We start from the raw sequence: 144,179 nt of genomic DNA, 5'->3' as shown, positions 1-144,179 counted from the left end.
AATTTGCAACCCCTGTCCCTGGTTAGGCTTGTAAAATTAAAACAGAAATTACAGAGTATTGAATTAAAAATGTATAACCATTAAAATACATGTAATAAATACATCCCATACATGAAAATAAGATATGGGCTTAAATAGATGTAGAAATCAATATAAAACTAGTCTAGACACATTTAACAATACAAAAACACAAAAGTGTGCATATGTCTGTGCATGCTAACAACTCTGTTTGCATGCATTGTTGTATCCTGTACAGTCAGTGTTCACACAGGTGTTTTAAATGTGTATTAAAAACCTTAAGTTCTGTCAATGTTTTAATTTCTGATGGCAAAGTGTTTAGTTCATGCTTACAGCTGTTAGCTAATAATGACGTTAGTTGTTTGCGGTCAAAACACAGTTTGATGTCGGGATCTGCTGAACAGAAAGGAAGATATTTAGAAGAACGTCAGTAACCAGACAGTTTTAGATACCATTGACATGGAAGTCTTCCTTTCTGTTCAGCAGAAGAAATTAATTCATCCAGGTTTGAAAAGAACATGAGGGTGAGTATATGATGACAGGCTACTACCTTACATTTATATATTGTTTAATTATCTCTATAGGTCTGTGACACAATCCTGGGACACACTAGGGAGCGTTTCTCCTTCACAGACCACCTTGTCTGTGCCACCTTGTTGCAGGGGGACAGGTTTGACGAGTACAAGGATACCTTTCCTGAAGATGCATTGAGCAGCACCATCAGAGCGTACCCGATGCTCAACGGAAGCAAGCTCAAGACAGAGCTCAGTCTTATCTACAGCAAGCAAGAGTTCAGTGCCTGCCGTGGTGCTGTGGACCTATTCCAGCTGTTTATGGAGAATAATCTCCAAGAAGTCTTTTCCGAAACTGTGACTCTCCTAAAAGTTATCATAACCACACCCATGACCACGGCTGAAGCTGAGAGGTGCTTTTCAACCTTGAAAAGAATTAAAACCTTTCTCAGAAACACCATGACCCAGGAGAGGCTGAATGCACTGGCATTGCTGTCCATGGAAAAGAGACTTGTCACAGAGATGACTGACTTTAATCAGAGAGTAATTGAGAAATTTGCTGGCCAGAAAGAGAGAAGAGCTAAATTTATGTTCAAGTAGGAAAGATGCTTTTTGGTACTGATTTGTTGATCTGAAATGTATATAAAGAAGAGCATTGTTTTATGTTCAAGTAGGAAACATGCTTTTTGTTGCTGCTTTGTTGGTCTGAAACGTACAGACCCTTTCGTCTGAGATAACGTGAATTCACCTAAGAGACCTACAGACCCTTTCCAAAAAATCAGAATATCATGGAAAAGTGAATTATTTCAGGAATTCAACTTAAAATGTGAAACTAATATATTATATAGGCTCATTGCTTGCAAAGTGAGATATTTCAAGCCTTTATTTGTTATAATTTTGATGATTATGGCTTACAGCTTATGAAACCCACAAAATCTAAATGTCAGAAAATTAGAATATTACATGAAATCACACAGTAGTTACACAGTAATCCCATGGTCACTGAACCAGGTTTTGGTTATTTTGGCAGTGTGGGCAGGTGAAAATCCTGCTGAAAATCATCTTCATCTTCATAAAGCATCTTCATAAAGCTTTTCTGCTGAAGGAAGCATGAAGTGCTCTAATGTCCTGGAAGTCCAGAGTCAATGCAGCCGTCTACCAGGACATTTAGAGCACTTCATGCCCACACTGCCAAAATAACCAAAACCTGGTTCAATGACCATGGGATTACTGTGTAACTACAGTGTGATTTCATGTAATATTCTAAATCTCAAAATTTTTGATTTCGTGGGTTTCATAAGCTGTAAGCCATAATCATCAAAATTATAACAAATCAAGGCTTAAAATATCTCACTTTGCAAGCAATGAGCCTTTTTTATAAAATTAGTTTCACATTTTAAGTTGAATTCCTAAAATAATTTAACTTTTCCATGATATTCTAATTTTTGGAAAGGGTCTGTATATAAAGGAGAGCAACATTATGTTCAAGTAGGAAACATGCTTTTTGGTACTACTTTGTTGGTCTGAAATGTAAATAAAAAGAGATCAAAATAGCTTTTTTGTTTTGTTAATAATTAGACTAATTATTAATATTGACAGTTGCTATTAAATGGTTTACCTCATCCTTTAGAAAAAGTGCAGGTGGCAGGCCATCTCTCTCTGAACTCCTCAACTACTGTAAATACATAATGAGCAAACATCTCATTTGATATGACAAAACATACGGTTGATTATAAAAATGATAAATATCAGACATGTTCACAAGTCCCTAAAGGCCAAGTCCAAGTCAAGTCTTTGTACCTTTTTATAACAATATTTCTTTCAGCTAACCTAGTTATTGTAATTAACAGCGTTTTGAACTTTCAAAACGGATTTCTACTTCAAAAATATAGCACATCAATTATTACTTTAATCATTAATGAATGAATTTAAAATAAAATAAAAATTATTCACAATAAAAAAATATATATTTTTAAAACACATAACATTATGCCATTTGGAATGCAGGGAGAGTCACCACGAGAAAAAAACTAAAAAACTAAACGTGTTGTGTATTTTGAGCTATTTGAGTTGCCGTAGTTTGCTGTAGTTCTAGGCAGTGATGGATAATGTAGTCTTCCAGAGAGCGCCGGCGGGAACAAACCCCTTGTATAAACAAGCGATACAGTGAACAACACAAAGAACAATATTCCCGTCAGTGTGTCGTTAATACATACCAGTGACTCTTTAGAAACGCTGGATTGAAAAGGCAGGACACCGCTAGTTAACAACAGCATTGGCAAAGCCACCCAAAAGTGTGCGAAATCGGCAGCACTGGTGAATTAGATCAGGCCATCAGTTTGGGAAGAGCACAATATACATCATATATGACAAATAACATACAGTCGATTATAAAAATGATTAATACATATACCAGTGATGATTCTACAGAAACGCTGAATTGAAGGCAGACCTTCTGACCAGCAGCAGACAGACACGTGACCGCCGAGGAGCTGAAGTCTCAAACTGCGCATGCGTTCAGGGTTCTTCTTCTTCTTCTTCTTTCTTTTAATGGCGGTTGGCAAACAACTTTTCAGTGTGCATTACCGCCACCTTCTGATATGGAGTGTGGATCACAATAGCCTTCTCTCACTATCCTTTAAATAAATAAATAAATAAATAAATACATACTTATATAAAACCAATAAATAGCTTCATAAATATCTAATAACATTATTAATATTCATACATTATCATTATTATTACATACAACTTTCTAAAACAACTAAACTCATATCCTTCTACTAAGCCCTGTTTTATTCAAAAACACAAATATCGCTCTATACCCTACATGCCCTGAATTCTGCGTTCAGGGTTCAAACTGCGCACGCGCTAACAAAAAAACGCGAACTTCAATGAAAACTAAAACGATTTAGTTTGAACAACAAAATATGGTACGTTTTCATCATTTAAGTAATGAATTTGTTGAATCAACTTAGTATGATGCATGAACACTTCCAATAAAAATAAAAAAGAACACACACTTAAAAATAGCTGTTTTCTGTTTTAATATTATTTAAAATGTCATTTATTCCTGTTATCAAAGCTGAATTTTCAGCATCATTACTCCAGTCTTCAGTGTCACATGATCCTTCAGAAATCATACAACATGCTGATTTTGTGCTCTATTATCAATCATTATTGGTGCTCAATTATGGTTCTTATTTTTATATCAATGTTGAAAACCATTTTTTGCATGCATGCTTCATTTTTTTTTATGAAACCCTGATACAGTTTTGTCAGGATTCTTTGATGAATAGAAATATCAGAAGAACAGCATTTATTTGAAATAGAATCTTTTAATCAATGTAATGCGTCCTTGCTAAATAAAAGTTATTTTTCTTTAATATCTTTGATATGAATGTTATCCTCAACGTTCATCATAAACAATGCCTGATGTTAAAAATGTTATTAATGTTTTATGATGCAGTGGAATTCTTTAAAGCATTATATGTGAAACATTTGTATCTCTTGAAATGTTGCATGTATATTTTTAATAAACGTTGTAAATGGGCTTTTTCGTTTGGTCTTGTTTTGGGATCCTTTATTAATTTGGATTTATTTTTGTATTATTAATATAGATTAATTATTATACAACAATAACAAATACAAAAACAAGACAAAACAGTAACAAACAATAATAGACAATAATGATGGTTACAAGACTAAACCACAAAGAATATTAAATCAGCTTAAATGTTTTACACCATGACAGTCTTACAGTTTTAAGATGTCCTCAAACTCTTTCTTAAACATAAAAAAGAAGGATTTTCTCTGAAAATGTACATTTATGAATATAAAATTTGGCAAAAAGGTAGTAAATTAATTACAAATTTAAAATGAGAAGGGTCTAACATCAGAGAGTCACCAAAAACCTGTGTGTGTGTGTGTGTGTGTGTGTGTGTGGCTTATACAGGAGTTTGAAGACCTTTTAACTAAGTTTGAAAAGTCAACCCAAAACACTTTGCAATTCACACAGTCCCAAACACATGATTGTCTCTTCAAACATTGTCTCTTTCATTTATTCATTTAGCAGACGCTTTTATCCAGAGCGACTTACAAATGAGAACAATAGAAGCAGTTAAACTAACAATAGGACAACAATATGCAAGTGCTATGACCCTTGCCGGTTTAATCTAACACAGTACATGTACTTTTTTATTTTATTTTTTATAAATAGATATAGAATAGAAGAGAAAGTGATAGTATTAATGGATCAATTTTAATAGAGAATTCAACAATAATTTGGATTTCATCACCACTACTACTAACTGGTTTGATGACGCATTAGTGATACTGAAAGCTGATTGGCCTTGATGGTTATGCGGAAACGGGCAAATTTAATTGATGATGTCCGATTTATTCTCCCTTGTGCCTTTTATGCGCATTTTCCACGGATTTTAATAATAAAACTGGTCTGAAACAAAGAATCTCATATTAAAGAAAACGTAAACATTAAATATGTGTAACTATTTAATAAATCAGATTCGATGTGCGCGTGCATGCGTATACATGTGATTTGAATTTTAGTTTCTATAGCAACGCGCGTTATGAATTTCTGCAATCTGCATGTATATATTTACACTTGAACCGATCGCAGTCTGTTGAATGAGAGACGAGGCGAATTGACAGACTTTTTGCAGAGAATTTTCTGAGCAAATCTTGAGACTTTGAAGCTGTTTTCTGGATTTCTGAAAGAAGACTTTTATTCAAGAAGGACATCAGACGATATATCCTTTTTACAGAGTTATATTTTTTAAAGTTATATTGTTATAGAGTTATATTTTTGAAAGCATATCATTTCCGAGAATACTTTTGATTGTTCTTTTCTTATTTTAGAAGGAGTTAATTTCATTTTTTGCTTTATTATTTATTTTTAGGGCAGTATTTCTGAGGAGATTTGTATTTTATTGTATTGTATTGTGTTGTATTTTGTATTGTTTTTATTGAAGTTTGCAGGAGGATGTCGATGGCTCAAATGATGGGTGAAAGAGGAGGTGAGTGCTTTAATTTTTCATTTATGGTTTATGGTATGATGTTGTACAATGACTGACTACATTAATGTGAAGAACCCATTTGATCACATTTATTTGATTCCTTGCATGTGAAATAAACTTTTGAATTTGAGTAACTGAAGTAAAAAGTTGTAATTGACCACAGACATTGATTATTGATTATTATTAATTATGTGATGTGTGAAATATTCCATCATCAGACCGCTCGAGATCCAGGAGCGCTGCTTTCTCTGAGACGGCTGGTCAGGAGGTTTGGACGAGGGCGAAGCAGAACCCTGATGATGGACGTCCGTCCACTTCATCTGAACACTCTCGCAGAGGTCAGAATAGGCTTTTAATAAAGAAGTAATGGCTTAGTTTCTATTTCTATTTTCAATGGCTGATTTGTCATTGAAAATAGAAAGTTGAACCAACTAAAGTAACGGTAACACTTTGATGGTCCCTTTTGAACATTCAGTCGACTAGCCTATAAGTAACTTTACAACTACATGTCAACTAACTCTCATTAGAGCATTAGTAACGTTAGACTCTCTGCTTAATATCTGCAAACTCTTTATTGTGATGCTCCTGCAACAGACACTCTACTGACTACAAGTAACTAATACTCTAATGAGAGTTAGTAGACATGTAAGTGCAATGTTACTTATAGACAACCGAATATCTTAAAGGGACTAAAATAAAGTGAAACCAAAGTAACAATTTGATGTGACCACTGACATTGATTATTAATATTATAAAAAATATATAAAACAAAAACGGTTTCTGATGTCTGAAATGTTCCATCCTCAGGATCCTGGAGAACTGCTTCCACAGCTTCTTCTCCGGGCATCACGTCCTCCTCAGGTTCGTTCCTCTCTGAGGTCCATGTGGAGAGGAGGTGTAGAGAGCCGTTGAGTCTGAGCAGCCGAGGCTCGTACAGCGTCGAGTGGAGGTGGAGTGGCGATGGATCGGAGAGCCCAAACCAACAGAGTTTCTGCAGGTCCGACAGCCTCGAAGGGTTTCCGCTGCCGGGTCAAGTTCCTGTCGAGCCAACAGAGACTTCAGATGGCCGAACTGCTCAGGGTGCCGTGGAGGCTTCCCCAGTGAACAAGAGCTCAACAGGTGAGCCTGAAATAAGGCTGGGCAGTGTAAAGTCTACAGAGAGAGATTTTGCTATTTCATGCATAACTGAGCCAAGTTTTTAACATGTTAATGTCCGGTCACATTTACTGTTGCTCAGCAAAATTTCACTGAAATTTTCTTTCTGATTTTTATTGTATTTAATTTTTTTGGTAACACTTTATTTTGATGGTCCCTTTTGAACATTCTGTCGACTATAAGTAACTTTACAACTACATGTCAACTAACTCTCATTAGAGCATTAGTAGACTCTCTGCTTAATATCTGCAAACTCTTTATTGTGATGCTCCTCCAACAGACACTCTACTGACTACAAGTAACTTTACAACTACATGTCAACTTATTCTAACTCTAGAATACTAATACTAAATACTAAATTAGAATACTAAATACTAATACTCTACTAATACTCTAATGAGAGTTAGTAGACATAGGTGCAATGTTACTTATAGTCAACAGAATGTGTTAAAGGGACCATCAAAATAAAGTGAAACCTTTTTTATATATATATATATTTTAATTGGACAATCATCTAACATTTTCAGAACATTCCGAGAACATTCAAAAGTAACGTTCCCATAATGCAAAATTATAAAATAGAATGTTCCTTTAGCCGAGATAGAACATTTTTGAAACATTGAAAAAACTGGACGTTTTGAACGTTCAGGGAACATTTAGAAATAATGTTTCCTTAATTTAATGGGAATGTTAGCAAAACGCTCTCAATAAGGCATGAACTCGATGGCACTTGCTGGCCAAATGAAGCCTGGAAATGTATGTTACATAAAATGACTATTAATATTGTGCAATATGATATTGGGACATTTATGCAGGCATTAAGCAGAAGTCAGGGGGATAGCGTGAAAAATTCCCATTACTTTAGATTTGTAACATTACAGATAAGAATTTAACAGTAAAATGTAAGTTATGTCATTATATCATTGCTTAATCTGACGTCAGAGATGTGTCTAATAGTTGTTTTCAATTGTTTTTTCTTCATTTCAGAAAAAGCTCCAGAACGTAGGAAGAGGAAAGTGCCTGGTTGTCTCGTCCGGCTCTGGAAGGCGTTGAAGTGTGTCTTCTGCTGCTGTTCCTGCAGTGCTGTGGATGTTGTGGAGGCTTTTGTTCCTCCAGCAGATCCTGAACCATCATCACCCGCTCCAGATCACTCCGGCGTCAAGACAAATAATGGTCAATCATTATTTCTCCAACATTATTTTGAACAGTATTCTCTTGTTTTCCACTCAAAATGAGGCTTGGTTTTAGAGAATATTAATATTATTTCCCCCATTATAATATTATTTTCTCGACCAGCACTGGATCTAGCAAGCTAATAATTGTCTCATATTTTTCTGTTTGTTTTTCAGAGTCCTTTGAGTCTCTCTACAACGTGGGAAAGATGATTGGATCCGGAGGATTTGGCAAGGTGTACCTGGGAACACGCAGATTTGATGGCAAAAAGGTCAATCTTACTTAATTGTACAAACATTTTGCTCTTGCAAAACACATTTAAAACAATGTACAGATGGTTTAATCCTTAGTGCAAGGTCAGGCGCTTGAATACTGTTACTGTTATTGAAACTGGGGTGTTTTTTTTTTTGCAGGTTGCCATCAAGCGGATGCGCAAGATTCACAACGATCGTTATCTTAATATTGTAAGTTGGCCAAAAGCTGAATGTGTATTGAGTTGTTTAAGTGTAGATTACTGTAGTTAATACACCCGTAGGAAGCATTAGGTGTAAATGTGATCAACAAATAAGCCTAGAGGCACCAAATAACTTTGAGCTGAAAAGGCTCTTTTGAACGGATCTAAAAAGATCAAAGAAAAGTACATTTCAAAATGATGTTTTCTTCAGATTTTTACCCAGCTAACCTTCGGTCTGCTACTTCTCTCTAGCCTGGGAATCCCGAACCTCTCGTTACAGAAGTGGCTCTGCTGCTGCTGATGAGGCGAGAACCCATAAGCCCCTTCGTCATACGACTGTACGAGTGGTTTGAAGATCCTAGAGATTTCACTCTGGTTATGGAGTATCCCGAACCCTGCGAGAGCTTGCTGGACTTCATCAATCGTAATCATCAAGTGATTGAACCAACAGCACGGGTCATCATGAGACAGGCTGTGCTGGCAGTGCAACACTGCATCCATCGTGGTGTTTTCCATCATGACATTCATGCGCAGAACTTCCTGTTGAAGAAATCCCCGGTACAGCTCAAGCTGATAGACTTTGGCTGCGGTCAGCTGTTTAGTAGCGATGGCTACGAGAGCAAAATATACATTGGTGAGCATTCTTGGAGTGTGGAAACCTGAATGTAGTGACTTACTAATTATTTGATGCTTTAAAAACAAAAGCTCAACAATGTGCAAATGTCTTTCTTACAGGAGTTGCGGATTACTGCCCACCTGAAGTCTTGACAGAGCCTCGATTCCACGCCGTCCCAGCAAACGTCTGGTCTCTAGGAGTGTTGCTGTACAAGATGGTGAACGGATGTTCTCCTTTTTGCAAGAGAACGGAAATCAAACGAGCCAAAGTTATATTTGTGAAACCCAACTTATCCAAAAGTGAGTAATATTGATAACACTGATAAACACACACATAAAGCAAAGGCTTTGCACAGAAACAGTTAAAGGTGAAGTATGTAAGATGTTTTATATATAGCGAGAGTTTGGGGCGAGAGCCATGGGAAAAGAAATGCAGCTTTAGTTACAGAAGTGAAAGCCAAAATTCACTGCATTTATGCCTTCAAAGATTAAACAGGTCATGAACACGTCAAAGTGAACAGAGCATTGTGATGCGGAAAGGCACATTTTCATAAAGACAAACGCAACACAGCTAAAAATATTACTAATATGTTGGACCTGAAACATGCCTTCACATGAACCAGTAAGAGCTGCGCTTGTGATGTTTGAGTCGGGGAAGACGCGATGAAGGGAAGAAGGGGCCTTTGCAAGGTTTTTTGAAAATATGCTTTATTGGGTCATTTATTCCACTCGCTGCCACTAGTGTCGCAGAAACGACATACTTCACTTTTAAACTAATGATAAGGAACATTTTACAGTACATTAATCATGTTTTAGATGCTGTTTTCAAAAATGCCAGGTCACATGGTCATGACTAACCAGCTCTCTCCTTATTAAAATGTGCACAGAATGCAGGGATCTGATTAGCCAGTGTCTAGCCCGGGATCCAGCTAAACGCCCGACGTTAGAGCAGATGTTACAACATCAGTGGATTAGTGATGGTCTACAGTAGATTGGAGAAGTTCAGGAGATTCTCTCGATCAGTTTCAGGTGTGAGGAAGTGTAACAGCAGAGTAGGATATTATCTGTTGTCTTAAATTCTGGATTATTTGTAGGGAGATTTTCAAATTTGTGTTCATTGTAATGTTCTTGTTATATAGTCAAGTCACCTTCATTTATATAGCGCTTGATACTATACAGATTGTTTTAAAGCGGCTTCACTGTAGTAAACAGGAGAATAACAGAATCAGTGAACCAAGCAGAATTCAATTCTGTTCTAGCTCTAAAAAATCATTCATGAGTTGACTTGTTCATATCATCTTTGTATTGGATAGGAAATAACATTCTTGCTGAGAGCTCTGAGCTCGAGACTTGACCCGAAGCCTGAAGTCCAACACCATCCTGACAGAAACTCAGAGCCTGTCCACGTCTGAGCAAGAACATGAGAGACTGAAGACTGGAAATGTGATGGGAGTGAATTGATGGGAGTTGAGTGTTTTGAACAGGTGCTGGCGTCTGAGAAGAAACGCTGAACAGTGATAACCAAACGTTTTACGGCTGTGCGGGAACGAGTGAGTCGTTTGGAGACGGCAACAGTGGGCGGTGAGCACGACGGCGACGCAGAGCAATCATAGGCGCGGCTGTTGGAGACGAGTGGGTCAGCGTGTACAGAGTCGAGTGTATCAGCGGTTGCTGTTTGGAGGAGCGAATCAACGAGTGCTGGTCGGAGACGAGTGAGACCGCGGTTGGTGAGACGGCGACGGAGGATTTCACAACGCTGGAAATTAACTAGACTGGGTAGTGGGAACTGCTACCCAGTCATATTGTGAGTACAACCCCAGTTGAAGATCGTCTGATGAATATTGTGTTGATCATTTTGCATCTAATTCAGAATAGAGATAATCCATAATAAGAGACTAAGAACTAATTTCCAGTATAACTTACTATCCATAGCTCTTGTTTTCCTTTTGCTGTGGTGTGATTTATTTGGGTTGCAGTGTGTATTACATGGTGTGGGGATTTGCGTGCACCAGTGGGAGTGTAGTTAGCTTTTTCTTGCATTGGACTGGAGATACTGGTAGTTGTTTCTTATTTCTTTCTAGTACACTATAATATCTGGATCTGTGGAGAACTACATGCTGAGACCAACCCAGGACATTTGTTCATTCACCAGAAGGACATCATACCAGACTGTGCTGAGGACTGCATTCCTTTTGATAACTGTTTTTAATATTGAGATCATTTTATAGTCTAATAAAGTATTTTTGTAATTCAATCTATCTGTTGAGAGTCAATACTGTCCAGCCCTCAGTGAATGATTAACTTGGGTCCTGGGTTCCATTAAAACAACCTAGGTGGCGTAGTCGGCTACTTGTATTTGATCGGGGTTAATATAGTATTGCTGATTTTATTGTAAAAAGCCCCTTTAAATTATTCTCATTTTGCTGCGCTACAGCGCGCCACAGAAAGAAGTCATCAAGTCATCACAGACACATTTGCTTCGTTTTAAAAGTCAAGACAAAGTCATCTTTAAATATAGTGCCTTATTTATGACCAATCTGTATATATGAACAATCTGTACATACTGTATAAATAACAATTTTAGCATCTTATTTATATCACAGATAAATTAGGAATGCTTAGCACTGACAAATATGTTAAACTTAATATTTTTTGTTTTGTTTGTGTTTTATATGCTCCATGTTTTATTGTACAGCACTTGTAGTGAAAATCTGTTGCTTTTAAATGTGTTTTAGAAATACATTTTGACTTGACTTTGACTTTAATTTGTGTTATTGATTCATTTTAGATGCCCACGAACAGAGAGAGTTGAAAGGCACTGTAAAAAGTAAATGCAGACCCAGTACTCTTAAAGCCCGTAATGAGTGAGTAGGAACGAGTGAGAGTTAACAGATGAAATAAGTACAGAACTGTCATTTATTAATACAATTGGACTAGACTCCACAGTGATGAATCCTAAAACAAGCTATAAGCTGCACTGGCATAGCAATACCAGTGTTTCTCACGGGATTTTTGGTCAATCTGTGTTGTGTGGCCTTGGGCTTTCTAGGGGGGTTCGGGGGCATGCCGCCATTAGTTTTGTACTAATTTCTATACTTGAAAGAGATAAACACATGGGGTCTCATTCATGAAACATTCGTAAATATAGGAGTTAATATGTGAGTGATTTGCGTGTAAAGAGACCTTCCCGAAAACTCTTCTCCTGATTCACAAATACTTCGTAAACGTCAGATGTGATAGTGAAATGTGTGTGTGTGTGTTAATCTTCTTCTTCTTCCTTGGGTTTTTAAGGCAGTTGGTATCCAATATGTTACATTACTGCCATCTACTGACTGTTATCATGTCACTTCTTATTTATATTCTTCTCTCCAGTCCAGTCCTCTTTAAAAAATCAAACAAATATTGCTTTCCTTGCTCACTCTTTCCACATCCTAATATACTTTTTACATTGTACTGTCCTATACCGATTTCTTGTAATCTATATTTCAACTCTTGTCTTTCTTTTATAAATTTCCTGCATGACATAAAAATGTGACTAACTGTTTCCTCCTCTTGACATTCATCACATTGACCTGTGGGATGTTTTCCTAACATACGAAGAGTTCCATTTAACTTACAATGCCCAATCCTAAGTCTTGTTATTACCACTTGTTCTGTCCTTCTATTTGACATCTCTGTCCAACCAACAACGGAGTGCGGAGAAGGCGGGGAGTTGCTTGATGCTCCTGTCCAACCAACTATAATATAATATTATATTATATTATATAATATCAAAAAAATTAATCATATAGGCCAAATGTAGAATCATATTAAATACAACAACTGTGTTATATACTTCTACTGTGTATAATTTCTCCTGTTTTTGTCTACTTTATCTCTCTTTCAACACAAGAAGCACAAAGCGGTTTCAGTGGATCCTGAAGACTCCCTGCAATGACGCTGTACCCTCACCCTGAGTCTCAGCTTCCTGGATTTTGCAAGGCTTTCCTTTCTCCTTTTTATAAATAAACCTTAAATAAACATTAAACTTCTTAGTGTTGGTCTTTGTGAAAAAGTGCAGATACACTTAAGTATGATTAGTGCACAATGTAGCTAACAATCTTTAGTTCTATTTAGATTGACTTGAGCAGCCATTATTTTCCATTATTTTCGCACTGCAAACCATAGTGGAGATAAGGGACAACATGGAAGAAACGACAGACAAAATGCTTTACATGCAGTTTACTTGCACTAAATCAGTGCAATAGTCAAAATACATATTATATAGTTTGGAAACATTAAGTTTTTAAATGTTTTAGAAAAAAGTCTCTTATGCTCACCAAAGCTGTAATTTAAAAATACAGTAAAAAAATTAAAAAAGAAAAGAAAAGAAAAAAATACAGTAAAAGCATGTCTTCAGTCCTGCTCCTAGAGACCCACTGTCCTGCCAAGTTTATTTGGAAGAAACTTTTAAAATAGAAGCTTACCAAACAAGTCATCATCATCATCATCATCATCATCATCATCATCATCATCATCATCATCATCATCATCATCATCATTCATATCTCTCATTGCCTGTCATTAATAAGCTTGTCATTAATTCACACTGAATATTGATTACTTGGTCAACATACCCTTTTGAATTGCAATGGGATTTGTGGTGCTGTTTTCAGTTGGCCACGATCCCTCTGATGTCCGGCTCCATCTCCGTCATTGTGATACGAAGGACAGCATGTAGATGGCCATCTGTCAGCCTGGATCTCAGCTTGGATTTGTTGATGGCCATGGTGGAGAAGGTCTTCTCACAGATGTATGTGCTTCCGAATAAAGATACCATTCTGACAGCATGCTGGCGAAGTGCAGGGTATGTGGATGGGGAAAGTCCTTTGTAGAACTCGATGAGATTCTTGTCACGATATGCCGCTCTGGCCTCTGAGCTCTCCTGCAGGTCGATGGGCTCAAACTGCATTTCTGCAGGCTCTTCCTCAGGCACACATGAGAAAGGAGTTTGGAAAAGGTTGAATGCCTTCTCGTGGTCCCTGAAATCGGAGAAGCGGTGGTCGGAGTTTTTTTATGAGGTTATGGTTCTTTTCTGAACGCAGGTGACGTAAAACTTGGCTCCCATCTGTGTCTGTGTCATCTACGAGCGACTTACGGGCAGGAAAATGAGTGAGATCTCCCTTTCTGAGCTGTCCCTGCAGCAGTTCAAGCCTTCGCTGGAAAGCTTTGACATTGTCAAATAGTGTGGAAATGAGCTTCCCATGGCCTTGCAGCTTCAGATTAATCGCTGAGACAATTATTCATGTCAGCAAGGAACGCTAGGTCACAGAGCCATTTAGTGTCACTTAACTCTGTCACATATTGTCCTTTTGACTCCATGAACTCTTTTATTTCTTTTCTCAAGTTAAAAAAAACGTTTCAGTGTGGCACCTCTGCTCAGCCACCTGACGGCAGTGAAGTATATGACGTCCCCAAAATCTGCCTCTGACTGCGCCAAAAAAGCCTTAAATTGGCGGTGATTCAGACCTCTGGACTTCAGGAAATTAACTGTCTTCACAACTACGTCCATGACATGTTTCATTTCAAGCGTCTGAGCAGCGAGGGCTTCTTGGTGTATTATACAGTGGTATCTGACTAGTTTCTCACCTCCATTGTTGACCACTTTCTCAGAGAGCAGCGACACGGCACCTGCCCTACTCCCGACCATTGCCGGTGCTCCATCTGTTGTGACACCGACCATAGATGCCAGGTTCACTTTGTATGCATCGAGACTGCGACACACAGCATCACAAATGTCGACTCCCTTTGTTGTGTCTTTCATACTCTCCATTAGGGCTGTAGTCAAGACCACCTTTGTCGAGTCCAAGACCAGCACTAGTCGAGTCCAAGTCAAGACCAAGTCCAAAGAGGTTCAAGTCCAAGACAAGACCGAGTCCAGGACAGCAAAAAAAAAAGTCTGCTAAAAAATATAGCCTATAGAAATTAAATCATTATGTAATAATGAATGATTTTAAATTTATTTAAAATAATTGACTAATTCAAAGAACAAAAAAAAATGATACAGGCCTAAAGGAGCACACACGTTCCTGTCAATCATACACGCAATGTCACACACACATTAGAGAAGCAGATAAACCGCAGATCGGGCGGGTGGCGGTTGAACCAATCAAATGAAAAAAGTTTGCCACTAAGCAAACCTGCAAGCTATGAGCCCAGCTGTCAGTAGCCTACTATTGGAGGAGGCCTAAACGTCTCGTAGATGAGACTGCCTGGGTTATTTTGTTTCGATATTAGCTATATTTAAAACAGCCAGTCATTGGAGCCTACCACTCGTGGAATAGGCATTTAAAAGAGAGGCAGATTATGGAGTGATATGACTCAGAAATTACATCAGGCAATGTTCAGATGTCTTTCAGCGAGATGTTCAGAAGAACGCAAGAGCTAAACTTCTACAAGCTCAATAACATCCACATAAATAAAAAAAAAAGAAGGTAAGAAAAAAAGTCGGAAAACTTTGCCCATTAATTAGATATGCAAGGCAAGCAGGCAAGTTTTGGGGTTGTTATGGACAATTAAAAATGTGAATATTCACGTTGCACTAGCGGTGGACTTTCAGCGAGTTTATTTAAACATTTATTTTTTAAAGAGCCGTTTGTGAGTCAAAAGAGCCGGAATGCCCATCGCTAGTTATTAGGTGGCCAGTGTTTCACTTTCCCTCCAATAATATTTTGTTTTAATATCGCGGCGACGCATGTGTGCTTACTGGGAACATAATAAAGACACCTGGACTCGGTCGAGACCAAAAGCCATATTTGGCAAGACCCGTGGCCGAGACCGAGACAAGTCCGAGTCCGAATGCCAGCGAGTCCAAGACCGGACTCGAGTACTACAGCCCTACTCTCCATGCTTAGCAGCTCCTCGCCAATGTCAAAGTTCTCCGTGACTGTTCGGATGAAAATCAGCAATTGCGCTGTATCGGAAATATCCGTGCTTTCATCCAGTGCAATGGAAAAAGCTCCCTTTCCTAGCCCCTCCACACGTTTTCCCAGTTGCTCTTTCAGATCATTGGCCAGATCTTCGATTCGTCGTGTGACTGTATCATTTGACAAACTAATGTCACAGAACTTTGTGTTTTGCTCTGGGCATACAATGTCGGCCACTTTCAACATGCAGTCTCGCACAAATTCTCCGTCACTAAAGGCTTGCTCCGCTTAGCTATTTCTTGAGCTACCACGTAGCTGTGCAGTGTAGCCTCTTTTAAGTTGTTCAAGCTTACTGGTGCGCTCCTTGCCACTGAATTTATCGTAGGTTTTATGTTTGGTATCATAATGGCGTTTTATATTGAAGTCCTTGCGCACTGCAATTACCTGCCGGCAGATCAGGCAAACGACTTTATCCGACCCGTGAGGTTCGACAAAGTAATCGTTTGTCCATTTATCTTGAAACTCCTCGCTTTCTCCTCGCTGACATGACGTTTTTTTCTCGAGGGGCCCGGCTCCCGCTCTGACTCTCGCTCCACCATCTCCATCTTCACACAACCACTGTTCCGTTGATGGCCTTCTGGGAGTGAGGCAGTGGCGGCTTGTCCATAGGGGGCGCTGGGGCGCCGCCCCCATCAACATTTCAGAAATTAACATGTGTAAAAACATTATATTAAAATGAAATAAAAAATAAATAAAAAATAGTTTACTCATGTGCCGGCTGGTAGTAAGAGCCTCAGAATTTAATAAAAACTGTCTTTAATCGATTAACAATTTACTATGTTTTTCAATACGTTTCATGGGCGAGGGACGCCGGACACATGGGTGTCTATGTGAGTACACAAATTCTCGGGCAGCATGTGACCTGAAGCTGGTCTCTGATTGGTTTCTTAAAGATCCTCCTCGGGGCGCAAGTCGTTGCGTCCCTGGCCAATCATAATTGAATACATGTTATTTTATCCAATCTGATTGGTTCTCGTCAGTCGTCACCTGTCATTCAACTGTACGCGGCGGGAAATAACCTTGCTTGCTACTAGGCTGATCACTTTTTATTACGCAATGGCAGCAGTTAATCCAAATTCTGTTATTTATTTACAAAAAAACCCTTTCTCAAGACTTTCGCTTGAAGAAAAAAAAAAAGATTAAGGATCTCGGACCGGAACAACCAGATTTACACATCCAGCAGCAGGCAAGTGACAGAGGACGAAGCTACAAACGGAGCTTTACCCGCGCTTGTTACGAGACACGGAGCTGGCTGACTGGATGTGATGTTAGCAATGCCCTGTTTTGTTTTCCCTGTCTTCTTTTTCAAAGTGTCGGCACTGAAGTTTTGTGGACAACTACGGGGGTAAGCGACCTCAAACATCTATCTGACAAATGCAAACGTCATGAAAGTAGCCGCAGCCATCCTGAGAATAGCGTGAAACTAAAGTTTTTGGGCAAAGTAAGCATTGCGGAACAACTAGACGAAGGCTACAGGATTGGCATTAGGAGGCACAACGAAGAGGTGACAAAAAAATCGACACATCCTGTCCAGGATAATAGACAAGTTTTGTGGAGCATTTGAGTTGGCTTTACGTGGTCATGATGAGAGTGAGAGCTCAGATAACCCTGGTATATTTCGCGGATTGGTGGATTTTGTGGCCTCTCTTGATGGAGCATTGAAAGAGCATCTTGACAGTGCTACTGTATTTAAGGGAACGTCGAAAACTATACAGAACGAGCTTCTGGACTGCATGTTATCTGTTACAAGAGAAGAAATAATCAAAGAAGTCCAGACAAGTAGTTTTTTATCAATCCAGGCAGATGAAACCACAGATATTGCCACACTGGCCCAGCTTGTGCTTGTTTTGCGCTACATCGACGACAAAAATAACGTGCAGGAAAGATTTCTATTTTCTAAGATTTCAGGAAAGCTACAGCTGAGTCCATTGCTACTGCACTAATAGAGCGTCTTGCTTCTATCCTCCCTGAGGATCAGAAAAGTAAGCTCATCTGCCAGGCATATGATGGGGCCAGCGTGATGAGGGGTGCCACTGCAGGTGTACAGAGAAAAGTACAAGATGTGTATCCAAATGCCCACTATATCCACTGCTACGCTCATCAGCTCAACCTGATTATGCAGCAGGCCACGTCTCACATATCCAAGACGAGAAATTTTTTTTTCTAACATTGGTGGATTTGCCAGCTTTTTTTCTAAGTCACCCAAGCGGACATGTTTCCTGGATAAAGTGGTTGCCCATAGACTGCCAAGATCCAGCAATGTCAGATGGAACTTTCATAGCCGTGCCATTAATACAGTTTTTGAGCACAGAGAGGATCTCATTCACTGTTTTGAGAGCACACAAGACCCAGGTGACTTTGACCCCAATACTGTCAGAGAAGCAGGTGCCCTGGCCATGCTACTGGAGGATCAGGATTTTAAGTTCTTTCTGGAACTTTATCACCACATCATGCCACATGTAGACTTCCTCTATGCCAAGCTCCAGAAGAAGAACATTGATTCGGTCCATATCAAAGTGAGCATCCAACAGTTCCAACAGGAAATACAAAAGATCAGGTAACTGTATTCCTGTAATATGATCATTATTTGGTTTCTCTTTCATTATTAACTCTCTCTCTTTTGCCAATATTATAATAAATTAGCTTTGTCCTTTGCAGAAACTCTCTCCACTCCATTGGTGAACAAAGCAGTGGTTCTCAGCCAACAAAGAGACGCCGGGTGCTCAGTCCGGAAGAACGTGAAAGGATTGGAGCAGAGGTGAGTTTGTTATAGAAATCAGTCAAAATACTATTTTACAATATTGTTGTGCTGCAGAAATGTCCTGCCTGCATATAATATTCGACAGACTCAAGAAAACAATTTTAGTTTGGTATAAATCCTTACAAAAATCATCATTTTAATATTATACAACAGCATCCCAAAAATAATAAATTGGCAACATAAATATAAATGATCAAATCAGGGATGCAAGTTATCGATTAATGCATTAATCTTTAGTTGATTGACCTTATCGATCGATTAACGATTAACTGATAAGTGGCTATTTTCCTGAGAATGTAAATTTCTTACGGTATCAATAGTGTCTTTAACATAAAAAGCAAAATATTGCTTATATACTGAATAAAAATGCATGTTATATTGATGTTTTATTGTAACAGTTGGGATACGGTACAGAATACAGATAATGGCATTTATGTAGTTTAACAAAATAAATTTTGCACAGAAAACTAAAATGCATAAAAAGTAATTGTGGACTGGCACCTGTTGCGTGTGAAACATTAAACAACATAACATACATTTTAAATAAAAATCTATATGGGTAGGCTTAGCCTACACAATATTAAAGGGGAAATGAAGCAGTCAATCAAGTTTATATGATTTACTAGATGGATTTTCACTTTAATCAACAATTATATAAGAAACATGACAATGTAAACATATAAAAGAAAAACTTTATATATTTCGCGACCAAGGAGCCGACATTGTGCAGTATTCTAACCTATGACGTCACGGGGTTGGTTGGCTCAGGAATATAATAGGAATATGTAGGAATATCCCGTCATCAAACTGTCTACACCATGACACTTTGACCACAAACAACTAACGTTAGGTACAGTCATTATTAGCTAACAGCTGTAAGCATGAACTAACTCATGCTAACTTAGTGTTTAGCTAACTTAGAGAAAGTTTATTAGTACCAGACAAAAACACAGCATGGTAAGTGTGTGCGCCACGGTGATGCAGGATTGACTGACAGCAGATGAACTCTGACACGGTGGGCATCGCAGTACAACAGCCACGTTACGACAAACACATGCTAACTTACGAGACGTTGAAGAGAGACAGGAATATGATGGCAGACATCGCAAACATATGTTTCAATGTGCAGTTTGTTTACATATAACGTCTTTTTGTCTGGTACTAATAATCTTCACTAAGTTAGCTAAACACTAAGTTAGCATGAGTTTTATTTATTTAATATTTATTTGACAGGGACAAATGCATAGAACATTGCTTTATAAAGAATACAAAGTAGATGCCATGCATACAGGTTTATAGCCATGACTAATTTGCAACCCCTGTCCCTGGTTAGGCTTGTAAAATTAAAACAGAAATTACAGAGTATTGAATTAAAAATGTATAACCATTAAAATACATGTAATAAATACATCCCATACATGAAAATAAGATATGGGCTTAAATAGATGTAGAAATCAATATAAAACTAGTCTAGACACATTTAACAATACAAAAACACAAAAGTGTGCATATGTCTGTGCATGCTAACAACTTTGTTTGCATGCATTGTTGTATCCTGTACAGTCAGTGTTCACACAGGTGTTTTAAATGTGTATTAAAAACCTTGAGTTCTGTCAATGTTTTAATTTCTGATGGCAAAGTGTTTAGTTCATGCTTACAGCTGTTAGCTAATAATGACGTTAGTTGTTTGCGGTCAAAACACAGTTTGATGTCGGGATCTGCTGAACAGAAAGGAAGATATTTAGAAGAACGTCAGTAACCAGACAGTTTTAGATACCATTGACATGGAAGTCTTCCTTTCTGTTCAGCAGAAGAAATTAATTCATCCAGGTTTGAAAAGAACATGAGGGTGAGTATATGATGACAGGCTACTACCTTACATTTATATATTGTTTAATTATCTCTATAGGTCTGTGACACAATCCTGGGACACACTAGGGAGCGTTTCTCCTTCACAGACCACCTTGTCTGTGCCACCTTGTTGCAGGGGGACAGGTTTGACGAGTACAAGGATACCTTTCCTGACGATGCATTGAGCAGCACCATCAGAGCGTACCCGATGCTCAACGGAAGCAAGCTCAAGACAGAGCTCAGTCTTATCTACAGCAAGCAAGAGTTCAGTGCCTGCCGTGGTGCTGTGGACCTATTCCAGCTGTTTATGGAGAATAATCTCCAAGAAGTCTTTTCCGAAACTGTGACTCTCCTAAAAGTTATCATAACCACACCCATGACCACGGCTGAAGCTGAGAGGTGCTTTTCAACCTTGAAAAGAATTAAAACCTTTCTCAGAAACACCATGACCCAGGAGAGGCTGAATGCACTGGCATTGCTGTCCATGGAAAAGAGACTTGTCACAGAGATGACTGACTTTAATCAGAGAGTAATTGAGAAATTTGCTGGCCAGAAAGAGAGAAGAGCTAAATTTATGTTCAAGTAGGAAAGATGCTTTTTGGTACTGATTTGTTGATCTGAAATGTATATAAAGAAGAGCATTGTTTTATGTTCAAGTAGGAAACATGCTTTTTGTTGCTGCTTTGTTGGTCTGAAACGTACAGACCCTTTCGTCTGAGATAACGTGAATTCACCTAAGAGACCTACAGACCCTTTCCAAAAAATTAGAATATCATGGAAAAGTTAATTATTTCAGGAATTCAACTTAAAATGTGAAACTAATATATTATATAGGCTCATTGCTTGCAAAGTGAGATATTTCAAGCCTTTATTTGTTATAATTTTGATGATTATGGCTTACAGCTTATGAAACCCACAAAATCTAAATGTCAGAAAATTAGAATATTACATGAAATCACACTGTAGTTACACAGTAATCCCATGGTCATTGAACCAGGTTTTGGTTATTTTGGCAGTGTGGGCAGGTGAAAATCCTGCTGAAAATCATCTTCATCTTCATAAAGCATCTTCATAAAGCTTTTCTGCTGAAGGAAGCATGAAGTGCTCTAATGTCCTGGAAGTCCAGAGTCAATGCAGCCGTCTACCAGGACATTTAGAGCACTTCATGCCCACACTGCCAAAATAACCAAAACCTGGTTCAATGACCATGGGATTACTGTGTAACTACTGTGTGATTTCATGTAATATTCTAAATTTCTGACATTTTGATTTCGTGGGTTTCATAAGCTGTAAGCCATAATCATCAAAATTATAACAAATCAAGGCTTAAAATATCTCACTTTGCAAGCAATGAGCCTTTTTTATAAAATTAGTTTCACATTTTAAGTTGAATTCCTAAAATAATTTAACTTTTCCATTATATTCTATTTTTTGGAAAGGGTCTGTATATAAAGGAGAGCAACATTATGTTGAAGTAGGAAACATGCTTTTTGGTACTACTTTGTTGGTCTGAAATGTAAATAAAAAGAGATCAAAATAGCTTTTTTGTTTCTGCTTTGTATTGTGTACTTTTCAAGGGATATGTTGAACTTCCACAGGAGGTCGCCGCTACAGATACACCAAAACTCCATGGAGATCTGTAAAAAAAAAAGTCAATTGGAATCACCACAAAGTTTTACTACTATTAGTATTACTAAAATGTTCTAAATATTTAGAAATAATAATTAGAATAATTATTAATATTGACAGTTGCTATTAAATGGTTTACCTCATCCTTTAGAAAAAGTGCAGGTGGCAGGCCATCTCTCTCTGAACTCCTCAACTACTGTAAATACATAATGAGCAAACATCTCATTTGATATGACAAAACATACGGTTGATTATAAAAATGATAAATACCAGACATGTTCACAAGTCCCTAAAGGCCAAGTCCAAGTCAAGTCTTTGAACCTTTTTTTAACAATATTTCTTTCAGCTAACCTAGTTATTGTAATTAACAGCGTTTTGAACTTTCAAAACGGATTTCTACTTCAAAAATGTAGCACATCAATTATAATTTATAGCACATCAATTATATTACAAAAAATATAGCACATCAATTATTACTTTAATCATTAATGAATGAATTTAAAATAAAATAAAAATTATTCACAATAAAAAAAATATATATTTTTAAAACACATAACATTATGCCATTTGGAATGCAGGGAGAGTCACCACGAGAAAAAACTAAAAAACTAAACGTGTTGTGTATTTTGAGCTATTTTGGTGCGTTCAAGTCCTCCTGGGAAGTTCGTACGTACGAGGTGGGAAGTCGTGCTTATAACGGCATGTGCGTTCAAGTCACTTTCGTCGGAGCAAAATGGCGGAGTACTTTCTCTTAATTAATTACACAAAAATACAGTAAGGTTCTTAAACTCTTGTTCTAGAAAATGAAGAACAAAGAAATGTGCATCAGGTGTACTTTGTATTTTTATGTTTTTAATTAATTTATGAAGCCACTGCCAACACATCGTTACATGTTGCATTGTTATATTATAATACTATCATATTCTGTGTTGGCGATTAGCTGTTAATAGAAAAGCCTGACAATATCACAGCTAAATACCTTTACGTATTGTGTATTCCGCCATGTTAATCACTGACACGCCCCCAACTCGTAAAGATCGGAGCTTAGAGAAAATCCCGAGCTCCCCACTGGTATTTACGACATTGTGGTGGGGTTCAAGTGCGTTCAACTCGTAAATACGATCTATACGAGATGACTTGAACGCACCATTTGAGTTGCCGTAGTTTTCTGTAGTTCTAGGCAGTGATGGATAATGTAGTCTTCCAGAGAGCGCCGGCGGGAACAAACCCCTTGTATAAACAAGCGATACAGTGAACAACACAAAGAACAGTATTCCCGTCAGTGTGTCGTTAATACATACCAGTGACTCTTTAGAAACGCTGGATTGAAAAGGCAGGACACCGCTAGTTAACAACAGCATTGGCAAAAGCACCCAAAAGTGTGCGAAATCGGCAGCACTGGTGAATTAGATCAGGCCATCAGTTTGGGAAGAGCACAATATACATCATATATGACAAATAACATACAGTCGATTATAAAAATGATTAATACATACCAGTGATTCTACAGAAACGCTGAATTGAAGGCAGACCTTCTGACCAGCAGCAGCAGACAGACACGTGACCGCCGAGGAGCTGAAGTCTCAAACTGCGCATGCGTTCAGGGTTCAAACTGCGCACGCGCTAACAAAAAACGCGAACTTCAATGAAAACTAAAACGATTTAGTTTGAACAACAAAATATGGTACGTTTTCATCATTTAAGTAATGAATTTGTTGAATCAACTTAGTATGATGCATGAACACTTCCAATAAAAATATCTCAGTTCATTTTACTGTTTTATGTTTATTTGGAGAACTGTCAGTAAGTTGGCTTTTTTACTGTGAAATATTCTTACACTTAAAAATAGCTGTTTTCTGTTTTAATATTATTTAAAATGTCATTTATTCCTGTTATCAAAGCTGAATTTTCAGCATCATTACTCCAGTCTTCAGTGTCACATGATCCTTCAGAAATCATACAACATGCTGATTTTGTGCTCTATTATCAATCATTATTGGTGCTCAATTATGGTTCTTATTTTTATATCAATGTTGAAAACCATTTTTTGCATGCATGCTTCTTTTTTTTTTATGAAACCCTGATACATTTTTGTCAGGATTCTTTGATGAATAGAAATATCAGAAGAACAGCATTTATTTGAAATAGAATCTTTTGATCAATGTAATGCGTCCTTGCTAAATAAAAGTTATTTTTCTTTAATATCTTTGATATGAATGTTATCCTCAATGTTCATCATAAACAATGCCTGATGTTAAAAATGTTATTAATGTTTTATGATGCAGGGGAATTCTTTAAAGCATTATATGTGAAACATTTGTATCTCTTGAAATGTTGCATGTATATTTTTAATAAACGTCGTAAATGGGCTTTTTCGTTTGGTCTTGTTTTGGGATCCTTTATTAATTTGGATTTATTTTTGTATTATTAATATAGATTAATTATTATGCAACAATAACAAATACAAAAACAAGACAAAACAGTAACAAACAATAATAGACAATAATGATGGTTACAAGACAAAACCACAAAGAATATTAAATCAGCTTAAATGTTTTACACCATGACAGTCTTACAGTTTTAAGATGTCCTCAAACTCTTTCTTAAACATAAAAAAGAAGGATTTTCTCTGAAAATGTACATTTATGAATATAAAATTTGGCAAAAAAGTAGTAAATTAATTACAAACATCAGAGAGTCACCAAAAACCTGTGTGTGTGTGTGTGTGTATGGCTTATACAGGAGTTTGAAGACCTTTTAACTAAGTTTGAAAAGTCAACCCAAAACACTTTGCAATTCACACAGTCCCAAACACATGATTGTCTCTTCAAACATTGTCTCTTTCATTTATTCATTTAGCAGACGCTTTTATCCAGAGCGACTTACAAATGAGAACAATAGAAGCAGTTAAACTAACAATAGGACAACAATATGCAAGTGCTATGACCTTTGCCGGTTTAATCTAACGCAGTACATGTATTTTTTTTATTTTATTTTTTATAAATAGATATAGAATAGAAGAGAAAGTGATAGTATTAATGGATCAATTTTAATAGAGAATTCAACAATAATTTGGATTTCATCACCACCACTACTAACTGGTTTGATGACGCATTAGTGATACTGAAAGCTGATTGGCCTTGATGGTTATGCGGAAACGGGCAAATTTAATTGATGATGTCCGATTTATTCTCCCTTGTGCCTTTTATGCGCATTTTCCACGGATTTTAATAATAAAACTGGTCTGAAACAAAGAATCTCATATTAAAGAAAACGTAAACATTAAATATGTGTAACTATTTAATAAATCAGATTCGATGTGCGCGTGCATGCGTATACATGTGATTTGAATTTTAGTTTCTATAACAACGCGCGTTATGAATCTCTGCAATCTGCATGTATATTTACACTTGAACCGATCGCAGTCTGTTGAATGAGAGACGAGGCGAATTGACAGACTTTTTGCAGAGAATTTTCTGAGCAAATCTTGAGACTTTGAAGCTGTTTTCTGGATTTCTGAAAGAAGACTTTTATTCTAGAAGGACATCGGACGATATATCCTTTTTACAGAGTTATATTTTTTAAAGTTATATTGTTATAGAGTTATATTTTTGAAAGCATATCATTTCCGAGAATACTTTTGATTGTTCTTTTCTTATTTTAGAAGGAGTTAATTTCATTTTTTGCTTTATTATTTATTTTTAGGGCAGTATTTTTGAGGAGATTTGTATTGTATTGTATTGTTTTGTGTTGTATTTTGTATTGTTTTTATTGAAGTTTGCAGGAGGATGTCGATGGCTCAAATGATGGGTGAAAGACGAGGTGAGTGCTTTAATTTTTCATTTAACGTTATGGTTTATGGTATGATGTTGTACAATGACTGACTACATTAATGTGAAGAACCCATTTGATCACATTTATTTGATTCCTTGCATGTGAAATAAACTTTTGAATTTGAGTAACTGAAGTAAAAAGTTGTAATTGACCACAGACATTGATTATTGATTATTATTAATTATGTGATGTGTGAAATATTCCATCATCAGACCGCTCCAGATCCAGGAGAGCTGCTTTCTCTGAGACGGCTGGTCAGGAGGTTTGGACGAGGGCGAAGCAGAACCCTGATGATGGACGTCCGTCCACTTCATCTGAACACTCTCGCAGAGGTCAGAATAGGCTTTTAATAAAGAAGTAATGGCTTAGTTTCTATTTCTATTTTCAATGGCTGATTTGTCATTGAAAATAGAAAGTTGAACCAACTAAAGTAACGGTAACACTTTGATGGTCCCTTTTGAACATTCAGTCGACTAGCCTATAAGTAACTTTACAACTACATGTCAACTAACTCTCATTAGAGCATTAGTAACGTTAGACTCTCTGCTTAATATCTGCAAACTCTTTATTGTGATGCTCCTGCAACAGACACTCTACTGACTACAAGTAACTAATACTCTAATGAGAGTTAGTAGACATGTAAGTGCAATGTTACTTATAGACAACCGAATATCTTAAAGGGACTAAAATAAAGTGAAACCAAAGTAACAATTTGATGTGACCACTGACATTGATTATTAATATTATAAAAAATATATAAAACAAAAACGGTTTCTGATGTCTGAAATGTTCCATCCTCAGGATCCTGGAGAACTGCTTCCACAGCTTCTTCTCCGGGCATCACGTCCTCCTCAGGTTCGTTCCTCTCTGAGGTCCATGTGGAGAGGAGGTGTAGAGAGCCGTTGAGTCTGAGCAGCCGAGGCTCGTACAGCGTCGAGTGGAGGTGGAGTGGCGATGGATCGGAGAGCCCAAACCAACAGAGTTTCTCCACGTCCGACAGCCTCGAAGGGTTTCCGCTGCCGGGTCAAGTTCCTGTCGAGCCAACAGAGACTTCAGATGGCCGAACTGCTCAGGGTGCCGTGGAGGCTTCTCCAGTGAACAAGAGCTCAACAGGTGAGCCTGAAATAAGGCTGGGCAGTGTAAAGTCTACAGAGAGAGATTTTGCTATTTCATGCATAACTGAGTCAAGTTTTTAACATGTTAATGTCCGGTCACATTTACTGTTGCTCAGCAAAATTTCGCTGAAATTTTCTTTCTGATTTTTATTGTATTTAATTTTTTTGGTAACACTTTATTTTGATGGTCCCTTTTGAACATTCTGTCGACTATAAGTAACTTTACAACTACATGTCAACTAACTCTCATTAGAGCATTAGTAGACTCTCTGCTTAATATCTGCAAACTCTTTATTGTGATGCTCCTCCAACAGACACTCTACTGACTACAAGTAACTTTACAACTACATGTCAACTTATTCTAACTCTACCAGTCTACTAATACTTTACTAATACTCTAATGACACACACAGAAAGCCGCTTCTCAGACAGCATACGATCCAGAAAATTATTATATTTCCCCACTTATTGCTCTTGAATTGTCAAATACACACAAAATTGTCCAAATGGCTGTCGTGCTGAGCATTACAGAGTCGGTTATGTCATAAATAAGACATTGCTATGCATTTAATAAAAGTCAATGTTTAATATAATATAAATATATTTTAAGATATGGCCCATATGATCTGTGCCATTACCAGAACTGAGCCACATGTGCCAGAGCTGGCCAAATGAAGCCTGGAAATGTATGTTACATAAAATGACTATTAATATTGTGCAATATGATATTGGGACATTTATGCAGACATTAAGCAGAAGTCAGGGGGATAGCGTGAAAAATTCCCATTACTTTAGATTTGTAACATTACAGATAAGAATTTAACAGTAAAATGTAAGTTATGTCATTATATCATTGCTTAATCTGACGTCAGAGATGTGTCTAATAGTTGTTTTCAATTGTTTTTTCTTCATTTCAGAAAAAGCTCCAGAACGTAGGAAGAGGAAAGTGCCTGGTTGTCTCGTCCGGCTCTGGAAGGCGTTGAAGTGTGTCTTCTGCTGCTGTTCCTGCAGTGCTGTGGATGTTGTGGAGGCTTTTGTTCCTCCAGCAGATCCTGAACCATCATCACCCGCTCCAGATCACTCCGGCGTCAAGACAAATAATGGTCAATCATTATTTCTCCAACATTATTTTGAACAGTATTCTCTTGTTTTCCACTCAAAATGAGGCTTGGTTTTAGAGAATATTAATATTATTTCCCCCATTATAATATTATTTTCTCGACCAGCACTGGATCTAGCAAGCTAATAATTGTCTCATATTTTTCTGTTTGTTTTTCAGAGTCCTTTGAGTCTCTCTACAACGTGGGAAAGATGATTGGATCCGGAGGATTTGGCAAGGTGTACCTGGGAACACGCAGATTTGATGGCAAAAAGGTCAATCTTACTTAATTGTACAAACATTTTGCTCTTGCAAAACACATTTAAAACAATGTACAGATGGTTTAATCCTTAGTGCAAGGTCAGGCGCTTGAATACTGTTACTGTTATTGAAACTGGGGTGTTTTTTTTTTTTTTGCAGGTTGCCATCAAGCGGATGCGCAAGATTCACAACGATCGTTATCTTAATATTGTAAGTTGGCCAAAAGCTGAATGTGTATTGAGTTGTTTAAGTGTAGATGACTGTAGTTAATACACCCGTAGGAAGCATTAGGTGTAAATGTGATCAACAAATAAGCCTAGAGGCACCAAATAACTTTGAGCTGAAAAGGCTCTTTTGAACGGATCTAAAAAGATCAAAGAAAAGTACATTTCAAAATGATGTTTTCTTCAGATTTTTACCCAGCTAACCTTCGGTCTGCTACTTCTCTCTAGCCTGGGAATCCCGAACCTCTCGTTACAGAAGTAGCGCTGCTGCTGATGATGAGGCGAGAACCCATAAGCCCCTTCGTCATACGACTGTACGAGTGGTTTGAAGATCCTAGAGATTTCACTCTGGTTATGGAGTATCCCGAACCCTGCGAGAGCTTGCTGGACTTCATCAATCGTAATCATCAAGTGTTTGAACCAACAGCACGGGTCATCATGAGACAGGCTGTGCTGGCAGTGCAACACTGCATCCATCGTGGTGTTTTCCATCATGACATTCATGCGCAGAACTTCCTGTTGAAGAAATCCCCGGTACAGCTCAAGCTGATAGACTTTGGCTGCGGTCAGCTGTTTAGTAGCGATGGCTACGAGAGCAAAATATACATTGGTGAGCATTCTTGGAGTGTGGAAACCTGAATGTAGTGACTTACTAATTATTTGATGCTTTAAAAAAAAAAGCTCAACAATGTGCAAATGTCTTTCTTACAGGAGTAGCGGATTACTGCCCACCTGAAGTCTTGACAGAACCTCGATTCCACGCCGTCCCAGCAAACGTCTGGTCTCTAGGAGTGTTGCTGTACAAGATGGTGAATGGATGTTCTCCTTTTTGCCGGAGAACGGAAATCAAACGAGCCAAAGTTATATTTGTGAAACCCAACTTATCCAAAAGTGAGTAATATTGATAACACTGATAAACACACACATAAAGCAAAGGCTTTGCACAGAAACAGTTAAAGGTGAAGTATGTAAGATGTTTTATATATAGCGAGAGTTTGGGGCGAGAGCCATGGGAAAAGAAATGCAGCTTTAGTTACAGAAGTGAAAGCCAAAATTCACTGCATTTATGCCTTCAAAGATTAAACAGGTCATGAACACGTCAAAGTGAACAGAGCATTGTGATGCGGAAGGGCACATTTTCATAAAGACAAACGCAACACAGCTGAAAATATTACTAATATGTTGGACCTGAAACATGCCTTCACATGAACCAGTAAGAGCTGCGCTTGTGATGTTTGAGTCGGGGAAGACGCGATGAAGGGAAGAAGGGGCCTTTGCAAGGTTTTTTGAAAATATGCTTTATTTGGTCATTTATTCCACTCGCTGCCACTAGTGTCGCAGAAACGACATACTTCACTTTTAAACTAATGATAAGGAACATTTTACAGTACATTAATCATGTTTTAGATGCTGTTTTCAAAAATGCCAGGTCACATGGTCATGACTAACCAGCTCTCTCCTTATTAAAATGTGCACAGAATGCAGGGATCTGATTAGCCAGTGTCTAGCCCGGGATCCAGCTAAACGCCCGACGTTAGAGCAGATGTTACAACATCAGTGGATTAGTGATGGTCTACAGTAGATTGGAGAAGTTCAGGAGATTCTCTCGATCAGTTTCAGGTGTGAGGAAGTGTAACAGCAGAGTAGGATATTATCTGTTGTCTTAAATTCTGGATTATTTGTAGGGAGATTTTCAAATTTGTGTTCATTGTAATGTTCTTGTTATATAGTCAAGTCACCTTCATTTATATAGCGCTTGATACTATACAGATTGTTTTAAAGCGGCTTCACTGTAGTAAACAGGAGAATAACAGAATCAGTGAACCAAGCAGAATTCAATTCTGTTCTAGCTCTAAAAAATCATTCATGAGTTGACTTGTTCATATCATCTTTGTATTGGATAGGAAATAACATTCTTGCTGAGAGCTCTGAGCTCGAGACTTGACCCGAAGCCTGAAGTCCAACACCATCCTGACAGAAACTCAGAGCCTGTCCACGTCTGAGCAAGAACATGAGAGACTGAAGACTGGAAATGTGATGGGAGTGAATTGATGGGAGTTGAGTGTTTTGAACAGGTGCTGGCGTCTGAGAAGAAACGCTGAACAGTGATAACCAAACGTTTTACGGCTGTGCGGGAACGAGTGAGTCAGCGATCGTTTGGAGACGGCAACAGTGGGCGGTGAGCACGACGGCGACGCAGAGCAATCATAGGCGCGGCTGTTGGAGACGAGTGGGTCAGCGTGTACAGAGTCGAGTGTATCAGCGGTTGCTGTTTGGAGGAGCGAATCAACGAGTGCTGGTCGGAGACGAGTGAGACCGCGGTTGGTGAGACGGCGACGGAGGATTTCACAACGCTGGAAATTAACTAGACTGGGTAGTGGGAACTGCTACCCAGTCATATTGTGAGTACAACCCCAGTTAAAGATCGTCTGATGAATATTGTGTTGATCATTTTGCATCTAATTCAGAATAGAGATAATCCATAATAAGAGACTAAGAACTAATTTCCAGTATAACTTACTATCCATAGCTCTTGTTTTCCTTTTGCTGTGGTGTGATTTATTTGGGTTGCAGTGTGTATTACATGGTGTGGGGATTTGCGTGCACCAGTGGGAGTGTAGTTAGCTTTTTCTTGCATTGGACTGGAGATACTGGTAGTTGTTTCTTATTTCTTTCTAGTGCACTATAATCTCTGGATCTGTGGAGAACTACATGCTGAGACCAACCCAGGACATTTGTTCATTCACCAGAAGGACATCATACCAGACTGTGCTGAGGACTGCATTCCTTTTGATAACTGTTTTTAATATTGAGATCATTTTATAGTCTAATAAAGTATTTTTGTAATTCAATCTATCTGTTGAGAGTCAATACTGTCCAGCCCTCAGTGAATGATTAACTTGGGTCCTGGGTTCCATTAAAACAACCTAGGTGGCGTAGTCGGCTACTTGTATTTGATCGGGGTTAATATAGTATTGCTTTCAACAACTTTCCCAGAAATACTACTTAGATAAACAAGATTTTTTCAGATATCTTCAAGTTAGAGATTACTTCAACAAGAATATAAAGAATGTGGAAGAAGATGGTCCCACAATAGTGCAAATATTTATAGATGCATATAAAAAAAAGTTAAATAAGAAAGTAGTATCAAGAATTTATTCCTGTTTAATGTCAGCAAAAAATTACTCTACAACTTATGTGAAACAAAAGTGGGAAAAGGAAGCCAATATAAGTATTACAGGAGAAGAATGGCTAACTATGTGTAAAACGCAAATGAATACAACAAGTTCAGATTCATGGAGGGAATTTGTCTGGAAAAAATACCATAAGATTTTTTATAACCCCCAAACTAAAGTATCAACAATCTGGGAATCCAAAAACTGGTGAATGCTGGAGAAAATGTGGAAATGTACTGGCAGACCATTTTCACATCTTTTGGGATTGTAACAAAATTCATACTTATTGGCAGGATTTAAATAGAGAAATGAATGCAATAATGGGGATGAATCTGGAATGTGACTTTAAAACTATGTACTTGGGCATCATCCCTTTAGATATGACAAAAGAGGATACTTATCTTTCTAATATACTACTAGCAGCCAGTAAGAAAGCCATTACAAGGAAATGGCTCAAAGAAGATCCCCCATCAATGTTTGAATGGCAAGAGATTGTAACGGATGTGTACAATATGGAATCTCTGACTTTTTTGTTAAGAAAACAAACTGAAAGTATGGTATCACATTGGCAGAAATGGTTGAAAAGAGATGAAAATCATTTTTGACTTCTAACGAATGGATAGAGTTGGCAGTTTAACCCTTAACAAAACAGTATTGCAGAATTTGAGTGAATCATGTGATCTGGAATATAATATAAGTTCTCTTCTTGGTGACCAGTGTATGTCCATGTATGTGTATATGTACTCAGTAGAGATGTGCACTTGTATTATAAATGTTTGTTGATGTTGTTCTATCTGTTTGAAAAAAAAAAGTAGAAAAAAAAAGTAAAAAAAAAATATATATATAGTATTGCTGATTTTATTGTAAAAAGCCCCTTTAAATTATTCTCATTTTGCTGCGCTACAGCGCGCCACAGAAAGAAGTCATCAAGTCATCACAGACACATTTGCTTCGTTTTAAAAGTCAAGACAAAGTCATCTTTAAATATAGTGCCTTATTTATGACCAATCTGTATATATGAACAATCTGTACATACTGTATAAATAACAATTTTAGCATCTTATTTATATCACAGATAAATTAGGAATGCTTAGCACTGACCAATATGTTAAACTTAATATGTTTTGTTTTGTTTGTGTTTTATATGCTCCATGTTTTATTGTACAGCACTTGTAGTGAAAATCTGTTGCTTTTAAATGTGTTTTAGAAATACATTTTGACTTGACTTTGACTTTAATTTGTGTTATTGATTCATTTTAGATGCCCACGAACAGAGAGAGTTGAAAGGCACTGTAAAAAGTAAATGCAGACCCAGTACTCTTAAAGCCCGTAATGAGTGAGTAGGAACGAGTGAGAGTTAACAGATGAAATAAGTACAGAACTGTCATTTATTAATACAATTGGACTAGACTCCACAGTGATGAATCCTAAAACAAGCTATAAGCTGCACTGGCATAGCAATACCAGTGTTTCTCACGGGATTTTTGGTCAATCTGTGTTGTGTGGCCTTGGGCCTTCTAGGGGGGTTCGGGGGCATGCCGCATGCCGCCATTAGTTTTGTACTAATTTCTATACTTGAAAGAGATAAACACATGGGGTCTCATTCATGAAACATTCGTAAATATAAGAGTAAATATGTGAGTGATTTGCGTGTAAAGAAACCTTCCCGAAAACTCTTCTCCTGATTCACAAATACTTCGTAAACGTCAGATGTGATAGTGAAATGTGTGTGTGTGTGTTAATCTTCTTCTTCTTCCTTGGGTTTTTAAGGCAGTTGGTATCCAATATGTTACATTACTGCCATCTACTGACTGTTATCATGTCACTTCTTATTTATATTCTTCTCTCCAGTCCAGTCCTCTTTAAAAAATCAAACAAATATTGCTTTCCTTGCTCACTCTTTCCACATCCTAATATACTTTTTACATTGTACTGTCCTATACCGATTTCTTGTAATCTATATTTCAACTCTTGTCTTTCTTTTATAAATTTCCTGCATGACATAAAAATGTGACTAACTGTTTCCTCCTCTTGACATTCATCACATTGACCTGTGGGATGTTTTCCTAACATACGAAGAGTTCCATTTAACTTACAATGCCCAATCCTAAGTCTTGTTATTACCACTTGTTCTGTCCTTCTATTTGACATCTCTCTTAGACTACCTATGTGTGTTAATGAATTCCAATCAGTCGTAAATGGGACGCGCGTGCACGCTCATTCTCAATTACCATAAATCCCGCCCATTAAATCCGACTGACAACTATATATGGGCATCATATTATGACACCAAACGAAGGATTTCAACATGTCTTCTCAAAAGCGAATGAAAAAGAGAAATTTCCCAGATGCAGAAATTCAAGTTTTATTATCAGAAGTTCATTCAAAACGCCACATTTTATTTTCAAGCGTACATAGTAGTCTCGGCAAGTAAGTCTGCGCGGTCTCTGAAAATACGCCTTTTGCGCAGCGCTCTATCTGCCAAATCTAGCAAAAGCGCTATATCAGCCATCGTAAATGTTTCTTGTTATGCCTGATTTTGGATATTTTATAGGAAACCATTTCCGTAACAATTAAGGGGCTATTAGTTTGCCCAGCCCTATTGAAAGCAATTCATTATTTGATTAAAGTGTTCCGTTTGCAGATGCTATTACTGGCTCTCATAATAAAAGTAAAAAGAAAAACCGTATGTAATTACTATATATAATATTTTTTCAAAGTGCTGTGTAAATATGTACCCGATTAAAGTGAATTAAAATGCAGCCTTATTAATGAGCAAAACGGATGTTAAACGCACCATTTCCGCGTGGCTGGGAGCAGGTGTAGATTTCTTTCGTACCAACTAACATTTGGAAAATAAGAACATTTTAATGAATCCGAAAATTTACACCAGAACCACTTTACACACGATTTACACAGAAATTCGTTCTGCTGGTGTTTCATGAATGAGACCCATGATCTTTTATTTTGACGGAAACTGCATCAAGCTTTTATTTGGCGGAAAACATGGTTTACAAACGCGTCTCATTACAATTCTAGTAAATTGCGGTTATCGTCAACTGCATAGTGCAGATGTGGAAATAATGCGTAACTGGGTAATGGGTTCCTACACTCATGACAGAGCCTAAGTGTTTTGAAAGTAGTTCTGCTTACCGCAGGCTCTACACTTTCTCATCTCTTTCAGGCGTTTTCCAAAAGTTTCTCATCCACACTGAAACGTCCGAAAACGCCTGAAAACGCTAGTGTGGACGGAGAGCGTTTTTAAACCAAAACGCTGTTTTCACATGTATCCGGATTAATGTAGATGTAGCCAAAGACACATTGAACAAGACAGGACTGTCAGAGGAAACACCAGGCCTAACAGTGCGACAGGTGAGTCTCCCTCCCCCATACAGGGAGACTTGGACCTTATTGAAATGTGTAGGAAAGCGGCTGCTAAACTCTCTATCGACTGGCCATCACAACAGAAGGGCCAGGGAGTCTGCCGTCACACACTTCCCCAACCATGCAGCTGATTCCAGCCATCCCAGCATGCATTGCAGAGAACCACAGTTTTTGGGACAAGCCTTTCTCTCATAGAGTGCCTGTTAAAGGTTCTCTAGCCTGGATGTGCTTAATATGGAGGAACTGGGGATGTCCAACCAACAACGGAGTGCGGAGAAGGCGGGGAGTTGCTTGATGCTCCTGTCCAACCAACTATAATATAATATAATATAATATTATATAATATCAAAAACATTAATCATATAGGCCAAATGGGGAATCATATTAAATACAACAACTGTGTTATATAACATTTCTCCTGTTTTTGTCTACTTTATCTCTCTTTCAACACAAGAAGCACAAAGTGGTTTCAGTGGATCCTGAAGACTCCCTGCAATGACGCTGTACCCTCACCCTGAGTCTCAGCTCCCTGGATTTTGCAAGGCTTTCCTTTCTCCTTTTTATAAATAAACCTTAAATAAACATTAAACTTCTTCGTGTTGGTCTTTGTGAAAAAGTGCAGATACACCTAAGTATGATTAGTGCACAATGTAGCTAACAATCTTTAGTTCTATTTAGATTGACTTGAGCAGCCATTATTTTCCATTATTTTCGCACTGCAAACCATAGTGGAGATAAGGGACAACATGGAAGAAACGACAGACAAAATGCTTTACATGCAGTTTACTGGCACTAAATCAGTGCAATAGTCAAAATACATATTATATAGTTTGGAAACATTAAGTTTTTAAATGTTTTAAAAAAAAGTCTCTTATGCTCACCAAAGCTGTAATTTAAAAATACAGTAAAAAAATTAAATTAAATAAAAAACACAGTAAAAGCATGTCTTCAGTCCTGCTCCTAGAGACCCACTGTCCTGCCAAGTTTATTTTCAACCTTTTTCAACACAACAGCCTGTGATATTCCAGAGATCCCGAAGACAGATCTCTACTTTATATTGAAGATGACATACTGAGTAATATCTTTCCATGAGCTAATAAACACATACAGTAGACAGTATCCCACACACAAACCCTTAACCCATCAGAGTAGAAGACATACCACTGATATCATGCACTAAACATTAACTAAACAACATGCAATGCAAAATAAGACACCAGAATCAGTTTTACAGTGAATTACGTCTTGTTAAATCTTGTTTTTTCACTGCATATGATAAGTTAACCTGCAGTTAATCAATTCATTTTTACTCTTTTACGCTTATTATTGTTTAGGGGTTCTCAAAGTTTTGATAGGTGAGGGCCAATTTAGGAACCCAATAATTCTCTCAGTTTGAAGTAAAAAAAGAGAGAGACAGAGAAATCCTGTCAGAGGACTTTTTCTCAGTGGCTAACAGAACAGTTCAGTTTGTGAGGTAAATATTTACTTCACAAGAAATTTTATCAATGACTTTCAATAAATAATTTCTTATTTATTAATTGAAAGACATTGATGAAATTTCTTGTGAAGTAATTTACCTAAAAAAGAACTGTCAGGCAGTGAAAAAGGGCCTCTGACAAGACTTGGAAATGTTTTTTTCTTTTTCTTTTCTTGCACTTGTGTAGTATTTACATGTATTTTATTTAGGTTTTTCATTACATTAAGGTGTTATGAGTAAATGAATAAATAAATTCCTGTGAAATATGAAGTTAAAAAATAATCCTGTCAGAGCTCTTTCCACTTCCTGACAGGAAAGTAAATTTTCTGAGGTAAATTTTTGTTTCACAAGAAATGTATTCATGTAATTGATTTAATTGAAAGTTGTTATTCATGAAAACAGCTTTAATTTATAGGATTTTTTATATACATAATACATTTAATGTTATACAAATATATATATATACAAATATATATATAAATAAAATTGTTCTGATAACTTATGACATACAATTATAGTTTTTGTTATCTCTGACAGGACTATTCTTTTAAATCACTGATAAAAAAAATTAAATAAAAATGAGTATTCTTATGCATTTTCTGTTTTTTTTCTCTTACCCTCAAGATGGCAACTCCAAGTCCTTATTCACAGCCAGCACCCATTCGCTGCAGATGTGTGGCAAACAGGACCACCCAGAAAGCAGCAAGCTTTAATAAAGAGAATGGAATAATTACTAGATCAGCCATCAATATAAGAACCACTAGCGCACTTAGTGATGGACAGGTAGTTTATCTGTCGACAGCCAATAGTGGCGAGCCAAATTTTGAAGAGGGTGCAACATATTTTTAAAAAAATATTACGATTAATAACAAATATGGCCGGCAAAACATCTATTTTGGCCGGTCATCATGTAAATTCAGGGCAGCTCCACTTGCGCTAACAGCGCAGGACGAAAATGCTGCCAAAGAGGCCCTGTGTCCACCATCACAACTGGTCACGGGCGATGAAGAGGACATCTTCGGAAGGGGGGACTATCTGAGTCTGCAAGGGCGAGTGGAGAAAGTGAGTTATTTTAATGTCATCAATGAATATCAAAAGATTAAAGGTCCTTCAGAAGGTTATAAGTTAACTCAGACAAAGAAGTTTTTCCTTCAAAACCCAGCATGATTACAAATGTGATATTAATTTTATACAACAGTTTGATAAACAAACTTACATTTTGGTATATTTCATCAACAAATGTATCTTACAAAACATTCTTAAAAAAATCTTCTTTTGCGTTCAGCAGAACAAATAAATATGCGGGTTTAAAACAACTTGAGGGTGTGTAAATGGAAAAAAAAATTAGTTATTAGAACTATCCCTTTAATTTAAATTAGCTAACTGACATCTTAAAATATGTTAAACTAATCACACATGCATATAGGAATGTACATACATTAGAAAATAAAATAAAAGATATTTCTCTTATTCTCAGTTATACACAAGGACAAATACCCTAAGGACAAAGACGATGTGTTCGCCATCACATGATTCACTTAATCTGAAAAGCAGATGCCATTGTTGCTACAGTGTATTATACAGTGGTATCTGACTAGTTTCTCACCTCCGTTGTTGACCACTTTCTCAGAGAGCAGCGACACGGCACCTGCCCTACTCCCGACCATTGCCGGTGCTCCATCTGTTGTGACACCGACCATAGATGCCAGGTTCACTTTGTATGCATCGAGACTGCGACACACAGCATCACAAATGTCGACTCCCTTTGTTGTGTCTTTCATACTCTCCATTAGGGCTGTAGTCAAGACCACCTTTGTCGAGTCCAAGACCAGGACTAGTCGAGTCCAAGTCAAGACCGAGTCCAAAATGGTTCAAGTCCAAGACAAGACCGAGTCCAGGACAGGAAAAAAAAAAGTCTGCTAAAAAATATAGCCTATAGAAATTAAATCATTATGTAATAATTGACTAATTCAAAAAAAAATAAAAAAAATTATACAGGCCTAAAGGAGCACACACATTCGTTTTGACTGTCTGATCAGCCTCACATTCTGTTCCTGTCAATCATACACGCAATGTCACACACACATTAGAGATGCAGATAAACCGCAGATCGGGCGGGTGGCGGTTGAACCAATCAAATGAAAAAAGTTTGCCACTAAGCAAACCTGCAAGCTATGAGCCCAGCTGTCAGTAGCCTACTATTGGAGGAGGCCTAAACGTCTCGTAGATGAGACTGCCTGGGTTATTTTGTTTCGATAATCATAATTGGATACATGTTATTTTATCCAATCTGATTGGTTCTCGTCAGTCGTCACCTGTCATTCAACTGTACGCGGCGGGAAATAACCTTGCTTGCTACTAGGCTGATCACTTTTTATTACGCAATGGCAGCAGTTAATCCAAATTCTGTTATTTATTTACAAAAAAACCCTTTCTCAAGACTTTCGCTTGAAGAAAAAAAAAAAGATTAAGGATCTCGGACCGGAACAACCAGATTTACACATCCAGCAGCAGCAAGTGACAGAGGACGAAGCTACAAACGGAGCTTTACCCGCGCTTGTTACGAGACATGGAGCTGGCTGACTGGATGTGATGTTAGCAATGCCCTGTTTTGTTTTCCCTGTCTTCTTTTTCAAAGTGTCGGCACTGAAGTTTTGTGGACAACTACGGGGGTAAGCGACCTCAAACATCTATCTGACAAATGCAAACGTCATGAAAGTAGCCGCAGCCATCTTGAGAATAGCGTGAAACTAAAGTTTTTGGGCAAAGTAAGCATTGCGGAACAACTAGACGAAGGCTACAGGATTGGCATTAGGAGGCACAACGAAGAGGTGACAAAAAATCGACACATACTGTCCAGGATAATAGACAAGTTTTGTGGAGCATTTGAGTTGGCTTTACGTGGTCATGATGAGAGTGAGAGCTCAGATAACCCTGGTATATTTCGCGGATTGGTGGATTTTGTGGCCTCTCTTGATGGAGCATTGAAAGAGCATCTTGACAGTGCTACTGTATTTAAGGGAACGTCGAAAACTATACAGAACGAGCTTCTGGACTGCATGTTATCTGTTACAAGAGAAGAAATAATCAAAGAAGTCCAGACAAGTAGTTTTTTATCAATCCAGGCAGATGAAACCACAGATATTGCCACACTGGCCCAGCTTGTGCTTGTTTTGCGCTACATCGACGACAAAAATAACGTGCAGGAAAGATTTCTATTTTCTAAGATTTCAGGAAAGCTACAGCTGAGTCCATTGCTACTGCACTAAAAGAGCGTCTTGCTTCTATCCTCCCTGAGGATCAGAAAAGTAAGCTCATCTGCCAGGCATATGATGGGGCCAGCGTGATGAGGGGTGCCACTGCAGGTGTACAGAGAAAAGTACAAGATGTGTATCCAAATGCCCACTATATCCACTGTTACGCTCATCAGATCAACCTGATTATGCAGCAGGCCACGTCTCACATATCCCAGACGAGAATTTTTTTCTTCTAACATTGGTGGATTTGCCAGCTTTTTTTCTAAGTCACCCAAGCGGACATGTTTCCTGGATAAAGTGGTTGCCCATAGACTGCCAAGATCCAGCAATGTCAGATGGAACTTTCATAGCCGTGCCATTAATACAGTTTTTGAGCACAGAGAGGATCTCATTCACTGTTTTGAGAGCATACTCAGGTGACTTTGACCTCAATACTGTCAGAGAAGCAGGTGCCCTGGCCATGCTACTGGAGGATCAGGATTTTAGGTTATTTCTGGAACTTTATCACCACATCATGCCACATGTAGACTTCCTCTATGCCAAGCTCCAGAAGAAGAACACTGATTCGGTCCATATCAAAGTGAGCATCCAACAGTCCCAACAGGAAATACAAAAGATCAGGTAACTGTATTCCTGTAATATGATCATTATTTGGTTTCTCTTTCATTATTAACTCTCTCTCTCTTTTGCCAATATTATAATAAATTAGCTTTGTCCTTTGCAGAAACTCTCTCCACTCCATTGGTGAACAAAGCAGTGGTTCTCAGCCAACAAAGAGACGCCGGGTGCTCAGTCCGGAAGAACGTGAAAGGATTGGAGCAGAGGTGAGTTTGTTATAGAAATCAGTCAAAATACTATTTTACAATATTGTTGTGCTGCAGAAATGTCCTGCCTGCATATCATATTCGACAGACTCAAGAAAACAATTTTAGTTTGGTATAAATCCTTACAAAAATCATCATTTTATTATTATACAACAGCATCCCAAAAAGAATAAATTGGCAACATAAATATAAATGATCAAATCAGGGATGCAAGTTATCGATTAATGCATTAATCTTTAGTTGATTGACCTTATCGATCGATTAACGATTAACTGATAAGTGGCTATTTTCCTGAGAATGTAAATTTCTTACGGTATCAATAGTGTCTTTTAACATAAAAAGCAAAATATTGCTTATATACTGAATAAAAATGCATGTTATATTGATGTTTTATTGTAACAGTTGGGATACGGTACAGATAATGGCATTTATGTAGTTTAACAAAATAAATTAATAAAAATCTATATGGGTAGGCTTAGCCTACACAATATTAAAGGGGGAATGAAGCAGTCAATCAAGTTTACATGATTTACTAGATGGATTTTCACGTTAATCAACAATTATATAAGAAACATGACAATGTAAACATATAAAAGAAAAACTTTATATATTTCGCGACCAAGGAGCCGACATTGTGCAGTATTCTAACCTATGACGTCACGGGGTTGGTTGGCTCAATAGGAATATGTAGGAATATCCCGTCATCAAACTGTCTACACCACGACACTTTGACCACAAACAACTAACGTTAGGTACAGTCATTATTAGCTAACAGCTGTAAGCATGAACTAACTCATGCTAACTTAGTGTTTAGCTAACTTAGAGAAAGTTTATTAGTACCAGACAAAAACACAGCATGGTAAGTGTGTGCGCCACGGTGATGCAGGATTGACTGACAGCAGATGAACTCTGACACGGTGGGCATCGCAGTACAACAGCCACGTTACGACAAACACATGCTAACTTACGAGACGTTGAAGAGAGACGGGAATATGATGGCAGACATCGCAAACATATGTTTCAATGTGCAGTTTGTTTACATATAACGTCTTTTTGTCTGGTACTAATAATCTTCACTAAGTTAGCTAAACACTAAGTTAGCATGAGTTTTATGTATTTAATATTTATTTGACAGGGACAAATGCATAGAACATTGCTTTATAAAGAATACAAAGTAGATGCCATGCATACAGGTTTATAGCCATGACTAATTTGCAACCCCTGTCCCTGGTTAGGCTTGTAAAATTAAAACAGAAATTACAGAGTATTGAATTAAAAATGTATAACCATTCAAATACATGTAATAAATACATCCCATACATGAAAATAAGATATGGGCTTAAATAGATGTAGAAATCAATATAAAACTAGTCTAGACACATTTAACAATACAAAAACACAAAAGTGTGCATATGTCTGTGCATGCTAACAACTTTGTTTGCATGCATTGTTGTATCCTGTACAGTCAGTGTTCACACAGGTGTTTTAAATGTGTATTAAAAACCTTGAGTTCTGTCAATGTTTTAATTTCTGATGGCAAAGTGTTTAGTTCATGCTTACAGCTGTTAGCTAATAATGACGTTAGTTGTTTGCGGTCAAAACACAGTTTGATGTCGGGATCTGCTGAACAGAAAGGAAGATATTTAGAAGAACGTCAGTAACCAGACAGTTTTAGATACCATTGACATGGAAGTCTTCCTTTCTGTTCAGCAGAAGAAATTAATTCATCCAGGTTTGAAAAGAACATGAGGGTGAGTATATGATGACAGGCTACTACCTTACATTTATATATTGTTTAATTATCTCTATAGGTCTGTGACACAATCCTGGGACACACTAGGGAGCGTTTCTCCTTCACAGACCACCTTGTCTGTGCCACCTTGTTGCAGGGGGACAGGTTTGACGAGTACAAGGATACCTTTCCTGACGATGCATTGAGCAGCACCATCAGAGCGTACCCGATGCTCAACGGAAGCAAGCTCAAGACAGAGCTCAGTCTTATCTACAGCAAGCAAGAGTTCAGTGCCTGCCGTGGTGCTGTGGACCTATTCCAGCTGTTTATGGAGAATAATCTCCAAGAAGTCTTTTCCGAAACTGTGACTCTCCTAAAAGTTATCATAACCACACCCATGACCACGGCTGAAGCTGAGAGGTGCTTTTCAACCTTGAAAAGAATTAAAACCTTTCTCAGAAACACCATGACCCAGGAGAGGCTGAATGCACTGGCATTGCTGTCCATGGAAAAGAGACTTGTCACAGAGATGACTGACTTTAATCAGAGAGTAATTGAGAAATTTGCTGGCCAGAAAGAGAGAAGAGCTAAATTTATGTTCAAGTAGGAAAGATGCTTTTTGGTACTGATTTGTTGATCTGAAATGTATATAAAGAAGAGCATTGTTTTATGTTCAAGTAGGAAACATGCTTTTTGTTGCTGCTTTGTTGGTCTGAAACGTACAGACCCTTTCGTCTGAGATAACGTGAATTCACCTAAGAGACCTACAGACCCTTTCCAAAAAATCAGAATATCATGGAAAAGTGAATTATTTCAGGAATTCAACTTAAAATGTGAAACTAATATATTATATAGGCTCATTGCTTGCAAAGTGAGATATTTCAAGCCTTTATTTGTTATAATTTTGATGATTATGGCTTACAGCTTATGAAACCCACAAAATCTAAATGTCAGAAAATTAGAATATTACATGAAATCACACTGTAGTTACACAGTAATCCCATGGTCATTGAACCAGGTTTTGGTTATTTTGGCAGTGTGGGCAGGTGAAAATCCTGCTGAAAATCATCTTCATCTTCATAAAGCATCTTCATAAAGCTTTTCTGCTGAAGGAAGCATGAAGTGCTCTAATGTCCTGGAAGTCCAGAGTCAATGCAGCCGTCTACCAGGACATTTAGAGCACTTCATGCCCACACTGCCAAAATAACCAAAACCTGGTTCAATGACCATGGGATTACTGTGTAACTACTGTGTGATTTCATGTAATATTCTAAATTTCTGACATTTTGATTTCGTGGGTTTCATAAGCTGTAAGCCATAATCATCAAAATTATAACAAATCAAGGCTTAAAATATCTCACTTTGCAAGCAATGAGCCTTTTTTATAAAATTAGTTTCACATTTTAAGTTGAATTCCTAAAATAATTTAACTTTTCCATTATATTCTATTTTTTGGAAAGGGTCTGTATATAAAGGAGAGCAACATTATGTTGAAGTAGGAAACATGCTTTTTGGTACTACTTTGTTGGTCTGAAATGTAAATAAAAAGAGATCAAAATAGCTTTTTTGTTTCTGCTTTGTATTGTGTACTTTTCAAGGGATATGTTGAACTTCCACAGGAGGTCGCCGCTACAGATACACCAAAACTCCATGGAGATCTGTAAAAAAAAAAGTCAATTGGAATCACCACAAAGTTTTACTACTATTAGTATTACTAAAATGTTCTAAATATTTAGAAATAATAATTAGAATAATTATTAATATTGACAGTTGCTATTAAATGGTTTACCTCATCCTTTAGAAAAAGTGCAGGTGGCAGGCCATCTCTCTCTGAACTCCTCAACTACTGTAAATACATAATGAGCAAACATCTCATTTGATATGACAAAACATACGGTTGATTATAAAAATGATAAATACCAGACATGTTCACAAGTCCCTAAAGGCCAAGTCCAAGTCAAGTCTTTGAACCTTTTTTTAACAATATTTCTTTCAGCTAACCTAGTTATTGTAATTAACAGCGTTTTGAACTTTCAAAACGGATTTCTACTTCAAAAATGTAAAAACGGATTTCTACTTCAAAAATGTAGCACATCAATTATAATTTATAGCACATCAATTATATTACAAAAAATATAGCACATCAATTATTACTTTAATCATTAATGAATGAATTTAAAATAAAATAAAAATTATTCACAATAAAAAAAATATATATTTTTAAAACACATAACATTATGCCATTTGGAATGCAGGGAGAGTCACCACGAGAAAAAACTAAAAAACTAAACGTGTTGTGTATTTTGAGCTATTTTGGTGCGTTCAAGTCCTCCTGGGAAGTTCGTACGTACGAGGTGGGAAGTCGTGCTTATAACGGCATGTGCGTTCAAGTCACTTTCGTCGGAGCAAAATGGCGGAGTACTTTCTCTTAATTAATTACACAAAAATACAGTAAGGTTCTTAAACTCTTGTTCTAGAAAATGAAGAACAAAGAAATGTGCATCAGGTGTACTTTGTATTTTTATGTTTTTAATTAATTTATGAAGCCACTGCCAACACATCGTTACATGTTGCATTGTTATATTATAATACTATCATATTCTGTGTTGGCGATTAGCTGTTAATAGAAAAGCCTGACAATATCACAGCTAAATACCTTTACGTATTGTGTATTCCGCCATGTTAATCACTGACACGCCCCCAACTCGTAAAGATCGGAGCTTAGAGAAAATCCCGAGCTCCCCACTGGTATTTACGACATTGTGGTGGGGTTCAAGTGCGTTCAACTCGTAAATACGATCTATACGAGATGACTTGAACGCACCATTTGAGTTGCCGTAGTTTTCTGTAGTTCTAGGCAGTGATGGATAATGTAGTCTTCCAGAGAGCGCCGGCGGGAACAAACCCCTTGTATAAACAAGCGATACAGTGAACAACACAAAGAACAGTATTCCCGTCAGTGTGTCGTTAATACATACCAGTGACTCTTTAGAAACGCTGGATTGAAAAGGCAGGACACCGCTAGTTAACAACAGCATTGGCAAAAGCACCCAAAAGTGTGCGAAATCGGCAGCACTGGTGAATTAGATCAGGCCATCAGTTTGGGAAGAGCACAATATACATCATATATGACAAATAACATACAGTCGATTATAAAAATGATTAATACATACCAGTGATTCTACAGAAACGCTGAATTGAAGGCAGACCTTCTGACCAGCAGCAGCAGACAGACACGTGACCGCCGAGGAGCTGAAGTCTCAAACTGCGCATGCGTTCAGGGTTCAAACTGCGCACGCGCTAACAAAAAACGCGAACTTCAATGAAAACTAAAACGATTTAGTTTGAACAACAAAATATGGTACGTTTTCATCATTTAAGTAATGAATTTGTTGAATCAACTTAGTATGATGCATGAACACTTCCAATAAAAATATCTCAGTTCATTTTACTGTTTTATGTTTATTTGGAGAACTGTCAGTAAGTTGGCTTTTTTACTGTGAAATATTCTTACACTTAAAAATAGCTGTTTTCTGTTTTAATATTATTTAAAATGTCATTTATTCCTGTTATCAAAGCTGAATTTTCAGCATCATTACTCCAGTCTTCAGTGTCACATGATCCTTCAGAAATCATACAACATGCTGATTTTGTGCTCTATTATCAATCATTATTGGTGCTCAATTATGGTTCTTATTTTTATATCAATGTTGAAAACCATTTTTTGCATGCATGCTTCTTTTTTTTTTATGAAACCCTGATACATTTTTGTCAGGATTCTTTGATGAATAGAAATATCAGAAGAACAGCATTTATTTGAAATAGAATCTTTTGATCAATGTAATGCGTCCTTGCTAAATAAAAGTTATTTTTCTTTAATATCTTTGATATGAATGTTATCCTCAATGTTCATCATAAACAATGCCTGATGTTAAAAATGTTATTAATGTTTTATGATGCAGGGGAATTCTTTAAAGCATTATATGTGAAACATTTGTATCTCTTGAAATGTTGCATGTATATTTTTAATAAACGTCGTAAATGGGCTTTTTCGTTTGGTCTTGTTTTGGGATCCTTTATTAATTTGGATTTATTTTTGTATTATTAATATAGATTAATTATTATGCAACAATAACAAATACAAAAACAAGACAAAACAGTAACAAACAATAATAGACAATAATGATGGTTACAAGACAAAACCACAAAGAATATTAAATCAGCTTAAATGTTTTACACCATGACAGTCTTACAGTTTTAAGATGTCCTCAAACTCTTTCTTAAACATAAAAAAGAAGGATTTTCTCTGAAAATGTACATTTATGAATATAAAATTTGGCAAAAAAGTAGTAAATTAATTACAAACATCAGAGAGTCACCAAAAACCTGTGTGTGTGTGTGTGTGTATGGCTTATACAGGAGTTTGAAGACCTTTTAACTAAGTTTGAAAAGTCAACCCAAAACACTTTGCAATTCACACAGTCCCAAACACATGATTGTCTCTTCAAACATTGTCTCTTTCATTTATTCATTTAGCAGACGCTTTTATCCAGAGCGACTTACAAATGAGAACAATAGAAGCAGTTAAACTAACAATAGGACAACAATATGCAAGTGCTATGACCTTTGCCGGTTTAATCTAACGCAGTACATGTATTTTTTTTATTTTATTTTTTATAAATAGATATAGAATAGAAGAGAAAGTGATAGTATTAATGGATCAATTTTAATAGAGAATTCAACAATAATTTGGATTTCATCACCACCACTACTAACTGGTTTGATGACGCATTAGTGATACTGAAAGCTGATTGGCCTTGATGGTTATGCGGAAACGGGCAAATTTAATTGATGATGTCCGATTTATTCTCCCTTGTGCCTTTTATGCGCATTTTCCACGGATTTTAATAATAAAACTGGTCTGAAACAAAGAATCTCATATTAAAGAAAACGTAAACATTAAATATGTGTAACTATTTAATAAATCAGATTCGATGTGCGCGTGCATGCGTATACATGTGATTTGAATTTTAGTTTCTATAACAACGCGCGTTATGAATCTCTGCAATCTGCATGTATATTTACACTTGAACCGATCGCAGTCTGTTGAATGAGAGACGAGGCGAATTGACAGACTTTTTGCAGAGAATTTTCTGAGCAAATCTTGAGACTTTGAAGCTGTTTTCTGGATTTCTGAAAGAAGACTTTTATTCTAGAAGGACATCGGACGATATATCCTTTTTACAGAGTTATATTTTTTAAAGTTATATTGTTATAGAGTTATATTTTTGAAAGCATATCATTTCCGAGAATACTTTTGATTGTTCTTTTCTTATTTTAGAAGGAGTTAATTTCATTTTTTGCTTTATTATTTATTTTTAGGGCAGTATTTTTGAGGAGATTTGTATTGTATTGTATTGTTTTGTGTTGTATTTTGTATTGTTTTTATTGAAGTTTGCAGGAGGATGTCGATGGCTCAAATGATGGGTGAAAGACGAGGTGAGTGCTTTAATTTTTCATTTAACGTTATGGTTTATGGTATGATGTTGTACAATGACTGACTACATTAATGTGAAGAACCCATTTGATCACATTTATTTGATTCCTTGCATGTGAAATAAACTTTTGAATTTGAGTAACTGAAGTAAAAAGTTGTAATTGACCACAGACATTGATTATTGATTATTATTAATTATGTGATGTGTGAAATATTCCATCATCAGACCGCTCCAGATCCAGGAGAGCTGCTTTCTCTGAGACGGCTGGTCAGGAGGTTTGGACGAGGGCGAAGCAGAACCCTGATGATGGACGTCCGTCCACTTCATCTGAACACTCTCGCAGAGGTCAGAATAGGCTTTTAATAAAGAAGTAATGGCTTAGTTTCTATTTCTATTTTCAATGGCTGATTTGTCATTGAAAATAGAAAGTTGAACCAACTAAAGTAACGGTAACACTTTGATGGTCCCTTTTGAACATTCAGTCGACTAGCCTATAAGTAACTTTACAACTACATGTCAACTAACTCTCATTAGAGCATTAGTAACGTTAGACTCTCTGCTTAATATCTGCAAACTCTTTATTGTGATGCTCCTGCAACAGACACTCTACTGACTACAAGTAACTAATACTCTAATGAGAGTTAGTAGACATGTAAGTGCAATGTTACTTATAGACAACCGAATATCTTAAAGGGACTAAAATAAAGTGAAACCAAAGTAACAATTTGATGTGACCACTGACATTGATTATTAATATTATAAAAAATATATAAAACAAAAACGGTTTCTGATGTCTGAAATGTTCCATCCTCAGGATCCTGGAGAACTGCTTCCACAGCTTCTTCTCCGGGCATCACGTCCTCCTCAGGTTCGTTCCTCTCTGAGGTCCATGTGGAGAGGAGGTGTAGAGAGCCGTTGAGTCTGAGCAGCCGAGGCTCGTACAGCGTCGAGTGGAGGTGGAGTGGCGATGGATCGGAGAGCCCAAACCAACAGAGTTTCTCCACGTCCGACAGCCTCGAAGGGTTTCCGCTGCCGGGTCAAGTTCCTGTCGAGCCAACAGAGACTTCAGATGGCCGAACTGCTCAGGGTGCCGTGGAGGCTTCTCCAGTGAACAAGAGCTCAACAGGTGAGCCTGAAATAAGGCTGGGCAGTGTAAAGTCTACAGAGAGAGATTTTGCTATTTCATGCATAACTGAGTCAAGTTTTTAACATGTTAATGTCCGGTCACATTTACTGTTGCTCAGCAAAATTTCGCTGAAATTTTCTTTCTGATTTTTATTGTATTTAATTTTTTTGGTAACACTTTATTTTGATGGTCCCTTTTGAACATTCTGTCGACTATAAGTAACTTTACAACTACATGTCAACTAACTCTCATTAGAGCATTAGTAGACTCTCTGCTTAATATCTGCAAACTCTTTATTGTGATGCTCCTCCAACAGACACTCTACTGACTACAAGTAACTTTACAACTACATGTCAACTTATTCTAACTCTACCAGTCTACTAATACTTTACTAATACTCTAATGACACACACAGAAAGCCGCTTCTCAGACAGCATACGATCCAGAAAATTATTATATTTCCCCACTTATTGCTCTTGAATTGTCAAATACACACAAAATTGTCCAAATGGCTGTCGTGCTGAGCATTACAGAGTCGGTTATGTCATAAATAAGACATTGCTATGCATTTAATAAAAGTCAATGTTTAATATAATATAAATATATTTTAAGATATGGCCCATATGATCTGTGCCATTACCAGAACTGAGCCACATGTGCCAGAGCTGGCCAAATGAAGCCTGGAAATGTATGTTACATAAAATGACTATTAATATTGTGCAATATGATATTGGGACATTTATGCAGACATTAAGCAGAAGTCAGGGGGATAGCGTGAAAAATTCCCATTACTTTAGATTTGTAACATTACAGATAAGAATTTAACAGTAAAATGTAAGTTATGTCATTATATCATTGCTTAATCTGACGTCAGAGATGTGTCTAATAGTTGTTTTCAATTGTTTTTTCTTCATTTCAGAAAAAGCTCCAGAACGTAGGAAGAGGAAAGTGCCTGGTTGTCTCGTCCGGCTCTGGAAGGCGTTGAAGTGTGTCTTCTGCTGCTGTTCCTGCAGTGCTGTGGATGTTGTGGAGGCTTTTGTTCCTCCAGCAGATCCTGAACCATCATCACCCGCTCCAGATCACTCCGGCGTCAAGACAAATAATGTTGAACAGTATTCTCTTGTTTTCCACTCAAAATGAGGCTTGGTTTTAGAGAATATTAATATTATTTCCCCCATTATAATATTATTTTCTCGACCAGCACTGGATCTAGCAAGCTAATAATTGTCTCATATTTTTCTGTTTGTTTTTCAGAGTCCTTTGAGTCTCTCTACAACGTGGGAAAGATGATTGGATCCGGAGGATTTGGCAAGGTGTACCTGGGAACACGCAGATTTGATGGCAAAAAGGTCAATCTTACTTAATTGTACAAACATTTTGCTCTTGCAAAACACATTTAAAACAATGTACAGATGGTTTAATCCTTAGTGCAAGGTCAGGCGCTTGAATACTGTTACTGTTATTGAAACTGGGGTGTTTTTTTTTTTTTTGCAGGTTGCCATCAAGCGGATGCGCAAGATTCACAACGATCGTTATCTTAATATTGTAAGTTGGCCAAAAGCTGAATGTGTATTGAGTTGTTTAAGTGTAGATGACTGTAGTTAATACACCCGTAGGAAGCATTAGGTGTAAATGTGATCAACAAATAAGCCTAGAGGCACCAAATAACTTTGAGCTGAAAAGGCTCTTTTGAACGGATCTAAAAAGATCAAAGAAAAGTACATTTCAAAATGATGTTTTCTTCAGATTTTTACCCAGCTAACCTTCGGTCTGCTACTTCTCTCTAGCCTGGGAATCCCGAACCTCTCGTTACAGAAGTAGCGCTGCTGCTGATGATGAGGCGAGAACCCATAAGCCCCTTCGTCATACGACTGTACGAGTGGTTTGAAGATCCTAGAGATTTCACTCTGGTTATGGAGTATCCCGAACCCTGCGAGAGCTTGCTGGACTTCATCAATCGTAATCATCAAGTGTTTGAACCAACAGCACGGGTCATCATGAGACAGGCTGTGCTGGCAGTGCAACACTGCATCCATCGTGGTGTTTTCCATCATGACATTCATGCGCAGAACTTCCTGTTGAAGAAATCCCCGGTACAGCTCAAGCTGATAGACTTTGGCTGCGGTCAGCTGTTCAGTAGCGATGGCTACGAGAGCAAAATATACATTGGTGAGCATTCTTGGAGTGTGGAAACCTGAATGTAGTGACTTACTAATTATTTGATGCTTTAAAAACAAAAGCTCAACAATGTGCAAATGTCTTTCTTACAGGAGTTGCGGATTACTGCCCACCTGAAGTCTTGACAGAACCTCGATTCCACGCCGTCCCAGCAAACGTCTGGTCTCTAGGAGTGTTGCTGTACAAGATGGTGAATGGATGTTCTCCTTTTTGCCGGAGAACGGAAATCAAACGAGCCAAAGTTATATTTGTGAAACCCAACTTATCCAAAAGTGAGTAATATTGATAACACTGATAAACACACACATAAAGCAAAGGCTTTGTACAGAAACAGTTAAAGGTGAAGTATGTAAGATGTTTTATATATAGCGAGAGTTGGGGCGAGAGCCATGGGAAAAGAAATGCAGCTTTAGTTACAGAAGTGAAAGCCAATATTCACTGCATTTATGCCTTCAAAGATTAAACAGGTCATGAACACGTCAAAGTGAACAGAGCATTGTGATGCAGAAAGGCACATTTTCATAAAGACAAACGCAACACAGCTAAAAATATTACTAATATGTTGGACCTGAAACATGCCTTCACATGAACCAGTAAGAGCTGCGCTTGTGATGTTTGAGTCGGGGAAGACGCGATGAAGGGAAGAAGGGGCCTGTGCAAAGTTTTTTGAAAATATGCTTTATTTTGTCATTTATTCCACTCGCTGCCACTAGTGTCGCAGAAACGACATACTTCACTTTTAAACTAATGATAAGGAACATTTTACAGTACATTAATCATGTTTTAGATGCTGTTTTCAAAAATGCCAGGTCACGACTAACCAGCTCTCTCCTTATTAAAATGTGCACAGAATGCAGGGATCTGATTAGCCAGTGTCTAGCCCGGGATCCAGCTAAACGCCCGACGTTAGAGCAGATGTTACAACATCAGTGGATTAGTGATGGTCTACAGTAGATTGGAGAAGTTCAGGAGATTCTCTCGATCAGTTTCAGGTGTGAGGAAGTGTAACAGCAGAGTAGGATATTATCTGTTGTCTTAAATTCTGGATTATTTGTAGGGAGATTTTCAAATTTGTGTTCATTGTAATGTTCTTGTTATATAGTCAAGTCACCTTCATTTATATAGCGCTTGATACTATACAGATTGTTTTAAAGCGGCTTCACTGTAGTAAACAGGAGAATAACAGAATCAGTGAACCAAGCAGAATTCAGTTCTGTTCTAGCTCTAAAAAAAAAATCATTCATGAGTTGAATTGTTCATATCATCTTTGTATTGGATAGGAAATAACATTCTTGCTGAGAGCTCAGAGCTCGAGACTTGACCCGAAGCCTGAAGTCCAACACCATCCTGACAGAAACTCAGAGCCTGTCTGTTGTGTGCCGGAGAAAGCATGCGGAAGCGAGGAACTATTAGCAGGGTTTTAATGAAGAAACACGTAGTACAAATAATAAAGAACACCAAGGACAAAGAAACAAAACCACGAGAAGGACTGAACTTGAAGCACCCATACATGTACAACAACTGACAAAGTAACAAGTGAAACACAAGGGCTATAAATACACAGGGACCAACAAGCTAAACAAGATAACAAGGGGGTGTGGCTATTAGAAACACCTGGGGATACTAATAAACTAGAAAAACTACAAAGGACTACAAAACATGACAGAACAGGAAATAACTAAAGTCCACACAAGACGGGGGAAACACAAGACAGGAATCATTACATAGCCCCCCACTTAAGGAGTGGATTCCAGACACTCCTCAGAAAACAATAGTCCAGGAGGGTGGTGGGTCGGAGGCGGATCCGGGGGCGGGATGGAGGGCCAGGCCCATGGAACGGAAGAGGGCCTGGAGACTGCGACAGGACGAGAGGCCAGGGTGGAGCAGGCTGTGCAGGCGACCAGGGTGGAGCAGGCTGTGCAGGCGACCAGGGTGGAGCAGGCTGTGCAGGCGACCAGGGTGGAGCAGGCTGTGCAGGCGACCAGGGTGGAGCAGGCTGTGCAGGCGACCAGGGTGGAGCAGGCTGTGCAGGCGACCAGGGTGGAGCAGGCTGTGCAGGCGACCAGGGTGGAGCAGGCTGTGCAGGCGACCAGGGTGGAGCAGGCTGTGCAGGCGACCAGGGTGGAGCAGGCTGTGCAGGCGACCAGGGTGGAGCAGGCTGTGCAGGCGACCAGGGTGGAGCAGGCTGTGCAGGCGACCAGGGTGGAGCAGGCTGTGCAGGCGACCAGGGTGGAGCAGGCTGTGCAGGCGACCAGGGTGGAGCAGGCTGTGCAGGCGACCAGGGTGGAGCAGGCTGTGCAGGCGACCAGGGTGGAGCAGGCTGTGCAGGCGACCAGGGTGGACCCCTCAGACACAGGCGTGGAGTCGGCCATGGACCCCTCAGACACAGGCGTGGAGTCGGCCATCTTGTCCAAAGACACAGGCGTGGAGTCGGCCATCTTGTCCAAAGACACAGGCGTGGAGTCGGCCATCTTGTCCAAAGACACAGGCGTGGAGTCGGCCATCTTGTCCAAAGACACAGGCGTGGAGTCGGCCATCTTGTCCAAAGACACAGGCGCAGAAAGAGGAACAGATTCAGGCACAGAATCAGGATCAGATTCAGGCTCAGGAACAGATTCAGTCTCGGCGGGACGAGACTCTTGACGGGCGGACGTGACGTGAAACTCAGTCTCTGGATCGGCTGACGTGACGTGAAGCTCAGTCTCTGGATCGGCAGAAGTGACGTGAAGCTCAGTCTCTGGATCGGCAGAAGTGACGTGAAGCTCAGTCTCTGGATCGGCAGAAGTGACGTGAAGCTCAGTCTCTGGATCGGCAGAAGTGACGTGAAGCTCAGTCTCTGGATCGGCAGAAGTGACGTGAAGCTCAGTCTCTGGATCGGCAGAAGTGACGTGAAGCTCAGTCTCTGGATCGGCAGAAGTGACGACCTCCTTCTCCACCTCTCCTACAGTGAAGGAAGATCCACAAAACAGCAGGACAAAATCAAGATACTGTGCCAGGGTCCAGTTGGGGTCTTCCTCCGGTAGATTCAGGCTAATGTCCAGTTCCAGTCCACTCCAGAAACAGTCCTTAAGCATCGCATCGTCACCAGGAACGAGGTGACTGTAAAAAAGGAACTCTTCCACGTAATTCTCAATGTTGTGATCATGTTGATAAATTGAACAAAGTCTGCTCAGTGGATACCGGTTACTACCTGCTAGATCCATAATGTTGGTCAGTTGTTCTGTTGTGTGCCGGAGAAAGCATGCGGAAGCGAGGATCTATTAGCAGGGTTTTAATGAAGAAACACGTAGTACAAATAATAAAGAACACAAAGGACAAAGAAACAAAACCACAAGAAGGACTGAACTTGAAGCACCCATACATGTACAACAACTGACAAAGTAACAAGTGAAACACAAGGGCTATAAATACACAGGGACCAACAAGCTAAACAAGATAACAAGGGGGTGTGGCTATTAGAAACACCTGGGGATACTAATAAACTAGAAAAACTACAAAGGACTACAAAACATGACAGAACAGGAAATAACTAAAGTCCACACAAGACGGGGGAAACACAAGACAGGAATCATTACACTGTCCACGTCTGAGCAAGAACATGAGAGACTGAAGACTGGAAAGAAGTCATCAAGTCATCACAGACACATTTGCTTCGTTTTAAAAGTCAAGACAAAGTCATTTTTAAATATAGTGCCTTGTTTATGACCAATCTGTATATGTGAACAATCTGTATGGGTCAAAGACGAGACGTCACCATTTTGTGTCTGCATCTGAAGACTAAAATGTCATCTTTGAATAAAATTTCATTATTTAATATTATGTATCTGTATTATTATTCTTTATTAATATTCATAATCAGTTGTATTATCTTATGAAGTTTAAAATGCACGAGTTAGACTATAGATTGCATGGACACGTGTTTAAGGAACATATTTTAGACACAAGGAGGGTAGCTGGGAGGATTGTGTATTCTGCTTAAAGGTACGTGTAAAATGCAAGTTCACTTAGCAGAGAGTTCTATGAAGGTAAAGTGATGTCATAAAGAATTGCATGCGCAGGGTAAGTTTTGTGAAACTGTACATAAGATTGCAAGCGTAAATTAAATTTGCATGCGCAAGAGAAGATTTTTAAAGGTGTAAATCACCTTTCAAGTGTAAGAAAAAATATTTGCAGCATTTTACTGTTATTCGTAAGTGTAATTCATGTATTGTGAAACTGCAGCTTCATGCTAACGCAAAATAAATAGGATCTGTATTCTTCTGACTTCCATTTTTCCGCGCTTACACTTTTGGCCAAAAGCACTGCAAGCCTGTGAACAGCGATTTGCAACCGAAAGCAACAGAGTCAGGAACTGCAAAACAGATTAATTGCGTAAAATCAAACTTTGTGTAAAAAAATTAACTGTTGCAAATGTCTAAATGCTTGTTGTGTGCATGGGGCAAAAAAAGTTCCCGAAATAACCCGATTTGTACAGTTGCGTCAGAGCCCGTCTACGGACATTCTCTGGTTGCTCTTTTCACCTTCTTCATTTAGCCAATCAAATGAGCTTCTCGATGACTCTCAATATACTCTTATCTGATTGGTTCAACAAACACGCCAGTCACCAGAACACGTCTTATTCTTCAATCTTCATTTGGCTCAGAAACGTTCTCGTTGGCGAAATGGTAGTTTTAATGCACACACATGTTAAATAAAAAAAAAAATCATGATTGCTTAATAAGCTATTTATTACAGCACCATTAGGCTGATTAAGGCTGACTGACTTACTGAATACTGAATTTTCTAGCTGGTGTTAACATTATTGGATTGAAATTGTATATATTATATAATCTGTTACACCACCGAGCTGATGTTAAACTTTACAATCAAAACATTTAATACCCATTCTTTATGTAATAATACCATTCTGGTGCGGTGTTTTTCCACATCATGTGACATGAAACATGATTTCATGGTATTTAACACTCAATTATATATTTTGAAATATTGTCTTGGTCGCACTGTCAATATTGATTCTGATTAGTGATTACTTTCGTGTGACTGATCAAGCTATATTATGTAGCTAGTATGAATAACAATATGCTTATCTCTGTGTCCAGATTCGACTGTAATGAAGAACTGAAAAACTGATACTAAATCAACATAACCTCAACTTTGACAAAAAGTGACTAATTATGTCTGAATAAAAACCCAGCAACCAGGGAATACACAGCATCTTGATTTGTTTACATATAGGGCTATACAGCCATCTAGTGGTTACACGATGGCATTGCAAGTGATAAATGGTGCGTAATTTAGAGATGCTCTTTTAAAGGGATACTCCACTTTTTTCGGAAATAAGCTCATTTTACAACTCCCCCAGAGTTAAACAGTTGAGTTTTACCGTTTTAGAATCCATTCAGCCGAACTCCGGGAAAAAATATTATTGTAATTCATTTTAGTAAAATAATAATAATAATTCTGGAATCCTCCCGATCAGCAGACAGGTGAAATTACGCATGTAGTAGTGCAGATACAACTTGTACAACAACAGTTCTTTGTATGCTTCGGCAGCCGGACCAAAGGTCTTCCGGTCACGAAACAGAGATTATCGAGCTGGATAGTGGACGCTATCTCTTTAGCCTACGCCTCAATGGGCCTGCAATGTCCCATAGGCGTCAGGGCTCATTCCACAAGGGGCATGGCCTCTTCATGGGCTTGGACCAATTGAAGACATTTGTGCGGTGGCCGGCTGGTCTTCGCCGTCCACTTTTGTAAGATTTTATAACTTGGAAGTTATAAACTAGAGGCACGAGTGCTTTCTATCTAAGAGGCCTTGGCCCCTGAAGGGTCCAAACCTCTAGATATCCCTTCGCCGTCTTTTAAAATGGATTCCCACTGCGTATAGTTACGCAACACGAAGTGAACATTCTCGAAACGAAAACGTACTCGGTTACTAACGTAACCTCGGTTCCCTGAGAGTAGTGAACGTGTATTGCATAGCCAGCCGTGCTATTAAACTGCACTTCAGGTCTGTCGCTTCAGTCGATTTAACCTGATTCCTATGGCGAAATGGGCAGCTTATATAGTCAGCAGCCACGGCCATTGTGGCGCTTTTGGACCTCACCGCTTCACCATAGGTTCGTGCAGTTCCCGCAGCCCAGCCAATCAGCACGCTAGACAGCTCTGCATTGTGCTGGCTGTGCAGCTGCACTGCTTTTTAAATGAAAGGCTTCAATATTCTCGCAGCTCACAGCGCCTGAGAAGCCCTGTGGTGAGGAGCAGAGAGTTTGCTCAGAGTTGGAGTAAATCACTCCACCCAAGTAGCAGTGCTTCGCCTTCTGAGAATATAGTTCCCAGTATGTAAACGGTTAGAAGATGGCTGTGTCTCATGTGACCTTATTATTTGTACACGCTGTGACTATACAAATCACAACATGTAAATAGGAAAATGTTGGCGTTATTTTGTCACTTATTGGGAGCAGTATGCTAGCTGGAGCCATTTACCTCCAGTCTTTGTGCTAAGCTAAGCTAGCGGTGGGTGCGTCAGACAGAGTTACGGCACGCACGGAGATGAGAAGGGTGTGTATGGACTTATCTAACTCTGGGGGATACGGTGAATAAGCTAAAGTCCCAAAAAGTCAACGAAAAGAGGCAGAGTGGTGTTTTATAACATATTTCGTTTTATTGTTGCCTAAAATGTACATACATAGATAACCGGAGTAGCAGAGCGAGCTGAGTGACGCTATATCAAGAACGCTGCTGTTCCATTTGCAGAATTACTGGACTCGCGTCCTTGGGAGTCATTCTCCTGAGTCGGACATGACAAGAAACGCATAATGTTTTTAGGTAAAGGTAAAGACTCTTTCACACCAAACGTGAAATAATAATCCTCATGCTGAATGAAATGCAGATTCACTCCTGTACAGCAGAGGCTCAGACAAACCTTTCAGCAAGAATAGATGCAGGAGAAGAGAGTTCAACACTTACTTTACCAATAAAAACAAACAAATCTATGGTCATTTTTGCTAATGGTTTAACGGAATCATTGAAGGTCAGAAGCATTAAGTGAGATTAAATGCATAAAAATGTATGTTTTATTTAACATATTTAGTTGTTGGAGGTTTGCATATTCTGATTCTGCATTTCATTGATTTTATTCATTTTGAGGAATATTACATTTGTGCAAGTGAAATGAGTAAATGCACGCTCACATTTAGTCTAGAACTACAATAACCATCATGTTTACACACGACGCCTCTGCACTCAACGTGGTCAGCTGTCAGTCAATACATGGGAAAACAAAGTAACTTGCGTCTCTTTCTTTGAAAAAGTAACTATAAAGATATTTTGTTGTATAAAGTAATGCTTTACTAGTTACTTGAAAAAGTAATCTGATACATAACTCAAGTTACTTGAAATGAGTTACCCTCAACACTGCTGACTACCATACGCTACTTCATTTTAAAGTAAATACGCAATGGTGCGTGAAACATTACAGTGACCCACATTTATTTAGGCGGTCATTCACAAAATGCTTTAGAAGTTGACATTTTTTTGTTCATGTCAAGTCACCTTTATTTATTTAGCACTTTATACAGATTGTTTTAAAGCAGCTTTACAGTGATCAACAGGAAAATAATGAAAACGGTTGTGTGTGTGTGTGTATATATATATATATATATACACACACACACACACACACACACACACACACACACACACACACACACACACACACACACACACACACACACACACACACACACAGCTGAGAACCGCTGGTATAATAAGACTTTTATTTTGGAAGGAAACTCCAAAAGCGGAAGTTGTCATTAGCCGCGACTTTCATACTTTCACATGTTAGCATACGGCTAAAGCTAGTAACGTATTCATGACGTCTCTGTTATAAACAAAGTTTGCACTGATTATCAGTATTGGTTAAGTTCACATTCCAGCGTATATTTTATCTCTTAGGTTTTCAGCAGTGAATGCTGAAAGAAGTGAACGAACCTTTCAGCCGTTACACTGATATACAGTACGTTAGCCTGAACTAATCAGGAAGACAGATGATTATTTGATTCGATTTCTCATCATTATTAATGATCAGTGATCGAAACATGCAGAAGGACTCGAGACTGATAAAGACCTCCGCGCCTTCAGTGGCTCAGATTAACGCTGAATATGTCACTCAGGTGAGTTATGATTACTTTATGAAGTCAAACACAGTCGGGTTATTTGTGTACATCTGCTTAAATTTGCCGTGTTGTGTTTTTGTTCTCTCAAGCTTTCAAACAAATACTGGGCGCCTCATGTCAAGAATAAATTACCATTTGATTCTCAGGTAAGGTTTAATTCTCCTCTTTAGCTTCAGTCTGTAGGAGTTTACACAATATAGTATATACATTTGAATACTATATATAACTACTTTATACTAACATATTTTAAATCAGTGTCAGTGAGTTATCAACAAACCTAAAGTCTGAGGATGAGGATGTGAGGATGTGACTTATGAATATCTTCTATTTTCAGGTCATTGAAGACATTTATCAGAATGAGATTCTTAAATCAAAGTAAGAATATCCATGTTCAGTTGGAATGTAAAGTGCACTCGTACAAAATTCACAAATGATATGCTATTATTATTACTATTATTGTTGTTGTTATTATTATGCTAACCCCCAGTTTCACAGACAAGATTTAAACCTAGTCTCAGACTGAAATGCACGTTTGAGCTGTTTTAACCGTAAGCAACTTGCGCTGACAAATCTTAAGTGCCATTGCTTTTTCTCAAGAATCACACCAGTAATGTTTTTTTCTAAGGCACGTTTATAAAAGCTAATTGAACTAAGACCTAATCCTGACTTAATCTAAGTTCTGTCTGTGAAACCAGGCCTGTGTTTAACTTTAACTACAGAAATACCAGCTGTTTTTGTAATGTGTGTGTATTCCATTGAACACAAAATAACGAATTGTGACTTTTTATCTTTCAATTCTGACTTTTTTTCATCTTAAAATTCTTAATTGCAAGATAAAAACTCAAAATTCTAAGAAAAATAGTCACCATTATTACCTTTTATTTATTTTTTAATACGTTGTGTAAACAAGCTTCCATTGTATTCAGTTATTTATGTTCTATATAAAGCGCTATACATGATCAATTTGACAACTTGTGTGTGTGTGTGTGTATTGACTTTGGTCTTCTCTTTTCAGATTTGCCGTCAGAAAGATTATGTTGTTGGAGTTCAGGTTGGTGTTTTCTGTCAGCAGTGAGTGTGTGTGTGTGTGTGTTACACACAGTTGTCTGATGTGCTTGTCTGTTCTTCAGCCAGTATCTGGAGAGTTACCTGTGGGTGAACTACACACCTGAAGTCTCCACCAACAGCTACCTGATGTCCATCTGCTGCATCGTCAACGAGAAGTTTCGGGAAAACGTTCCCGCCTGGGAGGTTTGTCTTCAACTCTGACTTTAAACACTCTGATGAAAAGTCAAATAAATGGCACTTCTGTAGACGAACGACATTTAACAAGATACTTTGGTCACACTTGGGTCTTTTAACCATTATGTACTTGTGTAAAAAAGAAAACAACTAGTTTGGCACAATGTAGTTTTTGTGTTGATGTTGCCTGGCTGAACACTCGTGCTGCTCTTGAAGTGGATACGGGTAAGGTTAGTACAGGTTAAGGTTTGAGGAACAGTGTGATTATAGATCGTTGTGAATTGAAATCGAATCGTGAAATTTGTAATAAATACCCAGCCTTAAACACTGCTAAAAATATTTGTGATTTTAACAGTAAAAGACTGTAAAAACGCTAACTGTACGTTCATTATGGTGAAAAGCTGTAACGGATGAAATGGGACATTATGGGACAAAATACTGTTAAAGGGAGACTTCACCGATTAGCATTAAGCTTTGTATCAGTAAACCCGGTAGTATTTTGGAGTGGCCGTGCTTCCCTCCCTCATGTCCCCCTGAGACCAGAGATTTCTGTATTGTGTGTCTGGAAAAAAAACTCAGATGACGCAAAAATCATTTATCAGAGGCTTTTGTGTCCAGAGGCGAGAGACTCCAGCCAGTAGGAGGAGCTCGTCCCGCATGTCCTCAACCCGCCCATAGGGGGATCTCACCATAAAACGCCGTCTTTTCAGTTTCGAGTCACTAGTAGCCTAGCAGTATCATTTCTCCCGATACTGCCCTCTGTAACCGGGGCCTCGTAGGGCAGCGAAGCAAGTGCATTCTGGGAGTTGTTGTCTTTCATCCACATGAGCCAAAAATACATTTTCTGGCTTTTCTCAGTCTAGAAGGCTCCAACTTCTAAAATAATTTCACATTTCTACTACATAAATGACCATAAATTTAAATACACATTCATCTTTCCAGCGGTGAAATATCCCTTTAAATGTACAGTTTGTGTAAGTGAAAAGGAAACAAAGATCTTACTTAAAGCTGCATTCAGTAACTTCGGGATTTCTTCGCTGTATTCTCGCTTTTTGCTCGCAGGTTTCTCTCTAGAGCTCCCCCCACAGCTTCGGAATAGATATTTGACAACACTGTTGTAAAAGCTCGTTGGTGATTCTCAGACACCAGAGGCTAGCAGATCAACGACATCAAAGCAGATGGGATATTCTTTAAAACGTCTTCTTCATTCGGGTTCGGACAGCGTGAGGGAGCGCAATAATGACGGCATTTTAGCAGATTTCTTTTGGCCGTAAAGCAATTGTTTACATCGCGAGACCTGATATCACGCGAGACTTCCTGACGCGGTGGCCGGAGGCCCGCCGCCCCAAAGTTGCAAGTGCGTATTTTCCGTTCACGGGCACCAGGGGGGTGCGAAACGACCACCATTCAACCCGAAATAAGTAATATAACCATTCCAATGACTCCGAAGCTGTTCAGTTAAGGTAAAAAAAGTTACTTGGTTCACCTTTAACTATAAATTGAGTGTAAATTCTCATGTTATTTTTCATTGAAATAACTGTTTGTCATCAGTTATGTACAGTAGGGTTTTATGTTGTTAAATGAATGTTTCTGGCATTGAGTGTGTGTGTGTGTATGACACTGTGTGCAGCTTCTAGACATTAGTATTGACTTCAGCTTGTGGAGAAGCTGCTTTTCATGCTCTTTTGATTCATCACGAGTCTCTTTACCTCCTTCGTTTAAGCTGGTCAGTGTACTGTAAAGGTAAAGAAAAAGAAGATTTTAGCAATGTGGTATATTCAAATTATTTCTCTTAATGAAATCTGCAGTTTTACAGTACATTTAAGGTCAGTCTTTAAAACTTAAAATGTTTTTTGTATTGTGAGGATCTGGCAACCACAGCTGCTGATGTTACTGTAAATGTCCTGGATGTTTGTTTCCAGGCTCATCTGATCAGATATGATGCAAGTGTGACACACGTGTTGTTTCTCTCTCTGGTCAGGTGTTCAAGCGCGCGCCCACACACTTCCCTCACTTCTTCAGGTGTGTGATGGAGTCGTGTCTGTCGGGCGAGCAGCTCGGCCTGTCACTGAAGGAGCAGACGGTGCTTCTCCTCTTCCTCGATCACTGCTTCAACAGTCTGGTTCGTTCACATGCTTCTCACTTACTAAATCATTTTGTTTTTCTCATCACTTGGTGGCACTGTTGCTTTGGGTTTAACCGCTCTCTAAACTCAGGGCTTCGTGTGAAAAACGACAGCTTCAGTTCAAGGCTGTTTTCATCTATTTTTGGCTCGCTGCTAATTTAAGGCATGGTGTCCCGTCCCTTCAGATGGCCCATTTGCATTGTTGATGTGGCTTCATTGTCTAGTGTTCGTATTAACATGCTAATAATGTAAGACTATAGGCTTGGGTGGTCGTGAGCCGGAATAAATGCACATCTGTAATGTGTGTGATGATGTACAGATGCTGTGAGAGGTGTCAGCGCAGAAAACGGCACCTATAGTAAAAGTTTCACACACTCTATTTTCAGTCTGCAGACCTGCCAACCTGTACGCATTTTGCGTAGCGGATACGCATTTTGACTTCAAAGTACGCTGGTACGATTTGTTAGTCTAAACTACGCAAAAACCTGGTGACGCCTCTGCATGCGCAGTCCTCAAATCAAGCTACAGCAAAAGAAGAAGAGTTCGACCAATCATAGCGCTGGATTCATTCCCCAAATAGCAAGCGGGGATGATTGACAGATGCGTAAGGCCTATCATTAAAAAGAGACTGAAAATCGACACCAATAAAGAATCCCGCTCGATCCGCCTTCCACTCCCGCGGCCCGCAGTCTGGCTGATTTCATAAGCGAGGACAGTACAGTAGTCACTGTACATCTGACTCCTGAAGGTAAACGGCCTGGGCTGGGCTCGATATGGAAAGTTGAAATATTGTACTGAGTTAACGTAATCCTATGGATTCGATGATCACACGGATCGCATTATCTTAAAATACTCCGTTCTTCATGGTCACTCAGAAAAGAGGAAGACATCATTCAGCCATGCAAATAATAAAATGCTCAAGAAATGCTGAACGATAAATCTTAATAAACTTGAAATCGCTATGGCTTAGTGATTATGAAAGTGATGTGATTTGTAGATTACGGATAAGCGCGAGTCTGGAGAAACAGGCGTTTATTAATTAATTCTCAGTGCTAAGAAACGTAGCCTTCATGTGTTACGTTATTGTGTTAATAATAACTAAAGTAGCCTACCTAATTATGTTACATATTTATTTTGTATGAAAACTAGCGCGTTCGTTACAGATTAAAAAGTAGGCTACTACCGCGTTGTATCAGTGCTGCGCGAGCTCTCTCTCACAAACACGGACGCGCGCACAAAGAAGAGAAGATAATTGTAAAATTAAATTTGACTGGCTATTAAAGTTTAAATTTTGTTCTTGCTTGTTTTAGTTTTGTTTTTTTTGTTTTATTTTGTCAAAATGCCAGAAAGCATTTTGTATTATCCATCCTTGTTTTTAAAATTCGTTAAATGACGAACGTTTTACTGTTAACAGCCCTTATGTCGGATTCGTCTAACTTACCGGTATACTTGATTCTTTTTAGAATAAGTGATTCGTTATGCTATTATTGGACTCCTGTCTAATCATTGTCAACTGTTTTCTATAAATATGTTTGTATTGGGTAACATTTATTCAGCTAATGCGTGCCCTGTTTAAAATGCGCAATGTTCAAAGGCAAAGACAGCACGTCACAAATAGAAGCCCTTTTCCCTGTGGTATTTAGTATCATATTTGGATATTGGAATAATAAATTAAGTAGCCTATCTTAATTGTAAATTTTCTTTTTACAGTTTTATAGGGGTTTTATATTTTATATTTTATACTGCATTATATTGCATTGCACACATTTTATGCAATGCAATATAATGCATGTGAGTAGTCGTCGTCCACAACCCCCCCGTCGTCGTCGTCGTCGTAGTAGTAAGACCCCCCCACCCCCCCCCCCCCCCCGTCGGTACGCAAAAAATAATTTCAAGGTTGGCAGGTATGAGTCTGTTGGCTGATATGTGTGAAGTAGCACGAGTACGTGGCAGGAGCGCAGGGACTGTAATCTTGGAGTCACACTGCCGAGCAAAGGCAGTAAATATGGCAACACTGAAACTGAGAAACAGGATTTTAGCTGATGTGAAATGAGGTTTGGCTTCATCCCAGTAAAACAGAACTTTTATTATTGATTATTGACTGTTTACAGGCTTCCCACGGGTCCTTGAAATCTTTGTGAATCTGAAAAATAAAATAAAAATCAAGGCCCTGGAAATAATAGAAACAAGTCCTTGAATTTATTTTGTGTAATAAGGTTTCTGGAAAAAATTCCATATTATTCCCTCCGGTCCGCTAATGTGTTATTTCGCCTACACTTCGTGGCCTATGCACACTAGCTTGCTTGATTTACGTTAGTTACGCGCATTTACGCGTTACGTTAAAGGAGTAGGTCACTTTAAAATGAAAGTTAGCCCATGATTTACTCCCCTCAAGCCGTCCTAGCCTTTATATAGGGAGCTATACAGTGGGTTACAGGACATCACACAGGTTAAAAAAATGGTAACACCTCCAGATGGCACTTTTCTCACTTAATTTTTTTATTTATTTTAAAGGCCTCCACTCTATTTAAATGTGTGAAATTGCATTTATATATATAAAAATAAAATAAAAATAATTTATATTAGTTCTAATAGAAAAAAAATAGCTCATACATTTTTTATAAATATTGCATAGTATCATAAAATCCCTTCAAAATTCAAAATAATAATACAAAAATATTATTGAACAAAAATATTACATTGGTTTTCCTGGAAAAAAAAGAAGTTACATTTCAAGGCTTCAGACCGTGACGGAGCCAAGTGTGACCCCTAAATGAAGGGGACCAGAGGGTTAGGTCCTTGAATCTGAGGGTATTGGACCTGGAAAGGGTCCTTGAAAGGTCCTTGAATTTGAGGTTAACCGAGGTGTGGGAACCCTGTGTTTATTTGTGATGTTGTTCACTGCAGGAAGTGGACTTGATCCGTGAGCAGGTGCAGAAGCTGGTCTCTCTGCCCATGTGGATGTGTCTGCTGCCGGTGAGTACTACTGCATCACACACACGTTTCATGCTCCATATGATCTCTCTCTACTAGGGATGTGCCCGAAGCCTAAAGGTCAGACGCCGACATTTTTGTATGCGTTTTTTCGTATTCATCTTTCGGTGGCTCTGAATTGTCAAAATGCCTCGCAAAAATTCTTGCTACGGATGCGAAAAACAGATTTTTTTATGACAGACGAAAGTCGTGATTGACACAACGTGAGGTCGTATTTATTTTTTAACGTGCAAAAATTTCAGACGAGAATTTCGGACTCGGTGTGCATGGACCTTTAGTTCGAATTCGGAAAGGCACAGAAAAAGAATAACGCATTCAATGGAGTCCCTAAATGGACATGGTTAGGTTATTACAGTACATCAAATGTCTCTGATCATGTGAAGATGATGGTAAGGAGTAGGGATGGGGCCGATCCGATCCAGTATCGGTATCGGGACCCGATACCAGCGTAATTCACGTATCGGATTTTCCCAATCCAACCTGCTGAGATATCCGATATCCATGAGTCATGTCTGCGCTCGCTTTAACGTCTGCTGAAATGACTCCAAAGTCCAAAAGTGATTCCCGCCGGCGAGTCTGCTAGCTGGCTGCAAACTGTGGAATGGATTTCCTGAACGGAGGCGCGGCTCAATGAGACACAGAGTTATGAGACACGCCCCCACTCAGGAAATCCTTTCCGCAGTTTGCGGCTAGCCAACAACGTCCGCTGTGTGGAAATACTTCACACTGGAAACACCGCAGAGCAAGACAGCAAAATGCAATGTTTGCAAAGCTGTAATTCAGAGTCCTTTAAAGCTCCCTCGCGTCGTACAACACAACAAACGCAATCAAACATTTAAAAAAGCACCACGTTACTGTGCGTTCACACCAAACGCGAATAGCGCGTCAAATTCGCGTCTACCGCATCTATTTGGACGCTTGAATATTTTGAATTCATTCGCGCGACCAGAGAAAAATTGACGTGCGTAAAAAGCAAAAGTTTGAAGCGAAATCGACGCGCGTCTGAGGCGAAATCCGCTTGTTTGTTTGCACGATGCTGATGTTGATCGAGCATTCATCGAGAGAGTTACTGCATCGGAGCGAGGATCACCCTTCAGATAGTGTGTGTGTAAGATGTTTACACTTGCACTTTTCTTATATTTCAAGACGCAAGTATTTGACATTTTGGGAATGTAATAAATATTGACATGACAATCAATTTGAAACCCTTACAGTTGCATATTTGTTTTCAGAATGGTTTTCAGAATCCTGAGCATCATTGACAAAAGTCTTATCTTGTAAAATGTGTGGTCAGTACCGCCGCTCCCTATACACTGGGAAGCCGTGATCGTGAATTGGAAAGTGAAAGTGAAAAGCGCACATTCAGAAGCAATTTCAATACCCTGTATATTGATAGCTTCTCCCTGATGCCCGAAAATTAGGTCCAGTATCATTGCGAGAGAACTCAAAAGGATTGAAATGCGTTTCCCCATCACCGTGTCCCTTTACACCGTGTCCTAATCAGACGCGATGCGATAAGATTCCACTGACAAATAATTTGTCTGTCCACACTAGATGCGACACGCAAGATGCGTCAAAATCAATCAAAACCCACAGCCGATCAGAACAGCGTGTGGGCGGAGTCAGCCAATCAGAATAGCTTGTGGGCGGAGTCTCGCTGCGAGTGCACATCACCAGAGAGTAATCTTGAAGTAGCTACATAATAGGGGTGTAACGATACACAAAACTGACGGTTCGGTACGTCCCACGGTTTTGACGTCTTGGTTCGGTTCGGTTCGGTTCATTTAGGTGGAGTGGGGGGTTTAGAAAACTAAAATTGCTTTTTTTTTTTTAAACAGTGCTTTAATTAACAAATTGTGTCCTTGTCTTTAAATTAATTCAGTTACAAGTAAACGTTTCGCAAGGATAAAAAAAATGATCTGCTAATGCTGTAAACTATATAGGAGCCCTTACTTGCACATTACTACTATAACATTAAAGCTTAACAACAGAGCCTAGACTTTTAGCCTAAATTCAGTTGCTATTTATTTTTAGATATAATAATAATAATAATAATCAACACTCAAGAAACAAATTGTATGAAAACATGTAAACTGCACATAAGGCAGTTTTTACATTAACATTTTTACTCTAATATATTATTGAAATATAATCATTTACACAGTTGCTGTCATTTTCATGACAGATATTTTAAACATAGCCTAACGTTACATTAAATAATCAAGATGTCATTAACAGGTTAAGTAAAATATAATATATAGGCTAATATAGTGCATTTATTTAGTGAAAGAGTTCATTTCCTTAGCAAACCAACAAGCTGTGGACACTAAATGACTTGCCTGAGGTAAATAAAGCTATGTGAAAAACTAAGCGTTTTATTGACGTATTTCCGCTGTTGAAACACTGACTGAGCGATTACACGAGTTATGATGCCTTTCAGTAAGTATACTGTATCTTTCAACATACCTTCAGGTGTCCATTCATGTTTATTCTGTAACTGAGGAAGAGAATCGCGTTTACTCGCGCTCCGCGCTGCCGCTTGAAATGAGGAGCCTAGTAGCAGCTAGCCTACGGTGATCTGTCCCGCCACATCAAAGAGCGCCAAAACGACATTTAATGTTTGAATTTCGTGATCAAATAGACAGAATTTGAAAGATTACATCTTGCTTATTATCGAATGTAACAAAACACTGAGCTTATTGCGATTAAATGTGGTTAATGGTGGTTAGGCAACGCTGTATTCGTTGTGTACACATAAGACATGAGGTCCAATGAGCCGGGACAGCAGGGGGCGGGGCGGGCGTGTTCGGTTATCGCGATTCGCTGTTTTTCGGTTCGGTTCGAATATCGTTACACCCCTACTACATATTTCTACATATACTACAAATATTACACCATTTAAACATTATTAAAAACACATCGGCTACTGAGTTACTAAAACAATCTTTGTCAAATAATCCACTTGTTTGTTCACAGTTTGAACGTTCTTGTTTCCATTTGTTTAATTTCAAGATCTGAGGTGAATTATCCATTGTTGCTTTTACAGCTACAAAGCTGGAGCACTAAATGATATTCAGTCACATTACACGCTTTTAACATTAAATAAAGCACATAAACAGCACCTGAGATTATCATAGCCACACTTTGTGTTTGTTGTTAGGACAAACTGGTGGTTAGGACAAACTCTAGCCTGACGTCGTCATACTCAGATTCTAGTCAGAATGTGAGTCTGAGACTGCTCCATAGAGATTTGATTATGGGGTGTGTCTCAACCGAACCAGGAAAAACCCTCTGCACTCAATTGGATAGACCTACAACCAATCAGAGCAACGGAGTAAATGACGCATGTTCTTCATTCATATTTTCAACCAACAAAATGTCGCGGCTTCTACAAGCATTTAATAAAAAAATAAATAAAAATAAAAATAAAAAAAATGTCGCGGCTCTCTGTTCCTCTTTTAAAATGAATGCGCTGCCGATATCTTCTATAACAGACGCGATGGCGGAATCTACACATGATGTTTCATAAACAAAGTTCGGGAGGAGCACGTACAAATAATCAATCCAATATCAACTTGTCATCAAACAATACCATGTCTAACGTTACCCTATATCAGCATGAGGAAGCTTAATCACTCTGTCAACTTACCTAACACTCCTTGACAGTTTTTCAGCATCCCTCCACCACCCCGAATCCTCACTCTTGTCTTGTTCTCTCACAACCAGGAATACGGGGGAGTATGGCTACCGAGCCCACAGCCCTCTCCTCGGACAGCACGTCATATACGCATTTATTCTATCGACTTATTTGTGTGAACTCTTATATACGCATTTATTCTATCTGACTTATTTGTAAATGTGAGCTCGTGAAATCTCAATTCTCCAGCAGCAGTCGTCTTTGTTGTAAACTAATTCAAATCAAGCGCTCTTTGGTGACGTGGATGATTACGTTACCGTTGGTCATCTGTCCATCATCGTATAAAGCCCGCCCTGACAATTTGATTGGTCCGAACAATTTTTGTTCGGGCATAATAGCTCCTCAACGGAGCGAGTCCAGACCGAACTTCCCGACCAAAAAATGTTGTGGGCGGGGTTCGGGCTGGCACCCAGGCTAGACAAACTCTCTAATTAACATGGAAAATAACCTTTTATCGCGCGTCGCGTCGTGTCGCGTCACGTGTAGTTAGGACACGGTGTCAGGGCCTCCGTAGAATTAGCCATTTCCTTTCCGAACATCGTATCCGGCTTAAGGCACATGATCTCTTATCTCTACATCATGCTCTATGTGCACGTGTGTCTCTCAGCAGTTGGGATTACAAGCGATTTTTCCCCAAATTGTGTATTTTCCATTTACATTTTACTAATTGAATTTTAATGATCAAAAAGGATGTCTAATTAATTTAATTTATAAAACATTAATACATTTAATGCTTTATTAAAATGTAAAAAATAATAGTGATCTATAAAAAGAAGTTAGAATTTTTTAATAAACCTCCATGTCACATATAAACTGTCATGCATTGACAAGACTCCAGTCTGTTGTGTCCACTGTTTCAGATGTTGGTAACTGACCCCAGGTTCTGTCATTATTTAGATGCGACTGCAGCAGGAATTGAAGAAAGTCCCAAAACTGCAGAAATTCTGGAACCTCATTAAAAAGAACTATGAGAAGATGGACCCTCAGGATATGGAGCAGTAAGACCCCCTCACACCCCACAGACCTGAAACACGTCAAAACAACGTCCCGTGTGTCTCATGAACTGTGTTTCCACAGAGCCAAGAAGGAGCGCACCTTCCTCGCTGCGCTCATAAAGAAGTTCCTGCTGGTTCTCATGTCCATCCCTGCGTCAGGTAAAGCTTTTCATATTTTTACGATTCTAAAGTCGATTTTTTTATTCCAGAATCGAAATTAATTCAAATTCAGTTGCTTTATTCTTGTCCTTGCTTGTGGATGAGGTTGACAGAAGTTAGCCATTTTGGTTCCAACAGAGGATGAAATGTGTCGTTATCTATGAGTGTTGAGTGACGTAAATATCCCAAGTGGACGTGTGGAAGAGACGTGAGACTGAACTCATATACTGAGAGAGAGTTGAGACTGTAGAGCTGCACAATTAATCTTTAAAAGACTGTGATCTCCATTCAAACACCCACGCGATCTTTCAATTCGTCTGTCTATTAAACTTGGACAAAATCATATCGCAAACTTCAAAGCTGTGTTGGCGCTGCCGCTGACCCGGAGAGAGTTGTTATGAAACAGCTTCACAAACAGTCTTTTCAACCTCATGGTATCATCATTTCTGTGATGCAATAGTTAAAATGATCATAGAAGTACTTGGATAAAAGTTTAAAGGTAAAATATAAACACTGATGTCTACGATAGCGATCAAAATAGAGTAAATCAGCTTTTGATAGAAACTTGGTGCTTAAAATAACGCATTTATCGATTACATTGTTTGACCACTAGGTGGCGACAAGTGACAGTTAAAAAATGTATTTGTTATTGAATCATTTATTCAAGAGAATGTAGAATTTAGAATCTGAAATAAAACTCAGAAAGATGTGATGATCTATTTTTGTAAATATGACTCATCTTATACATCATGTACGGTCTGTATAAGTGTATGATTTAACTTTTCCCAGATGGTCTAGTGTTTAAAAAAAATTGCAATATCGAATCGCAATACTTGTAGAATCACAATCTTTAAAAAAATCACAATACATATCGTATCGGCATCCAAGTATCGTGATAGTGTTGAATCGGGAGATAGGTGTATCGTCCCAGCCCTATTGAATACCTTTTATACCGACACTCAGAGGTGTAAAGTCCAGGGGTCAGAAAGGAAAAGTTCTGCCATATCTTTATTCCACCCATGAACTCAGCCAGCTGATTTCACTAATTAGTTCTCTCTCCTGGCGGAAGAACTGTGCTAATTAGCAAATCAGGTGATTGGAGCAAAGTACTGAGGAGGACTTTTACTTTCTGAACCTGGACTTTACACCTCTGCCTACACTAATGTACACTCGTGTTGGGTTGGTAAGATTTTAAAACATGTTTTGAAGAAGTTTTCTTGCTCACCAAGGCTGCATTTATTTGATAAAAAAAAACATTGAAACACTAATATTGTGAAATATTGTTACAATTTACAATAACTTCACTATTTTCATACTGTAAAGCCTGACAAAACAATACTCAAGTAATTGAATGGTTTATCAAACCTTTAGACAGAATATAAAAAGTTTACATTTTTGTGTTTTTGTTCTGAAATCAGGATTTTATGGCTCATATCGAACAGTGAGAATATGAAGCTCATACTTGAAAAGGGAAAAAAACACCTCAGTTTTATTCAGAGCCCCCGAACTGAGCAAAAATAAGCAATTTGGTGCAGATGCTGATATTTATATGGTCAAAAAAGATGACATTCTGATGCTTGTAATGTAAATCAATGAGATCTTTATAACTGTATAACAGATACTTACATAAAATGATGTAAATATCAGTCTTCACTCTGTATCTGCCAATAATGTCTTAGTAAGATGATATTTAAATGCTTAGTTTGATGATCTAAGCTCTGTAGTTTTAAAACACAATGCATGCAATACAATGTTGATTGAGAGATGAACAAATAAACCTTCCTCGAAAGCCTGATGATCATATTTGAGATTCACATCTGCACATGATTTTTTATAAAAAATGATCTATGGATAATCAAGTAAACCTAAAATGCTTCAGGCCAGTAAGTGTAGAGGTGGACAGAAACAAAGTACTGTACTTAAGTACACTTTTTGAGTATCTGTACTTTACTTGAGTACTATTTTTTTCTGGAAACTGTTTACTTTAACTTCACTACATTTGAAAGACCAATATCGTACTTTTTACTCCTCTATATTTGTGTCAAGGTCCTTGAGTCAGTCGGGGGATGATTTTGGTTGGAAATGAAAGTCGGATTGACGTCAATCTGATTTTCATTTTCAGCGTTGGGTTTGGTCTTCTAAATGCGAATTTGTCATTGTTTCGGAGCACACTAGTTTATAGATAACAGTAAGGCTAACATATTCATACTAAAAGCCAAAAAACGTAAAAAAAACCCATTGTGGATGTGATTAAATGCACTTATTCAGTCTCATATTCAATCCCATTACTGGAACTGTGTTCTAGAAATAAATGTGATATTGATATGAGGGTAGGCAGGCATTGATTCAGAGGCATAAGGTACTGTAAGTATTACATACAACAATGCAATAATAATAAAACAATGCATTGACATTTACTCTTTATTTTTGATAGTACTTTTAAAAACGAGTACTTAAATAAAAATGTGTCTTTACAAGTTTTACTTGTAACAGAGTAATATTTGACCAGTAGTATCTGTACTTTCACTCCAGTAAGGAAGTTGTGTGCTTTGTCCACCTCGATCTGAAGGGAGACGTTTTTACAATTATATTAAAAGGCCTTTTAATTGCGAAGTACTGGTCACTGACACCGAAAAACCCATTTTGCAGGATAGTGCTAGACATTAAGATGGGGCTGATTTCTGTTACCCATGAGGCCTCAGTGTTCCTGCCGCCCTTCAGGCTGTGACTTTATTTCTGCTTTGAGTATCTCTGTGTGTTTTCACCATCGTGTGCCGTGACCCAGCTTCGCTCCCTCCTCCCATCGTCCACCTGTTCGGGTCGCACAAGAGGCCAGCGCGCCCTGTTTATGAGACGGCCACTCTCTCTCTTCACGGAAGAACGCCCTGTCTGTGGGAAATGAGGTGTGTCGTCAGTGGTCTAATGTGTGTGTTCTGGTTGGTGTTGCTCTAGGCTCCGTCTCCATGGAGAAGGTTCACTACTGTGAGAGATTCATCGAGTTCATGATTGACCTGGAGGTACGTTTTCATGCCAGCATTTGTTCTGCTGCTTATTTCCGTTTCTTAAAAGATTTTAAAGTTGGCATGAAATGAAAATTCACTGTTCATCATTTTCTAAATGCATGTTGTTTACTTGTGGATACGTTTCATAAAAATTTTTTTTTTGACCTTGTAACAATTTTTTGCACGTTTTTTTTGTGAAAAGTGAAAGACAACATTTGGAGCATAGATAGATAGATACAGATGGATATCGATATAGAGAGATAGATAGATGGAGAGATAGATCGATAGATACATAGATAGATACAGATACAGATAGATGGATGGATGAATGGTTGGAGATAGATAGATAGATACAGATAGATAGATAGATAGATAGATAGATAGATAGATAGATAGATAGATAGATAGATAGATAGATAGATAGATAGATAGATAGATAGATAGATAGATGGATGAATGGACTACATTTTTTCTTTTTCATTAAACCTTTACACATGGATGCGTCACAATACGAAAGAATAGATCTGTCACTCCTTCCATTGATGAGGACTGTGCTGTGACTTCAGATGTGTGTGTGTTTCTGTCAGGCTCTCCTCCCGACCCGGCGCTGGTTCAACACACTCCTGGACGACGCTCATCTGGTGGTGAACTGCCAGCTGTCGCACCTCACCGACCGGGAGCAGGAGGGACACCTCTTCTGCCAGGTACAGCTCAGGGGAACGACACGATTCATCCAGATAACACCACACTCGTCAGACGGCCCAGCGCTCATTTCATCATAGAAATATGTGTTTACAAGGTCACATGAACATCTGATTCTGCTCTGAGTCTGAGTCGCTTTAACAAACATTCAACAAACATCTTCACATACTTGAGAAACGCTTATCTTTTTGCATTAAAACAAACATTGCTTAATTTTGAAATAAGACCGCCATAGGTATCAGTTTTGTAATTGTACATTTATAATGTATCATAAATTGTTATATTATTTTTCTTAATTTTTTTACCGTGAAATATTACAATAGGATTATTTGTCTATTTATTTATTTATTTATTTATTTATTTATTTATTATCATTATTATTACTTTATAGTCATATTGATATATAATCAATAACCCCTACAAACAAGCACAGCAAACCTGAAGGATTAATGTAGTAGTAATAATAATGTAATAATTTGCAGTGATATAGATCGTAGCCAATATGGATAACCAATAATAATGTAGTGGAAAATATTTTACTCTATTAAAAAAAAACAACTGCAGAAAACAATCTTTTCTGTCCCACAATCATTTAACAAACGAGCCAACAATGAAACACAAGAATAAAAAAGATACATGCTGATATGCAACAAAAATTAATATAACAAAGAATAAAGAAACAAAATGCCTGTGCTGTAGACTAAAACAAATCTTACGGACTCGAGAGTTAACGTTTCTTTTACTTTAGTGTGTTTAAATATAGGTATGCTGACTCGAAACAATGATCATTTATCTGTAATGTATCAGCTTACACTGATCAGGCTGGTTTGAGAACGTTAAAAAGTCATAGTTGTCCGCTGATGTATTGATATGACTGTTTCTGTTCTACGTAGGGATGGGACGGTATGAAAATTTCATATCACGATTATAGTGACCAGAATTATCGTGATTATCAATATTATCACGGTTTATAACACAGCGCACATCCATGTATCGCAACGGACGCGCTCTCTCGTTTCATTCAAATAACGTTACAACTTGCCGTCTTGCGTCTCCGTTTTTGGATGATTGTTTTATACGCTGTACAAAATGGATTTATAAACGGGTAAGATTTAAAATATTAATCTCAATTCAATATGTCCCCGTAATTATGTGGTAAAAAAAAAAAATCGGTGTAATAAGTGTACAATGATATACATTATTATCCCTTAAATGTCACTCTTAATAGTCTTGTTTGAACTTGATCGTTTGTCTTTGGCTCAAAGACACTTGCTGCGAACTTTTTTTCGCGGAAGCTTCACGTTTATTTCAAGTGAGTGAGATCAAATATATCAACTCAAAACAACATTTTGTGCCCACTTATTTCCCAGACGTAGTTTTGGTATTGAGGTCAAAGTTAACTTGCCTTGCGTTCGCTATAAACAGTGTGTGATGGTCACACAAGGCGACTCGGCAGATTTGAAGTGTTTCCCCCCTATTGTAGTGACCATCCTCGATTAAGTTTCACTCAGGACTTTTGTAAAAGCCAAAATATGACCACACCTCAGATTTGGTCCTCTTAAAAGGCTTAAAAACCTCCCGAGCACGGCCACTGCCTTCCGCCATTCCTTCTCGAATAAAAAAACAACAACATTTCGCGCTGCGCCTGCGCCTGTTGCTGGCTGGACAGGATTTACAGTGAGTTATTAAAATTGCGATAATCAAACACGGTTTTAATGATAATTCAATTTTAAATGATAATGCTAACCAGTACATTTTATCGTGGTTTATAGTGAAACCGGTAATTGTCCTATCCCTAGTTCTACGTAAATAAAAAAAATGTAAACACAAACAACGTTTGTGAGGCTTTTTCAACGGTTTATTCTACTTGGCGATTCTAATCACTGTTGTGTTGTTGTGTGAAGCTGCTGGACATGTTGAAGTTCTACGCTGGCTTTGAGATCAGTGATCAGACTGGAAACGCCCTCACACAGAAAGAGATGACCACACTGCACTACGACAGGATCACCTCTCTCCAGGTAAACGTCACTTTACTCATGGAAAACCTGCCAGTATGAGGGGATTTTAACATGGTGATTCCCCGGCCTGGAAAAGTCCAAGGAAAAACATGCACTTTTTTACATTTTTTTTTTTTTGGCTATCCCTTTAATAGTCGACTAAACATTGGACAAAATTTTTGTCAGTTAGTCACGGAAAAAAAAACTGGCCCGGATAAACACCGGAATTGGTGAAGTAACAGTGCTAGATCGTTAACATGATTGGTCCATGTGGAAACGTTGCGCAGAAAATCCAAAGTCTGGGAACTTTTCGAGAGGGTCAAGAATGACCACAAAACAGGCAATCTCAAACATGACTTCTCATTTAAAGCATGTGAGTCGTAGCCTAAAGGCCCTTTCTCACTGAACGTGACGTTATAAAGCGAGGCTAATCGCTGACAAACGTGAAATGATAGATGTCCTTCTGCTAATTCACGCCTGCACGCTAGGTGGCGCTGACTGACATTTTTCCTCATGTATGTATCTCGTAGGTTTTTCTGCTTGCCTTAAGCGTCGTCTGCGTCACAACATGCAGCATTAAATTAGTGTAAAGTTTGGTACTACACCAGAAACACAACATATCTATAATGCTTACGAGAATACATCATAAAAACACACAAAGGCAAGAGAGGACAGTGCTCTTCATAGCGCATAAATCAGTGGAAAATGAAGAGAAATTATGTTGTGTATGTAGAAATATTCAAGTAAACGTGAGAATAAATCTCTTCTCAGACACCAATGATAACAAGAACTCAACATCCATTCTCTTCTCTCTTCCGGAATAGTTTCCTTCAGTGTTTACACAGGTTTTCTAAACAGCGCCACCTTCCTCACACTGCAACAGCAGCGGTTCGGGTAAGCTTAAATCTTAATTGGACGTCTCGTTTCATCGGCGGGCAACGGGGACAAAAAAGCAACACTGGTCATAAACAAAAAAATCTCGCCTCGATTGATCGGAGGCGATCAATGACTTTTTTTTTCTTTTTTTTTAGGACAGCCGTAAAAAAAAAATCATGTTTTTCCTTGGATTTTTTCAAGATTGTATAAATTCCCATGACTTTTCCCAGGTGTGAAATTCTGCAATTATCATAGCAACTTTTTAAAAACAAATTGCAGTGCATATTTTTGGAAACATTTTTTTTTTTACAAAAAACACAAGTCAACACTACTGAGGGTTGGATGTTTTCATGTGGGTTATATTTAAACAAATGTGACTTTTAAAAAAGTGTGTTCCTATCACACTGTGGTTTTGTGATTTCGGTGCCATTTTCATAATGAAACGTTAAACGCTAGGGCATGGAAAAGTCATGGATAATCATTGGTTAAAAAGAGTGGAACCCTGATTTGTACTATTATTATAATGTTTGTTGTATTTGACCTTTAAAAAATATGTAGTATTCTCCTTTCCCTCATTTTTTAATGCATCGAAACAACATTTAATGCATTGTTTGTGCCATTTTTAAATGCATCGAACCCATGAAACCCATCAAGTCCAGCGGTCTGCTGTTGGCTGCAGCGCTCAGTTTCAGTAAGGAAAGTTAGAAATGCAGTTTAAACGGTTCCCATCTCATCGTTGATGGGGTATCGGTCGTCACCAGAGAGGCTGGTGTCTGCTCTGTAACACTCATCTGGTCCGTGACGATTCATTGGTTGGTTATGATGAAATCTGTCAGATGCTTCTGAAACTCAAAGGTGTCTGTTTGTATTTCAGAGAGCAGCGTTTGCTCATTTCCCTGAGCTCAATGATTTTGCCCTGTCTAATGTGGCCGCCGTGGACACGCGAGAGTCCCTCACCAAACACTTCGGCCACCTCAGGTAAGAGACACGAGGAGGCTGCAGTTGTTAAAGTCCCCCTGTAGTCAATCATTTTATCACTTAGAACTCATCTTTGATCACCAAAATAACATTTAAACATTTTTACTTGAAAATAATGCTTCTTGTCTTAAAGGAGTAGTTCACTTAAAAATTAAAATTAGCCCATGATTTACTCACCCTCAAGTCATCCTAGGTGTATATGACATTCTTTTTTCAGACGAATACAATCGGAGTTATATTAATAAATATCCGGGCTCTTCCAAGCTTTATAATGGCAGTGGATTGCAACCAGCAGATTGAAGCTCAAAAAAGTGCATCCATCCATGATAAAAGTGCTCCAGACCTTTAATAAAAGCTTTCTGAAGCAAGCCATGAGTTTGTGTAAGAAAAATATTCATGTTTAACATGTAACGCAGTAAAATTCTAGCTTCCGGCCACACAAACATACGCAGTCCACTTACGCAACTCGTGACGTCAGAAGTAGCGTAGTGCGTCATTATAAAACTAGGAAGAGCCGGGACATTTATAAGTATAACTTAAAGTCATAAACACTTAGGATGGCTTGAGGGTGAGTAAATCATGGGGTAATTTTCATTTTAAAGTGATCTACTCCTTTAAAATATCTTGAATGTAACTCGACACCCTTGCCTCATTTAGTATTCGTGGTTCTGTGAATATGCAAATGAGCCCCGCCTCCACTCACTCACTCAGCTCAGAGATCCACTGGTTGACGATCACACGTTGATCTGATTGGTTACAAGGTAGTTTGTGACGTCAGAAACACCAGCGATTTCAAAGCGTGTTTTTGAGACTGTCTTTGGTTCACTGCAGTTTTAAGGAGGAAATACTCAGCAATGGTGTCGACTTATGAATTTACACATGGTTTGTAAAACCTGCACAGACATATAAACAACATTAAAAGCTGGATTTTCACCACAGGGGAACTTTAAATGTGATCATATCTTTATGGAGAGAGTGAGATATGGCCCATTACATTAATGGCTTTTGTCATTGATGGTAAAGTGTCTTAACTGCTGACACGGTTCCTGCCATCATGGAAAACACAGAAATCTATGGGAGCTTTAGAACTGCATTTGTCAATTATTTCTTTGATTAAATAAAAAAACAGTGTTTATTAAAAAATTGATTTAAGGAATAAATCATGTAAAATGCATTATATATTATGTAATACATTTTAGTCCATTGTTATATTTTTTTTTACATATCCTGCCCAGTGTTGTCTCCAAACTTGTAGTGAATGTATCTATTTTGGCTATGCTGAAGAGCTGCACGATTAATCACTTGAGTAATCACCTAACCCTTGAATAATTTGCATATTCATAGAACCGCGCATAGATACTAAATGACTACGATTCAGCTATTTCTATTAAACTTTTGAAAAGTACGATCACAGCGAACATTCAGTTGTCATGTATAGATATGAAACCGCTTCACAAACAGTCTTTTCAGCCTCACAGACTTATTTCTGTCTTACAATTATCACAGAAGTACTATGATAAAAGTTTAGAGTTTGGATATAAACACTGATGTCTACAGTAGTGAACAAAAACAGTAAAGCACTTTTTGAAAGTAACTTGACACTTCAAAAGTTTCAATTACATCGTTACACCAGTTGGTGGCGACAAGTTTTCAATAATTCAATATTTTCGGCCGTTTTTCTCTTTCGGCCAAAAACCGAAAATGGCATTTTCACGCGATAATTTTCGGCGGCCGAAACTCTGTGCATCCCTACTATCTAGAATTAGGAAGGCAGCACACAGTTACAGGACGCATTCACTCTAGAGAAAGTGCAAGGCAGAGCGCAAATGAACGGGAAAGACCGCTGAATCTTGAGACAGGCTCTTTTAAAAATAATTTTATCTTGACATGATTAAAAACCATGCTGAGTGATAGTTTGTGCACTTATTATGAAATCTACGGTAATCTGCAGATTAGGGTTGGGCAACGATTAATTGCGATTAATCGCATCCGAAATAAAAGTTTGTGTTTACATAATATATGTGTGTGTACTGCGTATAATTATTTTGTATATATAAATACACACATATGTATGTGTATATTTAAGAAAAATTTGCATGTATATACTGTAGATATATTTATACATAATTTATATTATATATGAATATTTTATATATAAATACCACATTTTTCTTAAATATACACATACATACAGTATGTGTGTATTTATATAGACTAAATAATTATACACAGTACACACACATATATTATGTAAACACAAACTTTTATTTCGGATGCGATTAATCACGATTAATCGTTGCCCAACCCTAATCTGCAGGCAGCTCAAAAAGACGGGCTTTTTTATTCAACGAGTCTTCAGCAACACCCGTCTTTCAATCAAATAACACCAAACACTCATTCTAGCAGCTTTGAAAGCTCGGAACGTGCAGATCACTTTTTACTCTCTTTTACTCTCTGATAACTTTTTACTTCACAAGCCGCGTTTCCATTACCCTTCAAATTGCGCAAATTGAAATTGCGAATTAAAAATATGCACAATGGAAACACGTCAGTTTCGCAAAAAGGTTTTTACGCTCACATGAGGTGGTTTTTCAGGCGGTTCGAAAAGGAATATTTCGTAAAACTGCAATGGAAACCGTTTTTCCGCATTTAAAGGTCACCTGACGTACGTAAAAGTCAATCATTATTTAAAGATGGTGCGGTATGTTTAGACAGAAGACGAGACAGTTCTTTATTAAACTCATAAAAGACAAAAGGCAGTGCTTCTATCGAAAATGGGAATGTGATGTCAGCAATGCAAAGCATTGTGGGATTTTAGGACAAAGAAGCTATAGTAGAGAGCGAATAGTAGTGAGTGGAGATGTTTTTGTTAATATTATCCGACTTAAGAACACGTTGGATTGGTGATCGCTTGCTGTAATGCCATAACCGCTCTTATGACCACTGTTAACATAAAAACATCACAAATGGAGTGTACATTTTTTATTTGTTTTTCAACTTTCCAGCTTGGAAGCAACGGGAGAAAGTGAAACCGAGTGAAAGTTCGGAACACGGCGACTTTTTGGGATTTTAGCTTATTCACCGTATCCCCCAGAGTTATATAAGTCCATACATACCCTTCTCATCTCCGTGCGTGCCATAACTCTGTCACCGCTAGCCTAGCTTAGCACAAAGACTGGAGGTAAATGGCTCCAGCTAGCATACTGCTCCCAATAAGTGACAAAATAACGCCAACATTTTCCTATTTACATGTTGTGATGTGTATAGTCACAGCGTGTACAAATAACAAGGTCACATGAGACACAGACATCTTCTAACCGTTTACATACTGGGAACTATATTCTCAGAAGGTGAAGCACTGCTACTTCTGCGAAGTGATTTACTCCAACTCTGAGTGAACTCTCTGCTCCTCACCACAGGACTTCTCAGGCGCTGCGATCAAATCTCTCCGCCCAAGTAGCAGTGCTTCTGCTTCTGAGAATATAGATTCCAATATGTATACGGTTAGAAGATGTCTGTGTCTCATGTGACCTTGTTATTTGGGGGATACGGTGAATAAGCTAAAGTCCCAAAAAGTCGGCGTGTTCCTTTAACAAATTCACCAGAATCTGGCTTTATAATTTATATTTGAAGAGGTCAGATGCAAAAGCCTCTAAGTGCCATCTGAATTTTTCTTCTAGAATGATCATTTTTATCAAGCTCGTATATTTAAGTTCAGTAATTTCACTTAAATGGCAATGAAAATTACCTATTAATTGTCATTTAAGTGAAATTACTGAACTTAAAAATACGAGCTTGATAAAAATGCTCATTCTAGAAGAAAATTTAAAATGGCACTTAGAGGCTTTTGCATCTGAACTCTTCATTTATAGATGTATTATATTATAGATATAGATTTGTCATTTCTGAACTGCTCGAAAGTGTAAGCGTTCAAACTGCAAAAAGATGCTGTACTTTTCCAGAAGATGCGTAACAGCGCCCCCTACCGCAAAACACGGAAAGTCAGAAAAACTCGTCAATGGAGTCAACTCGTCAAAATACGTTCTCAGAATACCCAGTTTTATCCCTCTTTTCTTGTTTACATTTGTCCAAATATTTTATAAAACAGGCTACTTAAAACATTATAATGACATTAGTGGCGGGTGGGGGATGTCATGATATCTTATATAATCAGAAGTGCAAATGTAGTGTGACAATTTGCTTATTTGATAGATTTAGAAAAACTCAAATGCTTTGGTTTTGCAAATGACTTAAATTGTGAATTGGTTGTGTTTTCCAGTTATTGATTTAAAATGATGATGACTATTGTTCAAGTAGTGTACAATATTTATAACGTGTGAATGAATGCCTGTTATTAAGGCAACCTTCTTTAGCTTGTTTCTGAAACCACACTGTCCGCTTCTGTTCATCTTTGACCCACTTTTCCCTCTTCATCTCTCTGCCTGTAGTCCCAATACCCTCCACCGGGTGTCGGCATACCTGTGTCTCCTGCCGGAGCTTCCGGAGGGAGAAGAAACGTCCTACGAGAAAGAGTTCCTCCTGGAACTGCTGGTAGGCACATCTTGAAATATGGTTATTTAAGAAATGCTTGTTTCTAAGGCTGCACTCAGTGGAAAAAGGAGGAGAAATGAAGATAGCAAATGTTTCATTCAGTACTGGCAAGTCATAAAAAAAATAGGTCCATCTACTAGAACATAAACAATCGGGTACATTTTTGTGTAGTTTACTCGACACCCTTGCTTCATTTAGTATACGTGGTTCTATGAATATGCAAATGAGCTTCCACTCACTCAGCTCAGAGATCCACTCGTTGACGATCACACGTTGATCTGATTGGTTACAAGGTAGTTTGTGACGTCAGAAACACCAGCGATTTCAAAGCGTGTTTTTGAGACTGTCTTTGGTTCACTGCAGTTTTAAGGAGAAAATACTCAGCAATGGTGTCGACTTATGAATTTACACATGGTTTGTCTTAAAGCATATTAAAAACACCATATAGACACATAAACAACATTAAAAACTTGATTTTCACCACAGTGGGACAAAACATATGGACATTGATCCTGATAAATAGAATGAACATCATACCTGCATAGAAATCCTCCCCAGCTAACACATGACATACCAGTTTACGTCATTTATTGGTGCTTTTTCATGACTTACTAAACGTAACTATGATGTTGCATACTTGTGATCAGCTATATATATATATATATACACACACATACACACACACACACACACACACATACATACACACATATATATATATATATAGTGAAGTGATATACAGCGTGCGCCTCTGCATTTGCACGTGCAATTGAAGAGTGCACTCCTCGAGCACAGTATATCAGCATTATTATTTCCTAATAATGACTCTGACATGCGGCCTGACAGCAAACTGGTAGTGGCACCAGTGCAACCACTAACAAAATACAGTCGCACCGGCAGTAAGAAAAGTATATCTAAAAATAATCGCAGTCGAGCGCTGTACATGCTATACAAACTCACTTTGGGGGACATTTAGAACTTGCACTTTTACTATGTATTAGGGGTGTAACGATGCCCTCGTGTCACGATTCGATACATATCACGATATGATATTATTGCGATACTCCAAGACATATGTTAAAAGGTTAACAAAAAATTTACTTTTGATTAAAATGCTAAATTTGGTATTACATAGTGTGTGTAAATGAACAGGCTTGGACTTGATGCTGGAAACCCAAAGCACAGGACAATAGAGACACCAGAATAACAATATTCATGATTCTGAAGCTGAAAACACAGAACTATTTTAAACTAACATACATGCACTCCTTCACTGACTAGATATATTTAAAATAATGTATAGGCCACTTTCACTGGTAACATCAGACATTTGGCATCATCAGGACCCACAAATATTCTCCCATTGCATTATTATACATGATACTCAACATTATATATAGTAGATGAATGTAGTACTGACACTAAAACTCTTTTCTCACACAGTAATTTTTATTTTGGGTGAACTATCCACGATACATGTTGCATTTTTGTATTGCGATATATTGTTACGCCCCTACTAATATATATATATATATATATATATATATATATATATATATATATATATAAATATATAATATATATAATATATAATATATATATATATATATATATAATTTCACCAGTATTTGAGTGTTTATGTTTTATTTGAGTTACAGTAGTTATTTGTACATTAGGGTTTGAGTGACGTGTAGTTTGTCTCGGTTCAGCTCACTGTAGTTCAGTGTCGGGGGACAAACGCGTTTAAAAGGTTTTGCACAAAATGACTGGATCTGCTAATTTTGATTCTGATTGTGGATTAATTATACTTGTAACATTCTCAATTTCTAAGTTCTGTTAGTGTTTGACTGCTTTAATGGTCACAGCTATAGATGTTTTAGACCCATTGGTGGTCCTGCTTCGGCATGTTTTAATTACTCGCTCCAAATCTCATCAAGAACTGGAGCATTTCCTCTTTAATGCTGAAATCTGGTTATATTCATGCGCTGCGGCCCACAACAGGGTCAGAGCAGGTCACAAACCTGATAAAACACTTCATTAAGCTTCAACGGGATAAGCTGCCCCAACACTCCTGATTAATTCATTTGATTTTCTCAAAGCGGCGTCCCACGAGCCGCCCGACTCATTCTCTCATTGCAACTGTTTAATGTTGTCTCGCAGCGTTTGCTCATTTGGATTTTTAACATGATAGAATGGCTTTATAGTGTCAGAAAGTACAGGAAACTTTTAAAAGTGTAGTGCGTATAACAGATTCTTTAAAGAAAGGCTTTGAGACTGTGGGATCTGCACGGCACAGTTTACGATATATTACGCAAACACACAAGAACAACATTTTGATTTGTATACAAAACCTGTACGCAGGATTGTGTGCTGGAAAACATGTTTACATTTGTGCTGGTTTCAAAACACAAAAAAGCTTTTGATGGTGCTGTATTAATTTTTTTTTCAGTTCACGTTTATTTGTATAGCGCTTTTCACAATACAAATTAGGGCTGCACGATATTGGAAACAAAATTACATTGCGATATTTTTTTCCCAACGATATATATCGCGATATTGCGAGCCATCAATCCAGGCTAAAGTCAATAATTACCATTCCATGTTATTAATAATTTCACTAATAAGCAAGCTTCATTACAAGTAACAAAAAGGCCACTTAATATTTTATTCCAGAAACATATTTCTCTCAGAATTCGGTGAACGTTCTACGCAGGACCTAACGTTCTTCGGGTTCTAGGACCTGAAAAATGATGTTTTCTGTGCTGATTCAGTGACGCGTTCATGTAAACGGCACCTAGACCCAGCAAAAGTAATGATTAATAATATGTAAAATATTACAATGAGACATTTTAATTGTTTATTAATAAACAAGTGTTTTCTGTAAAGATGAAGTTGACAATAGCCTACTGACTCGCGATCTTCGCAGCAGTGATCGGGAGAAATGCACTTTTCATACAGATTAAATATAGCTATATATTTTTTTAATGGTTCTGTTTAAAAGTAGAGATTTCTGTAGATAATAGATATATTTCTTTCTTTCTTTTTTTTTTTGTTTTTTTTTAGGTGTGTGAGGCGAGTAGGCTACCTTTTACGCTGAGTTTCGGTTCATGGATCATAGCTTAATCTCCGGTTCAGTCGCTGGCTGCTATATTTAATTATTATTAATCATTATTAAATCCAGGAAATTGGATAATGAAATACTGATTAAAATTAAGATACAATTAATACAAAACGAAATTCGTTTTAAAGAAAGGCTTTGTGCTTTCTGTTTGAGGTCTCTGTGAAAGTTTTAAAGCAGTCTTTTAGTGCCGCTTTCATAACGGTCGCGTCCGTAATGTCACGTAACATTGTTTTTTCCTCATAAATGCGAACACGAAAAATAAACGAATGTTTAAAAAAGACAACCATTGGGCGAAAATACTTTATAACACTCCAGCAAAGTAGCCTACCTCTTTTTGGTCAACATCCTCCTTTTTGTAGACGAAATAGGCTAGTCCCAAATAGCTGATTTTGACTTTTTTTTGCGGCGGATCCTCTTCGTCGCGCATTTTTGAATGTTGGCTGTGAGCGCGGTGAGCTGCGGCACAGCGAACCAATCACTGTGCAGGCACGCAGAACGCGTATGTCACCCCAGCAAAAAGCCATACAACAAACTCGTGTTTACTGTGTGCTACCGTTCTCTTATGGGTAACTACTACTAACGTTACCCTTCACATCGCATGTTCCGGCGATGTGACTATCGCTCATTCGCACATTGCGATGTCGATGTTAAAACAGAATATCGTTCAGCCCTAATACAGATATTGCAGTACATACATATATACATACATATACATATTGTTTCACAGCAAGAGAAAACCTTGATGTCATCGTCCAGCTCAGTCCAGTTCTCATATAATGGTGTCAAATGCAGGCAGATCAATAATATTGTTCAATATTAAATTAAATGTACAAATCACACAGTTAGCTAATAATGTATTCATTTAAACGATGTATTAATTTAATGCAGAAACAATGAGCTCATTGAAGTAATGAATACATGTATGGCTCTTCAAATGTTCATGGGATGCAATTGGCCCAGTTTGCGCTGTGACGCGTGTATAGCCTACATTTGGCCGCCTGATGTGTTTGAAGGGTAAACCATGATAGCACAGCGTGATTCGTCCAGCGGCCAGATGATTTGGTGGTTCGTGGAGGACAAACAAACCTCATGAAACCGTTCTCACTTCTGTTCAGGTGTCCCACCACGAGAGACGGATCTCCCAGATTGAACAGCTCAACCAGATGCCTCTGTATCCCACCGAGAAGATCATCTGGGACGAGAACATCGTTCCCACAGAGTACTATTCAGGAGAAGGTGGGCAGCTTTGATCACTGCATATCACTATACTAATATTACCATATACAGTCAAACCAAAATGTATTCAGACACCTTCAACATTTCTCACACAATCACAGTTTATTCGCTATAGTTTGAAAATGGTAATAAAATATGACCAGAACTCAGAGTTATCAGATCAGTTGATATTTCACTGGTTTTGTCCGTCCTTCTGTTAGACTGTCTCACACATGAATTATGTTGAATATCTGTCAGGTGTTAAATTGAACTACACAATTAGATAATACCAGTTTAGCTCAACCAATCACCAAGCAATGCTTCATTTTGTTCAGTCTGTGTGTAAAAAGGTTGCATTAGCAATTAAAGAAAAAACACTTCAGCAAAACATGATCAGGTCAAAGTGTCGGAATCATTTTTGGTCCCAAATTTTGTTACTGGTAGTCACTGTACGAAGAATATTTGGGTATAATATGTCACAGTTTATTTCAAACAGCTCTTTTCCAAACAACAGCAGGTCATAGTGACCATGTATTTCAAACACACAAAAGATACATACAAATATCATAACAGTCGCCCATATGAATAAAATATTTAACTTAACATTCACATATTTAAGTCATTATTCCCTGATAATCTTCCCCTCCACCAAAGCTCTGAAAATGTTTTAATATGTGCCAAGAATGGCATCATTAATTCCAAACTTCATTGGTGCCAATTTATGAAAATTATAAAAATCCCTCTTTTGTGTGTGTTTGCAGTGATGAGTACATAATGACAGAATTAAAAAATTTCCTTTAACTTGTCCTGTAGTAATATCCGATTCAAAACTATTGTTTTAATAGTGATGCAACCGAGAAAAAGTTGAAGTAAAAGCTGCCTTGGGTGCAAATAACATTTTTATATACAAATTATTTACGTATATACAAGTATTATTTTTAAATTAATTTGTATTAATTGGTTATTACATCATTTTTTATTTACATTTACTTTTATTTTGGTGCAAAATTTTGGGTCATCACTATATTTCAAGCTTCAAGTGTAAAAACTCAGTAAAGCATCTAACTGTTTTTGTTGTCGTTTGTGAATCTGAAGGTTGTTTGGCTCTACCGAAGCTGAACCTGCAGTTTCTGACCCTGCATGACTACCTTCTGAGAAACTTCAACCTCTTCCGACTGGAGTCCACCTATGAAATCCGGCAGGATATCGAGGACGTTGTACTACGGATGAAGCCATGGTTTGTGAAACATTTTTAGCATCTTAACAAAAAACAAACAAACATATTTGTGTATCCAAATGGACTTCTGAAGGCACTTTCGCAGAGTTTGCTCCAAGGCTTTTCGGAAGGGTGACATTTATTTATTTATTTATTTATTTATTTATTTATTTATTTATTTATTTTTAACGAGGCGTTTTGGAATGTAGGAAGTATCTACTGCAAATGGACAAATAGTGAAAGCAGATTTTAGTAGTAAGTTTTTAATATTTTTAATAGTGAAAGCAAAAATTCATTGCAATTGCTTTGCTAAATTGTCATCATACTTTTTTTTTTTTTTTCTCTTAATGTCATTATACTTGATGTAGATACACACAGGATTAGTTTCTATAAATGACAAATAAACTTGACTTAAGGGGTCATGTGATGCTATTTTAAAAGGTCATTATTTTGTTTATTGTGTGTAATAGAACAGGAATACGTAAAAAAAAATCTAAACATTTTTACATACTGTACATTATTGCAGCACCTCTATTCCCAGTCTGTCTGAAACAGTACATTTGATTTCTACAAAGCCCCTCCTTCCGAAAAGTCCAGAGTGCTCTGATTGGCCAGCTGACCCAGTGCGCTGTGATTGGCCAAACACCTCAACACGTGTCAGAAATGTAAAGCCGCGAGCCTCAGCTTCCAAGGCTTCTAAAGCGACTCTAAACACAGAGTTAATAATGTTGTTGGGTTTACTGATCAGTTTGAGCCTGAGTCGGATACTGAAAACGTGGACGATCAAGCAGCTCGACTGGCAACTCTCTTACCTTTCAGAGACAATGTTATAACAGTTTAATTTGTCGTCTTCACTGTAACAACCTTATGTCCTGAAGTGAAACCATGAAATGCAGTTTAAAAAACATACTGAAGTTTATATGTCTAATTTATTTAGATGTGTATAGCCAGCGTTGTACTTTCGTAAAATGTGCTGTACACAAGCTAACTGTTGGGTTGCCTTTGGATGGGAATTTATGCTAATATTTCACATTGTGATGTAGACATTCCCGAAAGTATTATCTGGACTGCAATCGATGCGTTTTCGTAAGGTCTGCAGCTGTTCTCTGTTAGACAGAATAAATCCCTTTGTGGGAGAATATGAGCTTTGTAACTCAGATAAATTACACTCTAAAGGAAAAGGAAAACATGAAAAAGCTTAATATAACCCCTTTAATGCTGTAGCTTGACTCATCACTTCATAGCATAGCAGGGCTCTTAGACTAAGATGGTAGCAAATACATCATTTAAAGGGGTCATATAATGCCATTTTTGTACAAGCTAATATGATTCTTTAGGGTCTAAATGAAAAGTTTGTAATACACTTTAATTAAACATCCTCATTAGTATTGTAAGAAAACACTCGTTTTACCTGGTCAAAAACAGCTGTTTTCAGCACGCCATTTAAGTGCATGTGTCTTTAAATGATAATGAGCTTTGCTCACCCCGCCCCTCTGTTCTGTGGGGCGTTTTGACACAACACACGTGGAGTGTTGCCTTGACAACAGTTGAGGGTATATTTTGGAGAAAGAATGGCAGCGGGAGTCTCTGAGGACACATCTGTGCAACCAACCGTATCAATTTGAACCGGAGTCGGACCCGGAACAAGATGACGGTCCTGAAGAAGTTCGACAATTATAAAGTAAGCTTAGTGTAGTGTTACCACGTTAACTTTAACACCTGCGTACACAGTTTGTAATAACACAATAACCATAACGCGTTGTTCATTATAAATGTGGGATTATGAATTATATTGAGAACGTCGTACATAGAAAACATGCCGTAATGTACCCTGAGTGTAAACCTTAGCCGCATTCATCGTGAAGCGTGCAAGCGATTTGCAAAGATTAATATAAAGGTTAATAAAACGTTACACTCACTTCTTCTGGAGGTGCAGCAGGAACACGAATAGTTGGTACCGATCCTTTTTTCAGGAGCAGCTTCTTAGCAAAACCAGCTTTATACTGACCCTCGAGCAGTCTGGTGTGTGAAATGATTCGCGCAAACATGACAGCATTGACGTTGATCGTGGGGAATATTCCCTTCGAAAACAAACTCAGCCACTGCGTCTTCAGCAGTTCGGATTTAGGAACATCAAAATGATGCTGTGTTCCTTATAGGGCTGCACGTTTTCAAGTTTTTCATTAACCGTTAACCGAGGCCCTTAGCGGTTAATACTCGGTTAACCATATATGGTAGCATAGTGTGCGCGCCGCAACCCCGAGATAGGCGTAATTTGCGGGTGAGACATGTCCCCACCACTATTTTCTAAGGTCGATATTGTCCCCACCACTTTTGAAACATCTCGCGGCAGGAATACCAATACAAATAAACAAAACATCTCCAGTTAACTAGCAGAGCATTCATTTCATTCGGTTTTTTTTTAGGCGATCTAGCGCTGAAATGTTTTGTTTTTTAAATCAAGTGATCAAAGTGCTCGTTGCCGCTGCGATCGAGAAGGGTCTTGTAAAACGTGCTGAGGTATTATTAATTCGTGGCCACGAAACAATTCACCTGAATATTCACCAATTCACACACCAAAAAAAGGAATAAAAAGCTGTACGAGAATAGTCGGCCTTCACTGAAGAGCTATCTTCACAGGTAAGAAAAACAGTTTAATAATTATTATTAATTCGTGGCCACGAAATAATTCACCAATTCGCAAAAAATAGGTCTTTAGCATTCACTAATTAATAGTATCAAACTGTTTTTGGCCACGTTGTAATTCGTTAAATCAAAATGAGGGAGGGAATTTGTTCAACGTGTCCACGATTTATTAAAACGAGGGAACAAATAAGTCGTCGTAACAACTAATTATTTAGATCAGTGGACAGGGCGCATAAGAACAAACAGTGAGAGAGCCCCGGCCGCGCGCGCGCACTCTCACCGCCTTCAAACAACACGAGCGCTGCATTGCTCTCTCTCCCTCGCGCATATCAACACAATAGTAAAAGGTCGGAAGACCGATTGTGTTTTATAGATTAGTAGTTTGTTCAGATAAAGTGTTTGATTAGCAAGTACATGTTTAGGAAATGCATAATACAAATTGTATGGGTTAACGTAACGGTAAACGGACTCTGCGGGTAAAACTGTTGTGATGAATTTGCGCATGCGCGGGGTAAAACTGCTGGGGTAAAGCTGTGGCTCTGCGGCTCTGCAGACAGATATTATTGTGCTGCCATCAGTGGCGCGGATACTATTTGTTTCTGGCTCGCGCACAGCCTTCACTCTCGGACGCGCGCTTTCTTTGCCCGCTTCATATTAGAAAACTGGTCTAGCGGTCTCTGGTGGTGCAAAAATGTATTACACCTAAATTCAATGCACGCCATTGACGCCACTTAACCGAGCAAAATGTTTCACTCGGTTACGCAATTTTTAACGGTTAATCGGTTAATCGGTTAACCATGGACACCCCTAGTTCCTTATTACACCCAAGAACTGAACACCACACTCGCTTAGACGCCATTCTGCTCCAGCGTATCAACAATGGCGGACTATGATGACAGCTCGCTCATGAGCGAGGGCGGGTCTGTGTTGAAACGCTACTGTCAATTAACAATCGGGGGAGGGGCGTCCGACCGTGTGACGTCACACGGTCGAATGGCTTGATTTGAGACGGGGGAAAACATATAAGGAGATTAAAAAAAAGCCACTGGATGAATTTTTACCATTTATATGATGGTTGTGTACAGGCACTGCCAACACACATTTCAGCACAATCAACTTGTAAAAGTGCATACCATTATATGACCCCTTTAACAGAAATGAGAGCATCATCATCTCGAGGGTCCCTTCATGCAGCAACACGTTGAATGAACGTTGAAAGTCCTTTCATGTCGCTCCAAACCTGCATGATCTGCCGTGGAACACAAAACCAGATGTTTAGCAGAATTTAGATATCCAGTAAAAAATTACTCCTGGTCAGCTTTGACTTCACTGTAATGTAAAGAACAGTGTGAACATGCTCATTTGTGATGAGTTGCTAACGTTGAGGGCTCTGTCACCAGGCAGTCGGAGTATGGAGGAGTGGTGTTTGGAGGATGGGCTCGAATGGCTCAGACCATACTGTCCTTCTCTATCGTGGAGGTGGCCAAGCCCAACATCGGGGAGAACTGGCCTGCCCGAGTCCGTGCCGACGTCACCCTCAACCTCAACATCCGAGATCACATCAAGAACGAATGGGAGGGTAAACAGCTCTTTCTCCGTCTCTGCAAAACACTGGCAACACATTTAAAAACCACACTTGCAAACTCCTAGCAAAGCCTGAGCTGAACTGAAGGAATATCTGGGCAAGGCAACCTTTTCGTTTAAGTTGAAGTACTAAAACTAAATGGTAACACTTTAACTAATGTTAACTAATAAACTTTATTGTAATGTAATAACTAACATGAACTAACAATGAGCAATACATTTGTTACTGTATTAGTTAATCTTTATTAATGTTAGTTAATAAAAATACAGCTGTTCATGTTAGTTCACAGTGCATTAACTAATGTTAACAAACACAACCTTTGAGTTTAATAATGTATTAGTAAATGCTGAAATTAACAGTAACAAAGATTAATAAATGCTGTAGAAGTATTGTTCATTCTTAGTTCATGTTAACTAATGTAGTTTAATGTTAACTGATGAACCTTATTGTAAAGCGTTACCAACTAAATAAACTAAAAACATAGTAAAAACTATATTTACATTTAAAAAAATGTACAGTATAATGAACAAAATTGTATAAAATTAATACAAATTACAAAAGCACAACAAAATTACAAAAAATCTAAATGCCACAGAAATAAATGTATAAAATGAAAATGGAAAATAAAATCTATTTAAAAATATTGGTAACACTTTACGGTAAGGGTACATGAATTACCATGAATTCATGCATAAATTCATGCATTAATATCACGTGAATCATCAGGAACTAACACGAGTTCAACGTTTTTCATTCATGACTTCATGGATGAACAACACCTTAATTAAAACATTAACTAAGAGGAGTACATCATCATGAATTATGATTTATTACGCATGATCATGATGTTTTCTTTTTTCACAGTTATGCCACCATTAATATCACATTGTTCATCAGTGTTTCAAAGGACCTAGTCAACATTTTAGTTGAGGGGCCACACACATGATGAAGTCATTGATAGATAATGCTTAGTTAATAATGACTACTGTATTGGACAGACCCCAAAATAGACCAATCACAGCTCATAGCACACGAATTCTGTTGACATTCAAATACAGTAGTGAATGCATTGTATAACGAATGCATAATTCATGCATGAATTTAAACATGAATTCGTGATAATTCATGTACCCTTACCGTGAAGTGTTACCAAAATGGGAACCAAAAAACTTGCACAAACGACACTCACAATTTCTTCAGCACTTTAAAATGATTATGCTCACTTCATCCTTCAGTCTCTTCACATCATGGTTCGTTGTTCCAGGTCTGCGGAAACACGACGTTTGCTTCCTGATCACGGTGCGGCCCAACCTGCCGTACGGCACACGCTTCGAGCGCCGGCAGCCGTTCGTGGATCAGGCCGGGCTGGTGTACGTGAGAGGCTGTGAGGTGCAGGGCATGCTGGACGATAAGGGCCGCGTCATCGAGGAGGGTAAGAGTGTTTACTGAGCTCACTGAGCCTTATGAGCAGTTTTCTGTCGCCGTTTAGTCAGCGCACAGACTCTCATGAGTTTCCTGAGCTAAAGTCATAACGGGGTTCGTTGGAAACCTTTGAAAAGTGCTTGGATTTTGAATAAAGTGCTTGAAATTGCTTGAATTATAATTGGCTGTAATCGTCCGACTCGATCCAGGACGGGATTAAAATAAACCATCCTCTTGTTCCTGACGCTGGGATCCTTCTGAAGTCTCTACAGAGAAGCAAACCTTCAAAAAAAGAAAAGAAAAAAAGCTCAACTTCCATAGGAATGAATGGAAAATGCTCCAGTGGACACACACCGGCCTGCTTCACATCGCAAGTGTCAGTGGAGTGTGAACAGTGCGTATTTTAACCCTCTCATTCATTAACATTGCTGCCCATGTTAATGAATAAGAGGGTCAGCTGTCACGCTTCTGATGTGAATGCTCTCGTTCATTGATATGGCAGCGAGTAAACATGTGCTGCTCAACTCTGCTGACGCTTGCGATGTGAAACTGTTTAAACCAAACACTCTATGGACTTCAGTACGAGTACGATCATCACACCGCAACAGTCAAATCTGCGTTAGACTGGAGAGAGCAGCTGCCTTGCAAATGTACAGTTTGAAGCAGCTTTTCAACCACACGTTATCATTATTTGTTACATTGTAACATTTAAATAACAGTAAAAAAAAGTGTACAGTAAAGCTTATAGTTTGTGTATAAATGGCAATGTCTACGGTAGTGATCGACATAAGAGTATAAATCATCTTTTGAAAGTATTTTGACACATGTATGTATTGTATTGCTTATCGTAATGCCAGGAGTGAGTGTTTGTCATTGAATCATTCATTTAACAGATTTATTCACAATTTATCCGATAACTAAACATGCTTTTATGAATAAGACATTGACTTTTAATGAATCTGTAAACATTTTTATTTTTTTTTAAATAGCAATGAACATTTTGTCAACCTTTAGTTTGCATGTTATTTTGTTTAGTTGTTTAATGTTTTTTTTTTTTTTTTTTTTTGTGGGAGAATCACGATTTTACACTCCATTAAAAAAAATTGTGATTTTCAATGTATCCAGAATCGTGCAGCTCCACTGTATACTGGATCAGTGTAGACAGCGTCGGTGATGATAATGGCCTCTGTTTGCTTTTGTCCTGACACTCGCATCCGGTGTAGGCAAATGTTATCCATTAAATGATGACTATTAAGATAACTATTACTATAAATGATAGCTATTTGTCGATGTCTTGCTCTGGAGGCAGTCATATGCAAACGTGTTTGCCCCGCGGTCGCTCAATAACAAAACAAGCTGTTTTTGGAGCTTGATTAAAGAAAAGCTTTGTTTATAATGAGAAGGACATTTTACGCTCTGAAACGAGGAGAGTGATGGATCCCCACGGCCCATGAACACGGCTCTGACCCGATAAGAGGAGCGATAAATCCATTCACTGGCCCAAATCTCTCTCTCGCATTGACCCCTGGCCGTCCTCATTGCTGGACCTTGGGAATGTGGTCTAGAATCACTGGTCATTTCTGTTCCAGCGATTTCAGTGTCAATTTACTTGACAAATGATCCCCAATTTAGACGGATTACCGAATATTTATTTCCTTCATTACAATTAGCCTACATTTATTCATTTAGCAGAGGCTTTTATCCAAAGCGACATTCGATTACATTGTGACTCTGATTTATGGTTTTATTATACAGATTACTTTAAAAAGCTTTGTATTGTTACAAGATTGAATGTGCGGTTCACTTGACTTTCAGGAAGCATGTTTTTATATAGAAACTAAGATGTGATGTATTCATTATTGTGTTCTGATGCTTGCACCAGGTCCTGATCCGAAGCCCAAACTAAGAGGAGACACCAGGACGTTTCGGGTTTGGCTCGACGCAAACCAGTACCAGCAGGACATGACCAACAGCATCCAGAACGGGGCAGAAGACCCCTATGAGACCTTCAATATCATCATGAGACGCAAACCCAAAGAGAACAACTTCAAGGTCAGACGATTCCTCCTGTATATTCCTGCCACTAGACTCACACGACCAGACCGTTGACCACTGTTGTTATCAATAACTCAAACTAAAAGTATAAACAACGGTTTTGTTAATTGAAGTAATATTAACTGAAATAAAATACATTCTTGGTGTTAATTTTTTATTTTATTTCAATTAACACTTTTTTTTTTCTTTTTTTTTTTTGTTAGTTGCCAAAGCAATATTTCATCTTAGTTCATCCAAAAATAAAAATTATCATAATTTTCTCATCCTCTTGTAGACTTTTGTTCATCTTTGAAACCCAAATGAAGACATTTTTGATGAAATCTAAGTGATTTCTGTCCGTCCATTGAAAGTCTATTGACCCAAAACTCTGACACTTCAACACATTGATAAAGAGGTCGTAAAATAAATCCTTATGAATCAAGCGTTTTAATCCAAGTCTTCTGAAGAGACATGATCGCCTTACATGATGAACAAATTTATTTTAGGCTTTTATTTACATATAAACATTATTCTGCGAACATAAACTGAACTTTTTAAACTTTTTTGGTGAACTGTCCCTTTAAGCACTCAATTTACTAAAACAAAAACTGAAATACAAAAATGTATAAAAACGACAGACATTTTTTTTAAACAATCTAATAAAATAACGAAACACAAGTATTTAAATGTTAACCAACATTAAAATGGAAAATATAAAACAAGAACCACCCAATCAGACAGGAATTATATATTCCAGTTTAAACATCATCTAAAATAGTGGTCCAATCATCCACAATTATCGAAAAATAATTCCTTGTTTTGCTTGCAGGCTGTGCTCGAGACCATTCGTAACCTCATGAACACGGAGTGTGTGGTTCCCGACTGGCTTCACGACATCATTCTGGGTTATGGAGACCCTGGTAGTGCCCATTACTCAAAGATGCCCAATCAGATCTCCTCGCTGGACTTCAACGACACCTTCCTGTCCATCGAGCACCTGAAGTCCTGTTTCCCCAATCACACGGTGAAGGTGTCAGAGGAAGATCCCGCTCGACAGGTCCCGCCTTTTAGGTCAGAAACTGGCATTATTGGATAAATGCTACAAATGAGATTCAGACACTTCGACCTGATCATGTTTTGCTGAAGTGTTTTTTCTTTAATCGCTAATGCGACCTTTTTACACACAGACTGAACAAAATGAAGCATTGCTTGGTGATTGGTTGAGCTAAACTAAATTGTGTAGTTAAATTTAACAGCTGACAGATATTCAACATAATTCATGTGTGAGACAGTCTAACAGAAGGACGGACAAAACCAGTGAAATATCAACTGATTTGATAACTCGAGTTCTGGTCATATTTTATTACCATTTTCTGAACTATAGCGAATAAACTGTGATTGTGTGAGAAATGTTGAAGGTGTCTGAATAAATTTTGGTTTGACTATATATATATGTATATTCGCATAGAAAACAGTTATTTTAAAATTGTAATAATATTTCACCATATTACTTTTGAACGGTAGTGCATGTGGATTATTTGTGCAAGGTTTATTGAAATTGTGACTCTCTTCTCCACCAGAATCCGATTCCCTGTGCAGAATGTGAAGGCTAAGAAGCGTAAAGCCAATGAGGAAGAGAGACGGGGTGAGGAAGATCAGACGCTGGTGGTGGAGCCGCATGTGATTCCCAACAGGGGCCCGTATCCCTACAACCAGCCCAAGCGGTGCGTGGAGGACCCAATCTCTCCAGCAACGGGACAGTGAAATAACTGCCTGGATTCAGAATGCATGTCTGTGTAAACATAATGCCTGTTCTGCAAAGACTGACGTTCTTGTCCACTTCAACAGAAACACCATCCAGTTTACACCCACCCAGATCGAAGCCATTCGTGCAGGGATGCAGCCAGGCCTTACTATGGTAAGAAATCACTTGCTACACTTTTTATTTATATTTCTTTCTTTTTTTTCTTCCTGTTCTTTTAATTTACCTCCTTATGAATTACAGTACCTCTCAAAAAATTGCAATAATTAAGGTTTTTAATAGTGTTGTCATAATACTGGAATTTCTAACTTTGATATGATACCTTTAAAAATATGGATATTCGATACCATTGGAAAAACTGCCGTTTATAATATGTGACCCGTCCTGGCAAGATGAGTCGGAATGCGCACGGGCTAATTTCGAGCTGCAGCCAAAACAAGTGAAACTTTTTGGTCGAATTTTTTTTTTTTTGGGTTTTCACAAAAATGAGTTCATTAAACCCTCGTCTAGCAATCCCAATGCTCCAAATAGCAATTAAACATCTAAAAGTAGCTTTATTTGTGCATTTTCTGAGAGAAGTACCTTTCCTTTGCTGTTGAATGGTAGTATATCATGGTTTCCACAGAACTTTTCAATATTTGATAATCAGAAATGTTTCTTGAGCATCAAATCATCATATTAGAGTGATTTCTGAAGGATCATGTGACACTGAAGACTGGAGTAATGATGCTGAAAATACAGCTTTGCTCTTAGAAATAAATTACATTCTACAATATATCCACATAGAAACCAGCTATTTTAAATTGTAATAATATTTCACAATAATACTGTTTTTACTGTATTTTTAATCAAATAAATGGAGCCTAAATGCAGAAACTTCTTTCAAAAACATCTTAATTTTTCCAAACTTTTGACTGGGACTGTACAGTGTTATCCTCCCAGAAAGATATCAGTCCCTCACTGCGGTTACTCATATCTATCAGCTGGTTTTGAATCTGTAATTTAAATGTCTGTCAGTCTCTCCCTGTGTGTTTGTGTAAAAGTAGTAGATAAACCTCCACATGTGCTGAAGAACTGTCCGCTCTGACAGGGAAACACCAATCGTCAGCATCACTTTTTAAAATCTAAATGTTCTTTCCCTCGGCTGTAGGTTGTTGGTCCTCCCGGCACAGGAAAAACAGACGTGGCTGTTCAGATCATCTCCAACCTGTACCACAACTTCCCCGAGCAGAGAACGCTTATCGTCACACACTCCAATCAGGTGCGCGACCGACACCGTGACACTCTCTGTTCACCAGATTCAAAGCTTAGCATTCAACTCAAATTAGGGTTTCCTAACTCTCAACATCTACCAGAAATTGTAGTTACATCTGAGTTAAAACTATTTATATGTATTTACTTTCTGGATATGTGTGTGTTTATTGTTCAGGCTCTGAACCAGCTGTTTGAGAAGATTATGGCGTTAGACATCGATGAACGTCACCTTCTGCGTATGGGCCACGGAGAAGAAGAGCTAGAGACTGAGAAAGATTTCAGCAGGTACACACACACACACACACACACACACAAACACAATTCTGATTTACTGTAGACTTATCTTGAGGAAGCAGTTTTCCCTGATGTTTTGAACCATTTACTATGAAAAGTCAAAAGTCAAAAGGTCCTTTCTAATCCAAAAAGAGCTTTTAATTGCAAAAATCCTCTATTGACATCAAATAACACTCACGTTTGACCTATGACCTGCCTAGTTTCTGGGGTAATAAGGAAAAAGCTTAATTAAAAAAAGAATAATTATACATAAATGGCAAAATAACGATCGATTAAAAGCAAAAAGTGTGTGAAATATGTGCTTTGAAGATACTGAAGAATCCTAAAGTTAGAAACTGTGGCTCAGGTTTATTTTTTCAGCATGCTTTGGTGAACCTGTGAGCTTAGTTAATAAGAAAAATTAAATTGCCTGTGCAATACTGTATGTCACATCAGTGTCACAACATCCACCTCTGCACATCACGCCTTTAAAACAAGGATTTAACTCAACAAACATACAGCACGATTCCTGTAGTTGAATTCCCGTTTGAATATCTCCTGTGACTCAGTCAAAAAGACCATTTCTGAACAAAACAAGAGGAAAGCTGACGTACGCAGTTCAACCGAGGGAGGCGACGAGGTGCTGTTTTCTGGTGCTAACGTTTGAACATTAGATATGGTCTGTTTGTGTGTGCTGGTGTCCACCTTACAGCGATGTGCAGTACAGACTCTTGTCCTCATATCACCCAAAATTCATTTCTATATGTACAAAAACTTGACAGTATGAACGTTACACTTGCATTTGCGACTAAAAATAGACGTGCAAGTAAAAGGTATTTTAGACCATGTTTGCGGATAAAGTAAAAAAAATTTAAAATATTATTAATTTATGACATTTAAAAGTGCATTGTGTAATATTTAGGAGGATCTGTTGACAGAAATGCAACATCATATACATGACTATGTTTTGAGTGGTGTATAAAGACCTTACTTAATGAACCGTCATGTTTTTATTCGCTTAGAATGAGCATTTCTCTCTACACACACAAGACATGTTTCTACAGTGGCCCTGAACGGACAAACGCGTTTCGTCACTAGCTAGCTTCTTTGCACAAAGAACGACATAAAGTCAGCGAATAAAACACTGATACAATGTCGAACAAGTAACAATAATATTCACAATAACATCGTTTTTCTGAATAATTACGTAAACCTGTTTTCTTCATTTATCTTTGTAAAGAAAGCTCATTGGTTAACTGGCTCCTCTGCTGTTTCAGACGACGACATCACTTCCTGTCGGCCACCGTAACTTCTGTTGGTTGCAATTACACAGTGCACCTTTAAGCTCATAAATCATCCTAAATATCTTAAATGGTAAAATAAGTCTTGATTTAATCTGGGTTTGGAACAAGATGTCGGGTGTATTTCGGGCTTGTTTATAATTAAAAGTTTCACGACCAACGCATTATATACTATGTTTATGTTGTATTTTGGTTACACAACTGTATCTGGCATTTAATTCAGTGTAAACCGTAGCTCCTGTCTGGCCTGTCCTCAATATATACATTCTACTAATATTATTAGGCACATTCATCTTTTTATTTACGGTTATTTGTGTATTACTGTATACAGTGTAAAGTAGTTCTGTAAATAATTACATAATTACATAAAAATATTTAAAAACCTAGTGTACTTTTTGTATTCTAATAAATAAATACTTTTGCTTGCAAGTTGCAAATGTCTCCATAAGTACTTTTATTTAGGAAAAAACATTCGATACTAGGGGTGTTATATCGAGATATCACGATATATATCGGTGATTTAAACGATATGATTCGCGATATAGTTAGTTTTATCCACGACTCAGATTATTGTATTTATATAATTCACACAAATTTGCACATTCTGTCATCATGAATTCACCCTCATGTCGTTTCAAACCTGTAATATTTTCCTTCAACTGAAGATATTTTTTTATGAAACCTGAGAGATTTCTGTCCCTTTCATTTAAAGTCCATTCCTCTAAAATGTAAAAGATCCAAAAAATGTCATAAAGGCATCATGAAAATAATCAAAATCTAGGTCTGCTGAAGAGACACGATGGCTTAATATGATTCACAACGTTAAGATTCACAAGTTATACCGTGGTAAAAACGGACGTTCAAATGCAAAAACAACATAAGAGAGTGAAGTTACATTTTTGGATGAACTAACCATTTACAGTTTGCGAACAGTCATTTGATGAGTGACAGCGAGCACCGTTAGAGTCTGTGCGAAGAGATCCAACCAATGCCACGTGAGAGAAAAAAATGAATGCTTACAGAGTTTCAGTGACATTACTACATTAAACTACTATATATAATGTTGAATATAATGTATAATAATGCAATTGAATGGGGGAATATTGGTGGTTCCTGATGATAACTCACGGGGAGAAGAGTGAGCGTCAAGCCCTGTTGTGGACCGCATGGTTGAGTTGTGTTGAGTGCTAACGGTCCTGTCCTCTGTCAGGTATGGACGAGTGAACTATGTGCTGTCCCGGCGTCTGGAGCTCCTGCGAGAGGTGGCCCGTCTGCAGGACAGTCTCGGTGTGCCCGGGGACGTTTCCTACACATGTGAGACTGCTGGACACTTCTACCTCTACCAGGTACCCTTCCGCTCCCACTTAAAACTAGCATAGCACTGAAAGTAATAGTAGTAGTGTTAGTTGTGCAGCCATAATTTTGACAATCTGTTTAATTAATATTCTGCGGGGTTTTTTTTTTTTATTTTTTTATTTTGTAAGAGAGGTGTTTTAACTCTGAACTCTTAACTTTAATGGCCGAATATGGTATTTAGTTTAAATACCATTAACCAATGGTATTTAGCCGTCTCACATTTCAACCTCAACACTGTTGCCACATAATTTGCTCCCTGCCAGTAAAAAAAAAAAAAAACAACAACAACATTACATAAAATGGTGACAAACAGGAAGTGAAAAATGAATGAAATGAGAGATTTGAATTGGGGATCTTGAGAGAGAGAGAGGAACAGCTCAGCTCTCAAGGCATAAAATCATTTAAAAAAATGACAAAACAAGCATTATAATAAGCTAATGTAAGATTAGTGGTCGACTAAAAGTCATTTTTTTGATGTCCGATGCTGATGACCGGCGGCTGATATATACAGTAGTGGCAAAAAAAAAAAGTGATGTCCAGCCAAGGAAAATTGACATCTTGTGATATTGAAATATTACCGAACATTTGTTAAATATGTTGTAAGCATATTGTTTAGTTGTGCTTTTTGTCAGTTGTTTTATTTGTGATAACGCAATGAAACATGCCAAAATGTGCTAATTTTTGCCAAGGCTTTCATATAAAAAAAATATATAAACGCATGCTAATATGAAAACGCTGCAAAAGAGAACCAATGAAGTATTAATGAGTGATTAAATGCAATAAAGGAATTTTCCTTTTTTTTTTTTTTTTTTTTTGCATAGTGAAATAAAACCTGTATCTGTAGTTTGCTTATATTTTGATATTTTAATCAAACTTTTTTTCTAGGGTCTTTAAAAGCAAACATCCCCTCCAGACATCACTTTTGGCCACTACTGTACGTCACATCACACTGTTTAGTTTAAAGATAGTAAAATCATGTGTTAAATTTGCTGAAATTACATTTATTTTAATTTTAAATAATGTTTACTAAAATAGAAATTAATAATAATTTGAAAAATAAATATATTGAGTGTGGATCGCCTGTGACTAAATGTATTTGTCGTGCACCGAACCATGGCGTCCGTACCATACGGTTCAGGACAAATACATGTACAGTTTCATCCCTACTGGACATATTTCTCCTGGTGTTTTTCAGAAGTAGTAGAAAGGGTTCTTTAGTGTCCTAAGTTATTCTCTGTGAAGATCTTTGAAGATTAGTTTGGTCTACAGTATCCTGAAAAAGGGACGTTTCTTTTTTTCCTGAGTTTGTCTGTATTATGTAACATACGTTGCCTAAATCAAAAATGTTCAGTAACTTGAGCATTGAATGATAATATTCAAAGTGCTCTCCATCATTTTAACAGATAATAAATATTGTATTTACCTGCTTTAGAAGCCTTCCAGTAAATGCTGCTAACGGGGATTAGAAGTGAAAAGGGGAGGCTATTACATTTTAAAGCATCCGTGTGAAAACAAACCTGGAAAGAGACGCCAGGATTTGGGGAGAAAAACAAGAGATTCTTAGTGCATTCCAGTGAATTATTAATGGGATATATCGTCAATTAAATCTGCGAGCAGACCACAAATGCTGTCCTTTTTTCATACTGTTAAGGCAGAATACATAGAAAATAAATCAGGAGGAAAAGAATGCGCAATGCAGCGACTGAAAAGAGCTCTAGCCATAGATGTTCTTGTTAAACCACGGCACATTCAAATGTTGTTATTCTGTAAAAAAATAGAAAATTAAGGAGATTTTACAGCTCATTCAGTCAAACTGACAGATAACGATTGTTGGTAGCACAACCTTATGATATGAAATGATTTGTTTCAGTCTTAATCTGAACTCAGTAAGCTCTTTAGGGAAAAAGATGGATAAGATAGATAAGATACTGCAGATAAGATGAGATCAGATAATTCACCCCCTCAACAACTGTCTTTCATTGAAGAACCAGGATTCCTAGAGTCGTTCCCAACCCGTAAGACTTTCGTTCATCTTCAGAACACAAATTGGAGATCTTTTTGATGAACTCTGAGAGATTTCTGTCCCTCCATTGACAGCTACGCAACTACCACTTTGATGCTTCAAAAAGTTCATAAAGAGATCGTAAAACTAATCTGTATGAATTAAGCGGTTTAGTCCATAATTTTCTGAGGAGAACAGATTGAATTTAGGCTTTTAATGACATATAAACATTCATCAACTCACACATCAGTTGTGGTAAACAGACCAATCGCTTGACCAATGAGGTTCATTCTCGTGTTACGCAGCACGTTTGAGCTTCTGCAGGAACCAGTGAGATTCATTCTTGTTACGCAGCACATTTGAGCTTCATCAAGAACCAATGAGGTTCATTCTCGTGTTACGCAGCTCGTTTGAGCTTCTGCAGGAACCAATGAGGTTCATTCTTGTTACGCAGCACGTTTGAGCTTCAGCAAGAACTAATGAGATTCATTCTTGTTACGCAGCTCGTTTGAGCTTCAGCAAGAACTAATGAGATTCATTCTTGTTACGCAGCTCGTTTGAGCTTCATCAAGAACCAATGAGGTTCATTCTTGTTACGCAGCTCGTTTGAGCTTCAGCAAGAACTAATGAGATTCATTCTTGTTACGCAGCTCGTTTGAGCTTCATCAAGAACCAATGAGGTTCATTCTTGTTACGCAGCTCGTTTGAGCTTCAGCAAGAACTAATGAGGTTCATTCTCGTGTTACGCAGCACGTTTGAGCTTCTGCAGGAACCAATGAGATTCATTCTTGTTACGCAGCACGTTTGAGCTTCAGCAAGAACTAATGAGATTCATTCTTGTTACGCAGCTCGTTTGAGCTTCATCAAGAACCAATGAGGTTCATTCTTGTTACGCAGCTCGTTTGAGCTTCAGCAAGAACTAATGAGATTCATTCTTGTTACGCAGCTCGTTTGAGCTTCATCAAGAACCAATGAGGTTCATTCTTGTTACGCAGCTCGTTTGAGCTTCAGCAAGAACTAATGAGATTCATTCTTGTTACGCAGCTCGTTTGAGCTTCATCAAGAACCAATGAGGTTCATTCTTGTTACGCAGCTCGTTTGAGCTTCAGCAAGAACTAATGAGATTCATTCTTGTTACGCAGCACGTTTGAGCTTCATCAAGAACCAATGAGGTTCATTCTTGTTACGCAGCTCGTTTGAGCTTCAGCAAGAACTAATGAGATTCATTCTTGTTACGCAGCTCGTTTGAGCTTCATCAAGAACCAATGAGGTTCATTCTTGTTACGCAGCTCGTTTGAGCTTCAGCAAGAACTAATGAGGTTCATTCTCGTGTTACGCAGCACGTTTGAGCTTCTGCAGGAACCAATGAGATTCATTCTTGTTACGCAGCTCGTTTGAGCTTCAGCAAGAACTAATGAGGTTCATTCTCGTGTTACGCAGCTCGTTTGAGCTTCTGCAAGAACCAATGAGGTTCATTCTCGTGTTACGCAGCACGCTTGAGCTTCAGCAAGAACCAATGAGGTTCATTCTCGTGTTACGCAGCACGTTTGAGCTTCAGCAAGAACTAATGAGGTTCATTCTCGTGTTACGCAGCACGTTTGAGCTTTTGCAGGAACCAATGAGGTTCATTCTCGTGTTACGCAGCTCGTTTGAGCTTCTGCAAGAACTAATGAGGTTCATTCTCGTGTTACGCAGCACGTTTGAGCTTCTGCAGGAACCAATGAGATTCATTCTTGTTACGCAGCTCGTTTGAGCTTCAGCAAGAACTAATGAGGTTCATTCTCGTGTTACGCAGCTCGTTTGAGCTTCTGCAAGAACCAATGAGGTTCATTCTCGTGTTACGCAGCTCGTTTGAGCTTCTGCAAGAACCAATGAGGTTCATTCTCGTGTTACGCAGCACGTTTGAGCTTCAGCAAGAACTAATGAGGTTCATTCTCGTGTTACGCAGCACGTTTGAGCTTTTGCAGGAACCAATGAGGTTCATTCTCGTGTTACGCAGCTCGTTTGAGCTTCTGCAAGAACCAATGAGGTTCATTCTCGTGTTACGCAGCACGTTTGAGCTTCAGCAAGAACTAATGAGGTTCATTCTCGTGTTACGCAGCACGTTTGAGCTTTTGCAGGAACCAATGAGGTTCATTCTCGTGTTACGCAGCTCGTTTGAGCTTCTGCAAGAACCAATGAGGTTCATTCTCGTGTTACGCAGCACGTTTGAGCTTTTGCAGGAACCAATGAGGTTCATTCTCGTGTTACGCAGCTCGTTTGAGCTTCTGCAAGAACCAATGAGGTTCATTCTCGTGTTACGCAGCTCGTTTGAGCTTCAGCAAGAACTAATGAGGTTCATTCTCGTGTTACGCAGCACGTTTGAGCTTTTGCAGGAACCAATGAGGTTCATTCTCGTGTTACGCAGCTCGTTTGAGCTTCTGCAAGAACCAATGAGGTTCATTCTCGTGTTACGCAGCACGTTTGAGCTTTTGCAGGAACCAATGAGGTTCATTCTCGTGTTACGCAGCTCGTTTGAGCTTCTGCAAGAACCAATGAGGTTCATTCTCGTGTTACGCAGCTCGTTTGAGCTTCAGCAAGAACTAATGAGGTTCATTCTCGTGTTACGCAGCACGTTTGAGCTTTTGCAGGAACCAATGAGGTTCATTCTCGTGTTACGCAGCTCGTTTGAGCTTCTGCAAGAACCAATGAGGTTCATTCTCGTGTTACGCAGCACGTTTGAGCTTTTGCAGGAACCAATGAGGTTCATTCTCGTGTTACGCAGCACGTTTGAGCTTTTGCAGGAACCAATGAGGTTCATTCTCGTGTTACGCAGCTCGTTTGAGCTTCTGCAAGAACCAATGAGGTTCATTCTCATGTTACGCAGCACGTTTGAGCTTTTGCAGGAACCAATGAGGTTCATTCTCGTGTTACGCAGCTCGTTTGAGCTTCTGCAAGAACCAATGAGGTTCATTCTCGTGTTACGCAGCTCGTTTGAGCTTCTGCAAGAACCAATGAGGTTCATTCTCATGTTACGCAGCACGTTTGAGCTTTTGCAGGAACCAATGAGGTTCATTCTCGTGTTACGCAGCTCGTTTGAGCTTCTGCAAGAACCAATGAGGTTCATTCTCGTGTTACGCAGCTCGTTTGAGCTTCTGCAAGAACCAATGAGGTTCATTCTCGTGTTACGCAGCTCGTTTGAGCTTCTGCAAGAACCAATGAGGTTCATTCTCATGTTACGCAGCACGTTTGAGCTTCAGCAAGAATTAATGAGGTTTGTTCTCGCGTATCAAGCAGATTAGTTTGAGCTTCTTTTCATGTTCGCTGATCAATTTTTAAATGTGAATAAAAGCCTAAATTCAATCTGTTCGTCATATAAAGCAATAGCGTCTCTTCAGAAAATTTGGACTAAACCGCTCAATTCATACGGATTAGTTTTACGATCTCTTTATGAACTTTTTGAAGTGGTAGTTGCGTAGCTGTCAATGGAGGGACATAAATCTCTCAGATTTGATTCAAAAGATCTTCATTTGTGTTCAGAAGATGAACGAAAGTCTGACGGGTTTGGAACGACACGAGGGTGAGGAAGTAATGACAGAGTTTTCACTTTTTTGGGTGAACTAACCTTTAAGTTTTGAACACAAAACTAGGGTTTGGGGGCCTTCAAATATTGTTGTGAACGGTGTGCGAGTTTAAAGTCAGGAAGGTTGAGAAGCGCTGGTCTGGAGTGCAGGACTGATCTGTGAATCTAGGCAGCGGTTTCACACAGGCCTGCTTTCATTTGTGTTCATCTTATCGCTCTCTGTGGTTCGATACATCACGCTGTGGTCTGTAGATTCATATCAGCGCCTCGGGGGGGATCCTTACGGGCCATTAACTCCGATCACAGAGATTACAGCGAAACGCGTGTTGTACTAATTAAGTGTGGATTGCGACAAGGCTGTTTGTCCATTGATGCGCTGTTAATGAGTTCTGCCCATGAAATCCTCAGGCGCTGATCTTATCTGTCTGTCTGTCTCTCGTGTCGTAGGTAATCTCTCGTTGGGAGGAATACATGAGTAAAGTGAAGCCAAAGCCCAGCCGAGAGGTGCCGGTGGAGGACGTGGCGTCACACTTCCCCTTCCACAAGTACTTCTCCAATGCTCCTCAGCCAGTGTTCAAAGGCCAGTCGTACCAGGAGGACATGGACATCGCTGAGGGCTGCTACCGCCACATACGCAAGATCTTCACACAGCTAGAGGTACGGCTGGACCAGAGCTACAATTATAGTATTAATTATGTTTATGTACTTTTTTTTTGCTTTTTATCCTACACTGCACATAGAGGTGTGAGTCTTCAATGCCCCACGATTTGATTTGATTAATGATTCGATTATAAAACGATTCTTGATGCATCTTTTCCTCCAAATATTTTATTAATAATAATTGTTATTAATAATTACAATATAATTATTTTTGTTATTTTATTGTTATTATTAAAACAGTAGAACAAATACAATATGAGAGAGAAATTAAATTAACATTTCTTTACTTTTTTTTCTTTTTTCTATTTAACAGAAGCATTCACGTAAGAAATAATACAGAAATGGATTAATCAAATGTAAAAATAATTACTAATCACTAGGGGTGTGACGAGACGCTTACTCCACGAGACGAGACACGAGATTAGGTTCACGAGAACGAGACAAGACGAGATTTTTACACAATTTTTAAGAAATCCTTAATGATGAAATATATGAATGGAAAATAGTCTTTTATTCAACTGAAAATCACAAAATGCAAAACAAGTTAGGTGCATTTTGAAATCAACTTGTAATGAATGCTATTTTACTTCTATTTTAATGAATTCTATGCAGTAAAGGACATGCAAACACTGCAAAATGTTTTGCTATAACCTCTCCTCTACCGTCTGGCTTCTCCCCTGTACGATTTCACATGAGAAATCTAACTCCTTTCCACAAATCGAACATAAAAAAAATAAAACAGTATAAATAAAATAAATATAAATAACTGAAATAACACTTTAAATGCAAACAGATTAACTAAATTAACTACACAGAGCAGCCTAAGATTATGATCATGTTCTTTTTCAAGAAAGCATGTTGACGATTTCTGGCAGCATTTGGGACCTTTGGGCAGTAAGGCTGCACGATATGAGGAAAAGCTGCGATGTGCGATATGACTTGTGATATGTGAATGTTAGATAGGCTACTGTTCCCACGTCTTAGTGCTTTAATAGGTTCTTTGCGTGATAGGTCAAATGTTTATTACCTGCCTGGTTCAGATTACACTATTTTAGCGCGATTTTGGCATGATCCGTTTCGTGGAGATTCGTAAAGGACAACGGGCGTCGGGACGCAAGATTCGATCGTTTCATTTTGTGTAGTGTGTCAAAGTGGGCGACAACCTACGCGTCTGCGATGCTTCAGGACATCACGACAGAAAGACTAGCATGTTTAATTTTAACGGTCCTCCACGACGGGTTGAGTGTGTGCGAGAGTGAGTGTGCGCGAATGAGTGAGAGTGCGAGCAACAGTGAGTGTGCGTGTGTGCGCGCGGGAGTGAGTGAGTGAGCGAGGGACAGTGAGTGTGTGTGTGTGATTGGCACGGCACACAAATGATTTAAAAGTGGCAGGGGCATCTTCAATACTAATTTCACCCTCATGCTCAATCACGCTGACATCACAACAACTCACGAGACAAAGTTTCACCTCGACGAGAAATCTCGTCGCGTTTTAATCTCGCGAGATCTCGTAACACGAGATCTCGTCACACCCCTACTAATCACTAATCAATAAAAACTCACTAATCACACTCTAAATAGATGGGAAAAGTCAGTTTTTTGGGTAAGGGACAGTTTATCTTAAAGATTTATAATAGAACAGTATAAAAACAGTGGGGGGTAAATCATTTAATTTATAAATCATAATTAATGTAGTTGCAAGCAGCAATTACAGGGCAAAGCACAACAGCAGAAGGTCTGTTACATGTACATTTAATACATGTCGTCCCTGACGATAATTTGACCCAAAACAATGGAATTGAAAAAAATATAATGTAATTCCTCATTACTTTTGACCAATAGGTGTCGCTGTCACCAAATTGATATGGTATTGTCAGAGAATGGTTACATGCAAAGTTTAATGTAATTATGCCGAAGCGAGATCCTTTTTTTAGTGACTTGTCAGATTTGATGAGTATTATATTAAAAATAGCCAATGCCCAATACGACTGCCATTAAAGAGGACCTGTTGAGTCTTGATGTTGTTTTTGGGCTCCACTAGAATAGGGTTTCATGCTTGAATGTTACCAAAAAAAAACATTATTTTCCCACATTTGTTGCCACTCCTCTCTTCCCATTCTGTCAGTAACGTTCCTTCTGAAAAGCACACTGTGCTCTGATTGGTCGGCTGGAGCAGTGTGTTGTGATTGGTCAGGCGCTTCGAGTGTGTTTGGGAAATGTCTCCTCCGTTATCATAACCACCAGTTTCAACACACTGCTAACTAACTCAACCAGTCCCTGCCCCTTTATTCTGCGTAAGAATTATACATACATACAATTGGTAAGTGACAAGGTTTTATGGAGTTATAGTATGCAACGCTACCGCAATGTCTTACCTGGAGATTCAACCAGATAACAAAATATGTCTAGAAACGACACCTCCGGCCATTTGGTTGGGTTGGCCATTGACCCAGTTTTTAATTAAATAAGGGCAATCATAACCTATTGCAGTTAATTTTGCAATGTACCGTTGCCGGTCGGCAGGCGTCAATGACTCGCAATACGACATTTTTGTCATTCAAATACACACGATGTTCGCAGTGTTTTCCCCCACGCCGACTCCACCCTCGCCACGCCCCCAACTATGACTAGATGCCGACTCTATGTATTCAATTGAGGAATATTGAGACGTTTTCGTTCCCGGAAGAAACTCAAGACTACAATGGAGGCGTTTCAGGGAGTTCAGAAACAGTGACACTGATATAGAGAAGAACTCCCTTTGCAGAGCTTTTTCATGCTCAAACAGCAACATTACACACTAACGAAAGATGAACATGGACAAAAGCCTAATACGTCCTCTTTAAACACATAGTTTGCCCATGTCTGCTTTGAACAGAGCATGGTCTAGGCCTAATGTTTGTTCATTCATGAAGATAAATCCATCAATAATTATCTCCCTCCCCTCCTTTAAGGCCCGTTATTCTGGGATGCCCTCTTCTTTGATGTTGATTTCTCATCCTTTCATCCTTTGTGTTGATCTGCTGACAACAAAGACACGTTCCTGTAATAAAGTTGTGCGTCATCATAGCCACAATGCTGCTGTGCATGTGTGTGTTTGAGTCTGTCTGAGCATCACTGTCCCTCAACCGTCACTGCTGAAGACTCAGGGTTAAAAAAAACTGCCTCATCAATATTGAATGCTTTGATGGGTTTAATATTAATGCAGAAGCGCATCAAATATTCATTTCCCAATGGACACAGTCCTGAAAATATCCAGCTGGGTTAACCTCTCTTCACTGCACAGATCTGAGCCACTATCGAACAGAAACAGATACTCAATATCTGAGTGTGCCGCCCATCTCGAGAAGAAACCAAAGATGCTGTTTCTAACAAATGACAGGAAGTAGAAAGAAACACAATCACCTCTAATGGATGTTCTGACACCAACCTCATCTAGTGAAATTCAGTCATTCAAAATATTGTGGTGACTTACATTTTAAAGGGGTGGTATAATGCCCTTTTCACAAGATGTAAAATAAGTCTCTAATGTCCCCAGAGTGTGTGTGTGAAGATTTAGCTCAAAATACCCCACAGATATTTTTATATAGCATGTTAAAATTGTCACTTTTTGAGGTGTAGGCGCAAAAAAACGCACCGTTTTTTGTGTCTGTCCCTTTAAATGCAAATGAGCTGCTGCTCCCGGCACAGGGGGCGGAGCTTCACAAGCTCGTGTCCTTTTACCTCACACAGACATGCACTGAACATTTCAGACAATGATGGAGAGACTCAAGAAGTGACAACATGTAGACAACATTTCTGAATGGTTAGTTGATGAATTTATGTAGCTTATGTATAGTTATCTTCTAGTCATTGATTAGTATATTCTGTCATGATAATCTATAAATCATGTTCCCGGGAGCGAGGTTTATGTAAATTTTAGGGTTGGTGATGTCACTAACCCGGGAGGAATGTCGTGTAGTCTCTACCAGCCGTTTGTTGTAGTCCTTAAAGAGATTTCTTTAAAGGTACAATATGTAATTTTTTTGCTTTAAAAATAGCAAAAATCACTATATCTGTTATATATATATATTTTTTTAGTTGTGTACTTACATTATCCCGACTGTTTCCAACAACTTTCAAACCAGGAGAAATTTGTAATTTAATTCAAAGACACGTCCCGTTTCTTTATTTCCGTTTTGTCGCCGTCAATGGCGTCATATCCGCGTTCTCCCTGGTTTCCGCTCGTACTGCCATAGCAACCAGAGCCCTCTGATAGTAACCAAGGCGACAGACGTGGACAACTGTATAGTTCGCAATGTCTATCTGCACGCTGTTGTTGTTTCGTTCAAACATTATGGACCATGGCAAGCAGACTTTGGATAAAAAAGGAGAACTAAAACGAGAATCAATATCAGCGCGGTGTTTTCGAGATGCCTAGAGCTCCGCGTCCGAGACTTCGACCGCTCCTACATGTACTTTATTAAACAGGTGAGCACATTTACATAAAACTAATCAATGTTATATAGTTCACCAATGATAAAATGTTAGAATATGATCTGTATGTTATTCTAATGTTGATCTAGCTCACTGCTAGTCTCATACAGACAAACTAACACATAAATTTCAACACATTCAAATGCAGTTTAGTGTGATAGTGTAATGTTAGACCAAGTGAAACAGCGCTGCGTTACCTCACAAGTTTAATTTGTCTAATAAACTGACCTGTGAGTTATAAATCTGCACTTGGGTGTAGTTCGGTAGAAATGTCCATATTCCTTTTATATCCACAGGACTCGCGTCGCGTGTGGAGCTGATAGCTGTCTCTTAGCAATCCCGAACTGCTTCATATCACAGTCATGATAAAAACATTGATGTATTCACTCATCCATAAACATGATTAGATCGGTTGGCTTGACGTTGACGACAAGATCCATAATTCTTAGCAAATGTTGCGTCATCAAACTACGCCTTTGTTATTGTAAGAGGTTAGCGACCCCTAGCGGCGAAAAATTCCATACTGAACGTTTAAAAGAAAATATCTCCCTTTGCTTTGAACTGAGCGTTGTAACTTTGCAGATGTTGTTTATGCTCAAACAGCAACATTACACACTAACTAAAGTTAGAAAAGGGAAATCATAATCAAACCACCCCTTTAACCTGATAACGCCTGCTGTGTTATATTGGAAATGCACATTTCTAATACATCTAAATTATAAATGTAATCAAAATTAGCTGAAAAACCTGTTTTTACAGATTTTCTTTTAGTATTTGTAAAAGTAACTTGTATATTGTTATAATATTGTTGTAATATTTCATGATGAACACTTACTGAACTAAAGCAACTTAGGTTTACTTGATTATCCATACACCATTTTCTTTCTTTTTTTTAATTTTTTTTTATTGTTCAAATGTGTGCATCAAATATGATCATCAGGGTTTTGAGGAAGGTTTAATTGTTCATCTCTCAATCATCATTGTATTGCACTACAAGCTTTGATGATAAACTAAGCATTTAAATATTATTTTATTCTTAAGTAAGGCATATTATTGGCAGGTATAGTGACGACAACTGATACTTATATAGTTTTATGTAAATATCTGCTGTACTGTTTTAAAGATCTCATTGATTTACATTCCAAGCATCATAATTTTATCTTACTTTTTGTCTGTATAAAGATCAGCATCTGCACCAAATTGCATATTTTTGCTAATTCGAGCCTCAAAATATAATTGAGGTGTTTTTTCCTCAAGTATGAGCTTCATATTCTCACTGTATCAGTGATATAGTGAGTTATGATACAGTATCAAATATGATACTCAACAAAAAACACATGCAGACTTTATTTTATATTTTGTCAAAAGGTTCAGTCATTGCATGCTGTTTTTACTCTTGAAGTACCTGGTATATTGGTGGATTTTTGTGTGATTTGAGTCAAATGAGCAATGTGTTTTGAGCGTGTTAGTGTGTGTTTTTAGCACTGATGTGTTCATAAAGGCTTCTTCTCTCCTGCAGGAGTTCAGGGCTTTTGAGCTGTTGCGCAGCGGGCTGGACCGATCCAAATACCTGCTGGTGAAAGAGGCCAAGATCATCGCCATGACCTGCACACACGCCGCACTCAAACGCCACGACCTGGTGGAGCTCGGCTTCAAGGTATCAGTGTCATGTGACTCAGAACACAACGTCCTCTTCAACCATTTCTTTTTATAGTTTAGTTAAACCAGGTTTAAGAAGTTTCAAGGCATTTTTGATTGGGTGACATGTTGGAATCATAAACAATGCTGCATTTGACAAAGACGAGATCAATAAAATAAACCGAATCAGCAGACAACCACAAATGTACATCGAGAGTTTGGATTTGCAATTCCAAACATTTGACTTGGTGTATGTGTTTCTAAAACCGGTTCCTTAATATGATCTGAATTACAGGGTTCCTACGCAATCTGGAAAAGTATGGAATTTGATTTGATTTGAGAGATTTCCAGGTCTGTTAAGCAGAGTATGGAAAAATATTTGCATTTCCAGACTATTGCACCCATTTAGTTTTCTACAAAAAAAAAAAAATGACAAAAGGACCTTTACAAAAAAAAAAAATATATACAGACTTCCGTGTGCACAAAAGAAACCATTAACACTGTGCACACTGAGTCACCTATTGCACCATCAGCCCATTTCACGGTGTGGTTTCTTGGCACAGAGTGTGTGTTAAAGCAGACCTAAAGCCTTGAAATATGACATACTGCCCTAACCAAACCCAAATATTGAACACTTTTTCACAGTACCAGTCTTTTTTTATAGACCCTTGAACTTGGCAAATAGGACACTGGCGTATTGTGCCATCAGCTCATTTCATGGCATGGTTTCTCCGCCGCCACAGAGGCTGTGTAAAATAGGACATTGAGCCTTGTATTAGAGGTACTACCCTAAGGAAAGCCACATTTTGAGCAAAGAGTCCTTGCTCTCGTTTTCTTCATAGCAAAATGGCAGTGACACACAAAGGAAATAAGTTATAGTATATATAAATATAGAAACTGTAATGTGTAAGCATGCAAACAATTCCAGTGCGCGAGTGAATAGTTTCTTGAGGGCGTGAAAAAGTTTATCGTGTGCATGCAGAAGTCGGTTTAAAAAAGTATGTTTGAGAAAATCAATCAAAAAAAAATATTTACAGATGACTGTACCAAATATAAAGCTGACAATAAATATTGTCTGAAAATATTGTCTGAAATGGAAAATGTGTAGGAACTCTGGAATTAACTGATTTACTACAGTAAACGTGCAAGTCTACACTTCACATTAATGTCTTGCTGCCTTAATACTGACTCACGTGATCTCTCTCCAGTACGATAACATCCTGATGGAGGAGGCAGCTCAGATCCTGGAGATCGAGACCTTCATCCCTCTACTGCTACAGGTACCACACTCTCTTGCTTCAAATACTGTTTGTTTGTGTTTGTTATTATTATATAGTTATATAGTGTTCAGATTAGAGGAACCTTCATTTCAACCACACAGCCATCGCATCAAAATAAATTCTAAATGATTAATGCAAAAGTTATGCAACCGAAAATGTTTGTTTGAAGATTCTGTATCTCTAAGCTCCTCCTTTCCGAGAGCCTGCTGTGCTCTGATTGGTCAGATGGCCCAGTCTGTTGTGATTGGTCTACTCTGCTCTGATTGGTCAGATGACCCAGTCTGTTGTGATTGATCTACTCTGCTCTGATTGGTCAGATGACCCAGTCTGTTGCGATTGGTCTACTCTGCTATGATTAGTCAGATGGCCCAGTCTGTTGTGATTGGTCTACTCTGTTGTGATTGGTCTACTCTGCTCTGATTGGTCAGAAGGCCCGCAGGCAGCCAATGAAGACTACAGGCTGGCATTGTGCATATGTTAAATAGTTACAAAGATATATAACAGGCAGTTCAGAATCGCTTCTTTCTTTTAGGAGACCTTTTTTTTTTTTTTTTTAATGTGTAGTGCACTTTGATCTTTAAAACTTTGCAGACCTTTACAAACCGTTATATTACACACTACATGAAAGGTCCTATTCGAAAAAGCATTATGGGGGCACTTTAATGCAAAAATAAAATATAGTAAACATCTAGTTAGAAGTAATCATGTTTTCCACACTAAATTTCACAAATGTTCTGCCCTTGTGTCACACAGAACCCAGAGGACGGCTACAGTCGACTCAAGCGCTGGATTATGATTGGTGATCATCATCAGTTGCCTCCTGTCATCAAGAACATGGCCTTTCAGAAATATTCCAACATGGAGCAGTCGCTTTTCACCCGCTTCGTGCGTCTGGGTGTGCCCACCGTAGACCTGGACGCCCAGGGCAGAGCGCGGGCCAGGTCAGTCCAATGGGTTTTTATTAAAAATTATTTTCTTTAAAAAATATTAAATGTAAAGTTTAAACTTTGAAATGTTGCCTTGCCAAGTAACTGAAGCAAAATAAGCTGAAGTACTAAAATGACTAAAACTAATGCTTTATTACTTTATTATTCAACATACTGATAAATATAAATAACAGTATACAGATATAATATATTGAATAAATATAAATAAAACTGACTAATAATAGTATATAAATAGTACTAAAATAACTTGAAAATGTTTCTTCTTGTAGACCACATTCTAATGAGCAGCAACACACATATAACACACAGAAAATACACATATTTGGTAAATTTTTTATTATTATATTAAACTATTTCTTATTATTACTAGTTTACATGAATTTCTCTCAACTCGTCCGCCATCTTGATGTTTTCTTTTTACACTGCACTGCAGATGATCCTGATTTATTTATTTTATTTTGTTGTTGCTCATTTTAACTTGTAATCCAAAGCACATTATCTTAGAAGGCAACATGATGCTGTCTTCCTCTCTGGTGTGCAGCTATGATGCCTTATCATGCTGTTTAGTTAGACGTTAACATGTTAACATGCTGTTTAGTTAGACGTTAACATGCTGTTTAGTTAGATGCTCACTAGGTTTCAGAGTGACTGTGTCCTCAGATCCACTTGTTCATCTGAAGTGTCCTATTTTGTCTCTCTCTCTCTCTCTCTCTGGCAGTCTGTGTAACCTGTATAACTGGCGCTATAAGCAGCTGGGGAACCTCCCTCATGTTCAGCTCCAGCCCGAGTTCCAGTCACCCAACCCCGGATTCACATACGACTTCCAGCTCGTGAACGTGGAGGACTTCAACGGCGTGGGTGAATCAGAACCCAACCCATACTTTTATCAGGTGAGCGTGTTATATGACACACACACGGATCACAAGAGTCTTCCTTTCTCCCCTGAACCATCATAAACCCGTCTCAAAAATCATCCTTCGTTCTGTGGAGGAAGTGAACATTTTTATCCTAAAAACAAATAAATAATAATTTCACACTTTTTTCATCATTTGTAAGTGACACAGAAAAAAAGATATGCTCTTTAATTGAATTGAATATATTTTATTAGAGATTTTAACACTTTAATTCATGATGCATAATAAAAGTATTTAAATGCAGTAATGATGTATGATCTCATAAATAATTGTAACCACTTTTATAATGCATTATAATACATTAAAATGCATGACAAACAACCAATTTCAGATGTAAAAATCGATATTTTCAAATTTCAAATATTGTAATGCAGTTTAACTTAGTTACAATTATTTATGAAAAGATATAATGTGCTATTATGTACATTATGAATACATTTATCAGACATTATACATAAAGGGTTTAAGTGAAGTGCTGCCAATATTTCTTTGACGTTTAATTAAACTCTCGGTGGCGTGTTTTGATTGTCAGTGTCGGTTTCGTGAACAAAGTTGATCAGCTACAACAGGTAAACCTGGGTCAGCCCAGCTGACAATATTGATTTCTCGATTTTAATCTATCTTGATTTTGATGAACAGAGATCTTTTAGCCTCTGCTGTTTTTAGTTGAGGCGTGAGTAAAACTGAAGATTATTTGTAGCCTGTCATCCAATAATCACTGCTTTGTTACTTATTATATGATATGAAACAAAGTCTCAGCTTTCAAATTCTAAAAAAAATTATACTGTATTACATATATTTTGCTTATCTTCGTTATTTAATGAAGAATAAATCTGTCATGAAGACACATTATTGTTAACAACCACCATTTAAACGTTAATATTTCAACAGTGAATAGAAGTAGAAATTTAATTATCTTGTGTGCAGTTTAAATATTTGTTTTTATTTCAGTGCTAATTATTAAATAAATCAGTTTAATTGATTAATAAATCAGCTAAATGAAAACTTTAGTTTCGGTAAAAAAAATAATTGTTTCTATGCATCACTAGTTTTTCTCTAAAAATGTAACAATTTCTGAAAAATAAAATTGATATTCACCCCATAAACAGCTAAATGGTTTGTTTGAACTCTTTTTGTTTAGATCATTAGATTATTGAATAATGTACCATTTTTATGGTAGATTTTCCTAAATGTACAATTGACAGTTTGGGTTTGGAACAAGAAAAAAAAAGAAAGAAATATATGTAGATTTAAAGGCAAAAATAGCTAAAGTTTATTTGAAGGCATGGAATAAAGTTTCAATATGACCGTCATGTACAAAACTCAACTGGGACATAAAAAAGGCATGTAGTTGAAGAAACACCTTGAAAAAAGGGCTTGGCATGACTTTCACGACATGGATTTTTTAGTGAATCCCGGCAGATTAATGTTGAAGCTCATTGTTCCTAAGTGACGAGCGTACGGCATGCGGTGTGTGTGTGTCACATGAGTCCGGCTATGTGCCCCTGCTACTGTTTACTAGGATCCTGGAGAGAATTGTCCTCATTACAGTATCCATGCCAACACACACACACACACACACACGCGCGCGCGCATCTAATGGGCCATATGAATTAGCCTCTCACAGAGCAATAAGAAGGCCATTGTTTGCGCAGTCAGTGCTTGCAGCCGCTGAAGGAGCATCTCTTAATTAGTAAGCTCGTTCCCTTATTAGTGTCCTACTGGAGCTGTTGCCTTCTCAGCAGTGGCCTTTTAATGTTCAGAGCTCTTCCACCTACTAGACACTGATGTGCATGTACTCGTAAATATGATTGTAATATATAAAAAAAGTAATCAGGACAAATTTGAACAATACTGAATGTTCAAACATTTTTGATAGTCAAATTAGGTCAAGAGAATAGTTCAATTTAATGTCATTTCACTTTATTTTTAGGGGTTATTGGTAACACTTCATAAGTGGTATTTATGAAGTTTTTTTTTTTGATAATTTAAATAATAAAAATAAAACATTATGACGTTAAACACTATGACATTATATAATGATCAACAGATTATTAGTTAACCTAGAAAGAAATATGTGTTTACATATTTTCCTGTTTGGGTTTTCCAGTTTTAGTATTTAGTATTCACTTGTGCCGTTCATGTGTTTCTAGAAAATACTCAAACTTAGGCACTTCAGCTTCAGAAAGTATAACTAATTATATAAAATAATTTGAATAGGATGTAAATAACGAGCTAAAACTAGTCCTCATTTACTGCACATGATCTGGTGAGCTTTATGTAATGTTTATAATGTAATATAGTCATTTAAATCTTTTCAAACAAAAAAAGGATGTTATTGCATATAAGATTGTAAACACATTCAGACTTTGTATCTGAATGTTCACTAGTGTGCACATGCTGAACATGCGTGTTCTCCTGTGTTAATCAAATACTAATCGGATGTCCAATTGCCCATCAGCCACTGGGCTCAATGTGGAGCCATAGATGGATACAGTGGGACCACTCATGGGTTATTGTGTGTCTTTACGCTGCAGTGGAATGAGCTCAGGCTGTGTTTCCTCATGCTCCAGGCATCTTTAATTGGTTTATGGTGCAACATTGACCTGCTGTCCTTTAAAAGAGCATGTGATTCCTGAAGCAGCTCACTCCGATAATCAATGATGTTAACCATGATCAGTCAGTCTTGTCTGTTTAATGTTCTTGCTTTCTCTTTTTGTGTGTGCGAAATAACGCCCAGATCAACTCTAAACCTATTCTGTCGTCATTTGCTCTCACCCTCGTGTCAACATTATAAACAAATCAAATAAAACATTTATTGAAAACATTGTAAATGTTAAATCTTAACCCTTGTAAAGCCTGACATGTGAAATAATTTAATATATTTTTTTAAGCAGTCTGGCACTTCTCCTCTGACCTCTGGCATCAACAAAACATTTCCCCCCGCAGAACTGCCACTTCCTGGATACCTTCTGGATCTGTTTCGGGCCGTTCTCTGTAAACCCTAGAGATGGTTGTGTGTGAAAATCACAGTAGATCAGCAGTTTCTGAAATGCGTCTGGCACCAACAACCAAGTCACTTATATCACCTTTCTTCCTCAATCTGATGCTCAGTTTTCCATGCTATCGGCTGATTAGATATTTGTGTTAAAGTGCACATGAACTAGCCTGGAAATCCATTATTAATGGTCTGGCGTCGACTAATGAAACTCGGCCAGCTCGAGGGGCGGCACCAAGCGTGCATTTGAAAATCTCACTGCACGCAATTGGATAACACTACGACCAATCACAACAAGCCCCATACGCTTAGCTAGCAGCGGAGCTAACTGGTAAATTAGACTCTTGCCGTATCCGGTCGGCAAAAACGCCCTTCTTGCAACGGAAGGATTCGAGCGCCGTCTTCTGTTCCTCTTTTAGATAAAAAGCCAAGTCTCACTCGTTCATTGTAGCGGCCAAAGCCGTTTCAAACAACTGGTGTTCATCCATAGCCATCCTGCAATGTTTACTAATGACTTCGTCACAGCGCTGTCGTCATCTCGCCTCTGGCCCGCCTATATCAGATAACCCGATGTGATTGGTGCAGCTCAGATCGAGGGGCATATTTAATGAGCATCATTACTGGACACCAGAGTAACTCACTGAGCAAATTCAACTTGTGCTCTCGCGAGAACTCTGGATTTCCAGGGTACATATGAACAGGTGTATCTAATAAAGTTGCTTGTGAATGTAATCTGATAAAGTGAGAATATAGAGCTCAAACTCCAGGGGGAAAAAAGCACTGTTTTTATTCAGAGCCCCAAACTGAGCAAAAATATGCAGTTTGGTGCAGATGCTGATATTTATATGGCCAAAAAGTAAGAGGAAATTCTGATGCTTGTAATATAAATCAGTGAGATCTTTGTAACCATATAGTATATACTTACATAAAATGATGTAAATATCAGTCGTCACTCTATATCTGCCAATTATGTCTTCGAGTAAGATGATATTTAAATGCTTAGTTTTACGATCAAATAAACCTTCCTCAAAAGCCGGATGATTGTATTTGAGACTCACATTTGAACATGATTTTTCTAAAAAATAAAAATAAACAAAGTAAATCTTAGTTGCTTCAATCCAGTAAAAGTTCATCTTGACCTATCACTAACAATATCAAAGTTATTCTCGCGTTTCCTTGATAAAACCAGGTCAGGTTTTACAGCAGAAAGACACGTGAAGCTCGAGCTGAAGGAGGACGTTTGTACAATTATACTGAAAGACTTTTACTTGATCAGTCTAAACTATCAGTCAGAGACAGAAGGACTGTGTTAGATAGTGTGCGACAGGTTTTCAGCAAAGTGGTATGTTGGTAATCATGTTGGTAATTTGCGTTTCAGGTATGATCCAGTAGGCTTGATAAGGTTGAGATGGTCAGCAGTGACATTAACAACTGTATAGTAAGAGATGTTGAATCCATGTAACCTGTGTGTGTGTTTGTCTTTGTAGAATCTGGCAGAGGCCGAGTATTCAGTGGCGCTGTTCATGTACATGCGTTTGCTGGGATATCCTGCTGAACGCATCAGCATACTGACCACCTACAACGGCCAGAAGCATCTGATACGAGACGTCATCAACCAGAGATGTGCCAACAACTCATTCTTCGGGCAGCCCAATAAAGTAAGACCAACTGATATGAGGATTTCCTTCATGTTTTACCTTCAGAAGTGTGTGTTTCACCTTCGAGACCATCATACGGGCAGAAGCTTCTGTGTGTCCGAGTGAACTGCAGTGGGAATTGCTGCATTTGATTAATGTGTGTGAACAGCTTGTCCTGTATCACGCTGTCCTGTGCTCTAAATGACTTTTTTTTTCTGCCCTGTATTCACTATTTTCCCTCTTTTGCAGTAGTGGACAGGTTTGCTTTAGCTTGTTCTTCATCGTGATTGGCAGACAGACTCACTAAAGCGTGTCCTGCTGGCTGGTGTTTGGTCGAAGTGTTGCTAACAGTCTGTCAGAATTGTACAACAGTGCAAATTGATCCTGCAGTGGTTTCTATCAGCCGTTTCATTAAAGACACGAGTGAGCAACAAACCAAATGAATAAACCAATGCAGTTTGCACAGACATTTCGTTTATGAGCTTTCAAGACCGCAAAAGAATCTCATTGCCTTTGGGAGACATAGTAGAAAATTCAATTTAAAGGAAAGTCATCATTTACTCACCCGTATGACCTTCTTATGTGGAGCACGAAGGGAGGAATTTAAAGCCACAAAATATCCAAAAGAACACTAGCACAGTGTTATATATTTTGTTCAGTTGTGTGCTTACATTGTCCCAATTTTTGCCGCTGTGACGGACCGTGTCATAGCTTCGCCTGTCGATGACGTCATATTCGCGTTACCCTTACTTCCTAAAATGAACTGCATGCCATTTAGCAACACAAGCCATCCAGCATTTATTAATATGATATTGTAATATCGATCTGGCTTTACTGCAGTGTGCAACAAGTGTCTCATAGCAGCCGCCGAGCGATCGGACGGAGTAACGTTATAACATAACTTTAAACACACATTAAAATGTATCTTTTATGATTGTTTTGACCATGTAAAACATTGCTGCGTTACTCCACAATTTTAATTCGTCAGATAAAGTGACCTGTGTGAGTAGTAATTCAGCACTCACGGCTATTTCATTAGAATATATATTTATTTTAAATCAATATAAGTGATCAAACGTAACTGTAACAAAGCAAAGTTCAGGGAAAGAGGAGGTGGAACCCGGCAAATGTTACTTAAATTGTAATAGACATAAACAATAAAAAAAAAATATATATATAGATTTCTCGATTTTAATCGATTCCCATTTTAAAGGGTTAGTTCACCCAAAAATGAAAATTCTGTCAGTAATTACTCACCCTCATGTTGTTCCAACCCCGTAAGACCTTCGTTCATCTTCGGAACACAAATTGAGATATTTTTGATTAAATCTGAGAGCTGTCTCACTTCTCCATAGGCTTCTAAGACACTATAACTTGCTGGCCCAGAAAATGTATTAAAGACATCGTTAATATAGTCCAAGTGACTACAGTGGCTCAATCTTAAGTTTATAAAGCGACGAGAATACTTTTTGTGCGCAAAAACAAACAAAAATAACGACTTTATTCCACTATTCATTTCATTTCGTCACGTATTGTTTTGAATAAGCGACCTCTAGCGGTGAAACTTACACACTCTGCCTTTAACAGTGTCTAACCTGCTCTTTTTCACACAGTGGAAGTGAATGGGGCCATAAAAGTAGTCCATGATTTGTGCATTACATTCAAAGTCTTCTGAAGTGATTTGACGCTTAATATACAGTAATAGTATCAGTTTGACACCATTGGATGAGGAAAAATACTTGAACTAAATTGTCCAGGATAATGACGTTATTCGTTTGAGCTACATTGAATCAACACTGAACTGACTTACAACAGCTTATTTTGACCTGCAATTACCATTGCTTGATTAATACACTTCGTGGACCACTAGTAGTGACACATGAGGTTGAGTAAACGAAGCCAGAATTTTCTTATTTGTCTATCCCTTTAAGATGTGTTTTGATAATCATCGGTAGCCGTCTCTCCCGAAGAAAGCAGCAGACTCAGTCTGATAGCATGTGTGTAAAGGACTGTATTTGCATGCAGGGGTTATCTGGACGCTCTGGGTGCGGATGAGATCAGCCCAGTCCCTCATTAGCATTTAACATTTCTTCAGTACAGAAATGGGCCACTCTCACTTGAGTATGCACATCATGTATTGAGCGGGCAAAGAGCACGTGTCCACGTTCCCTGAGACTCGCTGATAAATTTCACATTGGACACCATCTGCTGAGAGGCAGCGCTCTAGCAGCCGAGACCGAGGAGAGCAGAATTATAATGAGACACCAGCCTAATTTAACACTCAGCCACAGGAAATGAAATACAACACTTGTCACTGCTATCAGATGTCATGACCAGACCCAGATTTGGTTCACATCTCAACTGCCTGATTCTGAGTTAATTTCTCTATATAAATACATTTGTCTTGACTTGCTTTTTCCAACTTTAAGGTACAAGTGAAAATATGCAGTCTAACATATTAAAGAATGTAATAGAAATATTGTCATGGGAATTACTCTCTTACTCTTGTGTTCTCCGAAGTGTCGTCCTGCTGATTTGATCACTTTCTGAGATACACACACACGTTCTCTCCTTTGACGCGTCATGATTCCCGGTCTGTGTGCATCCTCGAACCGTCAGTTCGAAAAGATCAGTTCAACTCCGGCCCTAAAAACGTGCTGGTCTCAAACAGAACGGGGCGGAGAAATGCTGCCATTGAGCAATCTAATAACATTGCACCATATTGCTCTTTATATCTAAATATATAAAACTATGCATGCGAGAGAGACCCAGTGAGTGAATCAACGCTTACAGTTTCAGTTTATCTCAGAAAAAGACAGATAATAGTACCGGCAGTTTAGTTCGCTAGAATCACTCCCGGTTAGTCTCTCTGTTTATCCCAAGGTTTACCGCCGGATCCAAATCTGATGAAGGACCTGCGCCTGGACACGACGACAACGCAGTCCTGAAGTGTCTAGTCTCTCCCCTGTGAAGGCCTCCTTCCCTTCCCTTTACCTCTGTAAAGATAAAACGCGGTCAAAATGATTCCAGTTCACATGGAAATGCGAAAACGACTAAAAATCCTGTATTATTGAGGCCAGACAAGTAATTTGGCGATGTCAATTTGTAAAGAAAGATAAAGTGCCTGCGCACATATGTATTCAAACATGCATACCTATGAACACGTAATACGCATGTGCACGCCGTCAGCGTTTTCATGGATTCGCATTTTTTAAGTTTACATTATAGCGTTTATAAGATTATAACGTTTTTCAAAAGTTGTCAAAACTTGCACTTTGGAATCTGTTTGAAAGTTTGTGTTCTCGAGCCCCAAACACTGCTGTCGTGCAAATGAACCGCCAGAACGCATTAAACGTTTTCTGTCTTCAGTTAAAACGGTGTCGTGTTAGCGGCCCCTGAGTTAATAACTAATGATCTTTGCGATGGAAGTTAATCAATCAAAAACTAACTTTAGCTGGATAATAACTTTATTCTAGATCTGCTGTAAAGCCAGAACTATCTCTGTTACTTTAATGTCATATTACCATTGTAAAGCTGCTTTCAAACAATCTATAATGTTAAAAGCGCTGTATAAATGAAGGTGACTTGACTTGAACAGTAATGCACTGCCAGCACAAACACCGGTGGTTTATTTAGACTTGCTATAGTCACGTAAACGACACATAGCAGTGTTATGTCAGTGTTTGTTCCTCACGTCTGTGGAAACGCACGGCTGGTTTGCGACAGGCTCCAGTTCGCCTGGCCGAGAACAGGCTCTGGCTCCAGAAAGCGAACCGTTCTAGTGGAAAAGGGCTATCAGATGTGCGTGAGATTTTCGATCTGATTTGCACTTCAACCGGATGAGTTGACAGTCCATGACTTCAGGAATCTGGTCACACAGCTGTGTGCAAACCTTCATTAAGTGCCAGTCCTGATGTCTGCCAACCAGGACATCGTCTTCAATTCAAATAAACCCTCATTAAACGGGAGAAAGAGATACTCAGGGTTCCCATGGGTCCTTGAAATCCTTGAAAGTTTGTGAATCTGAAAAAAAAAAGAAAAAAAAGATTCAAGGCCCTGAAAAGTTTTTGGAAACAAACATAATAGATACAAGTCCTTGAAAGTGCTTGCTTAATTTGTGCAAGAAGTTTTCTGGAAAAAAATCCATATTATTCCCTCCGGTCCGCTAATGTGTTATTTCGCCTACACTTCGTGGCCTATGCACACTAGCTTGCTTGATTTACGTTAGTTACACGCATTTACGCGGTACGTTAAAGGAGTAGTTCACTTTAAAATTAAAGTTAGCCCATGATTTACTCCCCTCAAGCCGTCCTAGCCTTTATATAGGGAGCTATACAGTGGGTTACAGGACATTACAAGTTTAAATTTTTTTAACCCCTCCAGATGGCACTTTTCTGACTTTTCAGATTTTTAAAGGCCACTCTATTTTAAAGTGAAATATATATATTTTTTAAATTCTAATGGAAAAAATAGCTCATAAAAATGGTATAAATATTGCATAGTATCATAAAATCCCTTCAAAATTCGAAATAATAATAAAAAAATATTATTGAACAAAAATATATTACATTGGTTTTCCTGGAAAAAAAAGAAGATACATTTCAAGGCTTCAGTCACTTTTGACCGCGACGGAGCCAAGTGTGACCCCTAAATGAGGAGGACCAGAGGGTTAGGTCCTTGAATCTGAGGGTATTGGACCTGGAAAGTCCTTGAAAGGTCCTTGAATTTGAGGTTAGCCGAGGTGTGGGAACCCTGGATACTGAGATGACCTGTTTTTAAAACTGTCTGATGTGTTGTAGGTGACAACGGTGGACAGGTTTCAGGGTCAACAGAACGATTACATCATTCTCTCACTGGTCCGCACTAAAGCCGTAGGACATTTGAGGTGAGCACTAACTCCAACTATTTCATGCATGTTTAAAGGTGTAGTTTAAAGTAACAATGAATCGCTTTAAAATGACTTAATGTTTTAAATGTAGTTGCAATGTTACAAAACAAATCACTTTTTAAACAGACCAAGACATATTCGAAACCATTTTTTATATTTAAATTATTACTGTAACACTGTAATTACACATTAATTACTAATTCCTAAATGCAGCTGTTAAATTTGAGGAAATCTTTTTTATTTTGATTTTATTTGTAAGTTGTACTCTAGCTCTCTATATGAGAGATCTGTACCCGACCCAACCCGACCCGTATCACTTCTTACCCGTACCCGGCGTGCATTAATATTCTTTTATATTACCGAGACAGACCCGATAAAATTACACCCAAGTCCGACCTGACGGCAATTTTTTCCAAACCCGAGCCGAATATAAACAGCCTGGCGACAGATCCGTTCATTTACATTATTTACATTATTTATTAATACTTAATATTATTGCCTGCCTGCCTGCCATGTGATTTCTGAATTCAGCTTTCAACTGTGAGCAGTGGATTGGAAAAATAAGCTTGATAAGAATTAAGAATAAGCTAAGTAACCTAAAGCCTAATAAATCATGGATCCGCTAGTGTTGACTGCAACGCTATATAACCGGCTTCTGCGCGCAAAAGAAAACGTGATGCGGCGACCTGTGCAAGGTTACAAACGTTTATTCCTTTTCTATGCGTTCTTTACATGAACGTGCAAGTATATGCCCATGTGCTTGAGTCGCTGTCTGTTCATTAAGTGCTAAAATGTCAATCACTCACCACTGTAACCTCATGACATCCTATAGCTTTTTGACCTCTGACCTCGGGTTTGCTTATCCAAGTGGACCCCGTGAAGACCCCAAACCCTTCCTAATGATGGATCTACAGCAGGGTTATTATCGTTAACTAAAACCAAAACCATAAAAGTAACCATTTTGTTTACTGTAATTTAGGGCTGTCAAACGCATTAACACATGCAATTTTGTACAATTATTATTTTAGCGCGTTAAAAATATTTAATGCAATTAACGCAACTTCCGTTTTTTCCGTCATCCTTTGGCTTTGCTACAGTAGATGTTCACGCTATCGGTCATTCAACTGCTATTAATTTTTTTTTTTAATGTAAATCTGTACTGGCGCGCGTTTTAAATTAGTTTTAAATGAACGTAAAGAGTTGTGAGGACCTCGGATATGTGTCAGATCCGCGTCATGTGCTTCAGGTCTTAAAGTGACAGCATCCTAATAAACCTGCTGCCATCGGTCATTAATGTTAATCAAACAACAAAATCACTCTTTGCTCTCGACTGAATAACTTGTGTTGCTTTAATAAGGATGAACCTATATTACATTTATAACTTAAGCAGTGAAGACTGATATGTGTTTCTGTATATATTCTACCTGTTAGATCAAATATTTAAAATAACTATCTTTGTAATTTGGAGATTAACTGTGAAATTATTACAATATAAAAATATATTAAAAAAACGTTGTTACAGTAGGTCCGATTACAGAAAAATGTGCGATTTAATTAATTTTTTTAATCAATTGACAGCACTACTTTAAATAAAATAAAAGTTAACTGAAATATAAAATAAATGAGTTTTTTTTTTTTCAGCTAGTTGCCAAGGCAACGTCAATTTTTTTTAAACTATCTTTTACATCTAATTAATTTTTTATCTTGAAGCGTTATATAAGCTAAAACTAATGAATGACAATTAATTATGTTGACATGTAAAAAATGAATAAAAATGACAAATCTTTATAGCTTTAACTACAATTAAAATAAAAACAATATAAAATCTTATTCAAAAGATTCAACAATAGTATGTGAGTGACACTAAAGACTGACGGCCATATTTGGGAGGCGAGGAGTTAACGCATGTTCCCTCTCTCTCCGCAGAGACGTGCGGCGTCTGGTCGTGGCCATGTCTCGTGCGAGACTCGGCCTCTACATATTCGCTCGGGTGTCTCTGTTCCAGAACTGCTATGAGCTGACGCCAGCCTTCAGCCAGCTGACCTCTCGACCCCTGCAGCTGCACATCCGGCCCCGGGAATACTACAGCTCTGTGAGGACACACACACCACTGCACCACTGCACCTCTCCACACTGCCTTCTTTAGCATGTTTGGAAATAGTTTAATAAATGAGTGCTTTAGCTCTTTGTTAAAGCGTTGTAAGCCATGAACCAAACCAACCAGCTACGAGTTACAGACATTTATTTGATGCAAAAATAACAATTATTTGGAACTCAGATCAAATGATAAAGGTACAAAACTGCACTGCTTTAGTGAGGGAATGAAGCCTTGCACATGACATAATCAAATTAAAAGCAATGGAGAAAAATAAACCTATTCATTTGAAGATTCATTCCATGCTCTATAGAAACGAATACATGTTTGCTTACTCAGAAGAGAGGCGTCCAGATATATATGAGGATCCAGGTTTGTTTTGTAAAGTGCAGTGAATGATCATATTGAGGCCACGTTCATCCGCTGTGAACATCGTGTGCTCCACTTCATCACACGAGCAGCTGAATACACATGTGGAGACACATTTATTTCAGTCTCTGTATCATCACATCTATGTCACTAGGTTTGAATTATATCAGTCAGTTTTCTCTCTATGTCACTGTCTCTCTCAGGGAAGAAACATATATATGTGTTGGTGGATTGTTTGTAATTTCAGCCTCGTGACTGAGGAAAAGAGAATTTTCCTGGAAAAATGTGCTGAAGCCCCTCTCTCTCTCTCTCTCTCTCTCTCTCTCTCTCTCTCTCTCTCTCTCTCTCTCTCTCTCTCTCTCTCTCTCTCTCTCTCTCTCTCTCTCTCTCTCTCTCTCTCTCTCTCTCTCTCTCTCTCTCTCTCTCTCTCTCTCTCTCTCCCTCCCTCCCTCCCTCCCTCTCTCTCTCTCTCTCTCTCTCTCTCTCTCTCTCTCTCTCTTTCCCTCCCTCCCTCCCTCTCTCTCTCTCTCCCTCCCTCCCTCCCTCTCTCTCTCCCTCCCTCCCTCCCTCCCTCTCTCTCTCTCTCTCTCTCTTTCCCTCCCTCCCTCCCTCTCTCTCTCTCTCTCTCTCTCTCTCTCTCCCCTCTGATTTCCATCTAGACGGAGGAGCGTTCGTCTCAGCCTGATCAGGTGGTCAAGGATATGCCAGAGATGGCTAACCTGGTTTACAACATGTACATGCACATGATTCAGAGCACGCAGCAGCACAGACAAGTGAGTGAAGTACTTGCAGAGATATTTCTCATGTGTAAAACAGGCCTGATGTTTCCATGAATAGTGCACAAATTGACTTTTTTTTTAAGCGATAAAGACACATTATCTGACTTGGCACCCAACCGGAGTCTGACGAGACCCAAACACTCCCCCCGTTGGGTCAGTTTTGACGGGACCCAACACTCGCCCTGTTGGGTCAGTTTTGACGGGACCCAACACTCGGCCGGCCCCGTTGGGTCAGTTTTGACGGGACCCAACACTCGCCTGTTGGGTCAGTTTTGACGGGACCCAACACTCGCCTGTTGGGTCAGTTTTGACGGGACCCAACACTCGCCCCGTTGGGTCAGTTTTGACGGGACCCAACACTCGCCCCGTTGGGTCAGTTTTGACGGGACCCAAAACTCGCCTGTTGGGTCAGTTTTGACGGGACCCAACACTCGCCTGTTGGGTCAGTTTTGACGGGACCCAACACTCGCCCCGTTGGGTCAGTTTTGACGGGACCCAACACTCGCCCCGTTGTGTCAGTTTTGACGGGACCCAACACTCGCCCCACTGGGTCAGTTTTGACGGGACCCAACACTCGCCCCGTTGGGTCAGTTTTGACGGGACCCAACACTCGCCCCGTTGGGTCAGTTTTGACGGGACCCAACACTCGCCCCGTTGGGTCAGTTTTGACGGGACCCAACACTCGCCCCGTTGTGTCAGTTTTGACGGGACCCAACACTCGCCCCGTTGTGTCAGTTTTGACGGGAATCAACACTCGCCCCGTTGTGTCAGTTTTGACGGGACCCAACACTCGCCCCGTTGGGTCAGTTTTGACGGGACCCAACACTCGCCCCGTTTGGTCGGTTTTGACGGGACCCAACACTCGCCCCGTTGGGTCAGTTTTGACGGGACCCAACACTCGCCCCGTTGGGTCAGTTTTGACGGGACCCAACACTCGCCCTGTTGGGTCAGTTTTGACGGGACCCAACACTCGCCCCGTTGGGTCAGTTTTGACGGAACGCAACACTCGCCCCGTTGGGTCAGTTTTGACGGGACCCAACACTCGCCCCACTGGGTCAGTATTGACGGGACCCAACACTCGCCCCGTTGTGTCAGTTTTGACGGGACCCAACACTCGCCCCACTGGGTCAGTATTGACGGGAATCAACACTCGCCCCGTTGTGTCAGTTTTGACGGGACCCAACACTCGCCCCGTTGGGTCAGTTTTGACGGGACCCAACACTCGCCCCGTTGTGTCAGTTTTGACGGGACCCAACACTCGCCCCACTGGGTCAGTATTGACGGGAATCAACACTCGCCCCGTTGTGTCAGTTTTGACGGGACCCAACACTCGCCCCGTTGTGTCAGTTTTGACGGGACCCAACACTCGCCCCACTGGGTCAGTATTGACGGGAATCAACACTCGCCCCGTTGTGTCAGTTTTGACGGGACCCAACACTCGCCCCGTTGGGTCAGTTTTGACGGGACCCAACACTCGCCCCGTTTGGTCGGTTTTGACGGGACCCAACACTCGCCCCGTTGGGTCAGTTTTGACGGGACCTAACACTCGCCCCGTTGGGTCAGTTTTGTGTTCATGAGCGCAGCACTGATTTGTGTACCAGGGTAAATCACTGACAGAGATTTGCGTTTCCATTCATCCCAATCGCCTTTTTGTTCAGACCAATTGTATAACATACTAATAATATAATAATAACCTTTATTTTATATAGCGCCTTTAAATGTTGGATACAATGTAAAGGTAACAAGGTAACAATGCATAAATAACAATCAAATGCATACATGATCATTTATTAGGTTTATCATGTTACAAAACTGTGTATGTTTTGTCTAATATTTTCCATTCTACAGTTTAGTTTGTGACCATTGACACAGATTTTGTTTCTGAAGAACAGTTGCTACATAAACATTACCCGAAACAATTTCAACTTCTGATTCCAAGAATTGTTTGACTTTGAGAGTTTGCAGTGATTATCATGTTAATGACCAATTCATGACAAATATACACCACTGTATTGTGAACCGTAAGGTCAAGAGCATGTGATAAGTGTCAGTTTTGATATCTTGAGTAATTCTCCTGCTGACCTCTAACCAGGAACTGACACACAAATCACAATTAGGATTACATTTATTTTATGAATACTAATAATTCACTTTATTAAGAGGAAAAAAACAACAGAATTTGTCATATTAAGTCAAAGAGTTGCTGAACATTTAAGATGCATTGAAAATCATTTTCGTTAGGTGTCCAAACGCTCTAGAGGCCCTGATATAATTCAAGCAAAATCATAGAACTATATGTGATGTCATTTCGAACAAAATCAGACCAAAACAAAGTTCGTTTGGGGTTTGTTTCGGGAGTTTGAATCCGCTTGCCAAGGCTTTCTGGAAAGTTCGCTCAGGCTGGTAAACGCCTTTGATCTACCATTGGTCTTTGACAGTGATGTCATCGGTGGGTGTGGCTCTGAGGCTCCGCCTTCTTTTATGTGGAAATCTTCGTGAGTAAAAACATGAACACACTGGAGATCGGCTTCGAAAGGGGCTTTTGCACGGAGGAACCTTTTCATATTTCCTAGAACTATTGGCGGAAGTTCCCGGATTTTGGCGTTAGTGTTCACTGATTGGCCGAACGCACGCGAAACACCGGCACCCGCTATTTTTAAAAGAGCCGTGTAAACACACAGATTATAGCCTATATATTTACTCCAGAAACTAACTCCATGAACATGTGAAACAGTGATAGATGGACCTTTACGCTGAGGAGAAAATCCAGCGCAACTTTGAGGAGACCAAGAGAAACATGACTATGTATTTCTGCTCAGCGACACTGGACATCAACCACACGGCATACGCTTATACATTTTCATTACTGTATACTCTATGTATGACAGTTCTGTCTAATAACGTATTAGACAGGACTGTTAGACAGATCGTAAACTAATGAACACGGAGAATGCGAGCACTGGCGCTCTCAGCGCCGTCAAAATAAAAGTCCCAACAACAAGCATGTCTTACGTCGCTTCAGAGCTCCTACTGACGGTGCCAATGCAACCAGGAAAACGTTCCTAGGGGAACCATTAGTTCTCGGGGAAACACCCTGCTGGCTCGTTCATATAATTAAGTTCCTAGAACTATCCGGTGCGAAAGCCCCTATAGTAGAAAATGAAGTTATAATTTCAATAGAAAGAGAAAGATTAAAAAAAAATTTATTTAATTTTTAATACTGTAAAGCTGCTGCTGACATGATGTGACTGGAGTGCCGAATATATGCACACACATCCACACCCCTATGATCAGATCTTGAGGTTAACTTTCTTAACTGCTGTTTTCTCACCACTGTCATTTTCGCTGTGTTTATTTGCATACTCCAGTATGCATGTGGATGTTGACCAACAGGAAACTTTAACCCCTAAAATACGCTTTGCTTGATCTTCCCGTCTCTGTTTCTGCAGCAACACATTCTGGATCCTCCTCGTCAGGTGCAGAAAGCAGAGCCGGCCGTGAAGAGCGATGAAGAGCGTCCTGCGCCTGCCACTGAGGAAGAGGAGGAGCAGACGAAGACTGAGGACCGCACGGATGAGGAAGATCACGCGAAGATGCCCGAACACCCAGGCAGAGACAGCGACAGCGGGGACAGCGACGAGGACCAGGAGGCCTAGAGAGCTGAGGAAGGATTGTTGAAATGTTAGGTGACCTTTTGTAAGAGGAGTTTTTTAATAAAATTGAATTATTATTAAAACTCATGCTTTTCATTCATTTTTCTTACACGCCGTCTTTTTTCCTTTACTATAAATCTGATTGTGTTTTATCCCAGTGGCCAGTTTTCCATTAGACGCCGTCACTATCCTGTAACAGTTATTTTATTATCAATGATATATGCTGTTATAGCTTGTTCATATTTTGAATTAGAGTTTGTCATATTTTCTGTTTTCATTTAAAGTTTAGTTTTCGATTAAGTTTTGGTACTTCAAAATAAACTAAATGAAAATGAGAAATATTTTTTTCTCATTTCAAGTTTTTGTGATTTTTATTATTTTTTTCATGTCTAGTTTTCAATTTTTTGTTCATTTTAGAATTTCACATAAAAAAATTACTAAAACTAAACAAAAATAACTAAAAACTTAACTAAAAACTAAAGATAAAAATGACAAAACATGAAATTGCTAACTTTAAATTAGCAATTTTACATTTCTTATTTGTTTTAAGTTGAAGTAGTAAAATAACTGAAAACTTAAAAACTAATAAAAGTGACAAAAACAAAATATTTCTTGTTTGTCATTTTTATTCATTTTTTAAAATGTCTGGATAGTGTTTTTTTTATTAACTTTTAGTTTAGTTTTGAGTTATTTTAGTACTTTTAATTTTTTTGTTTCATTTCATGTGTTACATTTTTAGTATCTATAGTTTTGAAGTTTTAGTTCGTTTAAACTTTTTGTAATTTAGTTTTTTTTAATGTCTATAGTTTTTAATCAACTTTGTTTTAGTTAAGTTGTAAGTTATTTTAGTACTTTTCAAAGTTCTTTTTATATTTGATTTTTTATGGTTTTAGTTCGCACTGATACGCCTGTGGTGTAAAGGAGGAACTCGAGCACATATCTGCTGGATCACATGAATGAGTGTGTTGTGTAACTGGTGAAAGGCGTCCATTCTCAGGACGAGTGTGTGGTGCGGTGTCTTGCTGCTGCTTCATCAGGGTCTCTGGCGTCTGCAGGAACCGGCTGCTTCGGATGTCGAGGAAACATTAACAGACTTTTCAAGGACCATTTTTTTACACAACTCAAGAGACACTCCCAGTAAGTTCTTTCATTTTAAAGCGCTCAAGACTAGCAGTTTTCGGTCAGTGGTAACAGGATGAGCCAAGTCCAACTTTAAATGCAGATTTGAAATGTGTTTTCTGTGTCCTGTGTTTCATCGGCTTGCAGAAAGTGTATTATAACTCAGTGGCCTAATGATCAGCTGGACGTTTGATCAAAAGCACATGAGATTGTGCCACTCCAAAGCAGAACGAGACCGAAAAGCATGAGACTGATGGTGTGATTTCCTGAAACTGGAGACTCACACTGATCACATGCTTTCAGATTTACTTTCTTAAATGTATTCTTAGTTTGTTTTCTTTGTTGGTTTTTAATTTGTTCACATCATTTTAGTGCGTAAAAGTCATTATAAAACTATTTTACAAATATGACTTTTGCTGTCAAATTTGTTTCTATACCAAACTTTTTCTCTTAAAATGGTTCTTTATTGGAATCTGTGGTTCCATGAAGAACCTTTAACATCCATGGAACATTTCTCCATTGCACAGAATTCTTTATAATGAAAACAAAATGGGTTTGTTAAGTGTAGATTAATCTTCACGCTGAGGGAAATAAAGGTTCTTTTGAGATGTTTTTGGGGGAAGACAAAAATGTGCAAAAAAAATTCTGTGCCATTGCTGTGAAAACAGCAAGATGTGGGGTAAGATGTGCCACTTTTCATCATGTCATTAAGGCAAAGAGAAATCACATGAGCGTGAAGCTGATGCGCCTCATTATATTTCAGCCTATCTGTTAAAACTGAAAGATGAGTCTCAAACTTTCTTGCACATTCATCACATTTTTAATCAGATGAAATACAGATTTAATCAGTATATTGATGTACTGCTAGATTTTCATTTTGCAAAAAAAATTACAAAAATAAAATTTACTTTTCACAACAAACTAAGGCAATTCTGGAAACACTTTGAAATAAGGATTAACTTAGTTTAACACGAACTAACGGTGATCAAAACTTCTGCACAGTTTCAAACTAATGTTAATTTCAACATTTACTAATACATTTTTAAAATGCATGAGGTAATGCATAGTTGAGATCGTTTAACTGGTTCTGTCTCTAGTAGTGAATGTTTTTTGAGCAGTAGGTGAAGCATATTCAGCAGGACCGACGCACAACCAAAACAATGTTCTTCAGCAACACGCATGCAGTTGTGTTTATTAACCGCTAGAAGGCCACAAGTTACGCAGTGTGTCTTTACCATTGACAGATTAATAATTGGGTTACTGTGTATTCCACAAGCTCAAATCAAGGCTCTGGGAAATGTCGCTCCTGTTTGCGGCTCCTCAGACTTCGTGAAGCTGGCGTAGTTCCTGATCTTTTTCTTTGAAAGCTTGTTTCTCCTGCCAGCGCTCCTTCGGATCCTCTGAAGAAGTCTGGCCACGACTTCAAGTTTTTCAGTGAGATCAATGTGACGGTGAGCTTTGGATTCAAACGCAGGAAAGGCTTTCAGATGGATGAGCCACTGAAGCACCTGAAACTGACAGATCTCATCCCATCAGGGTTATTATAGTCAACTAAAACCATAGAAAGCATTTTTTTTTTTTTTTTTTTTTTTTTTGTAACTTGAAATAAAATAAACTTTAACTGAAATAAAAATAAACATGTTTACAAAATTAAACATTTAATTTCAGCTAGTTGCCCAGGCAAGATTTCTCTTTTTCATTTAATTTAACTTGACATACTAAAATAACAAACTACAACTGAAATATAAAAAAAATAGCTTACTTGCTCACAGCAGTGTCTGTGAATGTGTTGGCTGTAGAAAGTCTCAGTACTTGCTCTGCAGTGTAGCAGATCTGTGCAGTCAAGACCAAATACATTAACATTTCCATATCCATTACCATACCAATCTCTCAAAAAGTTGTCATGACAGAACTGTAGAAATATAAAAAATTCAGTTTGAAATCTTGAGACTTTGACATCCTTCTATATAATGTTTTGGTCACAGTTTTATTTTATTTTCTTGTCATAGTATTTTTTTACTTAGTCTTATGATTATGGGCGGATCTTGGGCTTTGTTGTAAATAGTTATACACATATAATGTTTAATAGATAATCACAAAAAAAATGACAAACACAGCAAAATGACCCTAACCCAAAATGAAAACCGAAAATGTATTAAAAATGTATCTAACGCTGTATCTCTCTCTCCCATAATCACTTTTTTATTTTTATTTTTTTATTTATTTTTTTATTTTTTTATTTAACCAGGGGTCTCATTTATAAAACTGTGCGTAGGAACCTTACTAAAAGTGTACGTGCGCCCGAAAGCCAAAAATGGCGTACGCAAAAAAAATATTCAGACTTATAAAACCGTTCGTACGCCAGAACCTGCGCAGAATTCACTTTATAAATCCCAGTCAGCGGAAGATTGTGCGTACATGCGTCTCCACCCCGAAATAACCATATATGGAGCTTACAACGCCTAGTTTTACTATGCAGATCCGCATCTGCATATCATTTGCATATGATTATTCATCCACGTGATAACGTTTAACGGTACAAGACACATTACATTAATAAAAATCAAGTAGTTGCCTATATCTTGCCTTGTTTTTGAATACATAAATCAAATAGTGTAAAATACATTTCAGAGAAAGTTTTTCTCAATCTTTTCCACTGGCCGAAGTGTATTTTTAATTGATTTATATTTTTAATGGAAACAGATAGCCCTTGGGCATTATTTGCACGAAACTATTTTCTCAGACAATCTGGTATTATCATGATAAGCAGTTATCTCTGTGGTTAAAACATTAAAACACTGCACGCCACAGGAAAAGTGTTCAAAAACATCGCATCCACAACAAATATATCTATTGATTGAATATAAAAAAAATGTTGTAACTTCATGATTTCATGTTTAAGTGTTAAACTCCATTAATTTGAATGGCATATTTAATCTAAATGTTTATATCAGAAGTAAAACATAGTTTAAATCATTATTTTATGTATTTAAACTGTTATTTGCGTCAGTTTCACTAACGGCCCAACGCGCTCGCTGACGCGGACATTTAAGAAGGGATGGATATTTACTTCAAGTTATAGGCTATAATGGTGAGTGAAATTATATTTTGTATTATCTTTCTGTATATGTCTTTAGATTTTCTGTCTAAAAGTGACCAAAAAGACATTTAACTCCAGCTCACCATTGTTGTCGCCAAACTGCTCCATCTCCAAAACGTTCGTACGCATGGGTCAGAGTTTGCGTGCAGGTGCGCAAATTTTCCCGTCAAGTTTGTTTTTATAAATCACAACTTATGCGTCGGAAGTGGCGTACGCCTCTGTTTTGTGCGTACGCAACGGTTATAAATGAGACCCAAGGTGAGCACATTGAGAACACTTTCTCATTTACAATGGCGACCTAGCCAAAATAAAAGCGTCGAGGTACAAAAAAACATAAAGTTACACATGTAATTACAAGACAAAGAAGTACACAATAAGCATAGGAATGCAGTATGCAGATCAAACATTTACAAATGTATACAAATAGTGCAAAAGGTGTCAATATATGGAGGTAAATGATTGGTATAAAGTGGCGTTGCTCTGTGCCATATAGTCAATGGAGGAAGTAAGTGCAGAGGTCTAAGAAGGAGGTACTGTTGTCGGGTACAAAGTGGCTATGCTTAGAACAATATGAAAGGTGGCAAATGGCAAAATAGCAAATGACCATTGCTGGATGGGGAATATGCAAAAACCTCAAAATAAAACAAAAACAGAGACAGCCATGGTAGATTAGAATGTACAAATAAATGTATGAATGGCAAAAGTGTGAGTCGGGTTAGCATGTACAATAGTAATTTGAAGGTGGATAACGGGACAATGGATTCAAGCTTCAGAGATTTTTGAAGTGTATTCCGATCATTAGCAGCGGAGAACTGGAAGGAAAGGCGGCCAAAGGAAGTACGGGCTTTAGTAGCTCTGCTCTCATCTGATTTCAGAGATGTATTCATATTCTGAAGGCAGGATTGTGTTTGCACTCATTAAAAGCACATTCTTTCTCAGGAGAACAGTGTTGCTTGGTGAAGATTATGGAGTGGCTTTGAAAAATATATGTTTTTCTCCCTGCAGCTGAAGATGTCGTGTGGCTCGTGTTTCTGGGCCGTCGTTTGGCTGCTGGTGCTGCTGGTTCTGGGATGGCCCTTGAGCATTATGCTGGGGGGTCTTTACGGCCTCATGGCCCCGCTCACCGTGTGTGTCGGCCTGGACCGGCTGGCAGACCTGCTGATGGAGGGCGCGAACCTGGGCCGGAAGTGCGCTCAGAACATGAGGCACGGCAAACCACTGTGCTGAGACCACGAGAAGATTCCTCAGTTCCACATCTTTTCATTTCAGCTGTATTAATCCATGTGATTTACTGTGCGCTTGGTTCTCTGCGTGACTGACTCATCCTTAAAGCCTTAGTGACACTTTCCTGCTTCCTCTCTGCATCTGTGGCTCTCAGGCCGTTTGAATATGAAAAATTAAAATATTCTGAGAGTATTCTGGTACTGATGTCTGAGTTCATGATGTTGAAACACATGAGTGAGTGTACTGCAATTACTTCTTTATTTTATTTTTCCATGGCGGAAACAAGCTTCCATTCCATCACTGATTGTCAATATGTGGGACAAAACAAATATGGTTTAAATTTGAGGCCATGAAACTGTACAAGCAGGACATCACTAGGCTTTTTTAGGTGGCTTTAAAGGGATGGTTCAGAGTAAAATCAGCCTAGGGTCCTTTGCACCATGACCTCAAGCCAAACACCCCCCAGAAGCTTTCTTTCCCTCATTCGAACATTATTAAAGTTAGAGCTTATTTAGAGATATCAGCCAAATGGTTTAGTGCAGGCGCTAATGGATCCAAGGATGTATCTCGTAAATTACCCCACTAATAATGCCCAGAATGGTACCAAACTTCTACAGTAGTACAAATAGCTTCTGTACTCATAAAACGAGGCATTGGAAAGTTTGTAAGTACATCAGGAGTTTATTTAAATAACACTTGCCTGACGGCTCATGCTACCGCTAACCCGGACGTCGACGTCACTTCAGTGCGTTGAGAAAAGCACGTAAAAGTCCTGGCAGAAAGCGATACATAAGGATGTAGTGTAACGACGAATTATAATTTTTTCCGAAGTGTTGACAACTTAGTGTTAACTAATAATTGTTGCAAACTGGTACTACCAACAAAATATTAGTGCATTCCTGGAACTGGGCGTCGTTACACTTACACTTTTATGGGCTTTTCCCAAATAACGGAAGTGACCTCGACGTGCGGGTTAGCGGTAGCATGAGCCGTCAGGCAAGTGTTATTTAAATAAACTCCTGATGTACTTAACTTTCCAATGCCTCGTTTTATGAGTACAGAAGCTATTTGTACTACTGTATAAGTTTGGTACCGTTCAGGGCATTATTAGTGGGGTAATTTGCGAGATACATCCTTGGATCCATTAGCGCCTGCACTAAACCATTCGGCTGATATCTCTAAATAAGCTCTAACTTTAATAATGTTCGACCAAGGGGAAAAAGCTCGAGGTCATGGTGCAAAGGACTCTAGGCTGATTTTACTCCGAACCATCCCTTTAACAACAACTTTGTGTCGCTACCTACACGCATACCAATTAGAATTTACTAAAAGCTAAATAAATAAAACCGATCTGGGCAAATTTTGTTTGTGTAGGCCTGCTAAGTAATTTGGTGAGGTCAATTTGTAAAGAAAGACGTAAAAAAGTAAGCGCCTGTGCACATACATACACACACACACACACACACACACACACACACACACACACACACATATATATATATATATATATATATATATATATATATATATATATACACTGTAAAAAAAAATTACATTCCCAAGTCAAAAATTTCAAGTGACCGATAACATCTAAATTTTTCAATTAGTCTGATGTATTATTTCTCATTGAGCCAATGTTAACAGACTATTGCAACACGAATTTCACTTGGGCCAATTGAAACATTTAGATGTTATCGGTCACTTTAAATTTTTGATTTGGGAGGGTTAGAATTTTTTTACAGTGTATATATATATATATGTATAGATATGTATATGTATAGATATATTTTGACTGCATTGTTGACTGCAGAATATGATCGAGATTGCGTAGGTGGATGTGTTCAGGGAATATGTGTTGTTAAAAGTATAACATTTAAAGCCCCTTAAATGAACGAAACGACTCGAAAAAACAAGAGAGTCAGTAAAATGATCCGACCTTCCCATCACTAAATATATGTTTTCAAAAAAATAGAGAGGGGGATCCAAATGCATTGACTGCTTTAGGTGATGATCCGGTCATTGCGTCTGTCAAGTGATAAATGAACGAAAGACTCGGAAGGTAAAGTAATTATTTATGTTCACTGTAAATTATTTTTGACTGCATTAAAATGATTTCTTAATTCAGAATATGATCAAGATTGCGTAGGTGGATGTGTTCGGGGAATTTGCCTGTTAAAAGTATAACATTTAAAGCCCCTTAAATGAACAAAATGACTCGAAAAAAGATTCGTTCATTTTGATGAACGAGATCAAACAAGAGAGTCGGTAAAATGATCCGAACAAAGTAAATCCAGGTAACAAACAGGGTTTCCCTCCGTGAGAAAAACAGAGCACACATAGGACAAGTCCAGACAAAGAACATAAGAAACACTGGGGTATTTATACACACAAGAGGTGATTGGCAAACAAGACACACCTGGGAACAATCAGGAACTAATCACCAAGAAAAACTACAAAGGACTAACATGGTGCAAACCAAGAAATAACGTGAGTCCACACATGACAGGGGAACACGGTCAGGAACCCCTTTAAAGAGCATTTCCAAACACGACACTGAATTCAATTTAATTCACATTTATTTGTAGAACGCTTTTTACAATATTTATGCATTTTCTGTAAAGCTGCTTTGATATAATGAGTCTACACATTACAATTTAGAGTGATCTGTTATCAGAGGTGACTGTCAAGTTATGCATTTCAAAAATGTACATATACAAATCACACAGTTAGCAAACAATGTATTAATTTAAACAATGTAATAATTTAAGGCAGAAACAATGAGCTCATTGAAGTAATGAATACATGTCCGTTAACAAATGATAATGACAGAAACATGTAGCGTTGGTGCATGTTGATTCAGAGTTGGCGTCATCTGAAGTCCTGTCAGGAGTTGGCGCCGTCTCTTCGCAGGTGTTGGGCATCTGAAGTCTTCATAAGAGGCTGGATCCAAACTGGTCAAGAAAAAACAGAAAAGCAAATGGAAAATAATTAGCGTAGCTGCTGTTCATCATGTCAAGTCAAGTCACTTTTTTACAATACAGATTGCATCAATGCAGCTTCACAGTGATAACATGAAAATAATACAACAAAGTTTGTTTCTAGAAGAAAATTGCGTCATCGTCCACCTTAAGTAAGGCAGATCAATAATATTGTTGAATATTAAATGTCCCCAACTAAGCAAGCCAAAAGCCAAAACTCCATCAGTGACAGAATGGAGAAATAAACCTTGGGAGAAACCCAGGCTCAGTCGCTCAGTTCTCCTCTGGCCAACGAGCGAACAGTGCATGGTTATGATCCAGTCAGCATTACAGGTCAGAAGTCAGATTGGATCAGAACATTTCGAATATTTATCCAGTTCCATCTGGTTGAAGATCGGAGTCATCACGCCGAAGTGGAGACGGGTTTGTTGAGGATCAGTGCCGATGGCTGTCGTGTCGATGAGGCCTTCACAGGGCTGATGAGGCTGGCACTTCAGGGATGCGTCATGGACGTGTCCAGGCGCAGGTCCACCATCTGATCTGGATACGGCCCGGATCCGGCTGACTTCAGTAAACCTCGGAATAAACAGAAAGACTAACATTAGCGTGGATGCCATTCTTCTTATGATGTAACGAGTACATCGGGTCACGGGTGTTATAGGAAGTGTTCCCGGTTCCGGCTGACATAATCTATCCAGCCAAATAATAATTTAACTGATTTGAATAATAGAAATGTATAGTGTTCTATATGAATGCCAGGTAAAAGAGATATGTTTTAGTCTAGATTTAAACTGACAGAGTGTGTCTGCTTCCCGGACAATGTTAGGAAGACTGTTCCAAAGTTTTGGTGCTAAATAGGAGAGGGATCTACCGCTAGCAGTCGATTTTGATATTCTAGGTATTGTCAACTGGCTGGAATTTTGAGATCGCAATAGACGTGAAGGACTATAATGCGTTAAGAGCTCGCTCAAGCACTGCGGAGCTAAACCATTTAGTGCTTTGTAAGTAATCAGCAATATTTTAAAAGTTATACGATGTTTAATAGGGAGCCAGTGCACTGTTGACAGGACCGGGCTAATATGGTCATACTTCCTGGTTCTGGTAAGAACTCGAGCTGCTGCATTTTGGACCAGCTATAGTTTGTTTATTAAGCGTGCAGGGCAACCACCCATAATAGCATTACAATAATCTAGCCTTGAGGTCATGAACGCATGAACTAATTGTTCTGCATTTGTCATTGAGAGCATATGACGTAATTTAGATATATTTTTAAGATGGAAAAATGCGGTTTAACAGATACTAGACACGTGACTTTCAAATGACAGATTGGTATCAAAGAGCACACCCAGGTTCCTAACCGATGACGAAGACTTAACAGAGCAGCCATCAAGTGTTAGACAGTATTCTAGGTTATTACGTGTGGGAGTTTTTTGTCCAATAATTAGAATCTCTGTTTTTTCTGAATAAAGTAGCAGGAAATTACTAGTCATCCAGTTTTTTTATATCAGCTATACATTCCGTTAATTTTGTGAATTGGTGCATTTCGTCAGGGCGTGAAGAAATATAGAGCTGCGTATCGTCAGCATCACAGTGAAAGCTAATGCCATGCTTCCTAATGATATCTCCCAAGGGTAGATCACTAGGATGTTCATAACATTAAGCATATTATCATGTGCATTTGATCTGATATAACTGTATAAGGTTATGAGATGCATAATGTGAATGCTTGACTAAAGAGATGTGTCTTTAATCTAGATTTAAACTGGGAGACTGAGTCTCGAACATTATCAGGAAGGCTATTCCAGAGTTTAGGAGCCAAATGTGAAAACG

The 144,179-nt window shown here is 38.4% G+C and overlaps 1 protein-coding gene across 1 annotated transcript; it reads left to right on the top strand.

Moving 5' to 3' along the window:
• Positions 1-59,157: 59,157 nt before the first annotated feature.
• On the top strand, positions 59,158-134,026 carry aqr (aquarius intron-binding spliceosomal factor). The gene is made up of 35 exons (XM_084392912.1): positions 59,158-59,528; positions 59,621-59,677; positions 59,866-59,906; positions 60,547-60,582; positions 60,662-60,782; positions 62,755-62,895; positions 65,806-65,874; positions 70,487-70,587; positions 70,667-70,743; positions 73,696-73,760; positions 74,333-74,449; positions 76,352-76,465; positions 78,195-78,298; positions 82,747-82,849; positions 87,086-87,206; positions 88,281-88,422; positions 92,448-92,626; positions 93,897-94,064; positions 95,937-96,106; positions 96,918-97,159; positions 97,669-97,812; positions 97,937-98,006; positions 99,001-99,111; positions 99,280-99,389; positions 101,889-102,024; positions 108,046-108,255; positions 114,250-114,387; positions 115,577-115,648; positions 116,402-116,589; positions 117,314-117,485; positions 121,995-122,165; positions 126,944-127,029; positions 128,959-129,124; positions 130,156-130,269; positions 133,725-134,026. The coding sequence occupies exons 1-35, from the start codon at positions 59,436-59,438 to the stop codon at positions 133,929-133,931; spliced, it is 4,356 nt and encodes a 1,451-aa protein (XP_084249038.1). The 5' UTR covers positions 59,158-59,435; the 3' UTR covers positions 133,932-134,026.
• Positions 134,027-144,179: the final 10,153 nt, after the last annotated feature.

The sequence above is a fragment of the Rutilus rutilus genome (assembly GCF_951802725.1).
Source record: "Rutilus rutilus genome assembly, chromosome: 21".
NCBI lineage: Eukaryota > Metazoa > Chordata > Actinopteri > Cypriniformes > Leuciscidae > Rutilus > Rutilus rutilus.
Note: the sequence above shows the minus strand (reverse complement) of the source record. Positions and strands in the feature narration are given on the sequence as shown.

Excerpts from the sequence above, each read along its gene's own strand:
- aqr (XM_084392912.1), top strand. The coding sequence starts at position 59,436 with ATGATCAGTGATCGAAACATGCAGAAGGACTCGAGACTGATAAAGACC. Across the intron at positions 60,783-62,754 it reads AAAACGTTCCCGCCTGGGAG|GTGTTCAAGCGCGCGCCCAC; the intron begins GTTTGTCTTCAA and ends CTCTCTGGTCAG. Across the intron at positions 73,761-74,332 it reads AGTTCATGATTGACCTGGAG|GCTCTCCTCCCGACCCGGCG; the intron begins GTACGTTTTCAT and ends TGTTTCTGTCAG.